Below are 144,179 nucleotides of genomic sequence, written 5' to 3' on the forward strand. Positions count from 1 at the left end.
TGTCCTCAGCTCAAGTCTCACCCCGTTCGCTTCCGCAGTCACAGATGGACGTGGGGTCTTGCCTCAGCTAAGAATCCCAACTCCTTCTCCTTTTAGGATCAACTCACATCTGATCTCAAAAATAAGAATGGATTGTCTGAGCTCCTGGGATCCGCCCATGAAGGGGGGTAGGGGTCACACCTTCTGTTCAATGGTTGGGTCCACCAGAAGATTCTATGCTGGTTGGCTCCGCTTAGTCTATGTAGTATGTACATTTGACTAGCCACCTGCTGTGAGGAAGAATGGCTATTCCTTCACTAGTTGACAAAGCTTAATTACATTAAAGCTTAGGGCTGCAAGTATTGGGGGAAGTAGACATTGCTACAGGTGACTCCCAGCACAAGAAAATACATAAATTACAGCTAATAGAAACCAGAGAACAGTTACATACATCAAATGGCATATTATTCAAATACAGGACAGGGCAAAAGTACATATCATGACACACCCATCACCTCCATCATCAGTATCTGGTGACCGCCCGTTGCCTTCATCATCAGTATCTGGTGACCGCCCGTCTCCTCCATCATCAGTATCTGGTGACTGCCCGTCTCCTCCATCATCAGTATTTGGTGACCGCCCGCCTCCTCTATCATCAATATCTGGTGACCCCCATCACCTCCATCATCAGTATCTGGTGACCGCCCATCACCTCCATCATCAGTATCTGGTGACCGCCCGCCTCCTCCATCATCAGTATCTGGTGACCCCCATCACCTCCATCATCAGTATTTGGTGACCGCCCGTCTCCTCCATCATCAGTATCTGGTGACCCCCATCACCTCCATCATCAGTATCTGGTGACCGCCCATCACCTCCATCATCAGTATCTGGTGACCACCCATCACCTCCATTATCAGTATCTGGTGACCGCCTGTCACCTCCATCATCAGTATCTGGTGACCGCCAGTCACCTCCATCATCAGTATCTGGTGACCACCCATCACCTCCATCATCAGTATCTGGTGACCGCCCGTCGCCTCCATCATCAGTATCTAGTGACCGCCCGTCGCCTCCATCACTTCTTCTCGTCACTTGTACACAGGTTATGGAGGGTCTCGGCAGGAGATTGTGCCAAACATCTTGGAGACCTGACCCCAGATCTTCTGTGTATGATTCTTGTGTGGATCCTTCTGCCTCTTCCTTTGATCCCACACACACGGATCTTCACCTCCAGGACTCCTCGTTATTAATGATATTTGCTGGATGTTGGGGGTCGTTGTGTGGCTGCAGAATAAGTTTGGAACCAATCAGACGCCTCTCAGATGGTTGCTCATAACTCCCAGCAGCACGCCCGCTGTCTTGGGGTCTTATACTTATATCTGATCACTTGCTCATATCTCATCTCTAGAATTTGACCCTTTTTCATCTTTGAATCCACAGAAACTCTTATTGTGTCTCTTATTCATTCTCTCCTGGACTACAGCAACTCTTTACTGATGGCTCTCTCACTTACCAAACTGTCTCCAGTCCGTCCAGAATGTGGCAGCCAGGGTCATATTCCTGTCCAGCCGCTACACAGATGCCTCCACCTTGTGCCAGTCATTACACTGGTGGCCCATTCTCTACAGAATGCAATATATACTTATCTCTGTCACCCACCAGGCTCTACACAGCCCACGAACTGTCTTGGTGTTAACTTGATTTTTCTACCCATGAGGCTACTGTCACACATCAGGATGACCTGAGGAGTGAGCCGGGTCAGGACCACATGGACTGAGAGTGCTCCTGGACTGTCGGAGCTGTGGTGAGTTGGCCACTGGGCTACTATATTTGTTCACATTGAACTCCTGTATTTGGACACCCGGAACAGGAAGAGGACTGGCCAACGGGCCTGGTGTGTCTTAAAGTGAACCGCATGTGTGTCCGAGTCCCAGGAGCATAGGGACCAGGATCAGTCGGACCTGTGTTTAAATAGGAACTTGGACCTGTCGGGTTCCATAAGGAAAAGGAATCAGCGGTCATGTGGACCCGTGGTGGCAAAAGTACTCAGACACACTGTGTCATGGTCCCCATGGCGGAGGGACCAGGGTCAAGCAAACCTGGAGTACTAAACTGACAACCTGAGGATTGTGCCGGGTTATAAGGGACTATGCCCACACGTCTGCAGGCTAATGTGTATTGTTGGCCAAAGGGACAGGTCAATATAGAGACTTGAACTGTACGTTCCAGGGTCCCAACCAAGTATCAGTCCTGACCAGGAACAAGGAACGATATGAACGAGAGAGAAGAAAAATGGACTCTTAAGAAGAGTATAAGAATTTTTGTGGTTACACATATTTTATAATAATGTTTTATATTTGTGATATATCCTACCGGTACGGTATGGTCAGGGACGACCATGTTTTTGGAGGGAGAATTGTAAGGGTGTGTTGGGGTCAAGCCATGCCCTGCCCTGCCTCCCTTCCTGGTAAAGCGGGTACATGTTACATATAAGATGATGTATTATGTGATAATGCTTCATTGTGTGCTAAGATGCTTTATAATGTACAGTACAGAGCAAACGTTTGGACACACCTTCTCATTTAAAGAATTTTCTGTATTTTCATGACTATGAAAATTGTACATTCACCCTGAAGGCATCAAAACTATGAATTAACACATGTGGAATTATATACTTAACAAAAAAGTGTGAAATAACTGAAAATATCTCTTATATTCTGGGTTCTTCAAAGTAGCCACCTTTCGCTTTGATGACTGCTTTGCACACTCTTGGCATTCTCTTGATGAGCTTCCTCAATTTATCAAGAGCCCATTGCCACACAGATGTAATTGATGATGAAAAGCGTTCTTCCTCAGGTATTCCAGAACGATTCCTATTAAATGAGTTGAACTGAGGATCAAACCCGTATGCCTCGAAAACGGGGATCAGGCAGTGTGAAAATTGATATGCCTCGGAGATCGCAGTCATACAGCTGAAGAGTTGTGGACAGCTCTCCAGGCCGTTTGATCAATGGCTGTCTCGACTGAACCTGCATCCAGGGAAGGCTGTGTCCGATAATGAGGCCAACCTGGTGGCAGCCCTACCGCGAGGCAAGCTCACAAACATGCCTTGCATGGCTCACGTCCTCAACCTGGTGGTAGAGCATTTTCTCTACCACTATTTTGCCCTGGGGGAGCTGCTCCAGAAAGCACGTAATCTCTGTGCTCATTTCTGCTGTTCGCACCCCCTCAGGTCATCGACTTGCATCGATACAGAGGTCTTTGTCCATGCAAGTTAACGGGTTGGTTGATATGCGATGTGCCGACACGGTGCATTTCCACTCTGCACATATTGCAGTGACTGTGGCAGCAGCAACGAGCCCTGACTGTTGTGAATTCTGTTGTGGGTTCTGCTCTTGGGCTCCCTCCGGTGGTTATAAGTGGGTAGTGCTGCTGTTTGTCCTTCACAGCAGTCATCAGGTGCTTCCACTTTGGACGGGGCTATTTAGTCTGGCTTCACCCTTTAGTGAGTGCCAGTTGTCCATTGTTTTTCTGGAGGATTCACATCTCTGCTTGGTTTCTCCTGCTGGATTGTCCAAATCATCAAAGATAAGTCCTGGCTTTGTTTTTGCAGTCCACATGCGGTGGACTTTATAGTTCAGTGAATTGCTATGTTTTTTCTTGTCATGCTTTGTCTGTGTAAGGATTTATTCAGCCAAGTTGGAAGCTCTGGAGTCACAGTTACCCTCCATGCCTTTAGTTAGGTGTGGAGATTTTTGTATTCTCTGTGGTGGATTTTTGTAGAATTTTAATACTGACCGCACAGTACTCTGTCCTGTCTTTTCTTTCTAGGTAGCGTGGCCTCCTTTGCTAAATTCTGTTTTCAGTCTGCGTTTGTAATTTCCCTCTCTTCTCACAGTCAATATTTGTGGGGGGCTGTCTTTCCTTTGGGGATTTTCTCTGAGGCAAGATAGTTTTCCTGTTTCTTTCTTTAGGGGTAATTAGTCCTCCGGCTGTGACGAGGTGTCGAGGGAGTGACAGGAACATCCCACGGCTACTTGTAGTTGCGGTGTTAAGTTCAGGGTCTGCGGTCAGTATAGAGGCCACCTACTCCAGAGCTCGTCCATGCTGCTCCTAGGCCACCAGATCATAACACCTGATGCAGTATGTCATGTCGTATAGCCTGGGCCAACGCTGTACGGACGTGGCACATATCACGTTTACAGAGTGGGCACAGATTAAAGACCTCTGCACCCTTCTGCACAGTTTCAAAATGGCTACTAAAAGATGGCTAGCGCTGACGACGCCATCATCAGCGTCACTATTCTGGTCATCTATATGCTGGAGCAGACTTTGAGTGGCCTGCGGGAGGAGATGGTGGTCCCAGAAGAAGAGGAGGAAGCAGAGGAGGCTGCGGACGGGATAACATTGTCTCTAAGTTCCAGACTGTCGTAGCACAGGCGGGTGCCAAGGGAGGGTGGATGACTGCAATCTCGGGAGGCTGGTGATAACAGACAAACTGTTATCAAAGGTGCAAGATCTGAGGAACAAATGGAGGAGGAAGAAGTGATGCGCGATGAAGAGGATAATCCTCCCCTCTCCGTTGTTCGTGGTTGGTGGGAGGGGACGGATGAAACGAGCCTCATTGTTACCCCGCCACCAACACAGCATGGGCTTGGACCTCATATTAGAGCCCGACATATGAGGGCCTTCTTGCTGCACCAAGATCCCCCTATAGTAATGATTCGGAATACTGCGAACTACGGAGTTGCCACCCTGTTAGTTCTACATTATAAAACAACATTTTGCCAGATGATCCCACCATATAAAGGGACCCGCGAATGCTGGAGTATCGAAACACGCTTTTACACAACCTTAAGAGAGCTTTTCTCCAAGAAAGCAGTGAAGCAGACAGTTCACATCGCAGCTCTAGACTTCCAACCTCCGGCACATCAATTCATCAATGATAAAACAGCAGTGGTGGAAGTGGAAGAAGCAATCTCTGTGAGTCCTTTCACACTTTTTTTAGACCAACTCATGAACCAGCACAACAGAGTCCACTAGAAACCCCCCACTAGTGACCCCATTTTGGAAACTAGTCCCCTCAAGGAATGTATTTAGATGTGTGGTGAGCACCTTCAACCCCCAGGTGCTTCACAGAAGTTCATAACATTGAGCCATCAAGTTAATCAAATTTTCCCCACAAAAATGTTATTTTAGCCCCAAATTTTGCATTTTCAGAAGGGTAAAGAGGAATTTGCACCATACAATTTGTTGTGCAATTTCTCCTGAGTACACCGATATCTCATATGTAGGGGAATCCTACTTTTGAGGAAGCTCTGAAAGGAAGAGGCTCCATATTGGAGTTCAGATTTTGCTGGACTGGTTTGAGTGTGCCATGTCACATTGGCAGAGCCCCTGAGGTGTCAGAAAAACAGAACCCCCATAAGTGTCCCCATTTTACAAGCTACACACCCCAATGAATTCTAGGGGTGCAGTGAGTATATGGACACCACCTGTGCCTCACAGAATTGTATACCACTGAGCAGTGAAGAAACAATAAATTACATTTTTACCACTAAAATGTTGTTTTAGTTCCAAGTTTTTAATTTTTCTAAGGGCTAATAAGAAATTTTATTACAGCAAACTGTACCCTACATGTAATTGGGAAATATTTTTCAGGCACAGTGCAGAGCTCAGAAGGGACGGAGCGCCAGATTTTACTGTTATGGTTTGCAGGTGCAAAGAACCACTGGGAGAGCCCCTGAGGGGCCAGAACAGCAGAACCCCACATAAGTGACCCCATTTTACAAACTACATCTCTCAATGAATTCATCTAGGGGTGAAGTGATCATATTGACACCACGGTTGTGTCACAGAATTTTATACCATTGGGCAGTGAGGAAAAAAAACCTACATGTAGTTTTAGGCCCAGATTTTACATTTTCACAGAAGAAGTGGGTAAAAATGGGGAATCTTCAGTCGAGTGTCCCGACTGAATCACGTATTTCAGAGATTTACATGGAAACCCGATGTAAGCGCTCAGTGCAGAGCGCAGGATTGATGAGCGCCGAGTCTTACTGTGATCTTTGGGAGGCAGAATGAACAAATCAACAGCAGGTGAAGAATTTGTTTTAATTATTTTTTATGCTGTTCCTCGTGTGGTATAAGTGATTAGGCGACTTTATTCATCGGGTCGGTGCGATTACAGTGATACCAGATTTATATCGGGTTTTTATGTTTGGCTGCTGTCACATACTAAAGGACTCTTTTTATTGCAAAAAAATAGTTTTCGCATCACCAAATTTTGAGAGCTATAATTTTTCCAGATTTCGCCCACAGAGTCATGTGAGAACTTGTTTTTTGCAGGACAAGCTGACGTTTCATTGGTACCATTTATATCACTTTCTTTTTCTATTGCAAAAACAGCAATTCATAAATTTTTTTCTTTTTTTGGGGGGGAGGGAGGGGGTTTATGTCATTCCATGTGTGGAAAAATTGATAAGGCAGCTTTATTCTTCAGGCCAGTAAGTTACAGCGATACCCCATTTATATCTTTTTTATGTTTTAGCGCTTTTACACAATACTATGTAAAATAAACGAAAAACTATTTTATAGAAAAAAATGATTATTTTTGCATCGCTTTATTCTGAGAGCTATAACTTTTTTATTTTTCTGCTGATGAAGCTGTATGGCAGCCGTTTTCAGTGGTACCATGATTATTTATATCCGTCTTTTTGATCGTCTTTTATTCCACTTTTTGTTCGCCACTAGGATGATAAAGCATTGTTTTTTGGATAGTTTATTATTCTTTTATGGTATTCACTAAAGGGGTTAACTAATGGGTCATACAAATATTCATTTATAGATACAATATATTTTGAATTTTTTTATTATGATCTTTTATATATATATTTACAATTATTTTTATTTTTTTCCCTTTTTTTAACTTTTTTACTTCGTCCCTATATGGGGCTATCATTTTTTGAAGGCTGATTGCTTCTACAGAATGGGGATGCAGCAGCATCCCCATTCTGTAGAAACTGTCAGCTCTGCACTGACAGAAAAAGTTGCTGATCATGCACTGTGCTTGATCAACAAATTTACTAGTTCTGGTGACCCGGATGTCACCATGACGACATCGGGTCACCATGGCAACGATCAAGACTTCGCGTCACGCTGTGGGGTCTTCAATCCAAAGGCAGAGGGGCTGTCATCGAGCACCCGGAATGCTGTGATCGAGTTTGATAACAGCATTTAGGGGGTTGAAATGTCAGGAGCGATGCTTGACCACTCCTGGAACTTAGTGTCGGGTGTCAGCTGTCAGAGTCACCTGAAATCTGGTGGCAATCGCCCATGCACAGCCAGTGTGCACACACAATCACCATGCAGTAATAATACATCCCGCATCAATAAGTACCATGGCAGGTGGACGTATTATTACTGCAAATGTCGGAAGGCGATTATCCAGAGTCAGCATGGGCTTGTAGCAAACAATTCATGCCAGACTAATCTAATTTCCTTCTATGATGGAATCACTGACTGGATGGATCAGGGAAATGCGGTAGATACAGTATATCAAGACTTCAGCAAAGCATTTGATAAGATATCTCATACTATCATTATTGAAAAAATGACCAAGTATTGGATTGACAAGGCTACGGTTAGGTGGATTCATAACTGGCTCAGTTATCGTACTTAAAGAGTGGTGCTAAATAGTTGCACATCCAATTGGAAAAGTGTCTGAAGTGAGGACCACAAGGCTCTGTCCTGGCCCCAGTGTTACAAGTGGGGCACCACGAGGCTCTGTCCTGGCCTGAGTCTTATAAGTGGGGACCACAAGGTTCTGTCCTGGCATCAATGTTACAAGTGGGGTACCATGAGGCTCTGCCATAGCCCCAGTGTTACAAGTGGGGACCACAAGGCTCTATCCTGGCACCAGTGTTACAAGTGGGGTACCATGAGGCTCTGCCATAGCCCCAGTGTTACAAGTGGGGACCACAAGGCTCTATCCTGGCACCAGTGTTACAAGTGGGGTACCATGAGGCTCTGCCATAGCCCCAGTGTTTCAAGTGGGGACCACAAGGCTCTGTCCTGGCCTGACTGTTACAAGTGGGGTACCACAAGGCTCTGTCCTGGCCCCAGTGTTTCAAGTGGGGACCACAAGGCTCTGTCCTGGTACCACTGTTACAAATGGGGACCACAAGGCTCTGTCCTGGCCTGACTGTTACAAGTGGGGTACCACAAGGCTCTGTCCTGGCCCCAGTGTTTCAAGTGGGGACTACAAGGCTCTGTCCTGGTACCACTGTTACAAATGGGGTACCACAAGGCTCTGTCCTGGCTTGACTGTTACAAGTGGGGACCACAAGGCTCTGTCCTGGCCCCAGTGCTTTTCAACATTTTTATAAATGTGTATGCTATTGCAGCGCCCCAGAGTCCTGGTCGTTGCAGTACTGTGGCTCCGCCACTATGGGGAGCCATGGTGCGTCCGATGGCACTGAAGGAGTTCATCTGATCAGGTATCACAGACACCAATACATTTCACAGCCGGGCCTCCGGGGGGAGCTAAGGGTGCTATTCATTAGGCCACTCCCCACCATAGTGGGTAAACTGGGGGTCAGGCAGGAAGTTAGATCAGAAAGCTGACTGGATTGGACGAAGCAACACCCAGTGGCAGAGGGTGTTGTGGAGGAAGAGACAGTAGGGTCTCTGTCAGGGGTGGGATCCTGACAGAGGCTTGGCATTGAAAAGAACGTAACGGGTCCGCGCCAGCTCCGGGAAGCGGCGGGACCCAAGAAAGGACTAGAAGCGAGATAGATTGTGCTGAGTGAGAAACGAGATCAAGCAATAGGAGAATTCCAGTAGGGGTCGTGCTGTAAGACCGAGGCAACATCCTACTGAGGCGCACTACCGGTGGCCGGAACGCCGAGGGAGTATTATAACATTCAGCTTCAAGCAATACTCTAAACAGCGGCAGGACAGTCAGTTTAAGGCGGGCTGTCTAACACATATCACCTATGAAGTCTTGGGAGGCAATTGCGGGAGAGGGGCGACTCTAGGGTCCCGGAAGAACTCCAGGCCTATCCGACAAACGGGTGCCGTTCTAACTGTAACATCAGGAAGGGACGGAAGATTAGAAGAACATCATTTAATCGAGTTGTGAGGGAACTTAAGAAACAGACACAACGGTTGTGGGGTACTTTCCGTAAGCACAGCAGGGAAGGACTACAACACATAGCGCTAAGAAGGAAGGCACCGATTTCCACCTGTGAAGTGAACTCTGGAGGTGCCATTGGACCGGCCCGACTTGCGCAGCCTGGTGAACCGTATTCTGGACTGAGGACTCAGAGATCTCCAGTAAAGAGGTAAAGAGACTGCAACCTGGTGTCCTCGTTATTTACCGCGACCTGCACCCCACAACCGCACCGTTACAACACCACTTACTGCACCGGACGTCCCCCACTGACAGACAGGGCCACGGACCGGGTCTAGCCACCGTGACAACCCCAGGACTGAGACCCAGAGGCCCGGCTCCGGGTACCCCTCGGCCCTGCGGCGGTGTGGGGGCGCTCCACTATAGTGTCACAAGCCGGACAAGGTGGACCGCGCTCAGGGGTGCGGGCTGAGTAGTGATGAGCGGCAGGAGGCTGGTATTAGGATGGGTTCTACCTGGGTTGCCACTATATCCCCAGACCTGCTGTGAGTGATGATATAATATTGTTATAGATGTGTATGCCTGTGTCGGCTATACACAGAGGTGCTTACCTAGCTGCGTATGTAGTAGCGCTCCAGCGTCCTAGGTGTACCCCAGACAGGCGTCCGCTGTATGGTCTGATGCGGCGTCCGTGGGGAATGGAAGAGCGGGGGGGCAGGAGAGGACTCTGTAGCTGCCGCGGTACCTGGGAGCCCCGGCCGAAGGCGTCCCTGGTAACCGCGAGGAAAAAAAAGATGGCCGCTGGTGCCGGCTCACTGGTGCCTAAGAAGTGACGTCACTAAGGTACGGAGCGGCGTTGGAGCTAAAAAGGATAGCGGCTAACCAACGCGTTTCGAAGGTACTCGGCCTTCTTCGTCAGGGTTACCGTCTGTCAATGCCTCTTCTCCCTTTATACGCTGCAGATGGGGTATTACCCCGCCCTCAGCCCGCCTTCACATGGAATTGCCTCGGACAGGTGGTGTGGGTTCTTTGGATATTGCGATAGGCAAGGCTCTGCGCCCTGTTTAAGTGTATTTGATATTATTACATCTTGGAGCATCTTCTTGCCCCAACAAGCAAACTAGCCCTCAATAAGCCAGCACTGCTGACTAAAGCTCCCCCGGGTTCGGATGTGGGGTTCACACCTTGTGGTAGATGTTTTAACTGCATCAACACAACATTCAAGAAGACCCGCCAAGTCCAGTTCATGGACAGTAATAACACCAAGACCTTCAGGATTAAAAATAAAATTTCCTGCTTCTCAACGGGGGTTATATATATTATTATTTGCCCTTGCAAGAAACTGTATGTTGGTCGAACCAAGCGGGAACTCAGGATACGAATTAAGGAGCACTTCACCAACATCCAGAAGGGATATATGGGACACCCCTTATCACAGCACGTTGTGGAGCACCATGGGAAGAAAACAAAAGACATATATTTCTGCGGCATCCAGAAAATCCAGCCGAATGCTAGGAAAGGGGACTTCCTTAAACAGATGTCAAGAATCGAGTCCCAATGGATATTTTCACTGGATAGCCTAGCTCCAAGGGGTCTTAACCAGGAGTTGGAATTGTATGCCCTCTAAAATTCAAGTTCACAATCATCCCTTACATATTCCAACTCAGGTGGCCTGCCCCTTCACAGCATCCCACCCACGCTTCCATCAGCTCTCTCTCCCCCTTCCCCCGCCCCCTGCGTATAGCAGTCATCGCATTCATGTGCCAATAAGCACCCCCATTCATTCCCACAGTAGGGATATACATTAAAATTCAGGGGTCATTACTCCGTCCCATTCTTGCAATAGGGACAAATTTTATTCAATGGGTATTAATCATAGGTTAGTGCATGCAGAGACTGCTACCAACCCAATAACGGTCCATTATATCCGTGGATACGGGGATGGGACTACTCCCCTACCTCAGTTGTTCTCGCACAGCCCAATTAATACCCTCTATTTAGTAAGTTTTACATATTTATATATTTAATATATTTTTTATTTCGAGATAGTCGTGTTCCTTTTAGCTGCCAGTTTCTATATTTGCCCATGCGCAATGTTTTTGCAACATACATTATTTATTTATTTTTACCAAGCATTTTTAATAAAGTATTTAATTTTAACCAGCAACAATCTATCAAAATGATAGTAAATGTTTCATGTACTCCAGATGTAATAATATCAAATACACTTAAACAGGGCGCAGAGCCTTGCCTATCGCATACACCACCTGTCCGAGGCAATTCCATGTGAAGGCGGGCTGAGGGCGGGGTAATACCCCATCTGCAGCGTATAAAGGGAGAAGAGGCATTGACAGACGGTAACCCTGACGAAGAAGGCCGAGTACCTTCGAAACGCGTTGGTTAGCCGCTATCCTTTTTGGCTCCAACGCCGCTCCGTACCTTAGTGACGTCACTTCTTAGGCACCAGTGAGCCGGCACCAGCGGCCATCTTTTTTTTCCTCGCGGTTACCAGGGACGCCTTCGGCCGGGGCTCCCAGGTACCGCAGCAGCTACAGAGTCCTCTCCTGCCCCCCCGCTCTTCCATTCCCCACGGATGCCGCATCAGACCATACAGCGGACGCCTGTCTGGGGTACACCTAGGACGCTGGAGCGCTACTACATACGCAGCTAGGTAAGCACCTCTGTGTATAGCCGACACAGGCATACACATCTATAACAATATTATATCATCACTCACAGCAGGTCTGGGGATATAGTGGCAACCCAGGTAGAACCCATCCTAATACCAGCCTCCTGCCACTCATCACTACTCAGCCCGCACCCCTGAGCGCGGTCCACCTTGTCCGGCTTGTGACACTATAACATACACATTTCTTTCACAGGATAAGCACAGATCCTGTGTGGTCCCAGCAGCTAGGGGTGTTCAGTCCATTACCCACTCTTTCTGTCACCTAGTTGTGGCCCCCTTCCCTTTCGTGGCGTGCGCCATAGTGTGTGCATTTTTTATCCTACATTTTTATAAATGATCTAGATAAGGGAACTGAAGGTAAACTGATCAAATTTGCAGACTATGCAAAGCTAGGAGGGATAGCTAAAACTAGAGAAGACAGAGAAAGGATTCAGAAGGATCTAGATAAGCTTGAACAATGGGCAGCGACTAATAGAATGGTATTTACCAGGGAAAAATGCAAGATTCTACATCTGGGCAAGAAAAATGAAAATTACATCTACAGAATAGGAGGAATAGAACTAAGCAACAGCACGTGTGAAAAAGACTTTTGTATACTATTAGATCACAGACTGCACATGAATCAACAGTATGATCCAGCAGCAAAAAAGGCAAACACAGTTCTAGGATGTATTAAGAGAAGCATAGAGTCTAGATTATGTGAAGTAATTATTCCCCTCTACTCCTTGGTCAGGCCTCATCTGGATACTGTGTCCAGTTCTGGGCTCCACATTTTAAAAAAGGCATAGAAAAACTGGAGTAAGTTCAGAGAAGAGCGACCAGGATGGTGAGCGGACTGCAAAGTATGTCCTACGAGGAACGGTTAAAGGATCTAGGAACGTTTAGCTGCAAAAAAAGAAAGTTAAGAGGAGACTTAATAGCTGTCTACAAATATCTGAAGGGCTGTCACAGTGTAGAGGGATCATCATTATTCTCATTTTCACATGCAAACACGAGAAGCAATGGAAGAAACTGAAAGGGAGAAGATACAGATTAGATATTAGAAAAAACATTTTGACAGTGAGGATGATCAATGAGTGGAACAGGCAGCCATGAGAGGTGGTGAGTTCTCCTACAATGGAAGTCTTCACATAGAGGTCAGACAGACATCTGTCTGAGATGGTTTAGTGGATCCTGCATTGAGCAGGGGTTGAATCCCTTCCAACGCTAACATTCTGTGATTCCAGTCTATATTACAGGCTTACATGAACAAAGTCTGTTTTCTTGACCAACCAGAAAGAAACACATAAATTCTAAAGTCAACATACAGATAACAGTCCTGCTGGCTTACTGAAAATTGACAAATGGATAATTAAGATAAAATGCCATGCAGTAAAAGGGATTGTGGGGTCAAAGCATTTTATCTTAATTAGCCAGATGACTATTTTTAGTAATGCAGGAGGAATAGACTTTTATCTCTATGTTGACTTTTGAATTTATGTTTCTTTCTGCTCAGCTAAGAAAACAGACTTGTTTGTGTAAGCCTGTAGTTTTGACTTGTAAGTTGACAATTTGTTGTGACTCATTTTGCTCTTATACTGGATGACCCGTGATGTTTGCTGTCTTGTTGATTATACATTGTCCAGGCCAGCCAGTTTGTTGACTTACAAAATAGAGGATGAAAAACTATGTAAGTAGATTACGTAATCAAGCAATGCGAATTGATCTTATCACCATTATTCTCTTTTACCCGTGAATACTGAATGAAGGACACTTGTTAATTATAAAAATAGGTTATATGCCTCTATATGACGAGACAGATATTTAGCCAAGACATCCAAACATGCAAAGAACCAGAGACTTGTTACAGGACAGCACTTAAGACATCATGGCTCCATCACGAGCGACACAGATTATACAGTCTACAGGATGCCAACTTATGGGACCACGATCCCGGCTGGAAGAATACAGATCTGCTCCATTGACCACCGCAAATCCATGGAGATGTTCGGAGAAGCCAGGTTGTGACCCTCCGGTCACCTGGTCTTGAACCTGAATGGACTGTCATCTTCCTACACTTGTCCTCTCTGTGTGTGCCACAGGTGAGGTAGTTGGCCCTGGAAGTTCTGAAGTCACAGCTGCCACTGGTGAGTCAGTGGAAGGGTGAGACTCTGTAATGTGCACCATCTTGGGTATTTGCTGGGACTGTTCTACGTGTTATCTGCATGTTTTTTGGTACAATAAAGTATTGGCACACTGTGTTAGCCTCACTCTGTGTGGTCTGAGTAGCATTATGCCCACAGTAAAAGGAGAGCGGGCCTTCAGTGGGATGAGCCCTGGTTCATGCAGTTTCAGCTAATGGACCAGGGTGCTTGCTGACCCCCCATGTCTCCACAGGGATCATATCAGGGGATCATATAAGGGGATCATATAAGCAGATTACATAAGGGGGTCACATAAGTGGATCATATAAGAAGATCGCATAGGGACATAATATTGGGGGATCATATGAGGGAGGATTATATATGGGAGCATATAGGAGAATCAGATGGGGGTCACATAGGAGAGAGCAGGATTTGGAGAGCTGGTGAGCTATACTGGGTGCGGGGTGCAGGAGGGGGTGGAGCCCTTCTGTCCTGTATCTGGGTCTATGGACTCGGCTTTCTGGCGATGCTACGTGTCTCTGGTTGCGTCCACACAGGATAAGAGCAACAAGATGGGTATTGTGCCTTCGGCTGCCGCAGACATGAATGCACTAGGAAGGGAGAAGGAGACAAAGCGGCTTCTCAGCAGAATGACCCCTTTATATCACTGCCAGATTACCCCTATTCTGCACCGCAGACATGGCACAGAGGATGAAGGTGGTGGTACTGAGCCTGGGGCGTGTATGAGCAGGGGGTCAACGACATCTGTGCACCAAACCAAACCCTGTGCTGCCACTAACAGCGGCATAACCAGTGCACAGCACCACTTCCCATAGGTGTTATGGACAGCTCGGGCACAAAGTAAGACACCACTGCAGAATGCACTCAAAGAAAGCTTTTCACACCACCACCGCAGACACCAGCATTCTCGCTGCTACAGCCCCGAACGGGACTCAAACACCCCTCAAGGGATTCATGCCCTGTACTCTGCTCCTACAGTAAGGTTTGGGAAAGACCCTGTGGGTCGAAACGTTACCTACCTACCCTGAAGCACTGCGGTGATACCTTTATTTTGGTGTTTGTAATAAAGAAAACCACGTTTTTCAGTCAAACCACAACTCTGAAAACCTTTCTTTGAGTGCGACTGCTGTTGTATAACTATAGTCTGGAGCACCCTCCATGTTCAGTCCGCACCACCAATAGCGAGAGGGCACGTCTTGTTCTTTAATACCACTGCACAATGTTCAGTTTCTCTGATTTTCCTCTTTATATTTTTGAGTAAAATGTAAATTGTTCTTTTATTCTATAAACTTCTGACAACATGTCTCCGAAGTCCCAAGCAATACATTTTGTCTTTATTTTCTGAAAATGAGAAATGGTCAAAATAACAAAAAAAATGCATTGCTTGCAGACCTGAAATAATAAAAAAAAAAGAAACAAGTTCATAATCATTTAGAAACAACAATACTAATGTTTTACCTCAGGAAGAGTTCAGAAATCAATATTTTGTGGAATAACCATGATTGTTAATCCCAGCTTTCCTGCGTCTTGGCAGCTTTCCACCAGTCTCTCACACTGCTCCTGGGTGATCTTATGCCGCTCCTGGTACAATAATGTCAGCCGTTCTTCTGTGTTTGATGGCTTGTGACTATCCATCCTCCTCCTGATTACATTCCAGAGGTTTTCAGTGGGGTTCAGGTCTGGAGATTGGGCGGCCATGACAGGGTTCTGGTCACCACTGATCACCAGGACTGTATATATCACTGATCACCAGGACTGTATACACCACTGATCCCAAGGACTGTATACACCACTGATCACCAGGACTGTATATATCACTGATCACCAGGACTGTATACACCACTGATCCCAAGGACTGTATACAACACTGATCCCCAGGACTGTATACACCACTGATCCCCAGGACTGTATACACCACTGATCACCAGGACTGTATACACCACTGATCACCAGGACTGTATACACCACTGATCCCCAGGACTGTATACACCACTGATCCCCAGGACTGTATACACCACTGATCACCAGGACTGTATACACCACTGATCCCCAGGACTGTATACAACACTGATCCCCAGGACTGTATACACCACTGATCACCAGGACTGTATACACCACTGATCCCCAGGACTGTATACACCACTGATCACCAGGACTGTATACACCACTGATCCCCAGGACTGTATACACCACTGATCACCAGGACTGTATACACCACTGATCACCAGGACTGTATACACCACTGATCACCAGGACTGTATACACCACTGATCACCAGGACTGTATACACACTGATCACCAGGACTGTATACACCACTGATCACCAGTACAGCCTGTGGTCCGGTTTCCTCTTCCTAGTTTTGCTGTTATTTCAGTGTTATCTGCAGTTGGATGATGGCGCGTTATGTTTTGGGTGCAGAGGAGCTCGGACTTGTGCAGATTTTTGGTCACTGGGAATCCTTGGCTCTCGGGGACAAGATGCAATTTTTGCCAAGTTGATGAATGTTTCAAGTGTCTGTAAAGGTACCTTCACACGAAACGACTCTACAACGAGAACGACAACGATCTGATCGCTGCAGCGTCGCTGTTTACATCGCTGTAGAGATGTCAAACACAGCAGCTCCAGAACGATGCAGGAGCGATCCTGTGACGTAGCGGTGACGCACTTATCGTTCTCAAAGGTCGTTAGCTCCATGTTTAACATTGCTGGCATCGTTGCTTTTGCTGTCAAACACGACGATACACGCCGATCTGACGACCAAATAAAGTTCTGGACTTCTAGCTCCGACCAGCGATATCACAGCAGGATCCAGATCGCTGCTGCGTGTCAAACACAACGAGATCGCTATCCAGGACGCTGCAACGTCACGGATCGTTGTCGTTCTCGTTGTAAAGTCGTTTCGTGTGAAGGTACCTTAAGCAGCGGCCAAGATCTCTGGGAAGAAAGATAGAAGATGAGCAAAACGCAAGGAAACCTGTCCTTCCCGTGATCTCCAGCTGCCAACCAGGGCAGCTAACCAGGGCCACCAATCAGGGCTGCTAACCAGGGCCACCAACCAGGGCCGCCATCCTGTTCTGCCAACCTGGGCTGCCAATCAGGGCCACCAACCAGGGTCGTCAATCAGGGCCACCAACCAGGGCGGCCAATCAGGGCCACCAACCAGGGCTGCCAATCAGAGCCACCAACCAAGTCCCCCAACCAGGTCTGCCAACCTGGGCTGCCAACCAGGTCCCCCAACCAGGTCCACCAACTAGGGCTGCTGCCAACCAGGTCCACCAACCAGGTCCCCCAACCAGGTCCGCCAACCAGGGCCGCCAACCAGGTCCCTCAACCAGGTCCACCAATCAGGGCTGCCAACCAGGTCCACCAACCAGGGCCGCCAACCTGGTCTCCAATCAGAGACTCCAACCAGGTCTGCCAACCAGGGCCGCCAATCAGGGCTGTTAACCAGGGCCACCAACCAGGGCCTCCAACCCCAGAAATCCCAGAACTGTTCATTGGATGCCACATTTCCGTTATGGTATAGTGATGTTTTGGTCATCCTTAGCTGGTACCATGTCCTGGATATCAGGTGGACATTGGTCAGTCCTGGTCTTCTCTCATTATCTCCACCACTTGTCCTAGTGTCACCTCTCCCTTTCTTCCCTTGGATATCAGGATCTGATGGGTGTGCTCACCCTGATACAGTATTTGCCTTCCTGGGCATGTTTTTATGATGCATTGCACATGAGTCGGGACCCCGGGAGGAAGCAATGAATTCACCTGTGAGGGCCCATCTGTATTAGTGGCCATGCAAGTACTGGAGAATGTGGTTGTCCTGTGTGGACGACATTCCTGGTGTCCGATATTTAGGAGCGCTGATATCTTCTTCCCTCTCCAGGTCCTAACATGGCGGCAATTTCTAATGTCCACTGAGGATGCAGCCTCCCATGGAAAGACCTCACAATTATGGAGATGTTTGCAGTGGGGCCCTTGTGCCCAGGGCATCATAAAACATGTTGGGGTGCAATGATTCCTAGTGTTGTTGACACTGGGGCGGCTACGTGTCTTGGATGGGGTCAGCATTAGTCCCAGGTTCAGTATTTGGAGCTTGACCTCTGTGTAGACCTCACTCACCAGTCATCATGTTTGCACTGACTGGTCACAGAACATCTCTAGATAACTGCACAAAGAGGGGGAGAGCCTGAATGGTATGGCCCAGGAAGTGTGACCAGGAGTGCACACCTCTGTGAGTCATGGTGCTCCACATGCCTTGTCCTCTGTGAGTCATCTCAGGGCAAACACTGGTGTATTACAGGTGTGAGGAAGTGACAGGTGAGACATCACTGCCGGGGACGTCTGCGCTTACATTACACAATGTCGGGGATGGATCTGGAGGATCACCAGTGACATCATCATCATCCATAACATCCCATCCACAGGTGCAGAGGTCACCGGGACAGAAGACCAGCACCAAGAATACGATCTGCTGAGACCCAGCCTCGTGACCTCTGGACAGCTCTCCGTCCACACTCTCTCCTGTTGGGTTCTTCAATGAATCCGGTGACACCACCTTCTTGACTTTGGTTCTTCTGCTTCATGTTCACCTTCTTGGTTTTGCATCTTGCTCCTTGAGATCTTGTAAATATTTCTGGGGACTCAGTGGTGAGTCCTGGTGGGTCTTTGTGGTCCTGGGGCCTCCGCAGCACTATGACCCCGACCATTCAATGTCTCGTACTGAAGAAGGGGATCCAAGAAGTATTGTTTCTCCTTGCGGAGAGTGACATGTTAAGCATGTCGAGATGAGGAGCCTTAAAGCCGCAATGCTCCTCTGGGAAATATGCAAATTGTCTCTTCAGAGAGGAAGAGGACTAGAACTCTAGCGCCACCTATAGGAAGTAACAATCCTAACAGTCAATGTCGACCCTTTAACGAGCCTTGTCACATGACTTAGGATAAAAACCAAACCAGAATCTCAATTTGCAGACACGGTGTTCCGGGGTACTGCCCCTCCTCGGTGCAAAGCGGAGATCTGGTTTAGCTGGGTGAGAGGCAAGGCTCCTTAGAGGGTCGACATTGACCGTTAGGATTGCTACTTCCTATAGGTGGCGCTAGAGTTCTAGTTCTCTGAAGAGACAATTTGCTTAGTACTGGAGAATAATGACATCGATCTCAGAATCAAATCGTAGCCACCATGGAACGTAAAACCCCTACAATGAATGTGTCTGTGGGGCCGGACAATGCCCCTCTGTCAGAGACATGGAACATTCCACTAGATATCATGTAGCTACAATGTAACAAGTCCAACACTCAGTATTATTATTTATTTCTATAGCACCATTGGTTCCATGGTCTGTACATGAGGAGGGGCTACATACTAATTACAGATATCACTTACAGTAAACAAACTAACAATGACAGACTGATACAGAGGGGCGAGGACCCCGCCCTTGTGGGCTTACATTCTACAGGATGGTGGGGAAGGAGACAGTAGGTTGGGGGTTGCGGTAGCACCGGTGTTGGTGAGGCGGTAGCTCCGGTGGTGGTGAGGCGGTAGCTCTGGTGGTGGTGAGGCGGTAGCTCCGGTGGTGGTGAGGAGGCAGCGGGGTCAGTGCAGGCTGTAGGCTTTCCTGAAGAGATGGGTTTTCAGGTTCTGTCTGAAGGATCCGACGGTGGTGGATAATCGGACATGTTGAGGCAGAGAGTTCCAGAGGATGGGGGATATTCGGGAGAAGTCTTGGAGGCGATTGGATGAGGAGCGAATAAGTGTGGAGGAGAGAAGGAGGTCTTGGGAGGACCGGAGATTACATGAGGGAAGATATCGGGAGATTAGGTCAGAGATATATGGAGGAGACAGGTTAAGGATGGCTTTGTAGGTCAGTATTAATAGTTTGAACTGGATACGCTGAGGGAATGGGAGCCAGTGAAGGGATTTGCAGAGGGGGGAAGCGGAGGAGTAGCGAGGACAGAGATGAATTAGTCAGGCAGCAGAGTGAAGGATGGACTGGAGAGGTGCAAGGGTGTTAGCAGGGAGGCCGCAGAGGAGGATGTTACAGTAGTCAAGGCGGGAGATGATGAGGGCATGCACAAGTGTTTTAGTAGATTGACGGTTGACGAAAGGACGGATTCTGGACATATTTTTGAGCTGGAGGCGACAGGAGGAGGAAAGAGTATCTTCTCATCCATCTCACAGCCTCCAACTCCAACCTGCCCAGAAGTCAAACCTATGAAGTTCAATGTTCCCTGGAATGGAAGACGCAACATATCAGTGAGCTAAAACAAAACACCAACATTTGTAGATAAGTGGGGCTATCCCTTTAAGAGGCTCATGCTATGGTGGTGCCTGACAGCGAGTCCTAGTGATGGCAGCCAGCGCTATCCCTTTAAGAAACCCATGTTATAGTGGTGCCTGACAGCGAGTCCTAGTGATGGCAGCCAGTGCTATCCCTTTAAGAAGCTCATGTTATGGTGGTGCGAGTGACTTTTGTAGGTTTGTGGAGGACATCAATATGAATAATTTTGGTTTAAGGTTTACATCTGAGTACCATGAACATAGCATTAATTTCTTGGATCTGACAATTTCAAAAAGACAAGACGGGGGGATTGAAACCTGTACCTTCCGCAAACCGACTGCCGCTAACAATCTGTTACGATGGACCAGCCATCATCCAGTTCCTCTTAACCCCTTAAGCCCCGAGGGTGGTTTGCACGTTAATGACCGGGCCAATTTTTACAATTCTGACCACTGTCCCTTTATGAGGTTATAACTCTGGAACGCTTCAACGGATCTTGGTGATTCTGACATTGTTTTCTCGTGACATATTGTACTTCATGTTAGTGGTAAAATTTCTTCGATATAACTTGCATTTATTTGTGAAAAAAACGAATATTTGGCGAAAATTTTGAAAATTTCGCAATTTTCCAACTTTGAATTTTTATGCCCTTAAATCACAGACATATGTCACACAAAATACTTAATAAGTAACATTTCCCACATGCCTACTTTACATCAGCACAATTTTGGAACCAAAATTTTTTTTTGTGACGGAGTTATAAGGGTTAAAAGTTGACCAGCAATTTCTCATTTTTACAACACCATTTTTTTTTAGGGACCACATCTCATTTGAAGTCATTTTGACGGGTCTATATGATAGAAAATACCCAAGTGTGACACCATTCTAAAAACTGCACCCCTCAAGGTACTCAAAACCACTTTCAAGAAGTTTATTAACCCTTCAGGTGTTTCACAGGAATGTTTGGAATGTTTAAATAAAAATGAACATTTAACTTTTTTTCACACAAAATTTATTTCAGCTCCAATTTGTTTTATTTTACCAAGGGTAACAGGAGAAAATAGACCCCAAAAGTTGTTGTACAATTTGTCCTGAGTACGCTGATACCCCATATGTGGGGGTAAACCACAGTTTGGGCGCAGGGCAGAGCTCGGAAGGGAAGGAGCGCCATTTGACTTTTCAATGCAAAATTGACTGGAATTGAGATGGGACGCCATGTTGCATTTGGAGAGCCCCTGATGTGCCTAAACATTGAAACCCCCCACAAGTGACACCATTTTGGAAAGTAGACCCCCTAAGGAACTTATCTAGATGTGTGGTGAGCACTTTGACCCAACAAGTGCTTTACAGAAGTTTATAATGCAGAGCCGTAAAAATAAAAAATCATATTTTTTCACAAAAATTATCTTTTCACCCCCAATTTTTTATTTTCCCAAGGGTGAGAGAAGAAATTGGACCCCAAAAATTGTTGTGCAATTTGTCCTGAGTACGCTGATACCCCATATGTGGGGGTAAACCACAGTTTGGGCGCAGGGCAGAGCTCGGAAGGGAAGGAGCGCCATTTGACTTTTCAATGCAAAATTGACTGGAATTGAGATGGGACGCCATGTTGCGTTTGGAGAGCCCCTAATGTGCCTAAACATTGAAACCCCCCACGAGTGACACCATTTTGGAAAGTAGACCCCTTAAGGAACTTATCTAGATGTGTGTTGAGCACTTTGACCCAACAAGTGCTTCACAGAAGTTTATAATGCAGAGCCGTAAAAATAAAAAATCATATTTTTTCACAAAAATGATCTTTTCACCCCCATTTTTTTATTTCCCCAAGGGTAAGAGAAGAAATTAGACCACAAAAGTTGTTGTGCAATTTGTCCTGAGTACGACGATACCCCATATGTGGGGGTAAACCACTGTTTGGGTGCATAGCAGAGCTCAGAAGGGAAGAAGCGCTATTTTACTTTTCAATGCAAAATTGACTGGAATTAAGATGGGATGCCATGTTGCGTTTGGAGAGCCCCTGATGTGCCTAAACATTAAACCCCCCCACAAGTGACACCATTTTGGAAAGTAGACCCCCTAAGGAACTTATCTAGATGTGTTTTGAGAGCTTTGAACCCCCAAGTGTTTCACTACAGTTTATAACGCAGAGCCGTGAAAATAAAAATTATTTTTCTTTTTCACAAAAATGATTTTTTAGCCCCCAGTTTTGTATTTTCACAAGGGTATCAGGATAAATTGGACCCCAAAAGTTGTTGTCCAATTTGTCTGGAGTACGCTGATACCCCATTTGTGGGGAGGGACCACTGTTTGGGCGCATGACAGAGCTCGGAAGGGAAGGAGCGCCATTTGGAATGCAGACTTAAATGGATTGGTCTGCAGGCGTCACGTTGCATTTGCAGAGCCCCTGATGTACCCAAACAGTACAAACCCCCCACAAGTGACCCCATATTGGAAACTAGACCCCCCAAGGAACTTATCTAGATGTGTTGTGAGAACTTTGAACCCCCAAGTGTTTCACTACAGTTTACAACGCAGAGCCGTGAAAATAAAACATATTTTTTTTCCCACAAAAATGATTTTTAGCCCCCCAAATTTTTATTTTCCCAAGGATAACAAGAGAACTTGGACCCCAGAAGTTGTTGTTCAATTTGTCCCTAGTACGCTGATAACCCATATGTTGGGGTAAACCCCTGTTTGGACGCACGGGAGAGCTCGGAAGGGAAGGAGCACTGTTTTACTTTTTCAACGCAGAATTGGCTGGAATTGAGATTGGACGCCATGTCGCGTTTGGAGAGCCCCTGATGTGCCTGAACAGTGGAAACCCCCAATTCTACCTGAAACCCTACCCCTAACCGTTTACTGAACATTTTCTGACAGTCATAAGTGCCACGTATATAAGTGCCACGTATATAAGTGCCACGTATTTAAGTGCCACGTATTTAAGTGCCACGTATTTAAGTGCCACGTATTTAAGTGCCACGTATTTAAGTGCCACGTATTTAAGTGCCACGTATTTAAGTGCCACGATATTTCAGTGCCACAATATTTCAGTGCCACGTATTTCAGTGCCACATATTTCAGTGCCACGTATTTCAGTGCCACGTATTTCAGGCACTGAAAAATACGTGGCACGTAAATACTTCAGTGCCACGATATTTCAGTGCCACGATATTTCAGTGCCACGTATTTCAGTGCCACGTATTTCAGGCACTGAAAAATACGTGGCACGTAAATACGTGGCACGTAAATACGTGGCACGTAAATACGTGGCACTTAAATACGTGGCACTTAAATACGTGGCACTTATATACGTGGCCACTGAAATATCGTGGCACTTATATACGTATATACGTATATAAACCTACATTTCAGTGCCACGTATTTCAGTGCCACGTATTTCAGGTTAGGGGTAGGGTTAGGGGTAGGGTTTTTTGTTTTTTTCTTGTTTTCTTGTGTTTTTCTATAAAAACGCATGCGTTTTACCGCGTTTACATGCATTTTTTCACACATGCGGTTTTTTTAAAAAACGCATGCAGATAAAAACGCAAGTGTGAAACCAGACTAAAAGACGCTTTTTATAGCAAAAAAGTTTTTGCGTCTCCACATTTTGAGACCTATAATTTTTCCACATTTTGGTCCACAGAGTCATGTGAGGTCTTGTTTTTTGCGGGACGAGTTGACGTTTTTATTGGTAACATTTTCGGACACGTGACCATTTTTTATCACTTTTTATTCCGATTTTTGTGAGGCAGAATAACCAAAAACCAGCTATTCATGAATTTCTTTTGGGAGAGGCGTTTATACCGTTCTGCGCTTGGTAAAATTGATAAAGCAGTTTTATTCGTCGGGTCAGTACGATTACAGCGATACCTCATTTATATCATTTTTTTATGTTTTGACGCTTTTATACGATAAAAACTATTTTATAGAAAAAATAATTATTTTGGCATCGCTTTATTCTGAGGACTATAACTTTTTTATTTTTTTGCTGATGATGCTGTATGGCAGCTGGTTTTTTGCGGGACAAGATGACGTTTTCAGCGGTAACATGGTTATTTATATCCGTCTTTTTGATCGCGTGTTATTCCACTTTTTGTTCGGCGGTATGGTAATAAAGCGTTGTTTTTTGCCTCGTTTTTTTTTTTTTTTTTTTCTTACGGTGTTTACTGAAGGGGTTAACTAGTGGGCCAGTTTTATAGGTTGGGTCGTTACGGACGCGGCGATACTAAATATGTGTACTTTTATTGTTTTTGTTTGTTTTTTTTAGATAAAGAAATGTATTTATGGGAATAATATTTTTTTTTTTATTATTATTTATTTAGGAATTATTTTTATTTTTTTTTACACATGTGGAAATTTTTTTTTTTACTTTTTTACTTTGTCCCAGGGGGGGACAATACAGATCGCAGATCTGATAGTGTGCACAGCACTCTATCAGATCTGCAATCATACTTTCATCGGAGCAGGCTGCAGCTTTCATCTGCAGCCTGCTCCGACCCGGAAGTGCTCCCTGCAGGACCCGGATACAGCCCCTCGGCCATTTTGGATCCGGGGCCTGCAGGGAGAAGACGTTCGGTACGAGGTGAGTACATCACCTTGTACCGATCGTCTCAGGGAAGCCCGCAGGGAGCCCCCTCCCTGCGCGATGCTTCCCTGTACCGCCGGTACACCGCGATCATGTTTGATCGCGGTGTGCCGGGGGTTAATGTGCCGGGGGCGGTCCGTGACCGCTCCTGGCACATAGTGCCGGATGTCAGCTGCGATATGCAGCCGACACCCGGCCGCGATCGGCCGCGCTCCCCCCGTGAGCGCGGCCGATCGCGTATGACGTACTATACCGTCACCGGGAATTAAGGCCCACCCCACCTCGACGGTATAGTACGTCATATGGGATTAAGGGGTTAAAAGAGGAATACCTAAAGGGCAGTTCCTACGTATCAGGAGGAACTGCTCTGATTTGGGGGTGTACAGAAAACAAGCTGATGATTTATATGGCAGATTTAGGGCAAGAGGATATCCCAAAGAGACATTAGATGGTCCATTTAGGGAAGCTTTCACTGTCAATAGGCAGTCCCTCCTACATAAAAAAGATCGGGAGGAATCGGATAAAATTGTCAGGATGATTGGTACATTTGACGGGCAATCTGAGAGGGTTTTTCAAGTATTTCAAACACATTGGGGCATTCTGCTGGCGGACCCTAATGTAAGCAACTTTATATCCCCCAAACCCAGTATAACGTATAGAAGGGGTAAAACCATAGGGGATGCCTTGGTTCATAGCTTATATGAGAAACCCCGTAGGGAAGGAACATGGCTGGACAGAAAACCAAATGGGTTCTTTAGGTGTGGCAATTGTTCTAGATGCTCACTGATGACACAATGTAAAACCTTCTGCAGTGCGGCAAATGGCAGGGAATACCAGATCAGAGATTTTGGAAACTGTAAATCTACCGGGCTAGTCTACAAGGCCACGTGCACCTGCCCGAAGGATTATATTGGTAAAACAACCAGAGAACTGAGGGTAAGGGTGGGAGAGCACGTGGGTGATATTAGAAACAAGAGGGACACCCCGATAGCTCGCCATATGAATGAGGTACATGGGGGCAATTTGAAAGAAATCACCTTTAACATGGTGGAAATAGTTAAACCAAAAACAAGAGGGGGTGATCTAGACAAGGTTATCCAACAAAAAGAAACTGAGTGGATGTTCAGATTACAATCTTTGTCCCCAAAGGGCCTGAATGAATATCTTTCATATGCGTGTTTTATTTAACAGTTTCCCTCACCTTGTCCATTTGTGTGTTGTTTTTGGCTTTTGTAGTGGTCTCTTTTGGGGTCGAAGGCCGTATGATATGTGGAGGTTAATGGATTTATCCTTAAAGCTACATGTTTTTTTGAGCATGTTTGTACATGTGACACATTGCCTGTAATTTTCTATTAATATCTTTATGCCCTTTAATGGACTTTATAGTTATATTTTTGGAAATGTACCCTGCCTTTCCATTTTTCTGTATGCCAGCAAGACATAATATATGCTTATGTGTGAAAGGAGCAATAATATATGAAAATCTATTGGGTGCACTTGGAGCGTTTCCGGTCATGCGCTGCTATGTGGAGAATGATACTCTGTAGCGATCAGTTCTGCTTCCCGGTCATGCGCTGTTGCGTTGAGAATGAAACGCTTTAGTGACCAGTTTTGCGGATCGCAGGCGAGAATGTAACGCATTAGCGACGTAGAATGAAACGCAGTAGCGATCAGTTTGCTCCGATTAATGCGCAGGCGCATTGGCGCCTAGCTGGCAATAATCTCCTGATGACGTGAATGATACTTCCGCACTTGCGCGGTAGCAGCACCCTGACGCCGGAGAAGCATGGCATATTGGTACATCAATCCTTTTGGATTTGGCAGGTAAATAGTTCATCACTCAGGCTTTTTCTGGCCATGATTATTGGTGGCGATGCTGATTGGAGCATGTGTATGAGCGGGGGTTATTTAATTCCACCCGTATAAGCCACTGGTCATGCTACTCATCTATGGCATCTAACATTTTGAGAACCCTCTGACGGGCCTCCTGATGAACCGAACTATGGGGAAACGCGTTGAGGCGAGGCACAGTGTATCATGATAAGTAACACGCCATTCTGCTTATACCATTGGAAAATTGTACAGTCTTGCCTGTTTTAGGCTTTTGCACTAGTATCTTTGTGACTGTTTAGCCCGGTTTATATATGGGGGCAACCCCCTAGGGCTGGTATATCTATGGCTTGATAGTCCATGAAGAAGAAAATGTATATGGTATAATTTGCAATTTTTAAGGCAGTTATCTATGCTAAGGCTATGAGGCGAAGTGCAATATATCATGATAAATAACATATAATTCTACCTACACCACTGAGATACCTTAAATACTTGGCCCTGGTGATCTATTTGGGTTGCGTTTAACATTAACTGCAGGCTTTAATCCCTTATGGGTATAATTTATGCTAATAATAGCTGGACAAACTGCAGTATTTTGAGTATATGTGGTATAGGCTGTAGTGATTGATGCTATAAATTTTTATGTGGCACATCTGACAGCATACCCATTGCCTATTATTGGTGTTTAGCAAATTGGTTTATGAAAGGGGCCAGAGCCTATATAGGTCTTATCTAATATCCTGCTTTTGCCTCTGTTCTTTTGCTAATTTTTTTCTATTGAGTTTTTTGTGTGTTTTTTTGACCATTTTTTTGCTTTCTTCATCTCTGTTCTTATGTATTTTGTTTTCACACCTGCAGCATAGGGTGATCTAGGGCAGTGAGGGGTAGTCCACGTTGAGTGGGGGCGCCAAAACATCGTAATTAGGGTGCCAACCTCCACAGCCAGGCAGGTGAAGCAGAGTAGGCCATTGCAGGGTATGCGCTAGACCTTGGTCTTTTTTACCTTTAGGCCGAATTGTGCCTAAATAGCACTGGGTGGTGTATTTTTAAAATATTCATAATAAAATCTAATTTTTTAAGGGGATATATGTTCACTAGTTAATTCAGATTCCCAGGTTTATAAATATTTTTTCCTATAATACATGTTATAGTGGTGCCTGACAGCGAGTCCTAGTGATGGCAGCCAGTGTTATCCCTTTAAGAGGCTCATGCTATGGTGATGCCAGCGAGTCCTAGTGCTGGCAGCCAGTGCTATCCCTTTAAGAAGCTCATGTTATGGTGGTGCCTGACGGGCGAGTCCTAGTGCTGGCAGCCAGTGCTATCCCTTTAAGAAGCTCATGTTATGGTGGTGCCTGACAGCGAGTCCTAGTGATGGCAGCCAGTGCTATCCCTTTAAGAAGCCCATGTTATGGTGATGCCAGATGGCAAGTCCTAGTGATGGCAGCCAGTGTTATCCCTTTAAGAGGCTCATGCTATGGTGATGCCAGCGAGTCCTAGTGATGGCAGCCAGTGCTATCCCTTTAAGAAGCCCATGTTATGGTGATGCCTGATGGCGGGTCCTAGTGATGGCAGCCAGTGCTATCCCTTTAAGAAGCCCATGTTATGGTGATGCCTGACAGCGAGTCCTAGTGATGGCAGCCAGTGCTATCCCTTTAAGAAGCCCATGTTATGGTGATGCCTGACAGCGAGTCCTAGTGATGGCATCCAGTGCTATCCCTTTAAGAAGCTCATGTTATGGTGGTGCCTGACAGCGAGTCCTAGTGATGGAGCCAGGGAAGCAGCAGATCATTCATTCCGCCCTGTAGATCCTTTCTGCTGGATGGAGCCGTCACCAGACTGAACCGCGCTCATCGCAGGATTCATCACACGTCCAATCAGAAGGTGACAAAACGAGAAAACGCTCAAAATACAACAGAAGGACACGAAACAAGTGCGGGAAAGGGATGGAGTCACTCACGGGCCGGAATCACAGGGAAATATAATGTGAAGAAGAGTGCTGCAGTTTTCTGCTACTTTCCCATATAGTTGGGAGGCTGCCCCCATCTTGTATGACCTGCATGATCTTCCCCCCTTCAGACTCCTCTGTTTTTCTTCTCCTCCTCCAGACTCTTCTGTCCTTCTCCAGATTTCTCTGTCCTCTTCCAGACTTTTCTATCCTCCTCCTCCTTCAAAGTCCTCATTTCTCCTCCAGACTCCTCTGTCCTCCTTCTCTTCCACACCGCCCTGTCTTCCTCCTGCTCCAGACTCCTCTATCTACCTTCCCAGGCTATGAATATCAGCTCACAGCTGTATACATAGCCGTTACAGGATATTAAAATAAGGAGACCCCCCCAAAAAAATGATGTGGGGTCCCCCTATAATTAATAACCAGCAAAGGCTATGCAGACAGCTGCGGGCTGATATTAATAGCCTAGGAAGGGGCCAAGGATGCTGCTCCCCCGGCTACAAACACCAGCTCACAGCCACCCTAGAAATGGCGTATCTGCAAGATGCACCAATTCCGGCACTTAGCCTCTCCCCATGGCCCTGTAGTGGTGGCATATGGGGTAATAAGGGGTTAATGTCACCTTTGTATTGTAAGGTGACATCAAGCCCGGTTAATAATGGAGAGGCGTTAATAAGACACCTATCCATTACTAATCCTATAGTTGTTAATGGGTTAAAAAAAAACACTCAGCCAGAAAAAAAGTATCTTAATGAAATAAACAATAAACACAGTTTTTTCATCTTTATTGTTCTCCTAATCCATGCAACGCCCTCGATCTCCTGTAAAAATAACAAACCAACAATATCCCCATACCTGTCCGGTGTACAGTCAGTCCCACACTGTAATCCATATCTGGGTATATAGGGTTTACAACCAGGAGCGCTGCTAATGTGACCATCCCGGCTGTAAACTACTGGGGAATGAATGAGAAGCTGCCGGCGCAGACTCGGTGATTAGCGCTGACGTTACTGATGCTGTGCTCCCTCACAGCCTGACCCGCGGTGAACTCTTCAGCGTGAGAAATTGAACTGGCATGTTCCCACGCTACAGAGGTCATCCCAGTTCAGGCTGTGAGGGAGCGCAGCATCCATTATGTCAGCACCGGTCACTGAAGCTCGCGGCCAGGCTGAAGAGGGATGATATATCTGTACTGGGCAGGTGATGAGCAGTGTCTGGTTTTCTCCACACATGCTGCTTAGAATTATCACCAATAAGGTCTATCTTCGTCTCATCAGACCAGAGAATCTTATTTCTCATAGTCTGGGAGTCCTTCATGAGTTTTGTAGCAAACTCTACGCGGCTTTCATATGTCTTGCACTGAGGAGAGGCTTCCGTCGGGCCACTCTGTCATAAAGGCCTGACTGGTGGAGGCTGCAGTGATAGGTGACTTTGTGGAACTTTCTCCCATCTCCCTACTGCATCTCTGGAGGTCAGCCACAGTGATCTTGGGGATCTTCTTTACCTTCTCCCCAAGGCTCTTCTCCCACGATTGCTCAGTTTGGCTGGACGGCCAGGTCTAGGAAGACTTCTGCTGGCCCCAAACTTCTTCCATTTAAGGATTGTGGAGGCCACTGTGCTCTTAGGAACCTTGAGTCCTGCAGACATTCTGTTGTAACCTTGGTCAGATCTGTGCCTTGCCACAATTCTGTCTCTGAGCTCCTTGGCCAGTTCCTTTGGCCTCATGATTCTCCTTTGGTCTGACATTTGCAAAAATTTCTACATTTCTGCTTTTTCAGTCAAGATGGGGTGCAGAGTGCACATTAATGAGAAAAAAATAAACTTTTTAGAATTTACCAAATGGCTGCAATGAAACAAAGAGTGAAAAATGTAAAGGGGTGTGAATACTTTCTGTACCCACTGTATTTGCAGGCTTATCCTCCATGGTGGTCTAGGACCCCTGTATTCTTGTCCTGGCTAGCTCATGAGTCTTCTGTCCTTCCCATTCATGTGTTTTGGGACACGTGTTAAATATTGTACGAGAGCTGCCGCTATGAGAAAAGATCCTGAAAAAGGTGAGAATTCTGCTGGGAGAACCTGGAAACCATTCAGACTCCATAGAAATGTGGCCCTTGGATAGCTTCTTCTGTGGGGCCCCCAACCTCTGAGCCTCATACACTGACACTGTCAGCTCGCGGAACAGAGAATATGAGGAGCCGTCTGCCACCTCCGCTAGAAATGAGCAGAGTCTGAGGGATAATGGCCAGACAGGACAGAATTCGGGTGCTGCACTACAGCCGATCACCAGGAGGGGGCAGTGGCGCTCTTCGCGTTTTCGCGATTTGAGGTTGTATGATCTTCATAGTTGTAACATATAAAACAATGAATTGTTCCTGAGCCAATGACACATGGGGGACAGAGATCCCCTAATGAATGCACACCCCTGCCCAAGAGGGAGCCATGCCGGAGACCCTAAGGTGAGGCCTCTGAGTCTGTTCTGGTATACAGGAACAGCTTCACTGGTCCAGAATGGAACTTGCTGCAGATATCACCCTGACCATCACCTGACGTAAGCAGAGTCGCCATTACCCTTGTCCTCTGCTCTGTGGATGAGCCGTCATGCTGATGGACAGCTGGATTCCCACTGCCTAACTGCGAGGAGCTGACTATGGATCACTGGCGTGGAGCCGAATCCGGATTGCTATAACACCTAACCCTACAACCCTGCAATGCATTATCTGGAGGACCACAATTCCCAGCATGATCTGGGTCAGCTGATGCTGCTCAGTGTGATTTAAGCTGTACATACTTTTTTGTCTTTGAGCAGTTCTCCAGATACATATAGGACCGGGATATTAAATAATGTTATTACAGGTCCTCTGGGGGCTCCAAGGCCTCTGTTGTCTGTGGTTAGTTCTGCTAATTAGCTCCGCAGCTCATTTGCTAATTCTGTCATCGTCATTAGAATGTTTTACTCATAGATACTTTGTATACTTATAATCTTTTCTTGTTATAATTGTCCCAGAAATGAAGAACCTGGCAGCTGCCCCTTAAGAATAAATCATAAAAATAGTCATAAAAATAAAGTACAGTACATAAGAAACCAAAACATCATAGAAAGTTAAGATTTGAGTCTCTGCAGTGAAATTGCAGGAAGTGCAAGTGGTCTGAAACTTTATTTAAGTAGAGGACAAGTAGGATGTGCTTGTAGGGGACCGCTATGGGCATCCTACCAACCCCACGGGCATTATAAAAGATTCTCAATTTTAACAATCAATGACTTGTCTTATTCTCTACTTCACTGAGATCTGTTATACTTCCTGTAGATGTTCACAGAGGCAGGAACCACCATTATAAGGGTATGTGCACACGTCCAGATTTCTTGCAGAAATTTCCGGAAGAAAACCGGAAATTTTCTGCAAGAAATCCGCATTTTTTTTTTAGCATTCTGCAAGCGTAATTAGCTTGCAGAATGCTAAAGTTTTCCAAGCGATCTGTAGCATCGCTTGGAAAACTGACTGACAGGTTGGTCACACTTGTCAAACATACTGTTTGACAAGTGTGACCAACTTTTTACTATAGATGCAGCTTATGCAGCATCTATAGTAAAAGATAGAATGTTTAAAAATAATAAAAAAAATAAAAAAAATGCTTATACTCACCCAGACATCTCCTCGGCGGCGTCCGTTCCTCTTCCTATAGCTGGTGTGTGCGCGCAGGACCTTCCATGACGTCGCGGTCATGTGAGCGGTCACGACCAATCACAAGACAGTGACGTCATCACAGGTCCTTCACCGCACACCAGCTATAGGAACCGAAGCGGCAACATGCAGCGGTGAGGCGGGAACACTGCGGGGGACATCGAAGGTGAGTATAGGACTATTTTTTATTTTAATTCTTTTTTTTTTTACCAATTATATGGTGCCCAGTCCGTGGAGGAGAGTCTCCTCTCCTCCACCCTGGGTACCAACCGCACATAATCTGCTTACTTCCCGCATGGTGTGCACAGCCCCGTGCGGGAAGTAAGCAGATCAATGCACTCCTAGGTGTGCGGAACCCTGCAATTCCGCATTTTTAATGAACATGTTGCTTTTTTTTCCGCAATGCGATTTTTTCGCGGAAAAAATCGCAACATTTGCACAAAAAATGCGGAATACACTGTAAATAATAGGAGGCATATGTTAGCATTTTTTTTGCGTTTTTATCACGTTTTTATAGCGAAAAAACGCGAAAAAAACGCTAAAAATCCTGAACGTGTGCACATGGCCTCAGGGTAGGACAAGCAGTAATCTAAATGACCAGATAGAAAGATAGAAAATGCATCCTTGTGTCTGTGGTGTGTCAGCTCTCTAATTATGACATCATCTTGTGAGACTTCTCCTTGAAATCTCTCCTGATAAACATCCCATGACCAGAACAAATTTCTATCTGAATGATTACTTTTACATAGTACAAAATAACTCCTCTAATAATGCAATAAATACCAAAATTCCAAAGACATACTGATAGGGAAGATAGATTGTGAGCCCCATCGGGGACAGCGATGATGATGTGTGCAAAGCTGTGAAGCGCTGCGGAATATGTTAGCGCTATATAAAAATAAAGATTATTATTATTATTATTATTATTAATAAATATGCCCAACCCCCACGACTGAACATCCAGGCTGCACTACCACTCACTGACTGCAGGGAGCAGCAATAGCAATGACTTGTGCAGATCCCTGCATGATCCAATGTGTGTAGCCATTATACAATAAATCGTTTTATTCATTATATTCTAATATATTCCTCTATTATTTGCTGTTTCTGCAGATGTTATTTTATACTATAGAAAATTATATTAACTTATTTCAATCTATTATATTGTTGCAATATATTTTAATTCCCTTAAAAGACTCAATTTATTGATTAAATATTTAAAAATACCACTTCCCAGTGAGAACAGACAATATATATAAATATATAGGAAATATCAGTATAGGTGCACCTGCCTAGATAAATAACCCTACAATGGCCTACTGCCCCTGCCTGACAGTGGAGGTTGGCACCCTGATAGCAGTTTTGGCGCCCCCACTCCGCGACGGCTGTCCCCTGCTGGCCCTTTTAATACCCTGCCAGCTGAAAAGGGGGGAAAACAATAAGCAATAAAAAGAGATGAAGGAAGAACAAATAGGTAAGTATTCAGGTGCACACTATAACAATTTAACCAGCTCCCTGTTTTTAATTTCCAATGAGGACACTGTACCAAGATGACAAAGTCACTTGTGGATCTTTAGGTACAATTGTCCTTGTGCATACTTGCAACACATCAACAAAAATCAAAGAATGTGACCTCAACAGGGAGATGGAAACAGATATAGATGACCTAATTCAGTCCGGATATAAAATTTTAGCATGCCAACACTGTCTGGCAAAGGATATTTCGATTGACCACCACTGCATATGAGATAAAGTGCATATAGTGCATATGGAGTAAAGTGCACAAGATGAACAAACACTATACAATAAATGTCTACTGGAAGCAGCGATGTAGTGACACCTATATATATAAAATCACATGCAGGTGCTAATCATAGTTGATAGCCATTGATCAGTGTTGGTATAAATACACAATGTGCTAGACCAAACAATTCATTTAAGGTACTAGCACAGGCAGCCAGTGAAAAAAATATTCTCCACTAGGGAGACACTTAGCTGTCCGTATAACGCCCCGACGCGTTTCCCCGTCATACGGTTCCTCAGGGAGCAGACACAGATATGCTGGACCGATAGTCAATGATGCAGGTGCCCTAATAGTGGAGCAGGTCTGCTCCACTATTAGGGCACCTGCATCATTGACTATCGGTCCAGCATATCTGTGTCTGCTCCCTGAGGAACCGTATGACGGGGAAACGCGTCGGGGCGTTATACGGACAGCTAAGTGTCTCCCTAGTGGAGAATATTTTTTTCACTGGCTGCCTGTGCTAGTACCTTAAATGAATTGTTTGGTCTAGCACATTGTGTATTTATACCAACACTGATCAATGGCTATCAACTATGATTAGCACCTGCATGTGATTTTATATATATAGGTGTCACTACATCGCTGCTTCCAGTAGACATTTATTGTATAGTGTTTGTTCATCTTGTGCACTTTACTCCATATGCACTATATGCACTTTATCTCATATGCAGTGGTGGTCAATCGAAATATCCTTTGCCAGACAGTGTTGGCATGCTAAAATTTTATATCCGGACTGAATTAGGTCATCTATATCTGTTTCCATCTCCCTGTTGAGGTCACATTCTTTGATTTTTGTTGATGTGTTGCAAGTATGCACAAGGACAATTGTACCTAAAGATCCACAAGTGACTTTGTCATCTTGGTACAGTGTCCTCATTGAAAATTAAAAACAGGGAGCTGGTTAAATTGTTATAGTGTGCACCTGAATACTTACCTATTTGTTCTTCCTTCATCTCTTTTTATTGCTTATTGTTTTCCCCCCTTTTCAGCTGGCAGGGTATTAAAAGGGCCAGCAGGGGACAGCCGTCGCGGAGTGGGGGCGCCAAAACTGCTATCAGGGTGCCAACCTCCACTGTCAGGCAGGGGCAGTAGGCCATTGTAGGGTTATTTATCTAGGCAGGTGCACCTATACTGATATTTCCTATATATTTATATATATTGTCTGTTCTCACTGGGAAGTGGTATTTTTAAATATTTAATCAATAAATTGAGTCTTTTAAGGGAATTTATATATGTTTGTCACTAGATATTCCTTTTCGATATACATTTCTTTTTTCTATGTTTCTATGCAATATATTTTACTATACTTTACTAGATGGCAGCCCGATTCTAAAGAATCGGGAGTCTAGAATCCATATATACTTTATTTATTCAAATGTAAGAATAATACAATTAATAAATAATAGTAAGAAAGAACAAACAATGGCTGCACTCACCAGCTCTTGACAATTCTTGACAGTACGGCACATTTCTGATTGGTCGCTCGCGGCAGGCGGCAACCAATCAGAAAAGTGCCGCGCACCACGAAGGCATATATCTTTGTCCACCCTGAGCGGGTGTAGGACGCTGGTGACGTCACTTATCTCCGGACAAAGCCACGGAAGTTGGCACAAATTGCCGGAAGTAGTATTCTAGGCAATTATATATTAGATTTTAATGTTATCAGTGTTTACCTTTGAACGTTTATATTGTATTGTCCTGTCACCAGCCATGTGTACGATTATCGGCCGAAAGCCTCTCTGGAACCAATAATCACCCCATGTAAAGGGATCTTTATAAGTTAAAGATTCAGAATACTATGACTTTTATCATATCCTGAACAGTCAAGTTTTTTATGAACCGTTAAGGTTTTCTGGTTGAAGTAAAAAAAACTCTGAGTGTTTACAGTTTGAAACCATAAAATGTTGAAAAATTATGTCATTCTTGAGTATATCACTCAATGGTGCTCATAAACGTGTCAAATTTGATCTATAATATACTTTAATATACGTTACTTTAATCTTTAATATACTTAAGAACAGGGCCCCAGACATCACACAGGGGGTCTGAAACACCGCACAGTGGTCCAAAATATCGCTGTGCTCTGCCTGGGGCCCCATATGCTGCCTGGGGCCCCTGTGCTCTGCCTGGGGCCACTGTGCTCTGCCTGGGGCCCCATGTGCTGCCTGGGGCCCCTGTGCTCTGCCTGGGGCCCCATATGCTGCCTGGGGCCCCTGTGCTCTGCCTGGGGCCACTGTGCTCTGCCTGGGGCCCCATAGGCTGCCTGGGGCCCCTGTGCTCTGCCTGGGACCACTGTGCTCTGCCTGGGGCCCCATATGCTGCCTGGGGCCCCTGTGCTCTGCCTGGGGCCACTGTGCTCTGCCTGGGGCCCCATATGCTGCCTGGGGCCCCTGTGCTCTGCCTGGGTGTAGGACACTGGTGACGTCACTTATCTCCGGACATTAGCTCCGGACATTAGCTCCGGACATTATCTCCGGACATTAGCTCCGGACATTATCTCCGGACATTATCTCCGGACATTAGCTCCGGACAAAGCCACGGAAGTTGGCACAAATTGCAGGAAGTAGTATTCTAGGCAATTATATATTAGATGGGCATTTCCTGAAGGAAATACATGGTGCTTGAACAGCGCTACCAGCTTTACAGCAGCACTTTTCACACACGGGACTGGGGGGCGCGCTTACTTTTGCACCCGGGGCCGGGGGCGCGCTTACTTTTGCACCCGGGGGCGCACTTACTTTTGCACCCGGAGGCGCACTTACTTTTGCACCCGGGGGCGCACTTACTTTTGCACCCGGGGGCACACTTACTTTTGCACCCGGGGGCGCACTTACTTTTGCACCCGGGGGCGCACTTACTTTTGCACCCGGGGGCGCACTTACTTTTGCACCCGGGGCGCACTTACTTTTGCACCCGGGGGCGCACTTACTTTTGCACCCGGGGGCGCACTTACTTTTGGGGCCGCACTTACTTTTGGTGGGCAGGGCTCCTCGGCCTCCGATTTGGTTGGTGGGGCCCCTCGTCCTCCGATTTGGTGGGTGGGGACCCTCGGCCTCCGCTTTGGTGGGCGGGGCCCCTCGGCCTCCGATTTGGTGGGCGGGGACCCTCGGCCTCCAATTTGGTTGGTGGGGCCCCTCGGCCTCCGATTTGGTGGTCGGGGACCCTCGGCCTCCGCTTTGGTGGGCGGGGCCCCTCAGCCTCCGATTTGGTGGGCGGGGTCCCTCTGCCTCCGATTTGGTGTGCGGGGACCCTCGGCCTCCGCTTTGGTGGGCAGGGGCCCCTCGGCCTTCGATTTGGTGGGCGGGGCCCCTCGGCCTCCAATTTGGTTGGTGGGGCCCCTCGGCCTCCGATTTGGTGGGCGGGGACCCTCGGCCTCCAATTTGGTGGGCGGGGACCCTCGGCCTCCGATTTGGTGGGCGGGGACCCTCGGCCTCCGATTTGGTGGGTGGGGACCCTCAGCCTCCGATTTGGTGGGCGGGGCCCCTCGGCCTCCGATGTGGTGGGCGGGGCCCCTCGGCCTCCACTTTGGTGGGCGGGGCCGGGTCCCTCGGCCTCCGCTTTGGTGGGCGGGGCCGCTCGGCCTTCGATTTGGTGGGCGGGGCTCCTCGGCCTCCGATTTGGTTGGTGTGGACCCTCGGCCTCCGATTTCGTGGGCGGGGACCCTCGGCCTCCGATTTGGTGGGCGGGGACCCTCGGCCTCCGATTTGGTGGGCGGGGCCTCTCGGCCTCCGATGTGGTGGTCGGGGCCCCTCGGCCTCCGATTTGGTGGGCGGGGACCCTCGGCCTCCGCTTTGGTGGGCGGGGCCTCTCGGCCTCCGATGTGGTGGTCGGGGTCCCTCGGCCTCCGATTTGGTGGGCGGGGACCCTCGGCCTCCAATTTGGTGGGCGGGGACCCTCGGCCTCCGATTTGGTGGGCGGGGCCCCTCGGCCTCCGATTTGGTGGGCGGGGCCCCTCGGCCTCCGATTTGGTGGGCGGGGCCTCTCGGCCTCCGATGTGGTGGTTGGGGCCCCTCGGCCTCCGCTTTGGTGGGCGGGGCCGGGCCCCTTGGCCTCCGCTTTGGTGGGCGGGGCCGCTCGGCCTTCGATTTGTTTGGCGGGGCCCCTCGGCCTCCGATTTGGTTGGCGGGGCCCCTTATCCTCCGATTTGGTGGGCGGGGACTCTCGGCCTCCGATTTGGTGGGCGGGGACCCTCGGCCTCCGATTTGGTGGCCGGGGCCCCTCGGCCTCCGATTTGGTTGGCGGGGCCCCTCGGCCTCCGATTTGGTGGGCGGGGCCCCTCGGCCTCCGATTTGGTTGGAGGGGCCCTTCGGCCTCCGATTTGGTGGGTGGGGACCCTCGGCCTCCGATTTGGTGGGCGGGGACCCTCGGCCTCCGATTTGGTGGGCGGGGACCCTCGGCCTCCGATTTGGTGGGCGGGGACCCTCAGCCTCCGATTTGGTGGGCGGGGACCCTCGGCCTCCGATTTGGTGGGCGGGGTCCCTCGGCCTCCGATGTGGTGGGCGGGGCCCCTCGGCCTCCGTTTTGGTGGGCGGGGCCAGGCCCCTCGGCCTCCGCTTTGGTGGGCGGGGCCGCTCGGCCTTCGATTTGGTGGGCGGGGCTCCTCGGCCTCCAATTTGGTTGGCGAAGCCCCTCGGCCTCCGATTTGGTTGGCGGGGCCCCTCGGCCTCCGATTTGGTGGGCGGGGACCCTCGGCCTCCGATTTGGTGGGCGGGGCCCCTCGGCCTCCGATTTGGTGGGCGGGGACCCTCGGCCTCCAATTTGGTGGGCGGGGACCCTCGGCCTCCGATTTGGTGGGCGGGGACCCTCGGCCTCCGATTTGGTGGGCGGGGCCCCTCGGCCTCTGATTTGGTAGGCGGGGTCCCTCTGCCTCCGATTTGGTGTGCGGGGACCCTCGGCCTCCGCTTTGGTGGGCGGGGCCCCTCGGCCTTCGATTTGGTGGGCGGGGCCCCTCGGCCTCCGATTTGGTTGGTGTGGACCCTCGGCCTCCGATTTCGTGGGCGGGGACCCTCGGCCTCCGATTTGGTGGGCGGGGACCCTCGGCCTCCGATTTGGTGGGCGGGGCCCATCGGCCTCCGATGTAATGGGCGGGGCCCCTCGGCCTCCGATTTGGTGGGCGGGGACCCTCGGCCTCCGATTTGGTGGGCGGGGACCCTCGGCCTCCGATTTGGTGGGCGGGGACCCTCGGCCTCCGATTTGGTGGGCGGGGACCCTCGGCCTCCGATTTGGTGGGCGGGGACCCTCAGCCTCCAATTTGGTGGGCGGGGACCCTCGGCCTCCGATTTGGTGGGCGGGAACCCTCGGCCTCCGATTTGGTGGGCGGGGCCCCTCGGCCTCCAATTTGGTGGGCGGGGCCCCTCGGCCTCCGATGTGGTGGTCGGGGCCCCTCGGCCTCCGCTTTGGTGGGCGGGGCCGCTCGGCCTTCGATTTGTTTGGCGGGGCCCCTCGGCCTCCGATTTGGTTGGCGGGGCCCCTTATCCTCCGATTTGGTGGGCGGGGACTCTCGGCCTCCGATTTGGTGGGTGGGGACCCTCGGCCTCCGATTTGGTGGGCGGGGCCCCTCGGCCTCCGATTTGGTGGGCGGGGCCCCTCGGCCTCCGATTTGGTGGGCGGGGACCCTCGGCCTCCGATTTGGTGGGCGGGGCCCCTCGGCCTCCGATTTGGTTGGAGGGGCCCCTCGGCCTCCGATTTGGTGGGCGGGGACCCTCGGCCTCCGATTTGGTGGGCGGGGACCCTCGGCCTCCAATTTGGTGGGCGGGGACCCTCGGCCTCCAATTTGGTGGGCGGGGACCCTCGGCCTCCGATTTGGTGGGTGGGGACCCTCGGCCTCCGATTTGGTGGGCGGGGACCCTCGGCCTCCGATTTGGTGGGCGGGGACCCTCGGCCTCCGATTTGGTGGGCGGGGACCCTCGGCCTCCGATGTGGTGGGCGGGGCCCCTCGGCCTCCGCTTTGGTGGGCGGGGCCAGGCCCCTCGGCCTCCGCTTTGGTGGGCGGGGCCGCTCGGCCTTCGATTTGGTGGGCGGGGCTCCTCGGCCTCCGATTTGGTTGGCGAAGCCCCTCGGCCTCCGATTTGGTGGGCGGGGCTCCTCGGCCTCCGATTTGGTTGGCGAAGCCCCTCGGCCTTCGATTTGGTGGGCGGGGCTCCTCGGCCTCCGATTTGGTTGGCGAAGCCCCTCGGCCTCCGATTTGGTTGGCGGGGCCCCTCGGCCTCCGATTTGGTGGGCGGGGACTCTCGGCCTCCGATTTGGTGGGCGGGGACCCTCGGCCTCCGATTTGGTGGGCGGGGACCCTCGGCCTCCAATTTTGTGGGCAGGGACCCTCGGCCTCCGATTTGGATGGTGTGGACCCTCGGCCTCCGATTTGGTGGGCGGGAACCCTCGGCCTCCGATTTGGTGGGCGGGGACTCTCGGCCTCCGATTTGGTGGGCGGGGACCCTCGGCCTCCGATTTGGTTGGTGGGGCCCCTCGGCCTCCAATTTGGTGGGCGGGGACCCTCGGCCTCCGATTTGGATGGTGTGGACCCTCGGCCTCCGATTTGGTGGGCGGGAACCCTCGGCCTCCGATTTGGTGGGCGGGGACCCTCGGCCTCCGATTTGGTGGGCGTTACTCGGCCTCCGATGTGGTGGGCGGGGCTCCTCGGCCTCCGATTTGGTTGGTGGGGCCCCTCGGCCTCCAATTTGGTGGGCGGGGACCCTCGGCCTCCGATTTGGTGGGCGGGGACCTCGGCCTCCGATTTGGTGGGCGGGGACCCTCGGCCTCCGCTTTGGTGGGTGGGGCCCGTCGGCCTCCGATTTGGTGGGTGGGGCCCCTCAGCCTCCGATTTGGATGGTGTGGACCCTCGGCCTCCGATTTGGTGGGCGGGGACCCTCGGCCTCCGATTTGGTGGGCGGGGACCCTCGGCCTCCGATTTGGTGGGCGTTACTCGGCCTCCGATGTGGTGGGTGGGGACCCCCGGCCTCCGATTTGGTGGGCGGGGACCTTCGGCCTCCAATTTGGTGGGCGGGGCCCCTCGGCCTCCGATTTGGTGGGCGGGGCCCCTCGGCCTCCGATTTGGTGGGCGGGGACCCTCGGCCTCCAATTTGGTGGGCGGGGACCCTCGGCCTCCGATTTGGTGGGCGGGGACCCTCGGCCTCCGATTTGGTGGGCGGGGACCCTCGGCCTCCGATTTGGTGGGCGGGGCCCCTCGGCCTCCGATGTGGTGGTCGGGGCCCCTCAGCCTCCGCTTTGGTGGGCGGGGCCGGGCCCCTCGGCCTCCGCTTTGGTGGGCGGGGCCGCTCGGCCTTCAATTTGGTGGGCGGGGCTCCTCGGTCTCCGATTTGGTTGGCGGGGCCCCTCGGCCTCCGATTTGGTGTGTGCTCTGCCTGGGGCCTCTGTGCTCTGCCTGGGGCCCCATATGCTGCCTGGGGCCCCTGTGCTCTGCCTGGGGCCCCATATGCTGCCTGGGGCCCCTGTGCTCTGCCTGGGTGTAGGACACTGGTGACGTCACTTATCTCCGGACAATAGCTCCGGACAATAGCTCCGGACAATAGCTCCGGACAAAGCCACGGAAGTTGGCACAAATTGCAGGAAGTAGTATTCTAGGCAATTATATATTAGATTTTGTTATTTTATATTAAAGGGAAGCTGTAATCATAACATTACCTATTGTATAAATAGGACTCGTCACCATATTTTTCATGATGAACTGGACACACCATGTAATGAGGCTGCAGAATTAAATAAAACTGTTGTTTTTTTTAAAATGTCACCTCTCCATTGCAGAGATATTAGCAATCAAGCTATTTGGCAGCTATTCAGTTAACTCTTGATAAGGTCAAGTGGGTGTTATGACTTAGTTTGTAGTTGGGGCGTGTTCTTCTTCTCCCTCTATGATGCTGACCAATCATAAGTATCAACAACACACAGGAGAAAGAAGACCATGCCCCACCACAGCTTACAGGAGGTTTCTCAGTGTGTGAGCTGTAATTATTATTATTATTATTAGACATTTTTTATAGCGTCATGTATTCCATGGCTCTTTACATGTAAAATGGAGAAAATATAGACAAGTACAATAAACATGAGCAAAAAACAAGGCACACACAGGTACAGAAGGAGAGAGGACACTTCTGTGCTGCGCTGAAGCAACTTCTGCAGTGAGATCAGAGCAGGGTGTCATTACAGCTCACACAGGAGTAACCTGTCTGCTCAGGGCTCCTCCTGTGTGAGATGGTTATGACACCATGCTCTGATCTCACTGCAGTGTGATTAGTAGTTGCACAGAGCACAACAAACATACACTAAGTGTAATATTGACACATCTCCAGATATGCAGTATGGGGAAGAGTGTGGCACCCCAGGAGTCCGGTTGCCACAGTGGCATTGTCTCCCTCACAGGGGGTGATGTCATGCCTGGAAGCAAGGAGGGGTCCCCTTACCAGGTAATACCAGCATCCAACACTTTCCTTACTCCAGTGTTGTGAAATTGGATTTTGGGCTCCCCCGGTGGCCACTGGTGGAATTGAACTTGTGTGCATCATCCCCTCTGTTCACCTGTTCCCATCAGGATGTGGGAGTCGCTATTTAACCTTGCTCCTCTGTCACTTCCATGCCGGTCAACATTGTAATCAGAAGCCTTTCTGTGCATGTTCCTGCTACCAGACAACTTCCAGCTAAGTCGGACTTTTGTCCTTGTTTGTTTTTTGCATTTTGTTCCAGTTCACAGCTGCAGTTTCGTTTCTGTGTCTGGAAAGCTCTTGTGATCTGAAATTGCCACTCTGATGTTATGAGTTAATACTAGAGTCTTAAAGTAATTTCAGGATGGTGTTTTGATAGGGTTTTCAGCTGACCATGAAAGTACCCTTTCTGTCTTCCTGCTATCTAGTAAGCGGACCTCGATTTTGCTAAACCTATTTTCATACTACGTTTGTCATTTTCATCTTAAATCACCGCCAATATATGTGGGGGCCTCTGTCTGCCTTTCGGGGAAATTTCTCTAGAGGTGAGCCAGGACTATATTTTCCTCTGCCAGGATTAGTTAGTCCTCCGGCCGGCGCTGGGCGTCTAGGGATAAAACGCAGGCTACGCTACCCGGCTACTGTTAGTTGTGCGGCAGGTTTAGTTCATGGTCAGTTTAAGTTTCCATCCTTCCAAGAGCTAGTTCCTATGTATGCTGGGCTATGTTCTCTTGCCATTGAGAACCATAACACTCCAGACCAGAAGGAGGAGCTCTAACACCGGGTTTCAGAGGAGCTTCCTTATAAGTTCTGGCCTGGAGACGGGGTTAGTTAGTTTAGCGTGTAGTCTGAGAGGAAAGTAGAGTGTGAGTGGAGAACCTTGGGAGTGGAGCTGTAACCAAGCTCACCCCAGAAGAGAGCGCTGACAAAGAGGACGCCAGAGTCCTTGGCTGTGTGGGTGCTGTATGCACCAACAGCAGAATCTGGAGGGTAGGGAACTGCAAGCTCCCTGGCCACACTGAACACCCGGAGGCACCACAGCAGTCCAAGAGCCCGGGGCTGCCAGTGAGAAGGCAGTGCTGGTGAAAAGCTCACGCTGTCTGCCATACGGGTAAGAAGCAGGGTGAGTAGAGCTTAAAGCCGCAAGGACCTGAGAGAGCAGCGCAGTAGGTAGGCCTCCAAACCCACCTGGCTAGGTGGATCCTAAGTTACTTCCAGGCTGCCCGGACCCCATCATCACCTGTTTCCTGTGCCCCGAACTGCACCTGCAACTAAAAAGTAAAGGTAAAGGAAACTGCAATCCCTGTGTCCTCCAGTCATTTCCTGCACCCCATCGTCTATGATCTCTTACCAACTATACCGGTAGCCCTGGGGCCCCGCTCCACCTGTGGGGAGCAGAACCATCCAAGCTGCCTCACCATTGGCCCCAGCTGTCCCCTTAAGCAGCGTCGGCCATCCATTCCCGAATACCACAGGTGGCGTCACAAACTAACTCCCTATAGACTTTATTTCCCCTTTATTTCATTAATTTTATTGGATGCCCAGGGCCACGGATCGGGTCACTGCTGCTGTGACAACCCCTGAAGAACCGTCGGATATAGAACGAGTACCCCACGGCCCTAGAGGGCGCACCAAGAGCAGTATAGCAGAGAAGACAGTGCTAGGACAGGAGGAGGGGTCTTCAGTGTGACACAGCTGCCCTTCCCCCACAAAGACTTTTTTTTGAAAGGTGTTAGCCATCTGTCTTTTCTAATCATGCAGCAGGTGAGATCACGAGATTAGGGCTGTATCCTCACAGCTCACACTCTGAGAAATCTGCTGTAAGCTGTAGTGGGGGTGTGTTCTTCTTTCCCTTGAGTGTTGCTGCTGCTTTTTATTGGTCAGCATCATAGAGGGGGAAGAAGGCCACACCCCCTGTAAAAACTGTCCACTTGGACTTAAGAAAAGTTAACTTATTAGGTGCAAAAAACTTTGCTCTCTAATATCTCAACAACAGAGAGGTGAAATAATAATAATAATAACAATAATAATAATAATAATAATAAATTGCTTTATTCCACTCTGCAAACACCATTACACCCTGCGTCCAGTTTATTGTGACAAATTTGGTGAAATGTTCTGTTTAAATCAGGTTTTTGTGTTACATATATTTTATAAAGTTGTTGGCAAACTTCTTAATTTCATATTACAATCTGTATAAAAAATAAAGATCAGGAAATTAAGAAGCCCCAGAGACCGGTGTGAAAACCGCAACATTACCAATGATAAGAAACAAATTGTCCAAGTTTATTGGTTTTAGATAAATGCAACAAAAATCTTAATTGTAACAGAAAGTAATTCTCTGATGAGATAGTCTGGACATTACGTGTTATTATGTAACTGCTGATATATTATGTCTATATTCCAGTATAGGCTGACATTACACTGCACTCACTCCGGAGACTTCGGGCCCTTGTGGCCCCCAGATGTCCTATATGTTACCCCGCAGCAGCTTCATCCTGCTCATCAGAAGGGTCTAGAGCTGTCTCCAATACTAATCAAGGAATACCGCGCAGAAGAAGGATGGGGAGACATGAAATCATCCAACACTTGTCCAGGGAACATCAGCCTCACCCACAAGTGGATCTACTGCCAGGAGTAAGGGCCAACAAAGCTCTCCAGGAGATCCCAAGGTGTCAGCGGGACATGTGAGGACAAAATGTGAGTGACATCCACAACGCAGCGCAGGGGGCCCGATCCCCAGGCTGTACCACAAGAATGATATCCTTCACCGTCCAGACTGCTGCTGAACTGGAAGTGGAACTGTGCCGTGTATATATACAGGACAGGACGAGGTGTACTGTGCAGTGTAAATATACAGGAGGATATACATTCATTCTCTGAATCCCTCCTCCCTCTCACAGACATAAGTTCCTTACACAATGCGGATGACGCTGCCGCTCTATATAACACCACAATAGCTGTAGCTCTGGAATCTGCTGCCCCACTTACACATACCAAAGCTCGCAAAATCAACAGACAGCCCTGGCACAGCAGCCTGACCAAAGAACTGAGGCGAGCTTCCAGGGCTGCTGAGCGCAGATGGAAAAGATCCCACTCTAATGACCACTTCATCGCATTTAAACAGTCCCTCACTACTTTCAAGACCACACTCGCCACAGCTAAACAAACCTACTTCTCATCTCTCATATCCTCCCTGTCTCACAACCCTAAACAGTTATTCAACACCGTCAACTCTCTCCTCCGTCCCCAGCACCTCCTCCCTCCCCACTTATCTCAGCTGAAGACTTTGCCTCATTTTTCAAGCAGAAGATTGAGAACATCAGAGACAGTTTTAGTCGACAACCCCCAGAGCCCTTCCTCCCGACTTCCCAGCCCTCCACCTCCAAAACCAACTTCTCCACCATTACAGAAGATCAACTCTCCACTCTACTCTCAAGATCGCATCTCACCACCTGTGCACTTGACCCGATCCCTTCCCACTTCATCCCAAACCTCACCACAGTCTTCATCCCAACCCTAACCCATCTCTTCAACCTATCACTCATAACTGGTGTCATCCCCTCAAGTTTTAAACATGCCTCAATCACACCTATCCTCAAAAAGCCCTCTCTTGACCCATCCTCTGTATCTAGCTATCACCCCCTATATCACTTCTCCCCTATGCCTCCAAACTACTGGAACAACACGTCTACCTTGAACTGTCCTCCCATCTCTCTTCTTGCTCCCTCTTTGACCGCTTACAATCTGGCTTCCGGTCACACCACTCCACTGAAACTGCCCTAACTAAGGTCACCAATGACCTCTTAACCGCCAAGAGCAAGCAACACTACTCTGTCCTCCTCCTCCTGGACCTGTCCTCTGCCTTTGACACAGTGGACCATTCCCTATTATTACAGACCCTCTCATCCCTTGGCATCACAGACTTGGCCCTATCCTGGATCTCATCATACCTAACAGACCGAACATTCAGCGTCTCCCACTCACACACCACCTCCTCACCTCGCCCCTGTCTGTCGGAGTCCCACAAGGTTCAGTCCTAGGGCCCCTGCTCTTCTCAATTTACACCTTTGGCCTGGGACAGCTCATAGAATCTCATGGCTTTCAGTATCACCTCTATGCTGACGACACACAGATCTACATCTCTGGACCAGATATCACCTCCCTACTAACCAGAATCCCTCAATGTCTGTCCACTATTTCATCCTTCTTCTCCGCTAGATTTCTAAAACTTAACATGGACAAAACAGAATTCATCATCTTTCCCCCATCTCACGCGACCCCCCCAACGAACCTAACCATTACAGTAAATGGCTGCCCACTCTTCCCAGTCCCACAAGCTCACTGCCTCGGGGTAATCCTTGATGCTGATCTCTCCTTCAAACCACATATCCAAGCCCTTTCCACTTCCTGCTGTCTTCAACTCAAAATATTTCATGAATCCGTACATTCCTCAACCAAGAATCTGCAAAAACCCTAGTCCATGCCCTCATGATCTCCTGCCTTGACTACTGTAACCTCCTGCTCTGTGGCCTCCCCTCTAACACTCTCGCACCCCTCTAATCTATTCTAAACTCTGCTGCCCGACTAATCCACCTGTTCCCCCGGCTATTCCCCGGCCTCTCCCCTCTGTCAATCCCTTCACTGGCTCCCCATTACCCAGAGACTCCAGTACAAAACCCTAACCATGACGTACAAAGCCATCCACAACCTGTCTCCTCCTTACATCTGTGACCTCGTCTCCCGGTACTTACCTACACGCAACCTCCGATCCTCACAAGATCTCCTTCTCTACTCCCCTCTTATCTCCTCTTCCCACAATCGTATACAAGATTTCTCTCGCGTATCGCCCCTACTGTGGAACCCTCTACCACAACACATCAGACTCTCACCTACCATCGAAACCTTCAAAAAGAACCTGAAGACCCACCTCTTCCGACAAGCCTACAACCTGCAGTAACCACTGATCGACTAAACCGCTGTATGACCAGCTCTATCCTCACCTACTGTATCCTCACCCATCCCTTGTAGATTGTGAGCCTTCGCGGGCAGGGTCCTCTATCCTCCTGTACTAGTTATGACTTGTATTGTTTAAGATTATTGTACTTGTTTTTATTATGTATACCCCTCCTCACATGTAAAGCGCCATGGAATAAATGGCGCTATAACAATAAATAATAATAATATAGCAAATAGATCAATGGCTGCACTCAAAATTTACTGTTCTAAGACATGGAAATGTGCAATATATGAAATGTGAATAGCATAATGGCTAGGGAAATTTATGAAAAAACACATGAGATTCTTAGCACAATATTTGGCCAAACGTTGTGAGCCCATCCACCAAAACGTCAAGGTGATCTCAGATCGGATGGGTAACTGAGCTGACTGCCTAGTGTGAACACTTACCTATGGCTAATAACATGGTAAAGCCTGCTTATATAGGAAGGTTGGAACCAAATGTGTTGGATGTAATTAAAATCACAGCATGGTGAAGGGCGGGGCGTTCAAGTCATATATACAGGACAGGAGGACAGGAGGAGAGGTACTGTGCAGTGTATATATACAGGACATGAGGAGTGGTACTGTGCAGTGTATATATACAGGACAGGAGGAGTGGTACTGTGCAGTGTATATATACAGGACATGAGGAGTGGTACTGTGCAGTGTATATATACAGGACAGGAGGAGTGGTACTGTGCAGTTGTAAGAGGGTGGTGCTGTTATGGACAGTATCACGCTGCCACTTTAAGAGACAGCACCCCCTTGTTTGGTGTGATGGAATGTTCTGCTTCCTTCCCCCTGCTATAGACTGTGAAGATGAACTGCCCTAGAATAAGGGGAGGAGTTGAGCCTGAACTGTGTGTGTGAGCAGAAGCTTCTAGAGAGAACTGTGTGCTGTTTGCTACAAGAAAGATCTCACAGGCTGGGACGGAGTGTACTTGTGTAATTTGCAAGACTTTTCCGGGTACAGCAAAGGTGGCTGTTCTGTGCTAGTTTGTGAAGCCACGAAGATACTGAGAAAGGGACTTACAGTTTCCAGGAGCATCCCTAGGACCCAGAAGCAAGGAGGAGACCACGCTTCCCAGAGCTGACAGAAAGCCATGCACACCACCATTTTAGACTGCTGGGGGCCCCCTGGGACTGGACTTGAGTCCCCAACATCACCGTGAGTTTGTTGCTGTTTGGTGCACCTGTTAGGGCCTAGTGTAGGCTTCAGTAGTCAGTACACGGGAGCCGTGGGGCCTGCTTAGTAAAGGCCAGGGAGGTTATATGTAGAGTAGCATCATTATTTGTTTATTGTTTAAATTTGCTTGTGGGACATAATTTTGAGTCTGTAATAGCTGGAGCACCGTGCTAATTTACAGACAAGATAAAGTTATAACTCTTGTAAATTGTCTTTTGCCATTGTATACCCCTGTTTGCATCTTCCTCATCCACTTCATTCCTTGCCTTCCAATAAATTTACCCTTTGTTGTTTGCACCTCATCTTGTGTACAGTAGTCTTCCTGCACCGTGGTGGTCCCCCGGCCATCGCTTCAAGTGGCGCTGTGAGCAGGGTACTGTCACCAAGATGGAGGCAGCAGGCAGCAACCGCGGGAATGCTAATGTTAATGGAGATGCTGTGGGCATTGGTGGAACCCCTGCAAGGACACTCCCTATGGGCACCATATTTAGTGTGCTACCAAAGTTTGACGGCAAGAATATGCCACTGTCCGACTGGGTGTCCCAGCTGCAAAGCACCCTGAAGATTTATAGCATCAGCCCAGACCTCAAAGTGGACATTGCGTTAACTGCCCTAGAGGGAGAAGCCCGTAGAAACGTCTACCTACAACCAGAACTCACCTGCAGTACCCTGAAGAAGCTAGTGAAGTTCCTGGAAGAGATCTACGGCGAGACTGCTAGCGCCGGACACCTTCGTGCCAAATTTTTCTCTAGGCTGCAGCAGGAAGAAGGAATCTCTCAGTATGCAACAGCACTGCAAGAAGTGTTAGCAGAGGTGCAGAGAAAGGAGGCGGATGGATTTGGCGGCATGGGCTCTACGGACCGGATACTCCGAGAGCAATTCATTCTGGGACTGCACAGCACATCCTTGAGGCGAGCACTGTCAGAACGGGTCCGGGCAGATCCGGCTCTTACGTTTCGTCAAATCCTGGCGGAAACAGTGGCCCGAAGTAAAGAAGAGAGCTATGCATCTGGGGTGATGCGTGTCCAGGGCGCCAATACCAGAGGGGACCCAAACCATCAGGAGGTGCTGGTCCAGGTGGTGCAAGACTTGCAGCGGTCCCATGTCAATGTCCAAGAGAAATTTACCCAGATGGAGCGAAGAGTGGGGGAACTACAACAGTCTGACCCACCGTACTCATGCAACCATTCTTCAGCCCGACCGACAAGGGATCAGTGGGAACAAGCCCCCTCCCATCAGGCATCGGAGGCACGAGGACAGGCTCGAGGTGCCCCCCGGCGAGGAGGAGGCATCCAATGTTGGGAATGTGGAGGACGGAGGCACCTTGCTAGAGACTGTCGGAACTATACTCAAGGCCAGCGGAAGCCGCCGTTAAACTACCAACCCCCGCAGTAGTGCAGCACTCTGCGGGGGAGATGAGGAGAGAAGCCGCTCCATATCATAACGAACACTTGATTGCTGGGAGTCCCATCCTACGTGCTGAATTTGAGGGAGGTCTAGTGGATTGCCTGATAGATACCGGGTCACAAGTGACAACGATGCCAGAAGCGTATTTCAAACAGCATTTCCAGGACCTGTCCAAGCCAGAAAAAGAGACATTGATCCGGTTGTTTGCTGCCAACCAACAACCGATCCCGGTCACAGGGTTCGTGTGGATGAATATTCGAATCTGTGGGCAAGAAGTGGGGAGAATAGGGATCCTGCTAGTCCCTGGGCCTATCAAATAAGATGTGCCTGTCGTACTGGGGATGAATATCCTACGTGAACTCGATCAAATTATGTTTACCAAACGGGGACCTGGATATTGGAAGAAGGCTACTACACATAAGCATACTCAAGAAGCTCTTCAACGACTGATCCACGTCTGTGGGATGCAGAAGAGTGTGCCATCCTATCAGACGGTAGGGGTCATCAGGGCTCCTGGTAAAGAACCTGTAATCCTGCCTCCCGAGCGAGAAACTATAGTATACCTTCCAGTGGGGACGCATCGCAACCTTGACGGGTTGGAAGTGATTGTTCAGCCTGTGGTAGGCAGAGGAGTGGACCAAGAAGTCATGATAGCTCGTACAATTGCTGTGGTCCAGCAAGGACACGTCCCCATAAGAGCTTTGAATGTGGGCCCCGGGGAGGTCACCTTGCCACGAGGGACAGATCTGGCCCTGGTGTACCTACATAAGGGTGAAGTGGTGAGTCAGAAGGAGATGTCTTTATCGCCGAAAGAAGGTGCGGGTTGGATCCTAGCAGTTACTGTGGGGGCCGAAGAGACGCCATCCCCGGAGTGGAGTGGACGGGTCATCCTTAATCAAATGGAAGTGGATGTGAAGGCTCTGGGCCCTGGGCGTGTACAAGCAATAGAAGCTATGCTGTGGGAACATCAGGCCGCATTCGCCCGTCACGCCGAGGATTTCAGCTGTACTGAAGCAATCACGTACAAGATACCGACCGGAGAAGCTCGTCCAATTCGAGAACGATACCGGCAGATCCCGCCCAAGATGTATCAAGAGGTGAAAATATTACTGAGGCAGATGCTGGATTCAGGAGTGGTGCAGAGTAGTCAGAGCCCTTGGCAGCCCCGGTGGTGCTCGTCAAGAAAAAGGATGGGACCATCCGGTTCTGTGTAGACTACAGGAAACTCAATGCCTGCACTGTTCGAGACTCGTATCCGTTGCCCGCATCGAGGAATCCTTGACAGCGTTGGGGAAAGCCAAGTACTTCTCCACCCTGGACCTAGCAAGCGGATACTGGCAAGTAGCCGTGGCAGAGAAAGACAGAGAAAAAACCGCCTTCATCCTCCCTATGGGACTGTTTGAGTTTAACCGGATGCCCTTCGGGCTCTCCAATGCTCCGGGCACATTTCAACAGCTGATGGAATAGTGATTGGGAGACTTAAATTTTGAGGCTACCCTGATCTATCTGGAGGACATCATTGTGTTTTCGGCCTCATTCGAAGAACACCTTGCCCGGCTTGGACAGGTACTCGGAAGACTGCGGGCTCATAACCTGAAGGTGAAGCCAAAGAAGTGCCACCTCTTCAAGACAGAGATCGAGTACCTGGGCCACATAGTGTCACAAGATGGAGTTCTACCCTTACCAGAAAAAGTGGCTGCTATCCAGGTGTGGCCAGTCCCTCGCACGGTGAGAGAACTTCAGGCCTTTCTGGGGCTTGCCAGTGTCATGATATGTACTTTTTTTTCCCTGTCCTGTATTTTGTATAATATGTCATGATGTGGTGCGACATCTCTTTGGTTGTATTTACTGTACACTTTGCAATGTCATGGGATGTATGTAACTTAGGGTACCGTCACACATTGAAATTTTCATCGCTGCGACGGCACGATTCGTGACGTCGCAGCGTCGTATAATCATCGCTCCAGCATCGTAGACTGCGGTCACACGTTGCAATCACGGCGCTGGAGCGATGCCGAAGTCCCCGGGTAACCAGGGTAAACATCGGGTAACTAAGCGCAGGGCCGCGCTTAGTAACCCGATGTTTACCCTGGTTACCAGCGTAAACGTAAAAAAACAAACAGTACATACTCACCCGTCGGTGTCCTTCAGGTCCCTTGCCGTCTGCTTCCTGCTCTGAGTGCAGCCGTACAGTGAGAGCAGAGCGCAGCACCGCTGTGATCTGCTCTCACTTTCCGGCCGGCACTCAGAGCAGGAAGCAGACGGCAAGGGACCTGAAGGACACCGACGGGTGAGCATGTACGGTTTGTTTTTTTACGTTTACGCTTGTAACCAGGGTAAACATCGGGTTACTAAGCGCGGCCCTGCGCTTAGTTACCCGATGTTTACCCTGGTTACAAGCGAACACATCGCTGGATCGCTGTCACACACAACGATCCAGCGATGTCAGCGGGAGATCCAGCGACGAAAGAAAGTTCCAAACGATCTGCTACGACGTACGATTCTCAGCAGGGTGTCTGATCGCAGTAGCGTGTCAGACACTGCGATATCGTAACGATATCGCTAGAACGTCACGAATCGTAACGTCGTAGCGATGGAAATTTCAATGTGTGACGGTACCCTTAACCTGTCTCCTTCCCCCAATACTTGCAGCCCTAAGCTATAATGTAATTAAGCTTTGTCAACACCACTAGTGAAGGAATAGCCATTCTTCCTCACAGCAGGTGGCTAGTCAAATGCACATACTGGATAGACTAAGCGGAGCCGACCAGTCTAGAATCTTCTGGTGGACCCAACCATTGAATAGAAGGTGTGACCCCTACCCCCTTCATGGGCTGATCCCAGGAGCTCAGACAATCCATTCTTATTTTTGAGATCAGATGTGAGTTGACCCTTGGAGAAGGAGTGGGGATTCTTAGCTGAGGAAAGACCCCACGTCCATCTGTGACTGCGGAAGCGAACGGGGCGAGACTTGAGCTGAGGACATATCTCGTCGTTCGTGGGATTGTTTTGGGATCCCTTGAACAAGTGTGGACTATTGCTTTGTTAGCTGGCACAAGGATTATCGGGAGGTGCCCCGAACCTGTTCCGTTGGACTAATTGTGGACTCTGTAGATCTACCTGCATGTGTTGTTCCAGCGTTCTTGATAATAAATCTGTTGAATCATCCCTTGGCCTGTTGTCCCTTCTTGCTCTGCCGTACACCCCATCACAAACTGGTGGCAAGCAGTGGGATCAGAGCAGAAGGAATGGAGGACAAAGGCCCATCAACATCGGGAACCAGCACCGCAGAGTACAAGAACTGGACTGCGATTAACCTACAAACAAAGGCCCGTGAACTGGGAGTCAGCTACAAGGGACTCTCCAAGGAGCAGCTAATTGAGGCTTTGGAAGGAGTTTGCCTGCAAGATTACGCTGAGGAAGGATCCCCACAGCAAACGGAGGAAAGACGGCAGCCGGAGGTAAATACCCAAAAAAGTCACTGGGTTGTGTGGTACGAGGAGGAGTTGGCATTGCTGGGAGAAGAGGCCACCATAGACGATAAGAGTGAGGCCATTCACAGAGCTCAGGAGATGGCATTGCTAGAGAGGCAGATCGCTTTGGAAGCAGCTAGAAGCTCCAGACAGACTGTAACCCCAGCACCCACCACGAGGGAACTCCCCAGAGTGTCCCGCAAAGACTTCATGCCGTTTAATGAGGCTGCAGGCGACATTGAGGGCTTCTTCCAGGACTTTGTGCATCAGTGTCAATTAATGGAAGTCCCGGAAAGGGAGCGAGTCCGACATCTGGTGGGCCTCTTAGAGGGTGGAGCTGCCGCAGCCTATAGAGCTATGGACCCTCGGAGGAACTGTGAGTAAGCAGAGATTAAACAGACTATTCTAGAACATTATGCTGTGACACCAGACACTTACAGGACTCAGTTCCGTACTTTAGCCTGTGATGAGGAAGTGTCTTTCAAGATGTATGCCCACAGATTCAAACAAATATGTCATCGCTGGCTGGAGGCAGAGGAGGCCTTAACCTGGGAGACCTTCCTCCAGGTTATCCTAAAAGAGCAGTTTTACTTCAAGTGCCTGTTGTGAATTTGGTTTTTGGGCTCCCCCGGTGGTCGCTGGTGGTACTGGACTTGTGTGCTTCACTTTCTCTGTTCACCTGTTTCCATCAGGATGTGGGAGTATCCTATTTAGCCTTGCTGCTCAGTTATTCTAGTGCCGGCCATCAATGTAACCAGAGCCTTTCTGTTGCATGTTCCTGCTTCTAGACTACTATCAGCTAAGTTGGACTCTTAGTCCTAAGTTTGTTTGCATTTTTGTTCCAGTTCACAGTTATGTTATGTTTCTGTAGCTGGAAGCTCTTGTGGGCCGACATTACCACTCCGGTGTCATGAGTTGACACGAGTCTTAAAGTAATTTCTGGATGGTATTTTAATAGGGTTTTCAGCTGACCGTGAAGTTCCCTATTGTATCTTCTTACTATCTAGTAAGCGGACCTCGCTTTGTTGAACCTACCTTCATACTGCGTATGTCTTTTCCTCTGAACTCACCGTCAATATATGTGGGGGGCTTCTGTCTCCTTTTTGGGGGAATTTCCCTAGAGGTAAGCCAGGTCTGTTTTTTTCCTCTATTAGGGTTAGTTAGTTCTCCGGCTGGCGCTGGGCGTCTAGGGATAAAACGTAGGTACGTCACCCGGCCACTGTTAGTTGTGTGGTAGGTTTAGCTCACGGTCAGCTCGAGATTCCATCACCCAAGAGCTAGTCTGTTATTTAAGTTCTCTGACGTTCCCTTGCCATTGGGAACCATGACAGTATGGCCGGCCAAGGGTTAAAACCGTTGGCAGAAGAAAGGAGAGAAAAAGAAGTCTGCAGATTTTTTTTTTTTTTTTTCTTCCGAGCTTGCTCTATAGTTGACTCAGTTGCATTTCTGCTCTAATTGCAGCCTTTGCCTCTCTCTCTCCTTCTAATCCTTGAATGGCTCTGATCTCACCTGATTAAAATGGATCCTCAGAGTTTGGCTACAGGTCTGAACAATCTCGCTACGAAGGTTCAAAATTTACAGGATTTTGTTATTCATGCTCCTATATCTGAACCTAGAATTCCTATACCAGAATTTTTCTCCGGGGATAGATCTCGTTTCCTGAATTTCAAATATAATTGTAAATTATTTCTTTCCCTGAGATCTCGCTCCGCTGGAGATCCCGCACAGCAGGTTAGGATAGTAATTTCCTTGCTGCGGGGTGACCCCCAAGACTGGGCATTTGCATTGGCACCCGGGGATCCTGCGTTGCTCAATGTGGATGCGTTTTTTCTGGCTTTGGGGTTGCTTTATGAGGAACCTAATTTAGAGATTCAGGCTGAAAAAACCTTGATGGCCCTATCTCAAGGGCAAGATGAAGCTGAAATATACTGCCAAAAATTTCGTAAATGGTCTGTGCTTACTCAGTGGAATGAGTGCGCCCTGGCGGCGAATTTCAGAGAGGGTCTCTCTGATACCATTAAAGATGTTATGGTGGGGTTCCCTGCACCTACAGGTCTGAATGAGTCCATGACAATGGCTATTCAGATTGATCGGCGTTTGCGGGAGCGCAAACCTGTGCACCATTTGGCGGTGTCTTCTGAGAAGGCTCCAGAAAATATGCAATGTGATAGAATTCTGTCCAGAAGCGAACGGCAGAATTTTAGGCGAAAAAATGGGTTGTGCTTCTATTGTGGTGATTCAACTCATGTTATATCAGCATGCTCTAAACGTACAAAAAAGGTTGATAAGTCTATTTCAATTGGCACTTTACAGTCTAAGTTTATTTTGTCTGTGACCTTGATTTGTTCATTATCGTCAATTACCGCGGATGCCTATGTCGACTCTGGCGCCGCTTTGAGTCTCATGGATTGGTCCTTTGCCAGGCGCTGTGGGTTTGATCTAGAGCCTCTGGAAGTTCCTATACCTCTGAAGGGTATTGACTCTACATCATTGGCTAGTAATAAACCACAATACTGGACACAAGTGACTATGCGTATGAATCCAGACCATCAGGAGATGATTCGCTTCCTTGTGTTGTACAATCTACATGACGTTTTGGTGCTCGGATTACCATGGTTACAATCTCATAACCCAGTCCTTGACTGGAAAGCAATGTCTGTGTTAAGCTGGGGATGTCAGGGGGCTCATGGGGACGTACCTTTGGTTTCCATTTCGTCATCTATTCCCTCTGAGATTCCGGAATTTTTATCTGATTATCGTGATGTTTTTGAGGAGCCTAAGCTTGGTTCACTACCTCCTCACAGAGATTGCGATTGTACCATAGATCTGATTCCGGGCAGTAAATTTCCAAAGGGTCGTTTATTTAATCTATCTGTACCTGAACATGCTGCTATGCGAGAATATATTAAGGAGTCCCTGGAAAAGGGACATATTCGTCCTTCTTCATCTCCCTTAGGAGCCGGTTTTTTCTTTGTATCTAAGAAGGATGGCTCTTTGAGGCCGTGTATTGATTATCGACTCTTGAATAAAATTACAGTCAGATATCAGTATCCTCTGCCACTGCTGACTGATTTGTTTGCTCGAATAAAAGGGGCTAAGTGGTTCTCTAAGATTGATCTCCGTGGGGCGTATAATTTGGTGCGAATTAAGCAGGGGGATGAGTGGAAAACCGCATTTAATACGCCCGAGGGCCATTTTGAGTATTTAGTAATGCCTTTTGGTCTTTCAAATGCCCCTTCAGTCTTTCAGTCCTTTATGCATGACATTTTCCGGGAATATTTGGATAAATTCATGATCGTGTATCTGGATGATATTTTGATTTTTTCGGATGACTGGGATTCTCATGTCCAACAGGTCAGGAGGGTTTTTCAGGTTTTGCGGGCTAATTCCTTGTGTGTGAAGGGTTCTAAGTGTATTTTTGGGGTTCAAAAGATTTCTTTTTTGGGGTACATTTTTTCCCCCTCTTCCATTGAGATGGATCCTGTCAAGGTTCGGGCTATTTGTGATTGGACGCAACCTTCTTCGCTTAAGAGCCTTCAGAAATTTTTGGGCTTTGCTAATTTTTATCATCGATTTATAACTGGTTTTTCTGATGTTGCTAAACCTTTGACTGATTTGACCAAAAAGGGTGCTGATGTTGCTGATTGGTCCCCTGCTGCTGTGGAGGCCTTTCGGGAGCTTAAGCGCCGCTTTTCTTCCGCCCCTGTGTTGCGTCAGCCTGATGTTACTCTTCCTTTTCAGGTTGAGGTCGACGCTTCCGAGATCGGAGCTGGGGCGGTCTTGTCGCAGAAAAGTTCCGATTGCTCCGTGATGAGACCTTGTGCGTTCTTTTCTCGAAAATTTTCGCCCGCCGAGCGAAATTATGATATTGGTAATCGGGAGCTTTTGGCTATGAAGTGGGCTTTTGAGGAGTGGCGTCATTGGCTTGAGGGGGCTAGACATCAGGTGGTGGTATTGACCGATCACAAGAATTTGATTTATCTTGAGTCTGCCAGGCGCCTGAATCCTAGACAGGCGCGCTGGTCGTTGTTTTTCTCTCGGTTTAATTTTGTGGTCTCATACTTACCAGGTTCTAAAAATGTGAAGGCGGATGCCCTTTCTAGGAGTTTTGAGCCTGATTTCCCTGGTGATTCTGAACCTACAGGTATCCTTAAGGATGGGGTGATATTATCTGCTGTTTCCCCAGACCTGCGACGGGCTTTGCAGGAGTTTCAGGCGGATAGACCTGATCGTTGCCCGCCTGGTAGACTGTTTGTTCCTGATGATTGGACCAGTAGAGTCATCTCGGAGGTTCATTCTTCTGCGTTGGCAGGTCATCCCGGGATCTTTGGTACCAGGGATTTGGTGGCTAGGTCCTTCTGGTGGCCTTCTCTGTCTCGAGATGTACGAGTTTTTGTGCAGTCTTGTGATGTTTGTGCTCGGGCCAAACCTTGTTGTTCTCGGGCTAGCGGATTGTTGTTATCTTTGCCTATTCCAAAGAGGCCTTGGACTCACATCTCTATGGATTTTATTTCTGATCTCCCTGTTTCTCAGAATATGTCTGTCATCTGGGTGGTGTGTGACCGTTTTTCAAAGATGGTTCATTTGGTGCCCTTGCCTAAGTTGCCGTCCTCTTCCGAGTTGGTTCCTCTGTTTTTTCAAAATGTGGTTCGCTTGCATGGTATTCCGGAGAATATCGTTTCTGACAGGGGGACCCAGTTCGTGTCTAGATTTTGGCGGGCGTTCTGTGCTAGGATGGGCATTGATTTGTCTTTTTCGTCTGCGTTCCATCCTCAGACTAATGGCCAGACTGAGCGAACTAATCAGACCTTGGAGACTTATTTGAGGTGTTTTGTGTCTGCGGATCAGGATGACTGGGTTGCCTTTTTGCCGTTGGCGGAGTTTGCCCTCAATAATCGGGCTAGTTCTGCCACTTTTGGTTTCTCCTTTTTTTTGCAATTCGGGGTTTCATCCTCGCTTTTCTTCTGGTCAGGTGGAGTCTTCGGATTGTCCTGGAGTGGATACTGTGGTGGATAGGTTGCATCGGATTTGGGGACAGGTGGTGGACAATTTGGAGTTGTCCCAGGAGAAGACTCGGCATTTTGCTAACCGCCGTCGTCGTGTTGGTCCTCGTCTTCGTGTTGGGGACTTGGTGTGGTTGTCTTCTCGTTTTGTCCCTATGAGGGTTTCTTCTCCTAAGTTTAAGCCTCGGTTCATCGGCCCGTATAAGATTTTGGAGATTCTTAACCCTGTGTCCTTTCGATTGGACCTCCCGGCATCTTTTTCTATCCATAATGTCTTCCATCGGTCATTATTGCGCAGGTATGAGGTACCGGTTGTGCCTTCCGTTGAGCCTCCCGCTCCGGTGTTGGTTGAGGGTGAATTGGAGTACGTTGTGGAGAAGATCTTGGACTCCCGTGTTTCCAGACGGAAACTTCAGTATCTGGTCAAGTGGAAGGGCTACGGTCAGGAGGATAATTCTTGGGTGACAGCCTCTGATGTTCATGCCTCTGATTTGGTTCGTGCCTTTCATAGGGCTCATCCTGATCGCCCTGGTGGTTCTTGTGAGGGTTCGGTGCCCCCTCCTTGAGGGGGGGGTACTGTTGTGAATTTGGTTTTTGGGCTCCCCCGGTGGTCGCTGGTGGTACTGGACTTGTGTGCTTCACTTTCTCTGTTCACCTGTTTCCATCAGGATGTGGGAGTATCCTATTTAGCCTTGCTGCTCAGTTATTCTAGTGCCGGCCATCAATGTAACCAGAGCCTTTCTGTTGCATGTTCCTGCTTCTAGACTACTATCAGCTAAGTTGGACTCTTAGTCCTAAGTTTGTTTGCATTTTTGTTCCAGTTCACAGTTATATTATGTTTCTGTAGCTGGAAGCTCTTGTGGGCCGAAATTACCACTCCGGTGTCATGAGTTGACACATGAGTCTTAAAGTAATTTCTGGATGGTATTTTAATAGGGTTTTCAGCTGACCGTGAAGTTCCCTATTGTATCTTCTTACTATCTAGTAAGCGGACCTCGCTTTGCTGAACCTACCTTCATACTGCGTATGTCTTTTCCTCTGAACTCACCGTCAATATATGTGGGGGGCTTCTGTCTCCTTTTTGGGGGAATTTCCCTAGAGGTAAGCCAGGTCTGTTTTTTTCCTCTATTAGGGTTAGTTAGTTCTCCGGCTGGCGCTGGGCGTCTAGGGATAAAACGTAGGTACGTCACCCGGCCACTGTTAGTTGTATGGTAGGTTTAGCTCACGGTCAGCTCGAGATTCCATCACCCAAGAGCTAGTCTGTTATTTAAGTTCTCTGAGGTTCCCTTGCCATTGGGAACCATGACAGTGCCCTGCTGAGATCCTGGAATGGGTACGTGAGAGGAGACCAGCCACTGTGGAGGAAGCTGCAGCTCTAGCTGATGAGGCTCTCACCATCAAGCCTCAGTGGAAAAAACTAGTACTCAGTGAGAATAAAACTACCAGCCCCCCAACGCTGGCGGCCCCTGGTCCTTCGGCCTCCAATATTCACCATCCCACTAGACCATCAACTCATGGTGACCTTCGTGTGACTGCCTCGGACTACTCGTGCTCCACCTTTGGGAATACGACGTGGAGGAAGAATCCCAGAGCGCAGATGTTATGGATGTGGGCAGCCTGGGCATCTGCAATTCCAATGTCCAGGTGTTCGGAGGCAGAACAGCTACAGACCGCCTTTGCCTGTTCATTATCTACAGACCCCCTCACCAGGAGAAGAGCTGGATTCAGTCCCTGATGACTTGCCAAGTGACTCTGATATCCTGGCTCCCCTACCAGGAGTCTATGGGGTGCGAGCCCCAGCCACCTGTTCTTCTGATCTTCAGCACAAACATCTACAGGAGGTCGTGCTGGATGGCCAAAAAGTTGTTGGCTTCCGTGACACTGGGGCTTTCCTCACCATAGCCGATCCCCGAGTAATTTAACCAGAAGCAATTCAAAAGGGCGCAGGAATTACCATTGAATTGGCTGGAGGCACCCAGAGATATATTCCAAGAGCGAGTGTGACCCTGGATTATGGCTTTGGGGCCAAACAATGCATGGTCGGTGTGATGAGCGGCCTCCCTGCAGATGTTCTTCTAGGAAATGATGTGGGAAATCTTCATTGCCACTTTGTCGGTGCGGTAACCAGAAGTCAAGCCAAGAGAGTAGCGGATGTGGACGTGTACAACCCATCCATGGAAATGAGGCCACCAGAACTGCCGTCACAGCCGGTGAGTGATTCTTCTTGTGGGGATAATATGAATGTTACTTGGGATAAAGTCCAGTTTAGACAAGAGGTAGAGACTGACCCCACCCTTGCTAGTTTTAGAGCTCGAGCTGAGATAGGGCAGCTAGGGGAGAACGGGGAAAGAATTATCAGAGAAAATGGAATTCTATATCGGGTTACCAATGCCGACTCCCTAGATAAGCCCTGGACTTATAGCAAACAGCTGATTGTTCCTCAGAAGTACAGAATTCCCCTATTACACCTTGCTCATGACATTCCTACGGCTGGCCATCAAGGCAAAACTCGCACGGAGAGACGATTGACTCAAACTTTCTATTGGCCGAGGATTTCCCAAGCAGTAGCGCATTTCTGCCGAACTTGTGACATATGTCAGCGTAGAGGGCGACCCGGAGATCACCCAAAGGCACCCCTGCAACCACTCCCTATAATAGAAGAACCCTTTCAAAGAGTAGCTGTCGATATCATTGGACCTCTTGCTAAACCAAGTAAATCTGGAAAGTAGTACATTCTCACTGTCGTGGACTATGCCACCCGATATCCAGAAGCTGTGGCCTTGTCAAGTATTTCTGCAGCCAAGGTGGCCGAGGCCTTGGTTACCATCTTTACCCGAGTAGGATTCCCCAGTGAGATCTTGTCAGACCAAGGCTCCCAGTTCATGTCAGAGCTGGTCCAGTGCCTGTGGCGCACTTGTGGAGTACGAGCGATCCGAACGACCCCGTATCATCCCCAAACAAATGGACTTTGTGAACGATTCAATGGCACTCTGAAGAATATGCTAAGGGCCTTCACTAACAGAGATTCAGACTGGGAGAAGTACCTACCCCATCTCTTGTTTGCCTATCGGGAAGTTCTCCAGGAGTCCACTGGGTTTCCCCCCTTTGAACTACTCTATGGAAGAAAGGTCCGAGGACCCTTAACCCTGCTCAAGGAATACTGGGAGGGGCAAGTTGAGGATACAGGAGCCCCTGTTGTCCCTTATGTCCTAAAGCTGCGAGAAACCCAGGCTCAACTTGCTAGTTTTGCCCAGAGTCATGTGCGGATGGCTCAAACCAGACAGAAGACATGGTATGACCGTAAAGCACGCTATCGGGAGTTTGTAGAAGGACAACAGGTCTTAGTGATTGTTCCCCATCGGCAGAATAAACTGCAGACCACATGGGAGGGTCCCTTCCGGGTTCTCAGAAAACTAAATGACACCAATTATCTTCTTGCTTTAGATGATCAGGGGCTAAGACAAAAGACTGTTCATGTGAATATGATTAAGGAGTACCATGACCAGAACATTCCAATGATAGCAAGCTGTCGGCTGGCTTCAGAAGACGGTCAAGAGGATGAGGACTCCCTACCTGATCTCGTGGAAGCAGCGAGAGCCCCATCCACTGTGGAACAGGTTCCACTAGGAGATCACCTGGATTCCTTACAGAAAAACCAGATGCTGGGAGTGCTTCAACAGAGACGGGCTGCTTTCTCATCCCAACCAGGTCGAACCACTGTCACCCAACATCATGTGGACACAATCAGTGTATCCGTCCCATACAACAGGCTCCTCACTGGGTACCTGAATCAGTTCGACACACCATGCAGCACGAACTGGAGATGTTACAGCTTGGGGTAATCCAGGCCTCCCATAGCCCTTGGGCCTCTCCTGTGGTGTTAGTACCCAAGAAGGATGGGAGTACTCGGTTTTGTGTGGACTATCGACGACTAAACGACCATACCGTCAGTGATCCGTACCCAATGCCCCGTATTGACGAACTTCTAGACCGCCTGGCTGGGTCCCGATATGTCACTACCTTGGATCTCAGTAAGGGATACTGGCAAATCCCTCTGACGGAGGAAGGGAGAGAACGGTCCGCTTTTATAACCCCCTTTGGTCTGTATGAATTTCTAAACATGCCCTTTGGAATGAAGACTGCCCCTGCAACCTTCCAGAGAATGGTGGACCAGATCCTCCGGGGATGTGGTGACTTTGCTTGTGCCTACTTGGATGATATCGCAATCTTCAGCCAGACGTGGGAAGAACATCTGAACCAAGTAGCCGTTATTCTTGACCTGCTTCTTGCAGCAGGCCTAACCATTCGACCAGATAAATGCCAATTGGGGATGGGTGAAGTTCAGTACCTAGGGCATAGAGTGGGAGGAGGGAAGCTCCGTCCTGAACCTGCCAAAATCCAGGCTATTAGAGACTGGCCTGTACCCCAAACTAAGAAACAAGTTATGGCTTTTTTGGGCACTGCCAGTTATTACCGCAAATTTGTTTCTCATTTCAGCACGGTGGCCAAGCCTCTTACCGACCTGACCAAGAAAACGATGCCCCGTCTGGTGATCTGGACTCCAGCCTGTGATGAGGCTTTTAACCGGCTGAAGGACGCTCTGGTCTGTGACCCTGTTCTGGCTGCTCCAGACTACAAGAGGAGATTCATTGTGCAGACTGACGCCTCTGCTTATGGACAGGGAGCTGTACTCAGCCAGGTGAATGCAGCTGGGGATGAGCACCCCATTGCCTACCTCAGCCGGAAATTGCTGGACCGAAAAATGGCCTATGCAACTGTTGAAAAAGAATGTCTGGCTGTAGTGTGGGCCCTCAGGAAACTAAGACCGTATCTGTATGGACGAGAATTCACTGTGGTTACTGATCACAATCCCCTCATCTGGCTGAACAGAATCTCTGGGGACAATGGACGCTTACTACGATGGAGCCTGGCTCTGCAGCCCTATAACTTTACCATACAGTATAGAAGAGGCAGCCAACACCAAAATGCAGATGGACTGTCCAGGCAAGAGGAGCCCTGAGTCCGGTCAGCCATGCCTGTGTGTACTTAACCAGCGACCTGTAGAGGTCCCTAGTACGTACACAAATTGGGAGGGGAAGGGATTGTCATGATATGTACTTTTTTTCCCTGTCCTGTATTTTGTATAATATGTCATGATGTGGTGTGACTTCTCTTTGGTTGTATTTACTGTACACTTTGCAATGTCATGGGATGTATGTAACTTAACCTGTCTCCTTCCCCCAATACTTGCAGCCCTAAGCTATAATGTAATTAAGCTTTGTCAACACCACTAGTGAAGAAATAGCCATTCTTCCTCACAGCAGGTGGCTAGTCAAATGCACATACTGGATAGACTAAGCGGAGCCGACCAGTCTAGAATCTTCTGGTGGACCCAACCATTGAATAGAAGGTGTGACCCCTACCCATTTCATGGGCTGATCCCAGGAGCTCAGACAATCCATTCTTATTTTTGAGATCAGATGTGAGTTGACCCTTGAAGGAGAAGGAGTGGGGATTCTTAGCCGAGGCAAGACCCCACGTCCATCTGTGACTGCGGAAGCGAACGGGGCGAGACTTGAGCTAAGGAAATATCTCGTCGTTCGTGGAATTGTTTTGGGATCCTTTGGACTCGTGTGGACTATTGCTTTGTTAGCTGGCACAAGGATTATCGGGAGGTGCCCCCGAATCTGCTCCGTTGGACTCGTGTGGACTATTGCTTTGTTATCTGGCACAAGGATTATCGGGAGGTGCCCCGAACCTGTTCCGTTGGACTAATTGTGGACTCTGTAGATCTACCTGCATGTGTTGTTCCAGCGTTCTTGATAATAAATCTGTTGAATCATCCCTTGGCCTGTTGTCCCTTCTTGCTCTGCCGTACACCCCGTCACAGCCGGGTACTACTGCCGGTTTGTCAAAGACTTCGCGAAGGTGGCGGGTCCCCTGAATGAGCTGCTGAGGGGGACCGCCAGAGTGCCGAAGACCCAGTACATCCCTTGGGCCCAGAGACAGGATGAGGCCTTCCAGGCTATAAAGAATGCCCTTACTTCAGCCCCGATTTTGGCCTATGCAGATTTCGATCAACCGTTCTTGTTGTACACAGACGGTAGCCTTCATGGACTCGGTGCCGTACTGTCTCAGATACAAGATGGACATGAGAGAGTCATCGGGTATGCCAGCAGGTCCCTGTGAGACAACGAAAGAAACCCCCACAATTACAGCTCCTTCCGGTTAGAGCTCCTGGCCCTGGTGTGGGCCATGACAGAGAAGTTTGCGGGCTTCCTGGCAGGGACCAAGATTCAAGTTCGAACAGACAATCCCCTGGCCCACCTTGAGAATGCTAAATTGGGGGCCTTAGAACAACGATGGGTGGCTCCCCTAGCCAAGTTTGACTTTACCATCCGTTATCGCTCTGCTACCGAAAACGCAAATGCTGACGGGCTGTCAAGAGTGACTGTGGAGACTCCAGCGGGGATCTCGATGAACAACTCAGAGAGGAGGAGACCCCAGATTTTCATAAGTTCAAGCCTCCAGTGGTTGCGGCCCAGTCAAGAAGGGAGGCCTGCGCACTACCCCGGTCCCTGGGGAGAACCAATGAGGAATGGGGACTGTTGTGAATTCTGCTTTTGGGTTCCCTCTGGTGATAGTAGGTGGTAATGCAGTTGTCCCTGGGTTGCAGTCCTGGTCAGGTGTGTCTGCTGATTGCAGTTCTGACTGGGGTATTTAGGTGTGCAGGATTCATTAGTCCTTGCCAGTTGTCAATTGTTGTTGGGAGGTGTTGGACCTCTGCCTGGTTCCTCCTGTCTTTCTGCCAAATCAGCAAAGATAAGTGTCTGGTCTTTTTTTTCCTGTGGCACACATGCTGTGTGCTTCACAATTCTTTGTGTTTTTTTGTCCAGCTTAGATTGTGTCAGTATTTTCTCAGTCTTGCTGGATTCTCTGGAGTGGCAGATATACATTCCATGTCTTTAGTTAGATTGTGGAACTTTTTTTGGAAGGGTTTTAATACTGACCGCCTAGTAATCTGTCCTATCCTTTCCTATTTAGCTAGAGTGGCCTCTTTTGCTAAATCCTGTTTTCTACCTGCGTGTGTCTATTCTTCTCCTACTCACAGTCATTATTCGTGGGGGGCTGCCTATCCTTTGGGGTTCTGCTCTGAGGCAAGATAGCATTCCTATTTCCATCTATAGGGGTATTTAGTCCTCCAGCTGTGTCGAGGTGTCTAGGGTTTGTTAGGCACACCCCACGGCTACTTCTAGTTGCGGTGTTAGTTCAGGATTTGCGGTCAGTACAGGTTCCACCGACTCCAGAGAAAGTTTTCATGCGGCTCCAAGGTCACCGGATCATAACAGTACATCTGGCCCATAATGAATTAAATGCATCTCAGAAGAAGGGAAGAAAGGTGTTGAGTCATTTTTTTTTCTGCAGTCTGTTTTGTCTTCTCTTCCCTCTATTTATGGGTGGCTGATGAGTCTTGTGCCAGCATGGATGTTCAGGAATTAGCTTCTCGTGTAGACCAGCTTGCTGCTAGGGCACAGGATATTTCTGATTATATTGTTCAGACTCCTGCTTTAGAGCCGAAGATTCCTACTCCTGATTTGTTTTTTGGTGATAGGTCCAAATTTTGGGGTTTTAAAAACAATTGTAAACTGTTTTTTGCTCTGAGTCCGCGATCCTCCGGTGATTCCATTCAGCAGGTTAAAATTGTCATCTCCCTGCTGCGTGGCGATCCACAGGATTGGGCATTTTCCCTGGAATCTGGGAATCCGGCCTTGCTTAATGTAGATTCCTTTTTTCAGGCTTTAGGATTATTTTATGATGAACCGAATTCTGTGGATCAAGCGGAGAAGACTTTGTTGGCCCTGTCTCAGGGTCAAGAGGTGGCAGAATTGTATTGTCAGAAATTTAGAAAATGGTCTGTGTTGACTAAATGGAATGATGATGCTTTGGCGGCAATTTTCAGAAAGGGTCTTTCTGAATCCGTTAAAGATGTTATGGTGGGGTTTCCCACGCCTTCCGGTCTGAGTGATTCTATGTCTCTGGCCACTCAGATTGATCGGTGTTTGCGGGAGCGTCAAACTGTGCGCGCTGTGGCGTCGTCCTTAGAGCAAAGTCCTGAGCCAATGCAGTGTGATAGGATTTTGTCTAGAACGGAACGACAAGGACTCAGACGTCAGAATAGGTTGTGTTATTATTGTGGCGACGTTTCTCATGTCATTTCAGTCTGCCCTAAGCGGACAAAAAGGATCGCTAGTTCATTTACTATCAGTACTGTGCAACCTAAATTTCTGTTATCGGTGTCCTTGATCTGCTCATTGTCATCATTTTCTGTCATGACGTTTGTGGATTCAGGCGCCGCCTTGAACTTAATGGACTTAGAATTTGCCAGACGTTGTGGTTTCCCCTTGCAGCCTTTGCAGAACCCTATTCCTTTAAGGGGCATTGATGCTACACCTTTGGCTAAAAATAAGCCCCAGTTTTGGACACAGATGACCATGCACATGGCGCCAGCCCATCAGGAAGATTGTCGATTTCTGGTGTTGCATAATTTGCATGATGTTATCGTGCTGGGTTTCCCGTGGTTGCAGGTACATAATCCTGTGTTGGATTGGAAATCTATGTCTGCGACTAGTTGGGGTTGTCAAGGGGTTCATAATGATGTTCCTTTGATGTCAATCTGCTCTTCTTCCTCTTCTGAAATTCCAGAGTTTTTGTCTGATTTTCAGGATGTATTCGATGAGCCCAAGTCCAGTTCCTTTCCACCGCACAGGGACTGTGATTGTGCGATTGACTTGATTCCAGGCAGTAAGTTTCCTAAGGGCCGACTTTTCAACCTGTCTGTGCCGAAACATACCGCCATGCGGAGTTATGTTAAGGAGTCTTTGGAGAAAGGGCATATTCGGCCATCTTCTTCACCGTTGGGAGCAGTTTTTTTTTGTTGCTAAGAAGGATGGCTCCTTGAGACCTTGTATTGATTATCGCCTCTTGAATAAGATCACGGTCAAGTTTCAATACCCTTTACCTTTGCTTTCCGATTTGTTTGCTAGGATTAAGGGGGCTAGTTGGTTTACGAAGATTGACCTTCGGGGGGCATATAATCTTGTTCGTATTAAGCAGGGTGATGAATGGAAAACTGCGTTTAATACGCCCGAAGGCCATTTTGAATACCTTGTGATGCCATTCGGGCTCACTAATGCTCCATCTGTTTTTCAATCCTTCATGCATGATATCTTCCGGACTTATATTGATAAATTCTTGATTGTATATTTGGACGATATTTTGATTTTTTCCGATGATTGGAAGTCTCATGTGGAACAGGTCAGGATGGTATTTCAGATCCTTCGTGACAATGCTTTGTTTGTGAAGGGGTCTAAGTGTCTCTTTGGGGTGCAGAAGGTTTCTTTTTTGGGCTTTATTTTTTCTCCCTCATCTATGGAGATGGATCCGGTTAAGGTTCAGGCCATTCATGATTGGATTCAACCCACATCCGTGAAGAGCCTTCAGAAATTTTGGGGTTTTGCAAATTTTTATCGCCGGTTCATTGCTAACGTCTCCAGCGTGGTTAAACCCTTGACTGATTTGACGAAAAAAGGCGCTGATGTGGCGAATTGGTCCTCTGCGGCTGTCTCTGCCTTTCAGGAGCTTAAACGCCGATTTACTTCTGCTCCGGTGTTGCGCCAACCAGAAGTTTCTCTTCCGTTTCAGGTTGAGATTGATGCTTCTGAGATTGGGGCAGGGGCCGTTTTGTCTCAGAGGGATTCTGTTCGTTCTTTGATGAAACCGTGTGCCTTCTTCTCCCGCAAGTTTTCGCCTGCTGAATGCAATTATGATGTCGGCAATCGGGAGTTGTTGGCTATGAAGTGGGCGTTTGAGGAGTGGCGACATTAGCTTGAGGGAGCTAAGCACCGTATTATAAGAATTTGATTTATCTCGAGTCTGCCAAACGGCTGAGTCCTAGACATGCTCGATGGTCCTTGTTTTTTTCCAGTTTTGATTTCGTGGTTTCGTATCTTCCGGGTTCTAAGAATATTAAGGCTGATGCCCTTTCTAGTAGTTTTTTGCCTGATTCTCCTGAGGTCCTTGAACCGGTGGGCATTCTGAAAGAAGGGGTGGTCCTTTCTGCCATTTCCCCTGATTTACGGCGGGTTCTTCAGGAATTTCAGGCTGATAGACCTGACCGCTGTCCTGTGGGGAAATTGTTTGTTCCTGACAGATGGACTAGTAGAGTGATTTCTGAGGTTCACTGTTCTGTGTTGGCTGGTCATCCTTGTATTTTTGGTACCAGAGGTTTGGTTGGTAGGTCCTTTTGGTGGCCTTCATTGTCACGTGATGTGCGTTCTTTTGTGCAGTCCTGTGGGACTTGTGTGCGGGCCAAGCCTTGTTGTTCCCGTGCTAGTGGGTTACTTTTGCCATTGCCGGTCCCTGAGAGGCCCTGGACGCATATTTCTATGGATTTTATTTCTGATCTTCCGGTTTCCCAGAGGATGTCGGTTATCTGGGTTGTTTGTGACCGGTTTTCTAAGATGGTTCATTTGGTGCCTTTGCCTAAATTGCCTTCCTCTTCAGAGTTGGTTCCGTTGTTTTTTCAGCATGTGGTTCGTTTGCATGGTATTCTGGAGAATATTGTGTCCGACAGAGGTTCCCAGTTTGTTTCTAGGTTTTGGCAGGCCTTTTGTGTTAGGCTGGGCATTGATTTGTCTTTTTCTTCTGCATTTCATCCTCAGACAAATGGCCAGACCGAGCAAACTAATCAGACTTTGGAGACTTATTTGAGATGCTTTGTGTCTGCCGATCAGGATGATTGGGAGGCCTTTTTGCCATTAATAATCGGGCTAGTTCGGCTACTTTGGTTTCGCCTTTTTTTTGTAATTTTGGTTTTCATCCTCGTTTTTCTTCTGGGCAGGTTGAGCCTTCTGACTGTCCTGGTGTGGATTCTGTGGTTGACAGGTTGCAGCAGATTTGGGCTCATGTGGTGGACAATTTGGTGTTGTCTCAGGAGGAGGCTCAACGTTTTGCTAACCGTCATCGGTGTGTTGGTTCCCGGCTTCGGGTTCGGGATTTGGTTTGGTTGTCTTCCCGTCATGTTCCTATGAAGGTCTCTTCCCCTAAGTTTAAGCCTCGGTTTATTGGTCCTTATAGGATTTCTGAGATTATTAATCCGGTGTCTTTTTGAATGGCGCTTCCGGCCTCTTTTGCCATCCATAATGTCTTCCATAGATCTTTATTGCAGAAATATGTGGTGCCCGTTGTTCCCTCTGTTGATCCTCCGGCCCCTGTTTTGGTTGATGGGGAGTTGGAGTATGTGGTTGAGAAGATTTTGAATTCTCGTTTTTCGAGGCGGAGGCTTCAGTACCTTGTCAAATGGAAGGGTTATGGCCAGGAGGATAATTCTTGGGTTTTTGCTTCTGATGTCCATGCTGCGGATCTGGTCCATGCCTTTCATCTGGCTCGTCCTGATCGGCATGGGGGCGCTGGTGAGGGTTCAGTGACCCCTCCTCAAGGGGAGGGTACTGTTGTGAATTCTGCTTTTGGGTTCCCTCCGGTGGTAGTAGGTGGTAATGCAGTTGTCCCTGGGTTGCAGTCCTGGTCAGGTGTGTCTGCTGATTGCAGTTCTGACTGGGGTATTTAGGTGTGCAGGATTCATTAGTCCTTGCCAGTTGTCAATTGTTGTTGGGAGGTGTTGGACTTCTGCCTGGTTCCTCCTGTCTTTCTGCCAAATCAGCAAAGATAAGTGTCTGGTTTTTTTTCCTGTGGCACACATGCTGTGTGCTTCACAGTTCAGTGCTATTCTTTGTGTTTTCTTGTCCAGCTTAGATTGTGTCAGTATTTTCTCAGTCTTGCTGGATTCTCTGGAGTGGCAGATATACATTCCATGTCTTTAGTTAGATTGTGGAACTTTTTGTATTATCTGTTGTGGATATTTTTGGAAGGGTTTTAATACTGACCGCCTAGTAATCTGTCCTATCCTTTCCTATTTAGCTAGAGTGGCCTCTTTTGCTAAATCCTGTTTTCTACCTGCGTGTGTCTATTCTTCTCCTACTCACAGTCATTATTCGTGGGGGGCTGCCTATCCTTTGGGAGTCTGCTCTGAGGCAAGATAGCATTCCTATTTCCATCTATAGGGGTATTTAGTCCTCCGGCTGTGTCGAGGTGTCTAGGGTTTGTTAGGCACACCCCATGGCTACTTCTAGTTGCGGTGTTAGTTCAGGATTTGCGGTCAGTACAGGTTCCACCGACTCCAGAGAAAGTTTTCATGCGGCTCCAAGGTCACCGGATCATAACAGGGGACATGTTCAGGATGAAGATGAAGGGCTGAGACAGATGGAAGTAAGGTGGCAGGTGGTCATCCCAGGAAGAATGGCTCAAGAAGTAGCTAGAGAAGCCCACAAATTTGGAGCTCACTTCGGGCCCACAAAGACCTACCAATGGTTACAGCGATATGTGTATTGCCCCCGGTTGGAGTCTGTGGTGGAAGAGGTTTGCCGGCAATGTAGAGTATGCGACCTCATTAAGAGTACCGAACAGAGAGCACCCATCCAGACCATACAAACTAAGGAACCGCTAGAAGTCTTGATGATCGACTATCTCCTCGTGGGACACTCGGCCCGGGGGCTACAGTACTGTTTGGTGATGACTGATCATTTCTCCAAGTTCGCAGTAGTTACCCCGACTAGAGATCAGACTGCAGAGTCGGCGGCGCGAGCCATCTGTCAAGACTTCATCTGGGTGTATGGGTGCCCAAAGCGCATCCACCCCGACCAAGGCGCTTGTTTCCAAGGCAAGGTGATGGAAGAACTGTATCGTATGTATGGCATCGAGCGGTCCCGTACCACCCCTTACCATCCTCAAGGCAACGGAGCATGTAAACGCTTCAACCGAACCTTACTTCAAATGCTGAGAACGTTGGAGGAGGATAAGAAGGCGTGTTGGCCAGACTACCTGCCAGAGTTGGTCTGGACCTACAACAATCGGGTCCACTCCACCACGGGTTACACCCCCTATCTACTGCTGTTTGGAAGAGCTGGACGGGAGATCATTGAGCTGAATTTGGAACAGCCAGAGGAGCTGATGGAGCGAACTGTCACCTCATGGGTGAAAGAGAATCGGCAAGGCTACAAACGATACGGCGGTTGGCGGGTCAGCAGCTGCAAGAAAAAGAGCATACAGGCCGTAAACCGACTCAAGAGTTACCCCTCCAACCCGGAGACCGAGTATTAGTCAGAGAGAAGTGTCCCAAGGGAAAACTAAGTGAGAGATGGGAAGTACAGCCTTATAGAGTAATCGAGCGAGTGTATGCTAATGGACCTGTCTACAAGGTGAAAATTGAGAGTGGGGCGTCCGCCCCTAGAGTACTTCACAGAAAATATGCTGAGGACCTGCTGGTCTGAGATCTGTTCTACGCCATTGTCGCCTGAAGGCGCCACTCCACTTCCTGAATTTGTCATGCCTGATGGTGAAATCGATGACGAGTGGTGGACCGTCCCTGATGTAGGGGGTCCTCAGCCGCACAGAGACAGTAATCCCATGGATGTACCAGTACAGCCATGCGAGAATGAGACCAGACAAGAGCCCACAATGACTCCTGCAGCAAGTGTTCCTCTGGAAGATAGTCAAGCCTTGCCTGACAGCCAAGAGCTCCGGAGATCCCAGAGGTCTAATGCAGGGGTTTCACCAGTCCGATATGTAGAACAGTGTGCTCTGTTTGTTGTTCCAACTTTGTTGCCTCCTCTATAGGTGCTGTTTCTGCATTGCACGTTCCTTCATTACGCTTCGACCTTGGTGCTGTGATGGCCAAGGAAGACCATCATTAAGAAGGGAGGCATGTAAGAGGGTGGTGCTGTTATGGACAGTAACACACTGCCACTTTAAGAGACAGCACCCCCTTGTTTGGTGTGATGGAATGTTCTGCTTCCTTCCCCCTGCTATAGACTGTGAAGATGAACTGCCCTAGAATAAGGGGAGGAGTTGAGCCTGAACTGTGTGTGTGAGCTGAAGCTGCTACAGAGAGAACTGTGTGCTGTTTGCTACAAGAAAGGTCCCACAGCCTGGGACGGAGTGTACTTGTGAAATTTGCAAGACTTTTCCGGGTACAGCAAAGGTGTCATGATCTCTGCAGGCAGAGATCATAGCAAGCCTATAGAGGGACAAGCTCTCGGAAGATGGAACTATACTGACCATGAACTAAGCCTGCCGCGCAACTAGAAATAGCCAGGTAGCATTTCCTATTGATCGCTAGATGCCCAGCTCTGGCCTAAGACCTAAATAGCTAGCAGAGGGAAATATAAGACCTGGCTCACCTCTAGAGAAATATTCCAAAGAAGACAGTAGCCCCCCACATATAATGACGGTGAGTTCAGATGAAACTACAAACGCAGCAGGAAAATAGTCTTAGCAAATTTGAGGTCCGCTTACTAGATAGCAGAAGACAGATAGTATACTTTCATGGTCAGCAGAAAAACACTAACAAAACACCATCCAGAGATTACCTTAAACTCTGGCATTAACTCATAACGCCAGAGTAGCAATCCCTGATCAACGAGAGCTTTCCAGACACAGTAACAAAACTTCAGCTGTGAACTGGAACAAATAGGCAAAACAAAACATGGACAAAGTCCAACTTATCTAGTAGTTGTCTAGAAGCAGGAACAAGCACTGAGAGGCATCAGATAACATTGTTGACCGGCAAGAAACCACCAGAGAAATGAGCTTAAATAGCGACACCCACTACTGATGGAACCAGGTGAAACAGGAAAGAGGATGACAAGTCCAATTCCACAAGCGGCCACCGGGGGAGCCCAGAATCAAAATTCACAACAGTACCCCCCCCTCAAGGAGGGGGCACCGAACCCTCACCAGATCCACCAGGGCGACCAGGATGAGCCCTATGGAAGGCACGAACAAGATCAGAAGCATGAACATCAGATGCATTGACCCAAGAATTATCCTCCTGGCCGTAACCCTTCCAGTTGACCAGATACTGGAGTCTCCGTCTGGAAACACGAGAGTCCAAAATTTTCTCCACAACGTACTCCAACTCACCCTCAACCAACACCGGAGCAGGAGGCTCAACTGAAGGTACAACAGGTACCTCATACCTGCGCAATAACGACCGATGAAAAACGTTATGAATGGAAAAGGACGCAGGGAGGTCCAAACGGAAAGAAACAGGATTAAGAATCTCCAATATTCTATAAGGGCCGATGAACCGAGGTTTAAACTTAGGAGAAGAGACCCTCATAGGGACAAAACGAGAAGACAACCACACCAAATCTCCAACACAAAGCCGAGAACCAACACGACGATGACGGTTGGCAAAACGCTGAGTCTTCTCCTGGGACAACTTCAAATTGTCCATAACCTGCCCCCAGATGTGATGCAATCTCTCCACCACCGCATCCACTCCAGGACAATCCGAGGATTCCACCTGACCGGAGGAAAATCGAGGGTGAAACCCCGAATTACAGAAAAACGGGGACACCAAGGTGGAAGAGCTGGCCCGATTATTGAGGGCGAACTCTGCCAATGGCAAAAAAGCAACCCAATCATCCTGGTCAGCAGAGACAAAACACCTCAGATATGTCTCAAGGGTCTGATTAGTCCGCTCGGTCTGGCCATTAGTCTGAGGGTGAAAAGCAGATGAAAAAGACAAATCTATGCCCATCCTAGCACAGAATGCCCGCCAAAATCTAGACACAAATTGAGTACCTCTGTCAGAAACAATATTCTCAGGAATACCGTGCAATCGGACAACATTCTGAAAAAACAGAGGAACCAACTCAGAAGAAGAAGGCAACTTGGGCAGAGGAACCAAATGGACCATTTTAGAGAAACGGTCACAGACCACCCAGATGACAGACATCTTCTGGGAAACAGGCAGATCTGAAATAAAATCCATCGAGATGTGTGTCCAAGGCCTCTTAGGAATAGGCAAGGGCAACAGCAGTCCGCTAGCCCGAGAACTACAAGACTTGGCCCGAGCACAAACGTCACATGACTGCACAAAGACTCGCACATCTCGTGACAGGGAAGGCCACCAGAAGGATCTTGCCACCAAATCCCTGGTACCAAAAATTCCGGGATGACCTGCCAATGCAGAAGAATGTACCTCAGAGATGACTCTGCTGGTCCAATCATCCGGAACAAACAGTCTATCAGGCGGACAACGATCCGGTCTATCCGCCTGAAACTCTTGCAAGGACCGCCGCAGATCAGGAGAAACGGCCGACAAAATTACTCCCTCCCTAAGGATACCTGTGGGTTCAGAATTACCAGGAGAGTCCGGGTCAAAACTCCTAGAAAGGGCATCTGCCTTAACATTCTTAGAACCCGGTAGGTATGACACCACAAAATTAAAACGAGAAAAAAATAAAGACCAGCGCGCCTGTCTAGGATTCAGGCGTCTGGCAGTCTCAAGATAAATCAAATTTTTGTGGTCAGTCAATACCACCACCTGATGCCTAGCCCCCTCGAGCCAATGGCGCCACTCCTCAAACGCCCACTTCATGGCCAAAAGCTCCCGATTCCCAACATCATAATTCCGCTCTGCGGGCGAAAATTTGCGAGAAAAGAAGGCACAAGGCCTAATGACGGAGCAGTCGGAACCTTTCTGCGACAACACTGCCCCAGCTCCGATCTCCGAAGCGTCAACCTCAACCTGAAAAGGCAGATTCACATCAGGCTGACGCAACACAGGGGCAGAGGCAAAACGGCGCTTAAGCTCCTGAAAGGCCTCTACAGCATGAGGGGACCAATTAGCAACATCAGCGCCTTGTCTGGTCAAATCAGTCAGTGGTTTAACGACATCCGAAAAACCAGCAATAAATCGGCGGTAAAAGTTGGCAAAGCCCAAAAATCTCTGAAGACCCTTAAGAGAGGAGGGCTGAGTCCAGTCACAAATAGCTTGCACCTTGACGGGATCCATCTCAATGGAAGAGGGAGAAAAAATATACCCCAAAAAGGAAATTTTCTGGACCCCAAAAACGCACTTAGACCCCTTCACACATAAAGAATTAGACCGCAGAACCTGAAAAACTCTCCTGACCTGCTGGACATGAGAGTCCCAGTCATCAGAAAAAATCAGAATATCATCCAGATATATTATCATAAATTTATCCAGAAAATCGCGGAAAATATCATGCATAAAAGACTGGAAAACTGAAGGGGCATTAGAAAGACCAAAAGGCATGACCAAATACTCAAAGTGGCCCTCGGGCGTATTAAATGCGGTCTTCCACTCATCCCCCTGCCTGATCCGCACCAAATTATACGCCCCACGAAGATCAATTTTAGAGAACCACTTAGCACCCTCTATACGAGCAAACAAATCAGTAAGCAATGGCAATGGGTATTGATACTTAACAGTGATCTTATTCAGAAGCCGATAATCAATACATGGTCTCAAAGAGCCGTCTTTTTTTGAGACAAAGAAAAACCCAGCTCCCAAGGGAGAAGAAGATGGACGAATATGTCCCTTTTCCAAAGACTCCTTTATATATTCCCGCATAGCAGCATGTTCCGGCACAGACAGATTAAACAAACGACCCTTTGGATATTTACAACCCGGTATCAAATCTATGGCACAATCGCACTCACGGTGCGGAGGTAACGACCCAAGCTTGGGTTCGTCAAAGACGTCTTGATAATCAGAGAGGAACTCAGGGACTTCAGAGGGAATGGACGACGAAATAGAAACCAAAGGTAAGTCCCCATGAATACCCTTACATCCCCAGCTCAACACAGACATTGCTCTCCAGTCCAAGACTGGGTTGTGAGACTGCAACCATGGCAATCCCAGTACCAAATCGTCATGTAAATTATACAGCACCAGGAAACGAATAATCTCCTGGTGATCCGGATTGATACGCATGGTTACTTGTGTCCAGTATTGTGGTTTATTATTAGCCAATGGGGTGGAGTCAATCCCCTTCAGAGGAATAAGAGTCTCCAAAGGCTCTAAATCAAAACCACAACGATTGGCAAAGGACCAATCCATAAGACTCAGAGCGGCGCCAGAGTCAACATAGGCGTCCGTGGCAATGGATGACAAAGAGCAAATCAGGGTTACAGACAAAATAAACTTAGACTGAATGGTGCCAATGGAAACAGACTTATCAAGCTTCTTTGTACGCCTAGAGCATGCTGATATAACATGAGTAGAATCCCCACAATAGAAACACAATCCATTCTTCCGTCTAAAATTCTGTCGCTCGCTCCTGGACAGAATTCTATCACACTGCATACTTTCTGGCGTCTTTTCCATAGACACCGCCAGATGGTGCACCGGTTTGCGCTCCCGCAGACGCCTATCAATCTGAATAGCCATTGTCATGGACTCATTCAGACCTGCAGGCACAGGGAACCCCACCATAACATCCTTAACGGCATCAGAGAGACCTTCTCTGAAAGTTGCCGCCAAGGCGCACTCATTCCACTGAGTAAGCACAGACCATTTACGGAATTTTTGGCAGAAAACTTCAGCTTCGTCTTGCCCCTGAGATAGTGCCATCAAAGCTTTTTCTGCCTGAAGTTCCAAATGAGGTTCCTCATAAAGCAAGCCCAAGGCCAGAAAAAACGCATCCACATCGCGTAACGCAGGATCCCCTGCTGGCAATGAGAAGGCCCAATCTTGAGGGTCACCCCTGAGCAAGGAAATCACAATCCTAACCTGCTGAGCAGGGTCTCCAGCTGAACGAGACTTCAGGGACAAATAAAGCTTACAATTATTTCGGAAATTCTGGAAGCTAGCTCTATTCCCTGTGAAGAACTCCGGCAAAGGAATTCTCGGCTCAGATACCGGAGCATGTACCACAAAATCTTGTAAATTTTGTACTTTCGTGATGAGATTATTCAAACCCGCAGTTACACTCTGGAGATCCATGATTGTCAGGTGCACACAGAGCCATACAGAGATTAGGAGGAGAGAGAGAAAAAAGACTGCAGCAAGGCAGACTGGAGGAAAAAAAAAAAAAAAAATTCCAGCAGACTTCTTATAACTCTCCTTTCTCAACCTGGGTCTTTAACACTTTAAATGGCCGGTCAAACTGTCATGATCTCTGCAGGCAGAGATCATAGCAAGCCTATAGAGGGACAAGCTCTCGGAAGATGGAACTATACTGACCATGAACTAAGCCTGCCGCGCAACTAGAAATAGCCAGGTAGCATTTCCTATTGATCGCTAGATGCCCAGCTCTGGCCTAAGACCTAAATAGCTAGCAGAGGGAAATATAAGACCTGGCTCACCTCTAGAGAAATATTCCAAAGAAGACAGTAGCCCCCCACATATAATGACGGTGAGTTCAGATGAAACAACAAACGCAGCAGGAAAATAGTCTTAGCAAATTTGAGGTCCGCTTACTAGATAGCAGAAGACAGATAGTATACTTTCATGGTCAGCAGAAAAACACTAACAAAACACCATCCAGAGATTACCTTAAACTCTGGCATTAACTCATAACGCCAGAGTAGCAATCCCTGATCAACGAGAGCTTTCCAGACACAGTAACAAAACTTCAGCTGTGAACTGGAACAAATAGGCAAAACAAAACATGGACAAAGTCCAACTTATCTAGTAGTTGTCTAGAAGCAGGAACAAGCACTGAGAGGCATCAGATAACATTGTTGACCGGCAAGAAACCACCAGAGAAATGAGCTTAAATAGCGACACCCACTACTGATGGAACCAGGTGAAACAGGAAAGAGGATGACAAGTCCAATTCCACAAGCGGCCACCGGGGGAGCCCAGAATCAAAATTCACAACACAAAGGTGGCTGTTCTGTGCTAGTTTGTGAAGCCACGAAGATACTGAGAAAGGGACTTACAGTTTCCAGGAGCATCCCTAGGACCCAGAAGCAAGGAGAAGACCACGCTTCACAGAGCTGACAGAAAGCCGTGCGCACCACCATTTTAGACTGCTGGGGGCCCACCTGGGACTGGACTTGAGTCCCCAAAATCACCGTGAGTCTGTTCCTGTTTGGTGCACCTGTTAGGGCCTAGTGTAGGCTTCAGTAGTCAGTACACGGGAGCCGTGGGGCCTGCTTAGTAAAGGCCAGGGAGGTTATATGCAGAGTAGCATCGTTATTTGTTTATTGTTTAAATTTGCTTGTGGGACATATTTTTGAGTCTAATAGCTGGAGCACCGTGCTAATTTACAGACAAGATAAAGTTATAACTCTTGTAAAGTGTCTCTTGCCATTGCATACCCCGGTTTGCATCTTCCTCACCCACTTCATTCCTTGTCTCCCAATAAATCTACCCTTTGTTGTTTGCACCTCATCTTGTGTACAGTAGTCTTCCTGCACCGTGGTGGTCCCCCGGCCATCGCTTCACAGTGTATATATACAGGAGGAGTGGTACAGTGCAGTGTATATATACAGGACAGGAGGAGTGGTACTGTGCAGTGTATATATACAGGACAGGAGGAGCGGTACTGTGCAGTGTATATATACAGGACAGGAGGAGCGGTACTGTGCAGTGTATATATACAGGACAGGAGGAGTGGTACTGTGCAGTGTATATATACAGGAGGAGTGGTACTGAGCAGTGTATATATACAGGACAGGAGGAGGGGTACTGTGCAGTGTATATATACAGGACAGGAGGAGCGGTACTGTGCAGTGTATATATACAGGACAGGAGTTGTACTGTGCAGTGTATATATACAGGAGGAGTGGTACTGTGCAGTGTATATATACAGGAGGAGTGGTACTGTGCAGTTTATATATATATATATATATATATACAGGACAGGAGGAGTGGTGCTGTGCAGTGTATATATACAGGAGGAGTGGTGCTGTGCAGTGTATATATACAGGACAGGAGGAGTGGTACTGTGCAGTGTATATATACAGGAGGAGTGGTGCTGTGCAGTGTACATATACAGGACAGGAGGAGCGGTACTGTGCAGTATATATATATACAGGACAGGAGGAGTGGTACTGTGCAGTGTATATATACAGGAGGAGTGGTACTGTGCAGTGCATATATACAGGAGGAGTGGTACTGTGCAGTGTATATATACAGGACAGGAGGAGTGGTACTGTGCAGTGTATATATACAGGAGGAGTGGTACTGTGCAGTGCATATATACAGGAGGAGTGGTACTGTGCAGTGCATATATACAGGAGGAGTGGTACTGTGCAGTGTATATATACAGGACAGGAGGAGTGGTACTGTGCAGTGTATATATACAGGAGGAGCGGTACTGTGCAGTGCATATATACAGGAGGAGTGGTACTGTGCAGTGTATATATACAGGACAGGAGGAGTGGTACTGTGCAGTGTATATATACAGGAGGAGTGGTGCTGTGCAGTGTACATATACAGGACAGGAGGAGCGGTACTGTGCAGTGTATATATACAGGAGGAGTGGTACTGTGCAGTGCATATATACAGGAGTGTCACGATATGGTATGAAAAATCATAAGTTTAGTTCTCTTGTCAGCCCAGGATGTGGGCTAAGAAACCCCCCCTTCTCTTTTACTTCAGAGTTGAGCTGCCTTTCCACTGTGCATGGGGGAAGAGAGTTTTATTGACGAAAGGCATTTACGACCGGCATTTCCTGTAGTAGACAGTGCTCAGCTTTAACTGTTAGAGAAGATTCTAGAATCATGAAAGTCCTTTGTTCTGTTTTTGAAAGATATTAGGCAAACGATTTAAAATACGAACACAAAAATATGTCGTCATAATCACACTCGGAGGATCTACCCATCCCTCGAAACACAGGTTTCTAGCTCCATCTGGTACAGAGGTAGGGATTTCTCTGTCAGTGTGCGTGACAGGTGGGACATGTTTGGTCTCACTGGAATGCCGGCGATGATACGAGATGAATGAGGGGTATGGTGCGATTATGATAGGTTCAGCAGCGGAATTACAAGTCTTAGAAAGATTTAGCTTATACTTAGTCAGAATGCAGAGAGAGGAGGGTCTGGGATAGCCAGCCTTTTTGGTGATGTCACCGACCTAAGCTATAACTGTTTTGGCCGGACTCCAGCAGTGAGTCTGCTGCTGGGAGAACATGTGGGTCTGACCTGAAGAGCTGTACCTCATGCATTGGGATTTTTGGGAGCCCCTCCCCCTAGCCTGGTGTTTGCCTGAACTGATATGAACTAAGAACATGTGAGTGTTATCTTTTCTTCCTTTAATCCTTTTATTTTCATAATTACCTTGTACATATTTGCAATTGTCTCATTTATAACATCTTTGTAGAATATTTTGATAAACACTGCATAAACTTTATGGGTATATTATTTCATGCCAGTTATTTCTCCATGCTCTAAACCGTACCCTGTCTCTGAAGGGAATTACGCTACTGTTTGGGTTAGCTCCGGACCCCGTTTAATCGGAGCTGGTGGCGGCACTACCGTGTGCAGGCCTTTGGGTGACATTGCAGCGACTGCGGCTTGATAATTATTGTTCCTGCCTGAGCGGGAGTAGTTATCGCGTCGCTGCAGCGCGCCCAATAGCCAGTACATAGCAGGCAGCCTTTCTGGCGACTAATTACCCAGGGTGCAGTACCTAATCTGACCTGAGAGTAAGGGGGGCGCCAGAGAGCTGCAAGGTTTAAGTGGAACTGTAAGCGGGATATACACACATCCCTGCAGTTCATGGTATACTGAAGAGCAGTGGGATACCTAAAATAAGCCCCTGCTGTAAACAAGAGGTCAATAGCCTCGTGTGTGTTTTTTTTTTTCATCACATTGTGGCAGTGGAGGGATAACTAGGATAAGCCCCCTGCACATGTGATAGCCGTCTGTTGGTCTAAAGTTACCCCGATCCGTGACATATTGTGGGCAGCGGCTAAGGGATCTTGACAGTCACGGTGTGAATCGTGACATATTGGTGGCAAGGCGGTGGGATATTAGAGCATTAGTGATTTGGTTTGAGCAATCATTCCTCTCACTAAAAACTTGCAGAAAGTTCTTGCGAGAACTCTGCGCAAATAAGTTTGGAGAACGAACTCAGTGTTTATTAGTCTTGAGACAATTGTGTGTACTGGTAATTATCCCTTCCCTTTTTCTTCGTTTTTCTATCCTATCTTTTATTTGGCAACCATGGTTGGGCTGGGAGAAGCCTTTTATGAGCAGCAGACCAGAGACACCATTGTGGCCTTATGCAAGTCACAGCACATTGACTATGCAAGCAAAAACAAAAGCGAACTGGTCGCAGCCCTGATGCAATGGGAAGCCGCTCTAGACCACTCACAGAGCCCAGAAGCCGCAGATGCCAGCACAAGCGAACATGGTGCTGCAGCAGAGGTCCAACCACTGAATACGGGCCTGTTGTGGATTCTGTTTGTGGGCTCCCTCTGGTGGTTACTGCTGGTACTGGGTGACTTTGGTGGGTTGCGGCCTTTGGTTTCCACCTGTCCATCAGAGGCTGGGTGTTTCCTATTTTACCTGGCCTTTCTGTCATTCCCTTGCCGGCTATCAATGTATTCAGATGTGCTCTGTTTGGTTCCTGCCTACCTGCTCCCAAATCTTTCAGGATAAGCTAAGTGCTGATTTTCAGTTGTTTGGTTTTTTGTCCAGCTTGCTTATTATGTCTCTATGCTAGCTGGTAGCTCTAGTGGACTGAGGTTCTCCCCATGTGCCATGAGTTGGCACATGGGTTCTTGTAATCTCAGGATGGTTTTTTTGATTAGGGTTTTTTGCTGACCGCTCAGTCCCCTTTTGTATCGTTCTGCTTTCTAGTTTACAGCGGGCCTCAATTTGCTAAAACTATATATATCATCTCTATGTGTGTGCCTTCCTCTCATTTCACCGTCAATACATGTGAGGGGGCAACTATATCTTTTGGGGTTCATTCCTCTGGAGGCAAGTGAGGTCTTTATTTTCTCTGCAGTACTAGTTAGCTCTTAGGCTGGTGCGTGGCGTCTAGAACCAACGTAGGCACGCTCCCTGGCTATCTCTAGTTGCGTTTGTCAGGCGTAGGGCAGCGGTCAGCCCAGGTTCCATCACCCTAGAGCTCGTCCGTTATCTATTTGTACTTTGCTTGTCCTGTGCTATCCCTAGCCATTGGGGATTCATGACACGGGCCCTACTGGCAACCAAGGGGGCGCAGACCTCCTCCTGCAGCTGGCTCTGCAACAATGCTCCGCAGATGACCTGGACCGACGTCTACAGCTGATCCAGCAATACCAAGAGAGAGCTGAGCGAGAGGCCCAGGCCCAGCGAGCCGAGCGAGAGGCCCGAGCCGAGCGAGAGGCCCAGCGAGCCGAGCGAGAGGCCCAAGCGGAGAGGGAGTACCAGCTGCAGATGGCCCAACTACAAATGCAGGGGTCGTCCCAGTCCAGTCGTGAGCCCTGCAGCGCTCAGATACCGAAGCCCCGGCCTGACCACTTTCCTGTTATGGAAAAGGATGGGGACTTGGACACGTTTCTGCGGGCCTTTGAGAAAGCCTGCAGACAGTACCAGCTGCCTACACAAGAATGGGCACGGTACCTTACACCAGGGCTGAGAGGAAAAGCTCTGGAGGCGTTTGCTGCCCTCCCTCAAGAACAAGATGGTGACTATGAGGCCATCAAGCAGGCTCTGATAGCCAAGTACCAGCTTACACCCGAGGTGTACCGTAAAAAGTTTCGGACCCTCCAACGTGGCCCACTCGACAGTTACAGTGATGTGGTGCATGGACTGGGGACCCACTTTGACCAGTGGACCCAAGGACTGGCAGTAACCACTTTTTCCCAGCTGCGAGACCTGATGATCAAAGACCAGTTCTTCCATCTTTGCCCAACTGAGGTGCGACAGTTCGTGATGGACCGAGAACCCAAGGACGTGACGAAAGCAGCGCAGATTGCCGATGCCTATGAGGCCAACTGTAGATCGGAAGTGCGGAAGCCAGTCACCTCCAGCTGGAGAGGGGGTAAGCCTGCATCCAACGCCAGTACCCCTGCCAGCCAACATACCAGAGGTCCTGTCCCCGTGGCCAGCAGCACCAGACCTACCACCGAACTTCGCCAGTGTTACCACTGCAGGCAGACTGGACACCTCAGTCACCGATGTCCAGCCAAGCAGAAGAACCCCTCATCCCAGGCCCCAGGGCCTAATCCAGCAGTTCTTTTGGTGGGTGGTGTGGCTGGGAGGGGGTGTGATAACGTACAGCCTGTCATTGTGGGAGGTCGTGTTGCTACAGGCCTCAAGGACACCGGGGCTGAACGAACCCTCATCCGACCCGAACTGGCGGCCCCTGAAGAAATCATTCCGGGGAAAACCCTAACTGTCACTGGGATTGGGGGCATCAGCTGTCCCTTGCCAATGGCCCGGGTTTTTATTAATTGGGGTGCCGGGAACGGGGTGAAGGAAGTGGGGCTGTCTGATAATTTGCCCACTGATGTTTTGTTGGGGACTGATTTGGGGAGGTTGGTTGCATACTTCGTGGATGACCCTCCTCCCCAATCTACTAATGAGGGTAAAGTTAACCCTGATGATGATGATGACGGGAAATCGCATGTGTTACCTGACCATGCTTTATCTTGTAATGTTGCATCTGATAACCATTTTTTCCCTAAGATTGATGGTGGAAATGTTGTACCTGTGCCAACTGTATCTGATAATGATGTTTCTGTGAAAGTTGATGTGTCCATAGGTACAGGAGTGCTCAGCCACGTCGCTCTGCGGAGTGAGACGGCTGAGGAACCCCTAGCAGGGGCAAGTGTCGGTGCTACAAGAAATGGGGAGATACATGGGAACCGTGAGGAAGGTGATGCCATGCAATTGACCAGTGCCACCGAGGAAGGTAACTGGCCCATAAGTAGCAATGCTCCTGAGGTAATGGGGGGTGGATGGGGAGGTAGAGCCCATAGCAGCATCGGCTGATGGGTCTGTGGAAACCCCCGGGGAGACAGCCTACGTAGCTGCTGTCACTGAACCAGAGGTGGACCCAGAGCAGGTCCCAGAGGGCTCCCGTGGGGAAGGGACCCTGACGTCGCTTCTGGCTTCCCCTAGCCAGGAGTTTCAGGCCGCTCTGCACACAGATGCGAGCCTAGAGAGTTTGAGACAACTCGCCGGGACGTCATTCTCCGAGACTGATAAGGAGAAGGTGTTCTGGGAAGGAGGAAGGTTGTACCGGGAGACAGTACCCGGAGAATCAAAAAAGGAGTGGTTGAGGGAAAGACAGCTGGTCGTCCCGCAGCAATTCCGGGGTGAGTTGTTGCGGATTGCCCATGAGATCCCGCTAGCTGGACACTTGGGGATCAGCAAAACTAAGGCCCGGCTGTCTCAACACTTCTATTGGCCTAAGATGGGGACAGATGTGTCAAACTACTGCCGCTCCTGTGTCACCTGTCAAAGAGTGGGGAAGGCGGGGCCTGCTCTTAAGGCTCCCCTGATCCCTTTGCCAGTGATAGAGGAGCCTTTCCAGAGGATTGCGGTGGACATTGTGGGCCCGCTGGCCGTCTCCAGCAGCTCTGGAAAGCGATTTATTCTTACTGTGGTAGACTACGCTACCCGGTACCCAGAGGCAGTAGCTCTGTCTTCAACTAGGGCAGATAAGGTGGCGGATGCCCTGTTGGCTATCTTTGCACGGGTAGGATTTCCCAGGGAAATGCTTACTGATCGAGGGACCCAATTTATGTCTCACCTAATGGAGGCTCTCTGTAAGAAAATGCAGGTGAAGCACCTGGTATCGAGTGCGTATCACCCACAGACCAATGGCTTGTGTGAACGCTTCAATGGTACCCTCAAACAGATGCTACGCATGCTGGTTGAGACACAAGGGCGCGACTGGGAGCGGTACCTCCCACACCTGCTATTTGCTTACCGAGAGGTTCCGCAGGCCTCGACGGGGTTCTCCCCCTTCGAGCTCCTGTACGGCAGGCGAGTCCGGGGACCCCTTGGGTTGGTAAGAGAATCCTGGGAAGAGGAGCCGAACCCTTCTGAAGTGTCCATAGTGGAGTATGTCATGCGCTTCCGTGACAAGATGCAGACCTTGACGCAGTTGGTGCATGACAACATGACGCAGGCTCAGGCTGATCAGAAGCACTGGTACGACCAGAACGCCCGGGAGCGGACCTACCACGTGGGTCAAAAGGTGTGGGTGCTGGTTCCTGTACCAACGGATAAGCTTCAGGCAGCCTGGGAGGGCCCGTACGTCGTCCACCAACAGCTCAACCCGGTCACCTATGTGGTCACGCTTGACCACACTCGGGGTAGGCGAAAGGCCTTTCACGTCAACATGATGAAGGCTCATCACGAACGTGAACCTTTCGCCCTACCGGTCTGCAGCGCACCCGAAGAAGGGGAGGAAGACACCCTCCTGGACGTGCTGGCCCAAGCCAAGGCCCATGGGTCCATTGAGGACGTGGAGGTAAGCGCCTCGCTAGATGAACCACAGCGGTTGCAGTTGCAAACCATGCTGGAACCCTTCCGGGTCGTGTTCTCCAACCGGCCTGGAAGGACTGAGTTAACCGTCCACGAGGTGGACACCGGGAATCACGCCCCACTACGGCGAACACCCTATCGAATCTCTGACCAGGTGCAGCAGATTATGCGCCAGGAGATCGATGAGATGTTACAGCTGGGGGTGATTCGACGGTCAAAGAGCGCGTGGGCCTCCCCTGTAGTTCTCGTGCCAAAGAAGGACCGGACCACCCGGTTCTGCGTGGACTACAGGGGTCTCAACGCCATTACAGCCTCTGACGCGCACCCAATGCCGCGCATCGAAGAGCTGCTTGAGAAGCTAGCGGGCGCAAAATACCTGACAATAATGGATCTGAGTCGCGGATACTGGCAGATTCCCCTGAGCCCCGAGGCGCAGGAGAAGTCCGCCTTTATCACGCCCTTTGGACTGTACGAGTCCACGGTCATGCCCTTCGGCATGAAGAATGCCCCTGCCACTTTCCAGCAGATGGTCAATCTCCTGCTTCAGGGACTGGAGAAGTACGCTGTGGCATACTTAGATGACATTGCCATCTTCAGTCCCTCCTGGGATGAACACCTGCAGCATCTCGAGGAGGTGCTCGGGCGAATTCACCGAGCAGGACTGACTATCAAGCCGGGAAAGTGCCAGATGGGCATGAGGGAGGTTCACTACCTGGGGCACCGGGTAGGTGGAAACACCCTAAAGCCAGAGCCTGACAAAGTGGGCGTGATCGTGAACTGGCCCACTCCCAGGAACAAGAAACAGGTGATGTCCTTCCTGGGCACGGCAGGGTACTATAGGCGCTTCGTGCAGCACTATAGTAGCCTGGCAAAACCTTTGACGGACCTCACCAGGAAGAAGCTACCCCACATCGTCAACTGGACAGATGGCTGTGAGGGGGCCTTCCAGGCGTTGAAGACCGCACTGTGCAACGCCCCTGTGTTGAAAGCAGTCGACAGCAGTCGACCGTTCTTGGTACAGACCGACGCCAGCGAGTTTGGCCTTGGTGCTGTGCTCAGCCAGGTTGACTCGGAGGACCAAGAGCACCCCGTGTTGTACCTGAGCCGGAAACTTTTGCCGAGGGAAGTGGCCTACTCCACCATTGAGAAGGAGTGCCTGGCCATAGTCTGGGCCCTGCAGCGCTTGCAGCCCTACTTGTACGGTCGCACCTTCATGGTGGTGACCGACCACAACCCTCTGCACTGGCTAAGCACCATGTGTGGAACCAATGGCAGGTTGCTACGCTGGAGCCTTGCCCTTCAGCAATTTGACTTCACCATTAAACACAAAGCGGGCAAAGAGCATGGGAATGCAGATGGGCTCTCCCGCCAGGGTGAACCCACGGAGGTGCGCATGGAGGCATACCGAGAGGTTCTGCCGCTGTAGCGCACGCCAAAAGGGGGAGGTGTCACGATATGGTATGAAAAATCATAAGTTTAGTTCTCTTGTTAGCCCAGGATGTGGGCTAAGAAACCCCCCCTTCTCTTTTACTTCAGAGTTGAGCTGCCTTTCCACTGTGCATGGGGGAAGAGAGTTTTATTGACGAAAGGCATTTACGACCAGCATTTCCTGTAGTAGACAGTGCTCAGCTTTAACTGTTAGAGAAGATTCTAGAATCATGAAAGTCCTTTGTTCTGTTTTTGAAAGATATTAGGCAAACGATTTAAAATACGAACACAAAAATATATCGTCATAATCACACTCGGAGGATCTACCCATCCCTCGAAACACAGGTTTCTAGCTCCATCTGGTACAGAGGTAGGGATTTCTCTGTCAGTGTGCGTGACAGGTGGGACATGTTTGGTCTCACTGGAATGCCGGCGATGATACGAGATGAATGAGGGGTATGGTGCGATTATGATAGGTTCAGCAGCGGAATTACAAGTCTTAGAAAGATTTAGCTTATACTTAGTCAGAATGTAGAGAGAGGAGGGTCTGGGATAGCCAGCCTTTTTGGTGATGTCACCGACCTAAGCTATAACTGTTTTGGCCGGACTCCAGCAGGCAGTCTGCTGCTGGGAGAACATGTGGGTCTGACCTGAAGAGCTGTACCTCATGCATTGGGATTTTTGGGAGCCCCTCCCCCTAGCCTGGTGTTTGCCTGAACTGATATGAACTAAGAACATGTGAGTGTTATCTTTTCTTCCTTTAATCCTTTTATTTTCATAATTACCTTGTACATATTTGCAATTGTCTCATTTATAACATCTTTGTAGAATATTTTGATAAACACTGCATAAACTTTATGGGTATATTATTTCATGCCAGTTATTTCTCCATGCTCTAAACCGTACCCTGTCTCTGAAGGGAATTACGCTACTGTTTGGGTTAGCTCCGGACCCCGTTTAATCGGAGCTGGTGGCGGCACTACCGTGTGCAGGCCCTTGGGTGACATTGCAGCGACTGCGGCTTGATAATTATTGTTCCTGCCTGAGCGGGAGTAGTTATCGCGTCGCTGCAGCGCGCCCAATAGCCAGTACATAGCAGGCAGCCTTTCTGGCGACTAATTACCCAGGGTGCAGTACCTAATCTGACCTGAGAGTAAGGGGGGCGCCAGAGAGCTGCAAGGTTTAAGTGGAACTGTAAGCGGGATATACACACATCCCTGCAGTTCGTGGTATACTGAAGAGCAGTGGGATACCTAAAATAAGCCCCTGCTGTAAACAAGAGGTCAATAGCCTCGTGTGTGTTTTTTTTTTCATCACATTGTGGCAGTGGAGGGATAACTAGGATAAGCCCCCTGCACATGTGATAGCCGTCTGCTGGTCTAAAGTCACCCCAATCCGTGACATATTGTGGGCAGCGGCTAAGGGATCTTGACAGTCACGGTGTGAATCGTGACGAGGAGTGGTACTGTGCAGTGTATATATACAGGACAGGAGGAGTGGTACTGTGCAGTGTATATATACAAGAGGAGTGGTACTGTGCAGTGCATATATACAGGACGAGTGGTACTGTGCAGTGTATATATACAGGACAGGAGGAGTGGTACTGTGCAGTGTATATATACAGGAGGAGTGGTACTGTGCAGTGTATATATACAGGAGGAGTGGTACTGTGCAGTGCATATATACAGGAGGAGTGGTACTGTGCAGTGTATATATACAGGACAGGAGGAGTGGTACTGTGCAGTGTATATATACAGGAGGAGTGGTACTGTGCAGTGTATATATACAGGAGGAGTGGTACTGTGCAGTGTATATATACAGGACAGGAGGAGTGGTACTGTGCAGTGTATATATAGGACAAGAGGAGTGTTACTGTGCAGTGTATATACACAGGAGGAGTGGTACTGTGCAGTGTATATATACAGGAGGAGTGGTACTGTGCAGTGTATATATACAGGAAGAGTGGTACTGTGCAGTGTATATATACAGGACAGGAGGAGTGGTACTGTGCAGTGTATATATACAGGAGGAGTGGTACTGTGCAGTGCATATATACAGGAGGAGTGGTACTGTGCAGTGTATATAAACAGGAGGAGTGGTACTGTGCAGTGTATATATACAGGACAGGAGGAGTGGTACTGTGCAGTGTATATATACAGGAGGAGTGGTACTGTGCAGTGCATATATACAGGAGGAGTGGTACTGTGCAGTGTATATATACAGGAGGAGTGGTACTGTGCAGTGTATATATACAGGACAGGAGGAGTGGTACTGTGCAGTGTATATATAGGACAAGAGGAGTGGTACTGTGCAGTGTATATATACAGGACAAGAGGAGTGGTACTGTGCAGTGTATATATACAGGACAGGAGGAGTGGTACTGTGCAGTGTATATATACAGGAGGAGTGGTACTGTGCAGTGTATATATACAGGAGGAGCGGTACTGTGCAGTCTATATATACAGGACAGGAGGAGTGGTACTGTGCAGTGTATATATACAGGACAGGAGGAGTGGTACTGTGCAGTGTATATATACAGGAGGAGTGGTACTGTGCAGTGTATATATACAGGAGGAGTGGTACTGTACAGTGTATATATACAGGAGGAGTGGTACTGTGCAGTGTATATATACAAGAGGAGTGGTACTGTGCAGTGTATATATAAAGGAGGAGGGGTACTGTGCAGTGTTTATATACAGGAGGAGTGGTACTGTGCAGTGTATATATACAGGAGGAGTGGTACTGTGCAGTGTATATACAGGAGGAGTGGTACTGTGCAGTCTATACACAGGAGGAGTGGTACTGTGCAGTGTATATATACAGGAGGAGTGGTACTGTGCAGTGTATATATACAGGAGGAGCGGTACTGTGCAGTGTATATATACAGGAGGAGTGGTACTGTGCAGTGTGTATATACAGGAGGAGTGGTACTGTGCAGTGTATATATACAGGAGGAGTGGTACTGTGCAGTGTATATATACAGAAGGAGTGGTACTGTGCAGTGTATATATACAGGAGGAGTGGTACTGTGCAGTGTATATATACAGGAGCAGTGGCACTGTGCAGTGTATATAAACAGGAGGAGTGGTACTGTGCAGTGTATATATACAGGACAGGAGGAGTGGTACTGTGCAGTGTATATATACAGGAGGAGTGGTACTGTGCAGTGTATATATACAGGAGGAGTGGTACTGTGCAGTGTAGATATATAGGACAGGAGGAGTGGTACTGTGCAGTGTATATATACAGGACAGGAGGAGTGGTACTGTGCAGTGTATATATACAGGAGGAGTGGTACTGTGCAGTGTATATATACAGAAGGAGTGGTACTGTGCAGTATATATATTCAGGACAGGAGGAGCGGTACTGTGCAGTGTATATATACAGGAGGAGTGGTACTGTGCAGTGTATATATACAGGAGGAGTGGTACTGTGCAGTGTATATATACAGGAGGAGTGGTACTGTGCAGTGTAGATATATAGGACAGGAGGAGTGGTACTGTGCAGTGTATATATACAGGACAGGAGGAGTGGTACTGTGCAGTGTATATATACAGGACAGGAGGAGTGGTACTGTGCAGTGTATATATACAGGAGGAGTGGTACTGTGCAGTGTATATATACACAGGAGGAGTGGTACTGTGCAGTGTATATATACAGGACAGGAGGAGCGGTACTGTGCAGTGTATATATACAGGACAGGAGGAGTGGTACTGTGCAGTGTATATATACAGGAGGAGTGGTACTGTGCGGTGTATATATACAGGAGGAGCGGTACTGTGCGGAGTATATATACAGGAGGAGTGGTACTGTGCAGTGTATATATACAGGAGGAGTGGTACTGTGCAGTGTATATATATAGGAGGAGTGGTACTGTGCAGTGTATATATACAGGAGGAGTGGTACTGTGCAGTGTATATATACAGGAGGAGTGGTACTGTGCAGTGTAGATATACAGGACAGGAGGAGTGGTACTGTGCAGTGTATATATACAGGACAGGAGGAGTGGTACTGTGCAGTGTATATATACAGGAGGAGTGGTACTGTGCAGTGTATATATACAGGAGGAGTGGTACTGTGCAGTATATATATTCAGGACAGGAGGAGCGGTACTGTGCAGTGTATATATACAGGAGGAGTGGTACTGTGCAGTGTAGATATATAGGACAGGAGGAGTGGTACTGTGCAGTGTATATATACAGGACAGGAGGAGTGGTACTGTGCAGTGTATATATACAGGACAGGAGGAGTGGTACTGTGCAGTGTATATATACAGGAGGAGTGGTACTGTGCAGTGTGTATATACAGGAGGAGTGGTACTGTGCAGTGTATATATACAGGACAGGAGGAGCGGTACTGTGCAGTGTATATATACAGGACAGGAGGAGTGGTACTGTGCAGTGTATATATACAGGAGGAGTGGTACTGTGCGGTGTATATATACAGGAGGAGCGGTACTGTGCGGAGTATATATACAGGAGGAGTGGTACTGTGCAGTGTATATATACAGGAGGAGTGGTACTGTGCAGTGTATATATACAGGAGGAGTGGTACTGTGCAGTGTATATATACAGGAGGAGTGGTACTGTACAGTGTATATATACAGGAGGAGCGGTACTGTGCAGTGTATATATGTAGGAGGAGTGGTACTGTGCGCTGTATATATACAGGAGGAGTGGTACTGTGCAGTGTATATATACAGGAGGAGTGGTACTGTGCAGTGTATATATACAGGAGGAGTGGTACTGTGCAGTGTATATATACAGGAGGAGTGGTACTGTGCGGTGTATATATACAGGAGGAGTGGTACTGTGCAGTGTATATATACAGGAGGAGTGGTACTGTGCAGTGTATATATACAGCAGGAGTGGTACTGTGCAGTGTATATATACAGGAGAGGAGGAGTAGTACTGTGCAGTGTATATATACAGGAGGAGTGGTACTGTGCAGTGTATATATATACAGGAGGAGTGGTACTGTGCAGTGTATATATACAGGAGGAGTGGTACTGTGCAGTGTATATATACAGGAGGAGTGGTACTGTGCAGTGTATATATACAGGAGGAGTGGTGCTGTGCAGTGTATATATACAGGAGGAGTGGTACTGTGCAGTGTATATATACAGGAGGAGTGGTACTGTGCAGTGTATATATACAGGAGGAGTGGTGCTGTGCAGTGTATATATATACAGGAGGAGTGGTACTGTGCAGTATATATACAGGAGGAGCGGTACTGTGCAGTGTATATACAGGAGGAGTGGTACTGTGCAGTGTATATACAGGAGGAGTGGTACTGTGCAGTGTATATACAGGAGGAGTGGTACTGTGCAGTATATATACAGGAGGAGCGGTACTGTGCAGTGTATATATACAGGAGGAGTGGTACTGTGCAGTGTATATATACAGGAGGAGTGGTACTGTGCAGTGTATATATACAGGAGGAGTGGTACTGTGCAGTATATATACAGGAGGAGTGGTGCTGTGCAGTGTATATATATATATATATATACAGGAGGAGTGGTACTGTGCAGTGTATATATACAGGAGGAGCGGTACTGTGCAGTGTATATATACAGGAGGAGTGGTACTGTGCAGTATATATACAGGAGGAGTGGTGCTGTGCAGTGTATATATATACAGGAGGAGTGGTACTGTGCAGTGTATATACAGGAGGAGCGGTACTGTGCAGTGTATATATACAGGACAGGAGAAGTGGTACTGTGCAGTGTATGTATACAGGAGGAGTGGTGCTGTGCAGTGTATATATACAGGAGGAGTGGTACTGTGCAGTGTATATATACAGGAGGAGTGGTGCTGTGCAGTGTATATATACAGGAGGAGTGGTGCTGTGCAGTGTATATATACAGGACAGGAGGAGTGGTACTGTGCAGTGTATGTATACAGGAGGAGTGGTACTGTGCAGTATATATACAGGAGGAGCGGTACTGTGCAGTGTATATATACAGGACAGGAGAAGTGGTACTGTGCAGTGTATGTATACAGGAGGAGTGGTGCTGTGCAGTGTATATATACAGGAGGAGTGGTACTGTGCAGTGTATATATACAGGACAGGAGGAGTGGTACTGTGCAGTGTATATATACAGGAGGAGTGGTACTGTACAGTGTATATATACAGGAGGAGTGGTACTGTGCAGTGTATATATACAGGAGGAGTGGTACTGTGCAGTGTATATATACAGGAGGCACTGTGCAGTGTATATATACAGGAGTAGTAGTACTGTGCAGTGTATATATACAGGAGGAGTGGTGCTGTGCAGTGTATATATACAGGAGGAGTGGTACTGTGCAGTGTATATATACAGGACAGGAGGAGTGGTACTGTGCAGTGTATGTATACAGGAGGAGTGGTACTGTGCAGTGTATATATACAGGAGGTGTGGTACTGTGCAGTGTATATATACAGGAGGAGCGGTGCTGTGCAGTGTATATATACAGGAGGAGTGGTACTGTGCAGTGTATATATACAGGACAGGAGGAGTGGTACTGTGCAGTGTATATATACAGGACAGGAGGAGTGGTACTGTGCAGTGTATATATACAGGACAGGAGGAGGGTACTGTGCGGTGTATATATACAGGAGGAGTGGTACTGTGCAGTGTATATATACAGGAGGAGTGGTACTGTGCAGTGTATATATACAGGAGGAGTGGCACTGTGCAGTGTATATATACAGGAGGAGTGGTACTGTGCAGTGTATATATACAGGAGGAGTGGTACTGTGCAGTGTATATATACAGGAGGAGTGGTACTGTGCAGTGTATATATACAGGACAGGAGGAGTGGTACTGTGCAGTGTATATATACAGGAGGAGGGTACTGTGCAGTGTATATATACAGGAGGAGTGGTACTGTGCAGTGTATATATACAGGAGGAGTGGTACTGTGCAGTGTATATATACAGGAGGAGTGGTACTGTGCAGTGTATATATACAGGAGGAGTGGTACTGTGCAGTGTATATATACAGGAGGAGTGGTACTGTGCAGTATATGTACAGGAGGAGTGGTACTGTGCAGTGTATATATACAGGAGGAGTGGCACTGTGCAGTGTATATATACAGGAGGAGTGGTACTGTGCAGTGTATATATACAGGAGGAGTGGTACTGTGCAGTGTATATATACAGGAGGAGTGGTACTGTACAGTGTGTATATACAGGAGGAGTGGTACTGTGCAGTGTATATATACAGGACAGGAGGAGTGGTACTGTGCAGTGTATATATACAGGAGGAGTGGTACTGTGCAGTGTATATATACAGGAGGAGTGGTGCTGTGCAGTGTATATATACAGGAGGAGTGGTACTGTGCAGTATATATATACAGGAGGAGTGGTACTGTGCAGTATATATATACAGGAGGAGCGGTACTGTGCAGTGTATGTATACAGGAGGAGCGGTACTGTGCAGTGTATATATACAGGTGGAGTGGTACTGTGCAGTGTATATATACAGGAGGAGTGGTACTGTACAGTGTATATATACAGGAGGAGTGGTACTGTGCAGTGTATATATACAGGAGGAGTGGTACTGTGCAGTGTATATATACAGGAGGAGTGGTACTGTGCAGTATATGTACAGGAGGAGTGGTACTGTGCAGTATATATATACAGGAGCTGTGGTAATGTGCAGTGTATATATACAGGAGGAGTGGTACTGTGCAGTGTATATATACAGGAGGAGTGGTACTGTGCAGTGTATATATACAGGACAGGAGGAGTGGTGCTGTGCAGTGTATATATACAGGACAGGAGGAGTGGTGCTGTGCAGTGTGTATATACAGGAGGAGTGGTGCTGTGCAGTGTGTATATACAGGAGGAGTGGTACTGTACAGTGTATATATACAGGAGGAGTGGTACTGTGCAGTGTATATATACAGGAGGAGTGGTACTGTGCAGTGTATATATACAGGAGGAGTGGTACTGTGCAGTGTATATATACAGGAGGAGTGGTACTGTGCAGTGTATATATACAGGAGGAGTGGTACTGTGCAGTGTATATATACAGGAGGAGTGGTACTGTGCAGTATATATATACAGGAGCTGTGGTAATGTGCAGTGTATATATACAGGAGGAGTGGTACTGTGCAGTGTATATATACAGGAGGAGTGGTACTGTGCAGTGTATATATACAGGACAGGAGGAGTGGTGCTGTGCAGTGTGTATATACAGGAGGAGTGGTACTGTGCAGTGTATATATACAGGAGGAGTGGTACTGTGCAGTGTGTATATACAGGAGGAGTGGTGCTGTGCAGTGTGTATATACAGGAGGAGTGGTACTGTGCAGTGTATATATACAGGAGCTGTGGTAATGTGCAGTGTATATATACAGGAGGAGTGGTACTGTGCAGTGTATATATACAGGAGGAGTGGTACTGTGCAGTGTATATATACAGGACAGGAGGAGTGGTGCTGTGCAGTGTGTATATACAGGAGGAGTGGTACTGTGCAGTGTATATATACAGGAGGAGTGGTACTGTGCAGTGTGTATATACAGGAGGAGTGGTGCTGTGCAGTGTGTATATACAGGAGGAGTGGTACTGTGCAGTGTATATATACAGGACAGGAGGAGTGGTACTGTGCAGTGTATATATACAGGAGGAGTGGTGCTGTGCAGTGTGTATATACAGGAGGAGTGGTGCTGTGCAGTGTGTATATACAGGAGGAGTGGTGCTGTGCAGTGATCTCATGGTGGATCTTTGGATCTCTGGATCTGTTGCTCTTCTGCTGATTCCTATTAGATCCCTGCAGATATGTGGCCTCGTTAACCCCTTAGTGGGCCGTGGCTGTGCTGGTGATGATGGGGGTTGTGACTTTCCTCCTTCCTGTCTTGGCTTTTGCTCTCCCCCCCCCTCCAGTGTGTGATGATTTCGCCTCTCGGTGATTGGTCGGGGCCGCTGTCACTCCGCACACACCCCCTGCCGGCCCCTCCTCCGCCTCCTGTTGGGGCCTGTCCTGCAATCACTGTGTGCAGTTACATCACTGGGGGAGGGGAGCGGATGACCCTGTCGTCACCGCTGGGGGCTTAACCCTTCATGGGCGGACGGATCTGGTACATTGTATCCTGCTGAGAACTGCGCTGATACAAAGTAACTGCAGCGGAGTGTGAGGCGGCGCCGGGTGAATCCGCCTGTGATCACTGGGTGACCGTGGATAATGCTGCTGTGACTGTATGCAGCGGTACTAGGAGCTCAGCGGGCGCGGGATGTCTATAAGTGGTTGTCACGGATCCCAGGGAGGAAGGAGACCCCTATCATCCCCACCACTCCCACCAATATGTCATGAACCGGGGTTGTTTGGTTGCCCCTGGTTCTTTCTGAAGGGGATTTATCTAGTTCCCACTTCCCAGTTCCGGTTTGGAACTTGCAGCTCTCTGGCGCCCCCTTACCCTCAGGTCAGACACGGTACTGCACCTAGGGTAATTAGTCACCAGACAGGCTGCCTGCTATGTACTGGCTAATGGGCACACCGTACCGAGGGCGATATAACTACTCCCACTCAGGCGGGAACAATAATTATCAACGCCGTCCGTCGCTACAAAGCCTCCCAATTACACAGGACAAATCCGCTGCCATCAGCTCCAATTTCTTAATTATTAACGGGTCTGGAGCCAACCCAAATTAGTAGCGTAATTCATGTCAGAGGACGTGACCGTACGTTATAGAGCAAGGAGAGACAAGCTAGTAATTTCATATTTTACTCCAAAACTTAGGCAGTGTTTACAGAAGGGTAAAAAGATATAAAGAAGACAAGTGTCCTATGTACAGACAATTACAAATAAAAAGGGATTAATGGTGAACATCAGCTTACGGTTGGTTCATCTCATTCACTGGTACGCCCTGTGGTGGGGGGGAGGGGACCGTCCCCACTTATCTTCAGGTCAGATTGCACAGCCTGTCGTAGCTGAATCCCCGGCAAAAGACCCCCCTTGTCTGGGCCTCTTGAGTTTTATACCTTTGCCCAAAACTAGGGGTCTCTCCCCCTGGATGACCTCATGGGGTGGGCAGACCTATGGACTGCACGCCTCTTTCTTGAGTATAAGAAAAACCATCATCCCACATATCTCGGCGTATGAACCTCGTGGAAAGACGACACCCGTGTCATTATTCTCAACATGACCTAGGGATTCGTTTAAGTATAGACATGGGGTGGAGGGTGACCCAGTTACGTAGTAATCCATTTCTCAATTGCGCTGGTTCTGGAACCTAGAAAACTCACTGGCTGATAGTTCTACTGAGGCACATGTCAAAAATGTATTTGTCCTACTTCTATCATTAATCCGTGCTGTGATATTTACATTTGCAAGAACAAAGGAACCTTGGTTTTTTCCATGTGCTTCTACTTGTACTTTCAGTTTAAGGCCATAAGGCTACGTTCACACGATCAGGATTTCCATCCTTTTTTTTTCCTGCCCGTTTTTGGAAAACGGCAGCTAAATTCCGCAGTGAATTTGAGCTGCGTTTTCTGATCCTTTTTCTTCAGCGTTTTCCACTGCGGGTTTCCAATAGCAGTTTCCTATTGGAGCTGCTGGAAAACCGGTGCGGAATCCGCTGAAAGAATTGACATGCTACTTCTTTTTTCCGCTGGAAAATCCGCGCGGATTTTCCAGCGGAAAAACGGATCGTTAGCACAGCGGTTTTGGTTTTCCATTGGGTTACATTGTACTGTAACCAACATGGAAAACTGATCCGGATCCGCAGCTGAAAATCCGCTACGGATCCGGATCAAAATCCGGATCGTGTGAACGTAGCCTCAAACTCCTCAGTGAGGCTGCTGGCACGCTGGTCTCACATTACAGCTGTATAGCAGGGGGAGGGAGAGGGAACGGTGACATTGCACACAGGCACATGCTGGCAGAGGAAACTGCAGCTGAGAGCTCTGCAGGGCGGGTGAGCTGTGACCGCAGGGCGGGTGACCTGTGACCACAGCATGGGTGAGCTGTGACCGCAGGGCGGGTGAGCTGTGACCGCAGGGCGGGTGAGCTGTGACCGCAGCATGGGTGAGCTGTGACCGCAGGGCGGGTGAGCTGTGACCGCAGGGCGGGTGAGCTGTGACCGCAGGGCGGGTGACCTGTGACCACAGCATGGGTGAGCTGTGACCGCAGGGCGGGTGAGCTGTGACCGCCGGGCGGGTGAGCTGTGACCGCAGCATGGGTGATCTGTGACGGCAGGGCAGGTGAGCTGTGACCATAGCGCTGCTCCTCCTGATGGTGGGTGCATAGTAATGATATAATACTCGCCCCATGCAGCGGCATCACGTACAGTCCTGACCGGGTACTGATAATGGACAAAGGGGAAAGTATTCACCCCCTTCCAGGTGTCTCTGAGCTTTATCCTAAACATATTTAAGAGGAACCCCAGTTACCACCCCACAAACATTCCCCAAACCTGAAATCACCTGTGTGCAAAAGTATCTGCCCCTAACACATCATACATAGATCTACATAACTTAAGCTTTAGATTTACCATTTATTGCTCTGTGGAGTTACCTTTACTGTGGGGCTGCATTGATTGCCTGCCTGATATAATGGCTGCAGAGGTGTAGCTCGGGGATCAGCTCAGGGGGTGAAATATCTGAGTGGCCCCTTAACCAGCAACCCTGATTACAACCTCGGCGGCGCCCCCTATCATTGGGTGTAGGAGAACCTCTGCAGATGACCGCGCTGTTACTGAAAAGAAATCTCCATACCAAGAACAGCACGGATGTTACCGCCACATGGTGACATATAGTGGTAGATATCAGTCCTGCAGAACATAGAGATCACAGCACAGTTACAGAAGGTGACTTACAGCTCACATCTTTCTGATGGAGTCGTTCACTTTTCCCGTCTTTTCCATCTGGCCCAGACCGACATGACGACTTCTCCATCCAGGACTCGTCTGCAGAGACTACAGCACAGACACCTCTGATTTCTCTCATCTCCTGCACAGTCCACATCTATCCCCGACCTGCACAAACCCCTCACCCTGCTGATACCCCAATACTGAGCCGCTGCTGCCGCATGTGTCCCTATTACTGCACCTGCTGTGTGGTACAAAAGCAGGAATCCTCATACTTCCCCAATTAATAATGCCCACCACTGTGCCCCCACATAATAATGTCACCACTGTGCCCCCACATAATGTCACCACTGTGCCCCCACATAATGTCACCACTGTGCCATGACATAATAATGCCACCACTGTGCCCCCCATAAAGTCACCACTGTGCCCCCACATAATAATGTGTGCCCCCATATAATAATGCCCACCACTGTGCCCCCACATAATGTCACCACTGTGCCCCCACATAATGCCACCACTGTGCCCCCACATAATGTCACCACTGTGCCCCCACATAATAATGCCACCACTGTGCCCCCCATAATGTCACCACTTTGCCCCCACATAATAATGTGTGCCCCCATATAATAATGCCCACCACTGTGCCCACACATAATAATGTCACCACTGTGCCCCCACATAATGTCACCACTGTGCCATGACATAATAATGCCACCACTGTGCCCCCCATAATGTCACCACTGTGCCCCCACATAATAATATGTGCCCCACATAATAATGCCCACCACTGTGCCCCCCATAATAATGTCACCACTGTGCCCCCACATAATGTCACCACTGTGCCCCCACATAATGTCACCACTGTGCCATGACATAATAATGCCACCACTGTGCCCCCCATAATGTCACCACTGTGCCCCCACATAATGTCACCACTGTGCCCCCACATAATGTCACCACTGTGCCATGACATAATAATGCCACCACTGTGCCCCCCATAATGTCACCACTGTGCCCCCACATAATAATGTGTGCCCCACATAATAATGCCCACCACTGTGCCCCCCATAATAATGTCACCACTGTGCCCCCACATAATGTCACCACTGTGCCATGACATAATAATGCCACCACTGTGCCCCCCATAATAATGCCACCACTGTGCCCCCCCATAATAATGTCACCACTGTGCCCTCACATAATAATGCTACTACTGTGCCCCCACATAATAATGCCACCACTGTGCCCCCACATAATGTCACCACTGTGCCCCTACATAATGTCACCTCTGTGCCATGACATAATAGTGCCACCACTGTGCCCCCAAAATAATGCCACCACTGTGCCCCCCATAATAATGCTACTACTGTGCCCCCACGTAATAATGCCACCACTGTGCCCCACATAATAAAGTCACCACTGTGCCCCACATAATAATGTCACCACTGTTCCCACACAAAATAATGTCACCACTCTGCCCCCACATATTAGTACCCATCACTGTGCCCTCACATAATAATGCCACCTCTTTGCCCTTACATAATACCCACCACTGTGCCCCCACAAAATGTTACCACTGTGCCCCCACATAATGTCACCACTGTGCCATGACATAATAATGCCACCACTGTGCCCCCCATAATGTCACCACTGTGCCCCCACATAATAATGTGTGCCCCCATATAATAATGCCCACCACTGTGCCCCCACATAATAATGTCACCACTGTGCCCCCACATAATGCCACCACTGTGCCCCCACATAATGTCACCACTGTGCCCCCACATAATAATGCCACCACTGTGCCCCCACATAATAATGTGTGCCCCCATATAATAATGCCCACCACTGTGCCCACACATAATAATGTCACCACTGTGCCCCCACATAATGTCACCACTGTGCCCCCACATAATGTCACCACTGTGCCATGACATAATAATGCCACCACTGTGCCCCCCATTATGTCACCACTGTGCCTCCACATAATAATGTGTGCCCCACATAATAATGCCCACCACTGTGCCCCCCATAATAATGTCACCACTGTGCCCCCACATAATGTCACCACTGTGCCATGACATAATAATGCCACCACTGTGCCCCCCATAATAATGCCACCACTGTGCCCCCCCATAATAATGTCACCACTGTGCCCTCACATAATAATGCTACTACTGTGCCCCCACACAATAATGCCACCACTGTGCCCCCACATAATGTCACCACTGTGCCCCTACATAATGTCACCTCTGTGCCATGACATAATAGTGCCACCACTGTGCCCCCAAAATAATGCCACCACTGTGCCCCCCATAATAATGCTACTACTGTGCCCCCACGTAATAATGCCACCACTGTGCCCCACATAATAATGTCACCACTGTGTCCCACATAATAATGTCACCACTGTTCCCACACAAAATAATGTCACCACTCTGCCCCCACATATTAGTACCCATCACTGTGCCCTCACATAATAATGCCACCTCTTTGCCCTTACATAATACCCACCACTGTGCCCCCACAAAATGTTACCACTGTGCCATGACATAATAATGCCACCACTGTGCCCCCCATAATGTCACCACTGTGCCCCCACATAATAATGTGTGCCCCCATATAATAATGCCCACCACTGTGCCCCCACATAATAATGTCACCACTGTGCCCCCACATAATGCCACCACTATGCCCCCACATAATGTCACCACTGTGCCCCCACATAATAATGCCACCACTGTGCCCCCCATAATGTCACCACTGTGCCCCCACATAATAATGTGTGCCCCCATAAAATAATGCCCACCACTGTGCCCACACATAATAATGTCACCACTGTGCCCCCACATAATGTCACCACTGTGCCCCCACATGTCACCACTGTGCCATGACATAATAATGCCACCACTGTGCCCCCCATAATGTCACCACTGTGCCCCCACATAATAATGTGTGCCCCACATAATAATGCCCACCACTGTGCCCCCCATAATAATGTCACCACTGTGCCCCCACATAATGTCACCACTGTGACATGACATAATAATGCCACCACTGTGCCCCCCATAATAATGCCACCACTGTGCCCCCCATAATAATGTCACCACTGTGCCCTCACATAATAATGCTACTACTGTGCCCCCACATAATAATGCCACCACTGTGCCCCCACATAATGTCACCACTGTGCCCCTACATAATGTCACCTCTGTGCCATGACATAATAGTGCCACCACTGTGCCCCCAAAATAATGCCACCACTGTGCCCCCCATAATAATGCTACTACTGTGCCCCCACGTAATAATGCCACCACTGTGCCCCACATAATAATGTCACCACTGTGCCCCACATAATAATGTCACCACTGTTCCCACACAAAATAATGTCACCACTCTGCCCCCACATATTAGTACCCATCACTGTGCCCTCACATAATAATGCCACCTCTATGCCCTTACATAATACCCACCACTGTGCCCCCACAAAATGTTACCACTGTGCCCCCACATAATACCCACCACTGCACCACTGTGCCCACACATAACGCGCACAACTGTGCCCCCACATAATAATGCCCACCACTGTACCCCTACATAATAATGCCACCACTGTGCCTCCATATAATGTCACCACTGTGCCCCCACATAATAATGCCACCACTTTACCCCCACATAATAATGCCGCTACTATGCACTCACATAATGCCACCACTGTGCCCCCACATAATAATGCCACCACTTTGCCTCCACATATTAATGTCACCACTGCGCCTCCACATAATAGTACCCATCACTGTGCCCTCACATAATAATGCCACCTCTTTGCCCTTACATAATACCCACCACTGTGCCCCCACAGAATGTTACCACTGTGCCCCCACATAATATCCACCACTCACCACTGCACCACTGTGCTCACACATAATAACGCGCACAACTGTGCCCCCCACATAATGCCCACCACTGTACCCCTACATAATAATGCCACCACTGTGCCTCCATATAATGTCACCACTGTGCCCCCACATAATATTGCCACCACTTTACCCCACTTAATAATGCCGCTACTTTGCACTCACATAATGCCACCACTGTGCCCCCACATAATAATGTCCACCACTGTGCCCCACATAATAATGTCACCACTTTGCCTCCACATAATAATGTCACCACTGTGCCTCCACATAATGTTAACACTGTGCCTCCACATAATAATGCCCACCACTGGCCTGCCACATAATGCCACCAATGTTCCCCCACATAATAATGTCCACCACTCTGCCCCACATAATAATGCCACCACTATGCCCCACATAATGCCACCACTGTGCCTTCACATATTAATTCTACCACTGTGCCCCCACAAAATGCCACCACTGTGCCACCACATAATAATGTCACCACTCTGCCCCCACATAATAGTACTCACCACTGTGTCCCCACATAATAATGCCACCCCTTTGCCCCACCTAATGCCCAAAACTGTGCCCCCACATAATGCCCCCAATGTGCTCCCACATAATAATGTCACACTGTGCCACCACATAATAATACCCACCACAAAATAATGTCACCACTGTGCCCCCACATATTAATGTCACCACTATCCCTCCACATAATAATGTCACCACTGTGCCTCCGCATAATAATGTTACCATTGTGCCCTACATAATAATGCCACCACTTTGCCCCCACATAATGCAACCACTGTGCCCCCACATAATAATATCACCACTGTGCCCACACAAAATAATGTCACCACTCTGCCCCCACATAATAGTACCCACCACTGTGCCCCCACATAATAATGCCACCCCTTTGCCCTCACACAATACCCACCACTGTGCCCCCACATAATGTCACGTCACTACTGTGCCACCACATAATACCCACCACTGCACCCACACAACAATGCCCACAACTGTGCCCCCACATAATGCCCACTACTGTACCACCACATAATAATGTCACCACTGTGCCCCCACATAATGTCACCGCTGTGCCCTCACATAATGTCACCACTGTGCCCCCACATAATGCCCACCCCTGTACCACCACATAATGCCACCACTGTGCCCCCATATAATAATGTCATCAATGTCATCAATGTGCCCCCGCATAATAATGTCATCACTGTGGCCCCACATAATGTCACCACTGTGCCCTCACATAATACACACCACTGTGCCTCCACATAATGTCACCATTGTTCCCCCAAAAAATAATGTCACCACTGTGCCCCCACATAATAATACCCATCACTGTGCCCCACATAATGTCAGCACTGTCTCCTCACATAATAATGCCCTCCACTGTGCCCCCACATAATAATGCCCACCACTATGCTTCCACATAATAATGTCCACCACTGTGCCACCACATAATAATGACCACCACTGTGCCACCACATAATAATGACCACCACTGTGCCCCATATAATAATGATACCACTGTGCCCACCACATGTCACCACTGTGCCCCCACATAATGTCACCACTGTGCCCCCACATAATAATACCCACCACATAATAATGTCACCACTGTGCCTCCACATAATAAAACCCATCACTGTGAACCCACATAATAATTCCCACCACTGTGCCCCCACATAATGTAACCACTGGTCTCCCCCCAAAAAATAATGTCACTACTGTGCCCTCACATAATAATGCCCACTACTGTGCCCCCACAATGTCACCACTGTGCCCCCCACATAATAATGTCACTACTGTATCCTTCACAAAATAATGTCACGATGTTGCCACCACATAATAATGTCACCACTGTGCCTCTATATCATGTTTACCATTGTACCCCCACATAATCATGTCACCACTGTGCCCTCACATAATAATGCCCACCACTGTGCCCCAAATAGTAATACCACCACATAATATGTCCACCACTGTGATCCCACATAATAATGCCACCACTGTGCCCACCTCAGTCTCCCTCCACATAATGACCACCACTGTGCCCCATATAATAATGATACCACTGTGCCCACCACATGTCACCACTGTGCCCCCACATAATAATGTCACCACTGTGCTCCCACATAATACCCACCACATAATAATGTCACCACTGTGCCTCCACATAATAATTCCCACCACTGTGCCCCCACATAATGTAACCACTGGTCTCCCCCAAAAAATAATGTCACCACTGTGCCCTCACATAATAATACCCACCACTGTGCCCCCACATAATAATGCCCACTACTGTGCCCCCACGTCACCACTCTGCCCCCACATAATAATGTCACCACTGTACCCCTCACAAAATAATGTCACGATGTTGCCACCACATAATAATATCACCACTGTGCCCCATATAGTAATGCCACCACATAATATGCCCACTACAGTCTCCCTCCACATAATAATGACACCACTATGATCCCACATAATAATGACCATCATTGGGCCCCAACATAATAATTCCCCCACTTTCAGGATTCAAACCTAGCAGCTCTTGTGCACCAGGCGGCAGCTCTTCCCTCTAAGATATTCAGCTCACTGGAGAGTTCCTTGCTAAACCAGATACTTGTACTTGTGTTGTTCCTGATTATCTCCACCCTGAGTTCCTGATTGGCTCTCCCTTGTGATCTCCTGATTGAACACCCTATTTAAACCTGGCATTGCACTTCATTCCTTGCAAGATTATTGAGCTCCCAGCCTCTAATTAAGCTTCTGTTCACCTGCTCCTTCATTCTAAGATAACATTCCTGCTCCTGTGTGCAGACTTCATGGCTATCACTGACTACGCTACCTGCCAATGCTGTCCATAATGGTTGTAATACCATTACTACAACCAAGGTCAGTCCATTACACCCACTGTGCCACACAATAATGTCACTGCTGTGCCCCCATAATAATACCCACCACTGTGCCCCCACAAAGTAAAATCACTACTGTGCCCCCCACATAATGATGCCCACTAGCGTGCTTACACATATCACCACTGTGCCACCACATAATAATGCCACCATATAATAATGACCACCAGTGTCCCCAAAATAATGACCACCACTATGCCCCACAAATGATAATGAACATCACTGTGCCACCACATAAAAATGACCACCACTCTGCGCCCACATAATAATGCCACCACTGTGCCCACCATATAATGTCACCATAATGCCCCCACATAATAATGTCCACCACTGTGCCTCCACATAATAATCACTACCACTGGACCCTCATGTAATAATGCCACCACTGTGCCTCTCACACAATAATGCCACAATTGTGGACCCACCTAATAATAATGCCCACTACTGTCCCCCCACATAATAATGCCCACTACTGTTCCCCCCACCACTGGGCCCCTACATGATAATGGCCACCACTTGGCCCCTACATGATAATGGCCACCACTTGGCCCCTACATGATAATGGCCACCACTTGGCCCCTACATGATAATGGCCACCACTTGACTACTACATGATAATGCCACCACTGGGCCCCTACATGATAATGCCACCACTGGGCCCCGACATGATAATGCCACCACTGGGCCTCTACATGATAATGGCCACCACTGGGCCCCTACATGATAATGGCCACCACATGTGCCTCCAACATAATGTCCCTTATATGATAATGCCCACTGGTTTGCCCCCTACATAATGCCACCATTGTTCCTCCCCACATAATGACCCCCACTGTGCCTCCCACATTATAATGACCACCACTTTGCCCCCACATAATAATGCCACCATTGTTCCCCCTACATAATAATGCCACCACTTTGCCAACACATATTAATGCCACCACTTAATAATGACCCCACTGTGCCCTTCACATAATGCACCCCACATAATAATGCTCACCACTGTGACCCTTATATAATAATGCTCCACACATAATAAAGCAACAACTTTGCCCCCACATAATAATGGCAACAATTATGTCCCCACATAATAATGCCCTCCACTGTGCCCCACATAATAATGCCACCACTGGGCCCCTACATAATAATGTCACCCCCACACTATAATGCTCACCTCTGTACCCCCACATAATAATGCTCACCTCTGTGCCCCCACATAATAATGACCACCACTGTGACCCCCACATAATAATGCCCCCACATAATGCACACCACTGTGCCCCCATATAATAATGGCCACCATTGTTCCTCCCCACATAATAAGGCACCCACGTAAAAATCCCCCCAAATAATGCCACCAGTTTTCCACACATAAGAATGCCCCCACATAATAATGGCCACCACAGTGCCCCCACATAATAATGGCCAGCACTAGGCCCCCAAATAAAAATGGCCACCACTGTGACCCCACATAATAATGCCCCCACATAATGCACACCACTGTGCCCCCATATAATAATGACCACCATTGTTCCTCCCCACATAATAATGCACCCAAATAATAATGAACCCAGATAGTGCCCACTTCTTGATCCCACACATAATGCATCATTGTTCCTCCTTACATAATAATGCTACCACTTTGCCCCCCATGATTATGCCTACAACTGTGCCCCTATATAATATTGCCAAATCTCTGCCCCTCACACAATAATGCACCCATATAATGACCACCACTGTACTCCCACATAATGATGCTCCCAACATAATGATGGCCACCACTGTGCCCCCACATAGCTCTAGCACTGTGCCCCAGATAATTCCCAACACTATGCACACCATTGTACCCTCCCACTTAATAATGCCCCAAACTAGCTGTATAATTGCCCCCACACTAGTCCTGCGCTCTCCTGATGACATCACTGATATACTGAGACCACACCCCTTATACTCCAGCCCCGCCCCGTTGACTTTCTCCTTGCTCTCTGGCTGCTCCATGTGACGGTGTTTTGGGATCAGCAGACTCCTTCCCGTCTGACCTCGTTCACACTTGTGATCTTCCTGGTGACATTATCGGATTTGGCTCGTGGCTTTGTTTTCGCTCTCAGGTATCATGTGTCAGTCAGAATGTGCACGTAGTCCAGCAGTGACACCGCAGAGATGAGGAATAACTCCTGTTGTCACATGTCAGCGGCATCTTGTCACAATGTGTCAGAGTGAAATGTCATCAGACGTTGTGCCGGCAATTAGAATACATTTTTTATGCATATTTATCAGGATTGTGCTCAGTGACTGAGCACAATCCTGATCACAGGTATCAGTGTAATCAGTATAACTGTACCGACCTGACACTGTGTGTAGTCACTGAGCACAATCCTGATCACAGGTATCAGTGTAATCGGTATAACGGCACCGACCTGACACTGTCTGTAGTCACTGAGCACAATCCTGATCACAGGTATCAGTGTAATCGGTATAACGGCACCGACCTGACACTGTCTGTAGTCACTGAGCACAATCCTGATCACAGGTATCAGTGTAATCGGTATAACGGCACCGACCTGACACTGTCTGTAGTCACTGAGCACAATCCTGATCACAGGTATCAGTGTAATCAGTATAACGGCACCGACCTGACACTGTCTGTAGTCACTGAGCACAATCCTGATCACAGGTATCAGTGTAATCAGTATAACGGCACCGACCTGACACTGTAGTCACTGAGCACAATCCTGATCACAGGTATCAGTGTAATCAGTATAACGGCACCGACCTGACACTGTCTGTAGTCACTGAGCACAATCCTGATCACAGGTATCAGTGTAATCAGTATAACGGCACCAACCTGACAATGTCTGTAGTCACTGAGCACAATCCTGATCACAGGTATCAGTGTAATCAGTATAACGGCACCGACCTGACACTAGTCACTGAGCACAATCCTGATCACAGGTATCAGTGTAATCAGTATAACCGCACCAACCTGACACTGTCTGTAGTCATTGAGCACAATCCTGGACACAGATATCAGTGTAATCAGTATAATGGCACCGACCTGACACTGTCTGTAGTCACTGAGCACAATCCTGATCACAGGTATCAGTGTAATCAGTATAACGGCACCGACCTGACACTGTAGTCACTGAGCACAATCCAGATCACAGGTATCAGTGTAATCAGTATAACGGCACCGACCTGACACTGTCTGTGTGTTATGACCCCAATGGCGAGGGTCTCAGAGGAACGTGGAAGTCTGCAGAATACAAAAATCCAGCTCATAGGGCAGTGGTAACTGGGTTGACCATATATCTACTCCTAACGCCAACACTAGAAGTAGCCGGGGATCATTCCTACGTTGATTCTAGATGACACGCGCCAGCCGGAGAATCTAGCTACCCCTAGTAGAGGAAAACAAAGACCTTTCTTGCCTCCAGAGAAGGGGACCCCAAAGCTGGATAGAAGCCCCCCACAAATAATGACGGTGAGGTAAGAGGAAATGACAAACACAGAAATGAACCAGGTTTAGCACAGAGAGGCCCGCTTACTGATAGCAGAATAAAGAAAGGTAACTTATATGGTCAACAAAAACCCTATCAAAATCCACACTGGAAATTCAAGAACCCCCGAACCGTCTAACGGTCCGGGGGGAGAACACCAGCCCCCCTAGAGCTTCCAGCAAAGGTCAGGATATAGATTTGGAACAAGCTGGACAAAAATACAAAACCAAAACAAATAGCAAAAAGCAAAAGGCAGACTTAGCTGATATAACTGGAACCAGGATCAGTAGACAAGAGCACAGCAGACTAGCTCTGATAACTACGTTGCCAGGCATAGAACTGAAGGTCCAGGGAGCTTATATAGCAACACCCCTAACTAACGACCCAGGTGCGGATAAAAGGAATGACAGAAAAACCAGAGTCAAAAAACTAGTAACCACTAGAGGGAGCAAAAAGCAAATTCACAACAGTACCCCCCCCTTAGTGAGGGGTCACCGATCCCTCACCACGACCACCAGGGCGATCAGGATGAGCGGCATGAAAGGCACGAACTAAATCGGCCGCATGAACATCAGAGGCGACCACCCAGGAATTATCCTCCTGACCATAGCCCTTCCACTTGACCAGGTGTTGTGAATTTGCTTTTTGCTCCCTCTAGTGGTTACTAGTTTTTTGACTCTGGTTTTTCTCTCATTCCTTTTATCCGCACCTGGGTCGTTAGTTAGGGGTGTTGCTATATAAGCTCCCTGGACCTTCAGTTCAATGCCTGGCAACGTAGTTATCAGAGCTAGTCTGCTGTGCTCTTGTCTACTGATCCTGGTTCCAGTTATATCAGCTAAGTCTGCCTTTTGCTTTTTGCTATTTGTTTTGGTTTTGTATTTTTGTCCAGCTTGTTCCAAATCTATATCCTGACCTTTGCTGGAAGCTCTAGGGGGGCTGGTGTTCTCCCCCCGGACCGTTAGACGGTTCGGGGGTTCTTGAATTTCCAGTGTGGATTTTGATAGGGTTTTTGTTGACCATATAAGTTACCTTTCTTTATTCTGCTATCAGTAAGCGGGCCTCTCTGTGCTAAACCTGGTTCATTTCTGTGTTTGTCTTTTCCTCTTACCTCACCGTCATTATTTGTGGGGGGCTTCTATCCAGCTTTGGGGTCCCCTTCTCTGGAGGCAAGAAAGGTCTTTGTTTTCCTCTACTAGGGGTAGCTAGATTCTCCGGCTGGCGCGTGTCATCTAGAATCAACGTAGGAATGATCCCCGGCTACTTCTAGTGTTGGCGTTAGGAGTAGATATATGGTCAACCCAGTTACCACTGCCCTATGAGCTGGATTTTTGTATTCTGCAGACTTCCACGTTCCTCTGAGACCCTCGCCATTGGGGTCATAACAGTTTGCCAGGCCAGTATTAAATGTTTAATGCATTGCAGAAGAGGGATTATAAGAAAGAAGATTCTGAGTTTTTTTTTTCTCCTTCCCCTTTACCTCAGAGTGGCTTGTGCTTGCTGCAGACATGAATGTCCAGACCTTGATTACAAGTGTGGACCAGCTGGCTACTCGTGTGCAGGGCATACAAGACTATGTTATCAGAAATCCTAGGTCAGAACCTAAAATACCGATTCCTGAACTGTTTTCCGGAGACAGGTTTAAGTTTAGGAATTTCGTGAATAATTGTAAATTGTTTTTGTCCCTGAGACCCTGTTCATCAGGAGATTCTGCTCAGCAAGTAAAAATTGTTATTTCGTTCTTACGGGGCGACCCTCAGGATTGGGCTTTTTCGCTGGCGCCAGGAGATCCGGCATTGGCTGATCTTGATGCGTTTTTTCTGGCGCTCGGTTTACTTTATGAGGAACCCAATCTTGAGATTCAGGCAGAAAAGGCCTTGCTGGCTATGTCTCAGGGGCAGGACGAGGCTGAAGTGTATTGCCAAAAATTTCGGAAATGGTCCGTGCTGACACATTGGAACGAGTGTGCACTGGCCGCTAATTTTAGAAATGGTCTTTCTGAAGCCATTAAGAATGTTATGGTGGGTTTTCCCATTCCCACAGGTCTGAATGATACTATGGCACTGGCTATTCAAATTGACCGGCGGTTGCGGGAGCAAAAAACCGCTAATTCCCTCATGGTGTTGTCTGAACAGACACCTGATTTAATGCAATGTGATAGAATCCTGACTAGAAATGAGCGGAAAATTCATAGACGCCGGAATGGCTTGTGTTACTACTGTGGTGATTCTACACATGTTATCTCAGCATGCTCTAAACGTATAGCTAAGGTTGTTAGTCCTGTCACCGTTGGTAATTTGCAACCTAAATTTATTCTGTCTGTAACTTTGATTTGCTCACTGTCATCTTATCCTGTCATGGCGTTTGTAGATTCAGGTGCTGCCCTGAGTCTCATGGATCTCTCATTTGCTAAGCGCTGTGGATTTACTCTTGAACCATTAGAAAATCCTATTCCTCTTAGGGGTATTGATGCTACACCATTGGCAGCAAATAAACCGCAGTATTGGACTCAGGTTACCATGTGCATGACTCCTGAACACCGCGAGGTGATACGTTTCCTGGTTTTACATAAAATGCATGATTTGGTCGTTTTGGGGCTGCCATGGTTACAGACCCATAATCCAGTCCTGGACTGGAAGGCTATGTCAGTCTCAAGTTGGGGCTGTCGTGGTATTCATGGGGATTCCCTGCCTGTGTCTATTGCTTCTTCTACGCCTTCGGAAGTTCCGGAGTATTTGTCTGATTATCAGGATGTCTTCAGTGAGTCTGAGTCCAGTGCACTGCCTCCTCATAGGGACTGTGACTGTGCTATAGATTTGATCCCAGGCAGTAAATTTCCTAAGGGAAGACTGTTTAATCTGTCGGTACCTGAACATACCGCTATGCGTTCATATATCAAGGAGTCTCTGGAAAAAGGACATATTCGTCCGTCTTCTTCCCCTCTTGGTGCGGGATTCTTTTTTGTGGCAAAAAAGGACGGATCTTTGAGACCTTGTATTGATTATCGGCTTTTAAATAAGATCACTGTCAAATTTCAGTATCCTTTACCGCTGTTGTCTGACTTGTTTGCCCGGATTAAGGGTGCCAAGTGGTTCACCAAGATAGACCTTCGTGGTGCGTACAACCTTGTGCGCATTAAGCAAGGTGATGAATGGAAAACCGCATTCAATACGCCCGAAGGTCATTTTGAGTACTTGGTGATGCCTTTTGGGCTCTCCAATGCGCCTTCAGTTTTTCAGTCCTTTATGCATGACATTTTCCGGAAGTATCTGGATAAATTTTTGATTGTTTATCTGGATGATATTTTGGTTTTTTCTGATAATTGGGATTCGCATGTGGAGCAGGTCAGGTTGGTCTTTAAAATTTTGCGTGAAAATTCTTTGTTTGTCAAGGGCTCAAAGTGTCTCTTTGGTGTACAGAAGGTTCCCTTTTTGGGGTTCATTTTTTCCCCTTCTGCTGTGGAGATGGACCCAGTCAAGGTCCGAGCTATTCTTGATTGGACTCAGCCCTCGTCAGTTAAGAGTCTTCAGAAGTTCTTGGGCTTCGCTAACTTCTACCGTCGTTTTATCGCTAATTTTTCTAGCATTGTGAAACCTTTGACGGATATGACCAAGAAGGGCTCCGATGTAGCTAACTGGGCTCCTGCTGCCGTGGAGGCTTTCCAGGAGTTGAAACGCCGGTTTACTTCGGCGCCTGTTTTGTGCCAGCCTGACGTCTCACTTCCCTTTCAGGTTGAGGTGGATGCTTCGGAGATTGGGGCAGGGGCCGTTTTGTCGCAGAGAGGCCCTGGTTGCTCTGTTATGAAACCTTGTGCCTTTTTCTCTAGGAAGTTTTCGCCTGCCGAGCGAAATTATGATGTGGGCAATCGGGAGTTGTTGGCCATGAAATGGGCATTTGAGGAGTGGCGTCATTGGCTCGAGGGTGCTAAGCATCGTGTGGTGGTCTTGACTGATCACAAAAATCTGATGTATCTCGAGTCTGCTAAACGCCTTAATCCGAGACAGGCCCGCTGGTCATTGTTTTTCTCCCGCTTTGATTTTGTTGTCTCGTATTTACCAGGTTCAAAGAATGTGAAGGCCGATGCTCTTTCTAGGAGCTTTGTGCCTGATGCTCCTGGAGTCGCTGATCCTGTTGGTATTCTTAAAGATGGAGTTATCTTGTCAGCTATTTCTCCGGATCTGCGACGTGTGTTGCAGAGATTTCAGGCTGATAGGCCTGAGTCTTGTCCACCTGACAGACTGTTTGTCCCGGATAAGTGGACCAGCAGAGTCATTTCCGAGGTTCATTCCTCGGTGTTGGCAGGTCACCCGGGAATTTTTGGCACCAGAGATCTGGTGGCCAGGTCCTTTTGGTGGCCTTCCTTGTCAAGGGATGTGCGGTCATTTGTGCAGTCCTGTGGGACTTGTGCTCGAGCTAAGCCTTGCTGTTCTCGTGCCAGCGGTTTGCTCTTGCCCTTGCCTGTCCCGAAGAGACCTTGGACACATATCTCCATGGATTTCATTTCTGATCTTCCGCTATCTCAGGGCATGTCCGTTATCTGGGTGATATGTGATCGCTTTTCCAAGATGGTCCATTTGGTTCCTTTGCCTAAGCTGCCTTCCTCTTCCGATCTGGTTCCTGTGTTTTTTCAGAACGTGGTTCGTTTGCACGGCATCCCTGAGAATATTGAAGTTGTCACAGGAGAAGGCTCAGCGCTTTGCCAACCGCCGCCGCGGTGTGGGTCCCCGACTACGCGTTGGGGATTTGGTGTGGCTTTCTTCCCGCTTTGTTCCTATGAAGGTCTCCTCTCCCAAATTTAAACCTCGTTTTATTGGGCCTTACAAGATATTGGAAATCCTTAATCCTGTATCTTTTCGTCTGGATCTTCCTGTGTCGTTTGCTATTCACAATGTATTTCATAGGTCCTTGTTGCGGCGGTACATTGTGCCTGTAGTTCCTTCTGCTGAGCCTCCTGCTCCGGTGTTGGTTGAGGGCGAGTTGGAGTACGTGGTGGAGAAGATCTTGGATTCTCGCCTCTCCAGGCGGAGGCTTCAGTACCTGGTCAAGTGGAAGGGCTATGGTCAGGAGGATAATTCCTGGGTGGTCGCCTCTGATGTTCATGCGGCCGATTTAGTTCGTGCCTTTCATGCCGCTCATCCTGATCGCCCTGGTGGTCGTGGTGAGGGTTCGGTGACCCCTCACTAAGGGGGGGGTACTGTTGTGAATTTGCTTTTTGCTCCCTCTAGTGGTTACTAGTTTTTTGACTCTGGTTTTTCTGTCATTCCTTTTATCCGCACCTGGGTCGTTAGTTAGGGGTGTTGCTATATAAGCTCCCTGGACCTTCAGTTCAATGCCTGGCAACGTAGTTATCAGAGCTAGTCTGCTGTGCTCTTGTCTACTGATCCTGGTTCCAGTTATATCAGCTAAGTCTGCCTTTTGCTTTTTGCTATTTGTTTTGGTTTTGTATTTTTGTCCAGCTTGTTCCAAATCTATATCCTGACCTTTGCTGGAAGCTCTAGGGGGGCTGGTGTTCTCCCCCCGGACCGTTAGACGGTTCGGGGGTTCTTGAATTTCCAGTGTGGATTTTGATAGGGTTTTTGTTGACCATATAAGTTACCTTTCTTTATTCTGCTATCAGTAAGCGGGCCTCTCTGTGCTAAACCTGGTTCATTTCTGTGTTTGTCTTTTCCTCTTACCTCACCGTCATTATTTGTGGGGGGCTTCTATCCAGCTTTGGGGTCCCCTTCTCTGGAGGCAAGAAAGGTCTTTGTTTTCCTCTACTAGGGGTAGCTAGATTCTCCGGCTGGCGCGTGTCATCTAGAATCAACGTAGGAATGATCCCCGGCTACTTCTAGTGTTGGCGTTAGGAGTAGATATATGGTCAACCCAGTTACCACTGCCCTATGAGCTGGATTTTTGTATTCTGCAGACTTCCACGTTCCTCTGAGACCCTCGCCATTGGGGTCATAACAACCAGGTACTGAAGCCTCCGCCTGGAGAGGCGAGAATCCAAGATCTTCTCCACCACGTACTCCAACTCGCCCTCAACCAACACCGGAGCAGGAGGCTCAGCAGAAGGAACTACAGGCACAATGTACCGCCGCAACAAGGACCTATGAAATACATTGTGAATAGCAAACGACACAGGAAGATCCAGACGAAAAGATACAGGATTAAGGATTTCCAATATCTTGTAAGGCCCAATAAAACGAGGTTTAAATTTGGGAGAGGAGACCTTCATAGGAACAAAGCGGGAAGAAAGCCATACCAAATCCCCAACGCGTAGTCGGGGACCCACACCGCGGCGGCGGTTGGCAAAGCGCTGAGCCTTCTCCTGTGACAACTTCAAGTTGTCCACCACATGATTCCAGATCTGCTGCAACCTATCCACCACAGAATCCACCCCAGGACAGTCAGAAGGCTCCACATGACCCGAAGAAAAACGAGGATGGAAACCAGAGTTGCAGAAAAAAGGCGAAACCAAGGTGGCAGAACTAGCCCGATTATTAAGGGCAAACTCAGCCAACGGCAAGAATGTCACCCAATCGTCCTGATCAGCAGAGACAAAACACCTCAAATAAGCCTCCAAAGTCTGATTAGTTCGCTCCGTCTGTCCATTAGTCTGAGGATGGAAAGCAGACGAAAACGACAAATCAATGCCCATCCTACTACAAAAGGATCGCCAGAACCTGGAAACGAACTGGGATCCTCTGTCTGACACAATATTCTCAGGGATGCCGTGCAAACGAACCACGTTCTGAAAAAACACAGGAACCAGATCGGAAGAGGAAGGCAGCTTAGGCAAAGGAACCAAATGGACCATCTTGGAAAAGCGATCACATATCACCCAGATAACGGACATGCCCTGAGATAGCGGAAGATCAGAAATGAAATCCATGGAGATATGTGTCCAAGGTCTCTTCGGGACAGGCAAGGGCAAGAGCAAACCGCTGGCACGAGAACAGCAAGGCTTAGCTCGAGCACAAGTCCCACAGGACTGCACAAATGACCGCACATCCCTTGACAAGGAAGGCCACCAAAAGGATCTGGCCACCAGATCTCTGGTGCCAAAAATTCCCGGGTGACCTGCCAACACCGAGGAATGAACCTCGGAAATGACTCTGCTGGTCCACTTATCCGGGACAAACAGTCTGTCAGGTGGACAAGACTCAGGCCTATCAGCCTGAAATCTCTGCAACACACGTCGCAGATCCGGAGAAATAGCTGACAAGATAACTCCATCTTTAAGAATACCAACAGGATCAGCGACTCCAGGAGCATCAGGCACAAAGCTCCTAGAAAGAGCATCGGCCTTCACATTCTTTGAACCTGGTAAATACGAGACAACAAAATCAAAGCGGGAGAAAAACAATGACCAGCGGGCCTGTCTCGGATTAAGGCGTTTAGCAGACTCGAGATACATCAGATTTTTGTGATCAGTCAAGACCACCACACGATGCTTAGCACCCTCGAGCCAATGACGCCACTCCTCAAATGCCCATTTCATGGCCAACAACTCCCGATTGCCCACATCATAATTTCGCTCGGCAGGCGAAAACTTCCTAGAGAAAAAGGCACAAGGTTTCATAACAGAGCAACCAGGGCCTCTCTGTGACAAAACGGCCCCTGCCCCAATCTCCGAAGCATCCACCTCAACCTGAAAGGGAAGTGAGACGTCAGGCTGGCACAAAACAGGCGCCGAAGTAAACTGGCGTTTCAACTCCTGGAAAGCCTCCACGGCAGCAGGAGCCCAGTTAGCTACATCGGAGCCCTTCTTGGTCATATCCGTCAAAGGTTTCACAATGCTAGAAAAATTAGCGATAAAACGACGGTAGAAGTTAGCGAAGCCCAAGAACTTCTGAAGACTCTTAACTGACGAGGGCTGAGTCCAATCAAGAATAGCTCGGACCTTGACTGGGTCCATCTCCACAGCAGAAGGGGAAAAAATGAACCCCAAAAAGGGAACCTTCTGTACACCAAAGAGACACTTTGAGCCCTTGACAAACAAAGAATTTTCACGCAAAATTTTAAAGACCAACCTGACCTGCTCCACATGCGAATCCCAATTATCAGAAAAAACCAAAATATCATCCAGATAAACAATCAAAAATTTATCCAGATACTTCCAGAAAATGTCATGCATAAAGGACTGAAAAACTGAAGGCGCATTGGAGAGCCCAAAAGGCATCACCAAGTACTCAAAATGACCTTCGGGCGTATTGAATGCGGTTTTCCATTCATCACCTTGCTTAATGCGCACAAGGTTGTACGCACCACGAAGGTCTATCTTGGTGAACCACTTGGCACCCTTAATCCGGGCAAACAAGTCAGACAACAGCGGTAAAGGATACTGAAACTTGACAGTGATCTTATTTAAAAGCCGATAATCAATACAAGGTCTCAAAGATCCGTCCTTTTTTGCCACAAAAAAGAATCCCGCACCAAGAGGGGAAGAAGACGGACGAATATGTCCTTTCTCCAGAGACTCCTTGATATATGAACGCATAGTGGTATGTTCAGGTACCGACAGATTAAACAGTCTTCCCTTAGGAAATTTACTGCCTGGGATCAAATCTATAGCACAGTCACAGTCCCTATGAGGAGGCAGTGCACTGGACTCAGACTCACTGAAGACATCCTGATAATCAGACAAATACTCCGGAACTTCCGAAGGCGTAGAAGAAGCAATAGACACAGGCAGGGAATCCCCATGAATACCACGACAGCCCCAACTTGAGACTGACATAGCCTTCCAGTCCAGGACTGGATTATGGGTCTGTAACCATGGCAGCCCTAAAACAACCAAATCATGCATTTTATGTAAAACCAGGAAACGTATCACCTCGCGGTGTTCAGGAGTCATGCACATGGTAACCTGTGTCCAATACTGCGGTTTATTTGCTGCCAATGGTGTAGCATCAATACCCCTAAGAGGAATAGGATTCTCCAATGGTTCAAGAGTAAAACCACAGCGCTTAGCAAATGAGAGATCCATGAGACTCAGGGCAGCACCTGAATCTACAAACGCCATGACAGGATAAGATGACAGTGAGCAAATCAAAGTTACAGACAGAATAAATTTAGGTTGCAAATTACCAACGGTGACAGGACTAACAACCTTAGCTATACGTTTAGAGCATGCTGAGATAACATGTGTAGAATCACCACAGTAGTAGCACAAGCCATTCCGGCGTCTATGAATTTTCCGCTCATTTCTAGTCAGGATTCTATCACATTGCATTAAATCAGGTGTCTGTTCAGACAACACCATGAGGGAATTTGCGGTTTTTCTATCACATTGCACCGAATTAGGTGTCTGTTCAGACAACACTATGAGGGAATTTGCGGTTTTGCGCTCCCGCAACCGCCGGTCAATTTGAATAGCCAGTGCCATAGTATCATTCAGACCTGTGGGAATGGGAAAACCCACCATAACATTCTTAATGGCTTCAGAAAGGCCATTTCTAAAATTAGCGGCAAGTGCACACTCGTTCCAATGTGTCAGCACGGACCATTTCCGAAATTTTTGGCAATACACTTCAGCCTCGTCCTGCCCCTGAGACATAGCCAGCAAGGCTTTCTCTGCCTGAATCTCAAGATTGGGTTCCTCATAAAGTAAACCGAGCGCCAGAAAAAACGCATCAATATCAGCCAATGCCGGATCTCCTGGCGCCAGCGAAAAAGCCCAATCCTGAGGGTCGCCCCGTAAGAACGAAATAACAATCTTTACTTGCTGAGCAGAATCTCCAGATGAACAGGGTCTCAGGGACAAAAACAATTTACAATTATTCACGAAATTCCTAAACTTAAACCTGTCTCCGGAAAACAGTTCAGGAATCGGTATTTTAGGTTCTGACCTAGGATTTCTGATAACATAGTCTTGTATGCCCTGCACACGAGTAGCCAGCTGGTCCACACTTGTAATCAAGGTCTGGACATTCATGTCTGCAGCAAGCATAGCCACTCTGAGGTAAAGGGGAAGAAGAAAAAAAAACAAAAAAAAAAAAAAAAAACTCAGAATCTTCTTTCTTATAATCCCTCTTCTGCAATGCATTAAACATTTAATACAGGCCTGGCAAACTGTTATGACCCCAATGGCGAGGGTCTCAGAGGAAAGTGGTAGTCTGCAGAGTACAAAAATCCAGCTCATAGGGCAGTGGTAACTGGGTTGACCATATATCTACTCCTAACGCCAACACTAGAAGTAGCCGGGGATCATTCCTACGTTGATTCTAGATGACACGCGCCAGCCGGAGAATCTAGCTACCCCTAGTAGAGGAAAACAAAGACCTTTCTTGCCTCCAGAGAAGGGGACCCCAAAGCTGGATAGAAGCCCCCACAAATAATGACGGTGAGGTAAGAGGAAATGACAAACACAGAAATGAACCAGGTTTAGCACAGAGAGGCCCGCTTACTGATAGCAGAATAAAGAAAGGTAACTTATATGGTCAACAAAAACCCTATCAAAATCCACACTGGAAATTCAAGAACCCCCGAACCGTCTAACGGTCCGGGGGGAGAACACCAGCCCCCCTAGAGCTTCCAGCAAAGGTCAGGATATAGATTTGGAACAAGCTGGACAAAAATACAAAACCAAAACAAATAGCAAAAAGCAAAAGGCAGACTTAGCTGATATAACTGGAACCAGGATCAGTAGACAAGAGCACAGCAGACTAGCTCTGATAACTACGTTGCCAGGCATAGAACTGAAGGTCCAGGGAGCTTATATAGCAACACCCCTAACTAACGACCCAGGTGCGGATAAAAGGAATGACAGAAAAACCAGAGTCAAAAAACTAGTAACCACTAGAGGGAGCAAAAAGCAAATTCACAACACTGTGGTCACTGAGCACAATCCTGATCACAGGTATCAGTGTAATCAGTGTAACGGCACCGACCTGACACTGCCTGTAGTCACTGAGCACAATCCTGATCACAGGTATCAGTGTAATCAGTATAACGGCACCGACCTGACACTGTAGTCACTGAGCACAATCCTGATCACAGGTATCAGTGTAATCAGTATAACGGCACCGACTTGGCACTGTCTGTAGTCACTGAGCACAATCCTGATCACAGGTATCAGTGTACTCAGTATAACGGCACCAACCTGACAATGTCTGTAGTCACTGAGCACAATCCTGATCACAGGTATCAGTGTAATCAGTATAACGGCACCGACCTGACACTGTCTGTAGTCACTGAGCACAATCCTGAGCACAGGTATCAGTGTAATCAGTATAACGGCGCCGACCTGACACTGTCTGTAGTCACTGAGCACAATCCTGATCACAGGTATCAGTGTAATCAGTATAACGGCACCGACCTGACACTGTCTGTAGTCACTGAGCACAATCCTGAGCACAGGTATCAGTGTAATCAGTATAACGGCGCCGACCTGACACTGTCTGTAGTCACTGAGCACAATCCTGATCACAGGTATCAGTGTAATCAGTATAACGGCACCGACCTGACACTGTCTGTAGTCACTGAGCACAATCCTGATCACAGGTATCATTGTAATCAGTATAACCGCACCGACCTGACACTGTCTGTAGTCACTGAGCACAATCCTGATCACAGGTATCAGTGTAATCAGTATAACGGCACCGACCTGACACTGTCTGTAGTCACTGAGCACAATCCTGATCACAGGTATCAGTGTAATCAGTATAACGGCACCGACCTGACACTGTCTGTAGTCACTGAGCACAATCCTGATCACAGGTATCAGTGTAATCAGTATAACGGCACCGACCTGACACTGTCTGTAGTCACTGAGCACAATCCTGATCACAGGTATCAGTGTAATCAGTATAACGGCACCGACCTGACACTGTCTGTAGTCACTGAGCACAATCCTGATCACAGGTATCAGTGTAATCAGTATAACGGCACCGACCTGACACTGTCTGTAGTCACTGAGCACAATCCTGATCACAGGTATCAGTGTAATCAGTATAACTGCACCGATCTGACACTGTAGTCACTGAGCACAATCCTGAGCACAGGGCACTTTTAGCTGCGTTTCTCAGGACCAGCAGAGTCTGAGATGTCAGGATTCTCATGTACACGTTGGTTTTATTTTACTGATTGCTTTGGAAAACTGCAGCCTGTCACTTCTTTCAGTATGTTTTCTGTGTATTTGCAGCGTTTTTTCACCCATAGGAAACAATGGATATGTGCAAAAACACAGGAAAAAAAAAGTATTTATTGGTTCTTTAGAGGTTTTTGCACCAAAACCGCAGCAAACAGTTAAATGTGGCTTTTTTGGGAGGCATTACATGCACAAGAGACAGCAAAAACGCAGCAGAAAAACGATGCAAAACGCAACGTGTGAACATAGCCTAAGGTTAGGTGCTCCTGTTGAGTAAAACGGATGCAGAAATTTCTGCATCATTTCTGAAGCTCTTTGCAGGAAAAACGCAGCTGTAAAAAAACATTTTTTCGTGCGTTTTTGAGTGAAGTTGATGGTGAAAAACAGAGAGAATTGTCGCTGCAGATAATTTTTTGCACCAAAAGAGCAAGTCACGAATAAGCAATATGTGCACGACACCTCAGGTTTCTCATTCACTTTGCTGGCATCAGGATTGCAGCACGTTTTGCTTGTAAATCTGCAATGTGTTCACAAGCCCTTAGGGGGCGCATTTTAGCAGCTGCATTTTTCCTGCCAAGACATGCAGAAATTATGCTGACATTTCTGCATTGATAGATTAGGGTAGAGCACTCTGTATAATAGATTAGGGTAGAGCACTCTGTATAATAGATTAGTCGGTAGAGTGCTCTGTATAATAGATTAGGGTAGAGCACTCTGTATAATAGATTAGGGTAGAGCGCTCTGTATAATAGATTAGGGTAGAGTGCTCTGTATAATAGATTAGGGTAGAGCGCTCTGTATTATAGATTAGTCGGTAGAGCGCTCTGTATAATAGATTAGGGTAGAGTGCTCTGTATAATAGATTAGGGTAGAGCGCGCTGTATAATAGATTAGGGTAGAGCGCGCTGTATAATAGATTAGGGTAGAGCACTCTGTATAATAGATTAGGGTAGAGCGCTCTGTATAATAGATTAGGGTAGAGCACTCTGTATAATAGATTAGGGTAGAGCGCTCTGTATAATAGATTAGGGTAGAGCGCTCTGTATAATAGATTAGGGTAGAGCGCTCTGTATAATAGATTAGGGTAGAGCGCGCTGTATAATAGATTAGGGTAGAGCACTCTGTATAATAGATTAGGGTAGAGCGCTCTGTATAATAGATTAGGGTAGAGCACTCTGTATAATAGATTAGGGTAGAGCGCTCTGTATAATAGATTAGGGTAGAGCGCTCTGTATAATAGATTAGGGTAGAGCGCGCTGTATAATAGATTAGGGTAGAGCGCTCTGTATAATAGATTAGGGTAGAGCACTCTGTATAATAGATTAGGGTAGAGCGCTCTGTATAATAGATTAGGGTAGAGCGTTCTGTATTATAGATTAGGGTAGAGCGCTCTGTATAATAGATTAGGGTAGAGCACTCTGTATAATAGATTAGGGTAGAGCGCGCTGTATAATAGATTAGGGTAGAGCGCTCTGTATTATAGATTAGTCGGTAGAGCGCTCTGTATAATAGATTAGTCAGTAGAGCGCTCTGTATAATAGATTAGGGTAGAGCGCTCTGTATAATAGATTAGGGTAGAGCGCTCTGTATAATAGATTAGGGTAGAGCACTCTGTATAATAGATTAGGGTAGAGCGCTCTGTATAATAGATTAGGGTAGAGCGCTCTGTATAATAGATTAGGGTAGAGCGCTCTGTATTATAGATTAGGGTAGAGCGCTCTGTATTATAGATTAGGGTAGAGCGCTCTGTATAATAGATTAGGGTAGAGCGCTCTGTATTATAGATTAGGGTAGAGCGCTCTGTATTATAGATTAGGGTAGAGCGCTCTGTATTATAGATTAGGGTAGAGCGCTCTGTATTATAGATTAGGGTAGAGCGCTCTGTATTATAGATTAGGATAGAGCGCTCTGTATAATAGATTTGGGTAGAGCGCTCTGTATAATAGATTAGGGTAGAGCGCTCTGTATAATAGATTAGGGTAGAGCGCTCTGTATAATAGATTAGGGTAGAGCGCTCTGTATAATAGATTAGGGTAGAGCGCTCTGTATTATAGATTAGGGTAGAGCGCTCTGTATAATAGATTCGGGTAGAGCGCTCTGTATAATAGATTAGGGTAGAGCGCTCTGTATAATAGATTAGGGTAGAGCGCTCTGTATAATAGATTAGGGTAGAGCGCTCTGTATAATAGATTAGGGTAGAGCGCTCTGTATAATAGATTAGGGTAGAGCGCTCTGTATAATAGATTAGGGTAGAGCGCTCTGTATAATAGATTAGGGTAGAGCGCTCTGTATAATAGATTAGGGTAGAGCGCTCTGTATAATAGATTCGGGTAGAGCGCTCTGTATTATAGATTAGGGTAGAGCGCTCTGTATAATAGATTAGGGTAGAGCGCTCTGTATAATAGATTAGGGTAGAGCGCTCTGTATAATAGATTAGGGTAGAGCGCTCTGTATAATAGATTAGGGTAGAGCGCTCTGTATTATAGATTAGGGTAGAGCGCTCTGTATTATAGATTAGGGTAGAGCGCTCTGTATAATAGATTAGGGTAGAGCGCTCTGTATTATAGATTAGGGTAGAGCGCTCTGTATAATAGATTCGGGTAGAGCGCTCTGTATTATAGATTAGGGTAGAGCGCTCTGTATAATAGATTAGGGTAGAGCGCTCTGTATAATAGATTAGGGTAGAGCGCTCTGTATTATAGATTAGGGTAGAGCGCTCTGTATTATAGATTAGGGTAGAGCGCTCTGTATAATAGATTAGTCGGTAGAGCGTTCTGTATTATAGAATAGGGTAGAGCACTCTGTATAATAGATTAGTCGGTAGAGCGCTCTGTATTATAGATTAGGGTAGAGCGCTCTGTATTATAGATTAGGGTAGAGCGCTCTGTATTATAGATTAGGGTAGAGCGCTCTGTATAATAGATTAGGGTAGAGCGCTCTGTATAATAGATTAGGGTAGAGCGCTCTGTATAATAGATTAGGGTAGAGCGCTCTGTATAATAGATTAGGGTAGAGCGCTCTGTATAATAGATTAGTCAGTAGAGCGCTCTGTATAATAGATTAGGGTAGGGTGCTCTGTATAATAGATTAGGGTAGAGCGCTCTGTATTATAGATTAGTCGGTAGAGCGCTCTGTATTATAGATTAGTCGGTAGAGCGCTCTGTATAATAGATTAGGGTAGAGCGCTCTGTATAATAGATTAGGGTAGAGCGCTCTGTATTATAGATTAGTCGGTAGAGCGCTCTGTATTATAGATTAGTCGGTAGAGCGCTCTGTATTATAGATTAGGGTAGAGCGCTCTGTATAATAGATTAGGGTAGAGCGCTCTGTATTATAGATTAGTCGGTAGAGCGCTCTGTATAATAGATTAGTTGGTAGAGTGCTCTGTATTATAGATTAGGGTAGAGTACTCTGTATAATAGATTAGGGTAGAGCGCTCTGTATAATAGATTAGGGTAGAGCGCTCTGTATTATAGATTAGGGTAGAGCGCTTTGTATAATAGATTAGGGTAGAGCGCTCTGTATAATAGATTAGGGTAGAGCGCTCTGTATAATAGATTAGGGTAGAGCGCTCTGTATTATAGATTAGGGTAGAGCGCTCTGTATAATAGATTCGGGTAGAGCGCTCTGTATTATAGATTAGGGTAGAGCGCTCTGTATAATAGATTAGGGTAGAGCGCTCTGTATTATAGATTAGTCGGTAGAGCGCTCTGTATAATAGATTAGTCAGTAGAGCGTTCTGTACAATAGATTAGTCGGTAGAGCGCTCTGTATAATAGATTAGTCGGTAGAGTGCTCTGTATTATAGATTAGGGTAGAGCGCGCTGTATAATAGATTAGTTGGTAGAGCGCTCTGTATAATAGATTAGGGTAGAGCGCTCTGTATTATAGATTAGGGTAGAGCGCTCTGTATAATAGATTAGTCGGGTAGAGTGCTCTGTATAATTAGTCGGTAGAGCGCTCTGTACAATAGATTAGTCGGTAGAGCGCTCTGTATAATAGATTAGGGTAGAGCGCTCTGTATTATAGATTAGTCGGTAGAGCGCTCTGTATTATAGATTAGTCGGTAGAGTGCTCTGTATAATAGATTAGGGTAGAGCGCTCTGTATTATAGAATAGGGTAGAGCGCTCTATATTATAGATTAGGGTAGAGCGCTCTGTATTATAGATTAGGGTAGAGCGCTCTGCATTATAGATTAGGGTAGAGCACTCTGTATAATAGATTAGGGTAGAGCGCTCTGTATTATAGATTAGTCGGTGGAGCGCTCTGTATTATAGATTAGGGTAGAGCACTCTGTATAATAGATTAGGGTAGAGCACTCTGTATTATAGATTAGTCGGTAGAGTGCTCTGTATTATGGAATAGGGTAGAGCGCTCTGTATAATAGATTAGTCGGTAGAGCGCTCTGTATAATAGATTAGTCGGTAGAGTGCTCTGTATTATAGATTAGGGTAGAGTGCTCTGTATTATAGATTAGGGTAGAGCGCTCTGTATTATAGATTAGGGTAGAGCGCTCTGTATTATAGATTAGGGTAGAGCGCTCTGTATAATAGATTAGTCGGTAGAGTGCTCTGTATTATAGATTAGTCGGTAGAGTGCTGTCATGTCGGACGCTGTTCAGACCAGGTCGTTCGACAGACAGCGGTAACAGCGGTAATTCCGCTTTTGACCACTATTTGCTCATTGGCATCGGCTAGATTTTGTCTAGCTGTTCCGGGGTTAATTTACCTGATCCTCGGATTGGAAGCTGGGCCATGCTCATTGCCTTTAAATAGTTCTCCTGATCATTGGGCGTCGCCGATTATAGCTTCTGTCTTGTGCGTTGTTATCTCGGTCTGGAGTGGAGAGCTGGTTGTTGGAGAATCGTTGCTGGTGGTGTATTTTCCTTTGTCTTATTTACTCCTTCCTATATTTGTATTTGTTTTGCCTTGCACATTTATAGTGTATTCCTGAGTGACTGCGGCGTGGTGTATATTTTCCTTTATCCTTGTCTGTGCTAACTGTGGGTATTGGTGTATGATTGCTTCACTGGGTGGTGGGTGGTGGTTTCAGCCTAGGGTTGAAACAGGAGATAGGGTGAGGGTGGAGGCCTAGACATGCACACCATCAGTGTAAACTCTAGGAGAGGGTCAGTCAGGATTTCCCTAGTCTGAGGGAAATTGCAGGGGCCCGGGTTATGAGCTCTCGCTCACCTAGTCTCTCTGTGACATTATAATCGGCCCAACAACACAAAAACACAAAAAAAAAGGGGTTTCTTTTTTTTTGTGTTTGTCATGGATCCCATGACTTCCATAACCCGCCAGTTGGAGGCGCTGTCCCTACAGGTCACTGAGTTGAGGGGAGCAGTGCAGCAACAGGGACTAGCAGTATCTAATATACAGGCTGGAGCGACAGAAAGAGTTACTGAACCTAAATTTCCTTTGCCTGAAAAATTTGCTGGGGAACGCAGTAAATTTGTTTCTTTTCGTGAAGCTTGCAAACTATATTTCCGTATGCGCCCGATCTCCTCGGGTAATGAGGCTCAGCGTGTGGGCCTGGTGTTGTCATTGTTAAGCGGGGATACCCAAGCATGGGCGTTTTCTTTGCCATCTGATTCTGCTGCATTTGACTCTGTGGAGAGTTTTTTTTTCCTCTCTTGGAAAAATCTACGATGAACCTGACAGAATGGCTCTAGCAGAATCTAAGATACGCACTATTCGCCAGGGGGAGCGAGTTGCAGAGGATTACTGTTCTGAATTTCGTCGCTGGGCGATCGATACACAATGGAATGATCCAGCACTGCGGAGTCAGTTTATTCATGGGGTTTCTGGGAGGGTTAAAAAAGCCCTTCTGATGTACGAGACTCCTGCTTCTCTAGATTCCGCTATGAGTCTGGTTGTCCGCATTGATCGCCGTTTGCGTCAGGGGGAGCATGAGACACCGCCTATGGGAGAGGGTTTAGGTTCACGTGAGGTTGCAGCACGTGAGCCCATGGAGCCTATGCAAATCACAGGGGAGTCACATGTAAAGCGTCGAGCCCCAGAGATCAGGAGGCAGGGAGCCTGTTTTTACTGTGGTAAAACTGGTCATTTTATTAACATCTGTCCTCTACTGTCTAAGAAAAACGCAACGGCGGAAAACTTCTAAGCTCAGAGGGTGTGGAGGAGACCAGTCTGAGCTTATGTATATCCTCCATGGTGGTTTCTCAATGCATGCTCCCTGCTAAGGTTATAATCGCTGGCAGTGAGCTGCCAATAACTGTGTTTGTGGATAGTGGTTCAGCCACAAATCTCATTGATGAGGAGTTTGCGCGCACTGCTGGTTTTAGGATTGAAAAACTGTCTCATCCTATCCGCGTGGTCACCATCAATGCTGCTCCTCGCTCTCAGGGGGAGATTACTGAATTTGTGGCTGAGGTGAAACTCCGCATTGGAGTTCTACATTCCGAGCGGGTTACATGTAAGGTGCTCAAGAATCGTCCTGCTCAGGTGGTTTTGGGTTTTTCTTGGTTGTCTATGCACAACCCGGTTATTGACTGGAAAACTCAGGACATAATTCGGTGGAGCGAGTTCTGCCAGGAGAATTGCCTGGCCACATGTGTGGCTGCGGTGACTTCAAGCGTTCCGGAGTTACTTCTGGATTTTGTGGATGTGTTCTCTGAGAAGGGTTGTTCAGAGTTGCCACCACATCGTCCTTATGACTGTTCTATCAGGTTTAAACCAGGGGCCAAATTGCCTAAAGCAAGGATGTTTAACATCTCCGGTCCGGAGAGACAAGCACTAAAGGATTACATTGCTGAAAGTTTGAGCAAAGGGCACATCAGGCCGTCATCCTCGCCTGTGGCAGCGGGGTTCTTCTTCGTTAAGAAGAAAGATGGCGGATTACGCCCGTGTTTGGATTTCAGGGAGTTGAACCAGATTACGGTTCGTGATCCATACCCTATGCCACTGATACCAGATTTGTTCAACCAGGTGGCGGGTGCTAAGTGGTTTACCAAGCTTGACCTCAGGGGGGCGTACAACCTCATAAGAGTCCGTCAAGGTGATGAGTGGAAGACGGCTTTTAATACCCCTGAGGGTCATTTTGAAAATTTGGTGATGCCATTTGGGTTGACTAACGCACCTGCAGTGTTCCAACATTTCATTAATGATGTGTTCTCGCATGTTTTGGGGAAATTCGTTATCGTGTACCTAGATGACATTCTCATATATTCTTGCGACCGTGATGCTCATTTAGATCATGTCAGGCAGGTGTTACAGCTTCTCAGAAAGAATAAGCTGTATGCAAAACTGGAGAAATGTGTATTTTCTGTTCAAGAGTTGCCTTTCTTGGGTTATATTGTGTCTGCTTCTGGTTTTAAAATGGACGCCGCTAAGGTGCAAGCGGTGCTGCATTGGGAACGTCCTGATAACCTGAAAGCACTTCAGCGGTTCCTTGGGTTTTCTAACTACTATAGGAAATTTATCAAGGATTTTTCCATCATTGCTAAACCGCTAACTGACATGACTAAAAAGGGTACCAATTTCTCCGTTTGGCCTGAGGCTGCTGTGCGCGCATTTGAATTTCTTGAGAACAGTTTTGTTTCGGCCCCCATTCTTGTGCAGCCAGACGTATCAACCTTTTGTTGTGGAAGTCGATGCGTCTGAGGTTGGTGTGGGGGCGGTACTATCTCAAGGCTCATCTTTGAGTGGTTTGCGTCCGTGCGCCTATTTCTCCAAGAAACTGTCGTCCGCCGAACGTAACTACGATATCGGCAACAGGGAGTTGTTGGCAATCAAGTTGGCCTTTGAGGAATGGCGACACTTCTTGGAGGGGTCGGTACATCAGGTTACTGTTATTACCGACCATAAGAATCTGCTGTATTTGGAGTCAGCCAAGCGTCTGTCCCCCAGGCAGGCTCGCTGGGCATTGTTTTTCACGCGGTTCAATTTTGTTGTCACTTATAGACCGGGGTCTAAAAACACTAAGGCGGATGCTCTGTCCAGGTGTTTTCCGGGGGGAGAACCTTGGGAGGATCCAGTACCCATCCTCCAAAAGGGTGTTGTGGTTTCGGCTCTCACTACCGAGGTTGAGGCTGAGATTGCTGAGGCTCAGGAGGAGGTACCATCTGAGCTTCCCATCAACAAATCTTTTGTACCGCTTCATCTCCGCTTAAAGGTTTTGGCGGAGCATCATGATGCCGTCCTGGCTGGCCACCCAGGGGTTAGAGGTACCTTGGAGTTGGTGTCACGTCGGTTTTGGTGGCCCAAGATCCGACAGGACGTGGTATCATACGTGTCAGCTTGTACCACGTGCGCTAGGGCTAAGACGCCCCGCTCCCGTCCTGTTGGCACACTACTTCCTCTTGAGGTACCTAGTAAGCCATGGACGGAAATCTCCAAGGATTTCATCACTGATTTGCCCTCATCAGCTGGGAACACGGTCATCTTGGTGATTGTTGATCGGTTTTCAAAAATGTTGCACTTTGTGTCTTTGCCTTCGTTGCCTAACGCTAAGACTCTGGCTCAGGTATTTGTGCAGGAGGTGGTCAGACTTCATGGGGTTCCGTCTGACATCGTCTCTGATAGGGGGTCTCAGTTTGTGGCAAAATTTTGGAAAGCATTTTGCTCACGGCTGGGGATCAAGTTGTCTCATTCTTCGGCGTTTCATCCTCAGTCAAATGGTCAGACTGAGCGTATGAACCAAAATTTGGAACAGTACTTACGCTGCTTTGTTTCGGATAACCAGGAGGAGTGGTCGAAGTTCCTTCCTTTGTCTGAGTTTGCCATCAATAATCACCGCCAGGAGTCGTCTGGGGAGTCTCCGTTTTTTTGTGTTTACGGGCTACATCCTCAATTTTGCACTTTGAGTCAGAGGGGCTCTTCCGGCGTTCCAGAGGAGGACCAGTTAGGAGCACAATTGTCATCAGTCTGGAGGAGAGTTAAACAGCGCCTGTTGAGTGTGGGTGCTAGGTACAAACGTATGGCTGACAGTAGGCGTGTGCCAGGTCCGGACCCGAGTGTGGATGACTGGGTGTGGTTATCCACAAAAAACATAAGACTCAAAATACCAGCCCTTAAATTGGGTCCACGGTTTATTGGTCCACTTAGGGTCACCGCCGTCATTAACCCTGTAGCGTACCGATTGGAGCTCCCTACGGTGTATAAGATACACAACGTGTTCCACAGGTCTCTTCTATCTTCTAAAAAAGGTGGTGGGTTCTGTGGACGCGGCGCCTATGCCACCTCCAGTCTTGGTGGATGGTAATTTGGAATTTGAAGTCTCCAAGGTGGTTGACTCTCGTGTAGTGCGTCGCACTTTACAGTACTTGGTACACTGGCGTGGTTATGGGCCTGAGGAGAGGTCCTGGGTACCAGCCTCGGACATTCATGCGGATCGGCTGGTTAGGTTTTTTCATCGTCGCCATCCAGACAAGCCGGGTCCTATAAGCCGTGAGGGCCCTGGGGTCCCTCGTAGAAGGCGGGGTACTGTCATGTCGGACGCTGTTCAGACCAGGTCGTTCGACAGAGAGCGGTAATTCCGCTTTTGACCACTATTTGCTCATTGGCGTCGGCTAGATTTTATCTAGCTGTTCCGGGGTTAATTTACCTGATCCTCGGATTGGAAGCTGGGCCATGCCTATTGCCTTTAAATAGTTCTCCTGATCATTGGGCGTCGCCGATTATAGCCTCTGTCTTGTGCGTTGTTATCTCGGTCTGGAGTGGAGAGCTGGTTGTTGGAGATTCGTTGCTGGTGGTGTATTTCCCTTTGTCTTATTTACTCCTTCCTATATTTGTATTTGTTTTGCCCTGCACATTTATAGTGTATTCCTGAGTGACTGCGGCGTGGTGTATATTTTACTTTTTCTTTGTCTGTGCTAACTGTGGGTATTGGTGTATTACATTCACTGGGTGGTGGGCGGAGGTTTCAGCTTAGGGTTGAAACAGGAGACAGGGTGAGGTACGAGGCCTGGACATGCACACCATCAGTGTAAACTCCAGGTAGAGGGTCAGTCAGGATTTCCCTAGTCTGAGGGAAATTGCAGGGGCCCGGGTTATTAGCTCTCGCTCACCTAGTCTCCCCGTGACAAGTGCTCTGTATTATAGATTAGTCGGTAGAGTGATCTGTATTATAGATTAGTCGGTAGAGTGCTCTGTATTATAGATTAGTCGGTAGACTGCTCTGTATTATAGAGTAGGGTAGAGCGCTCTGTATTATAGATTATGGTAGAGCGCTCTGTAAAATAGATTAGTCGGTAGAGCGCTCTGTATTATAGATTAGGGTAGAGCGCTCTGTATTATAGATTAGTCGGTAGAGCGCTCTGTATTATAGATTAGGGTAGAGCGCTCTGTATTATAGATTAGTCGGTAGAGCGCTCTGTATTATAGATTAGGGTAGAGCACTCTGTATAATAGATTAGTCGGTAGAGTGATCTGTATAATAGATTAGGGTAGAGTGCTCTGTATTATAGATTAGTCGGTAGAGCGTTCTGTATAATAGATTAGGGTAGAGCGCTCTGTATTATAGATTAGGGTAGAGTGCCCTGTATAATAGATTAGTCGGTAGAGTGCTCTGTATTATAGATTAGGGTAGAGCGCTCTGTATTATAGATTAGGGTAGAGCGCTCTGTATTATAGATTAGGGTAGAGTGCCCTGTATAATAGATTAGTCGGTAGAGTGCTCTGTATTATAGATTAGTCGGTAGAGCGCTCTGTATAATAGATTAGTCGGTAGAGTGATCTGTATAATAGATTAGGGTAGAGTGCTCTGTATTATAGATTAGTCGGTAGAGCGTTCTGTATAATAGATTAGGGTAGAGCGCTCTGTATTATAGATTAGGGTAGAGTGCTCTGTATAATAGATTAGTCGGTAGAGTGCTCTGTATTATAGATTAGGGTAGAGCGTTCTGTATTATAGATTAGTCGGTAGAGCGCTCTGTATTATAGATTAGTCGGTAGAGCGCTCTGTATAATAGATTAGTCGGTAGAGTGCTCTGTATTATAGATTAGGGTAGAGCGCTCTGTATTATAGATTAGTCGGTAGAGCGCTCTGTATAATAGATAGTCAGTAGAGTGCTCTGTATTATAGATTAGGGTAGAGCGTTCTGTATTATAGATTAGGGTAGAGTGCTCTGTATTATAGATTAGTCGGTAGAGCGCTCTGTATAATAGATTAGTCGGTAGAGTGCTCTGTATAATAGATTAGGATAGAGCGCTCTCTATAATAGATTAGTCGGAAGAGCGCTCTGTATAATAGATTAGTCGGGTAGAGTGCTCTGTATTATAGAATAGGGTAGAGCGCTCTGTAATATAGATTAGTCGGTAGAGCGCTCTGTATAATAGATTAGTCGGTAGAGCACTCTGTATAATAGATTAGTCGGTAGAGCGCTCTGTATTATAGATTAGGGTAGAGCGCTCTGTATAATAGATTAGTCGGTAGAGTGCTCTGTATAATAGATTAGGGTAGAGTGCTCTGTATTATAGATTAGTCGGTAGAGCGTTCTGTATAATAGATTAGGGTAGAGCGCTCTGTATTATAGATTAGGGTAGAGCGCTCTGTATTATAAATTAGTCGGTAGAGCGCTCTGTATAATAGATTAGTCGGTAGAGCGCTCTGTATAATAGATTAGTCGGTAGAGCGCTCTGTATTATAGATTAGGGTAGAGTGCTCTGTATAATAAATTAGTCGGTAGAGCGCTCTGTATAATAGATTAGTCGGTAGAGCGCTCTGTATAATAGATTAGTCGGTAGAGCGCTCTGTATAATAGATTAGTCGGTAGAGCGCTCTGTATAATAGATTAGTCGGTAGAGTGCTCTGTATAATAGATTAGTCGGTAGAGTGCTCTGTATAATAGATTAGTCGGTAGAGTGCTCTGTATAATAAATTAGTCGGTAGAGCGCTCTGTATAATAGATTAGTCGGTATAGTGCTCTGTATAATAGATTAGTCGGGTAGAGTGCTCTGTATAATAGATTAGTCGGTAGAGCGCTCTGTATAATAGATTAGTCGGTATAGTGCTCTGTATAATAGATTAGTCGGGTAGAGTGCTCTGTATAATAGATTAGTCGGTATAGTGCTCTGTATAATAGATTAGTCGGTAGAGTGCTCTGTATAATAGATTAGTCGGTAGAGTGCTCTGTATAATAGATTAGTCGGTAGAGTGCTCTGTATAATAAATTAGTCGGTAGAGCGCTCTGTATAATAGATTAGTCGGTATAGTGCTCTGTATAATAGATTAGTCGGGTAGAGTGCTCTGTATAATAGATTAGTCGGTAGAGTGCTCTCTATTATAGATCAGGGTAGAGCGCTCTATATAATAGATTAGTCGGTAGAGTGCTCTCTATTATAGATTAGGGTAGAGCGCTCTGTATTATAGATTAGTCGGTAGAGTGCTCTGTATTATAGATTAGGGTAGAGCGCTCTGTATTATAGATTAGGGTAGAGCGCTCTGTATTATAGATTAGTCGGTAGAGCGCTCTGTATAATAGATTAGTCGGTAGAGCGCTCTGTATAATAGATTAGTCGGTAGAGTGATCTGTATAATAGATTAGTCGGTAGAGCGCTCTGTATTATAGATTAGGGTAGAGCGCTCTGTATAATAGATTAGTCGGTAGAGCGTTTTGTATAATAGATTAGGGTAGAGCGCTCTGTATTATAGATTAGTCGGTAGAGCGCTCTGTATAATAGATTAGTCGGTAGAGTGCTCTGTATTATAGATTAGGGTAGAGCGCTCTGTATTATAGATTAGTCGGTAGAGCGCTCTGTATAATAGATAGTCAGTAGAGTGCTCTGTATTATAGATTAGGGTAGAGCGTTCTGTATTATAGATTAGGGTAGAGTGCTCTGTATTATAGATTAGTCGGTAGAGCGCTCTGTATAATAGATTAGTCGGTAGAGTTCTCTGTATAATAGATTAGGATAGAGCGCTCTCTATAATAGATTAGTCGGAAGAGCGCTCTGTATAATAGATTAGTCGGGTAGAGTGCTCTGTATTATAGAATAGGGTAGAGCGCTCTGTATTATAGATTAGGGTAGAGCGCTCTGTAATATAGATTAGTCGGTAGAGCGCTCTGTATAATAGATTAGTCGGTAGAGCACTCTGTATAATAGATTAGTCGGTAGAGCGCTCTGTATTATAGATTAGGGTAGAGCGCTCTGTATAATAGATTAGTCGGTAGAGTGCTCTGTATAATAGATTAGGGTAGAGTGCTCTGTATTATAGATTAGTCGGTAGAGCGTTCTGTATAATAGATTAGGGTAGAGCGCTCTGTATTATAGATTAGTCGGTAGAGTGCTCTGTATTATAGATTAGGGTAGAGCGCTCTGTATTATAGATTAGGGTAGAGCGCTCTGTATAATAGATTAGTCGGTAGAGCGCTCTGTATAATAGATTAGTCGGTAGAGTGCTCTGTATAATAGATTAGTCGGTAGAGCGCTCTGTATAATAGATTAGTCGGTAGAGCGCTCTGTATAATAGATTAGTCGGTAGAGTGCTCTGTATAATAGATTAGTCGGTAGAGTGCTCTGTATAATAGATTAGTCGGTAGAGTGCTCTGTATAATAAATTAGTCGGTAGAGCGCTCTGTATAATAGATTAGTCGGTATAGTGCTCTGTATAATAGATTAGTCGGGTAGAGTGCTCTGTATAATAGATTAGTCGGTAGAGCGCTCTGTATAATAGATTAGTCGGTATAGTGCTCTGTATAATAGATTAGTCGGGTAGAGTGCTCTGTATAATAGATTAGTCGGTAGAGTGCTCTGTATAATAGATTAGTCGGTAGAGTGCTCTGTATAATAGATTAGTCGGTAGAGTGCTCTGTATAATAAATTAGTCGGTAGAGCGCTCTGTATAATAGATTAGTCGGTATAGTGCTCTGTATAATAGATTAGTCGGGTAGAGTGCTCTGTATAATAGATTAGTCGGTAGAGTGCTCTCTATTATAGATTAGGGTAGAGCGCTCTGTATAATAGATTAGTCGGGTAGAGCGCTCTGTATAATAGAATAGTCGGTAGAGCGCTCTGTATTATAGATTAGGGTAGAGCACGCTGTATAATAGTTTAGTCGGTAGAGTGCTCTGTATAATAGATTAGTCGGTAGAGCGCTCTGTATAATAGATTAGTCGGTAGAGCGCTCTGTATTATAGATTAGGGTAGAGCACGCTGTATAATAGATTAGTCGGTAGAGCGCTCTGTATAATAGATTAGTCGGTAGAGCGCTCTGTATTATAGATTAGGGTAGAGCACGCTGTATAATATATTAGTCGGTAGAGTGCTCTGTATAACAGATTAGTCGGTAGAGCGCTCTGTATAATAGATTAGTCGGTAGAGCGCTCTGTATTATAGATTAGGGTAGAGCGCTCTGTATTATAGATTAGGGTAGAGCACTCTGTATAATAGATTAGTCAGTAGAGCGCTCTGTATAATAGATTAGTCGGTAGAGCGCTCTGTATAATAGATTAGTCGGTAGAGCGCTCTGTATAATAGTTTAGTTGGGTAGAGTGCTCTGTATTATAGATTAGGGTAGAGCGCTCTGTATAATAGATTAGTCGGGTAGAGTGCTCTGTATTATAGATTAGGGTAGAGCGCTCTGTATAATAGATTAGTCGGTAGAGTGCTCTGTATAATAGCTTAGTCGGTAGAGCGCTCTGTATAATAGATTAGTCGGTAAAGCGCTCTGTATTATAGATTAGGGTAGAGCACGCTGTATAATAGATTAGTCAGTAGAGCGCTCTGTATTATAGATTAGGGTAGAGCGCTCTGTATGATAGATTAGGGTAGAGCGCTCTGTATAATAGTTTAGTTGGGTAGAGCGTTCTGTATTATAGATTAGTCGGTAGAGTGCTCTGTATAATAGATTAGGGTAGAGCGCTCTGTATTATAGATTAGGGTAGAGCGCTCTGTATTATAGATTAGTCGGTACAGCGCTCTGTATAATAGATTAGTCGGTAGAGCGCTCTGTATTATAGATTAGGGTAGAGCGTTCTGTATTATAGATTAGTCGGTAGAGCGCTCTGTATAATAGATTAGGGTAGAGCGTTCTGTATTATAGATTAGGGTAGAGCGCTCTGTATAATAGATTAGTCGGTAGAGCGCTCTGTATTATAGATTAGGGTAGAGCACTCTGTATAATAGATTAGTCGGTAGAGCGCTCTGTATAATAGATTAGTCGGTAGATCGCTCTGTATAATAGATTAGTCGGTAGAGTGCTCTGTAATATAGATTAGGGTAGAGCGCTCTGTATAATAGATTAGTCGGGTAGAGTGCTCTTTATTATAGATTAGGGTAGAGCGCTCTGTATAATAGATTAGTCGGGTAGAGTGCTCTGTATTATAGAATAGGGTAGAGCGCTCTGTATAATAGATTAGTCGGGTAGAGTGCTCTGTATTATAGATTAGGGTAGAGCGCTCTGTATAATAGATTAGTCGGGTAGAGTGCTCTGTATTATAGAATAGGGTAGAGCGCTCTGTATTATAGATTAGGGTAGAGCGCTCTGTATTATAGATTAGGGTAGAGCGCTCTGTATAATAGTCGGTAGAGTGCTCTGTATAATAGATTAGTCGTTTAGAGTGCTCTGTATTATAGAATAGGGTAGAGCGCTCTGTATAATTAGTTGGGTAGAGTGCCTTGTATTATAGAATAGGGTAGAGCGCTCTGTATAATAGATTAGTCGGTAGAGCGCTCTGTATAATAGATTAGTTGGGTAGAGCGCTCTGTAATATAAATTAGTCGGTAGAGTGCTCTGTATTATAGAATAGGGTAGAGCGCTCTGTATAATAGTCGGTACAGTGCTCTGTATTATAGATTAGTTGGTAGAGTGCTCTGTATTATAGATTAGGGTAGAGCGCTCTGTATAATAGATTAGTCGGTAGAGTGCTCTGTATTATAGATTAGGGTAGAGCGCTCTGTATAACAGATTAGTCGGTAGAGTGCTCTGGTGGGGCATAGATTGGGCCGAGGAGCATCATCTGTGGTGGGGAGTAGGCTGGGCTGTGGAGCGTCCTCTGTGGTGGGGCGTAGATTGGGCCGCGGAGGGCCCTCTTTGGTGGAGAGGTTGGGCCACCCTCTGGTGGGGCGTAGGTTGGGCCGTGGGGTGCCATCTGTGGTGGGGAGTAGATTCGGCCGCGGGGCCCCTCTGTTGTGGGGCGTTGGTAGGCCTCTGGGTGCCCTCTGTGGTGGGGAGTAGGTTGGGCTGCGGGGCACCCTCTGTGGTGGGGTGTAGGTTGGGCCGCGGGGCGCCATCTGTGGTGGGGCGTAGGTTGGGCCGTGGGGCGTCATCTGTGGTGGGGCGTAGGTTGGGCCGTGGGGCCCCTCTGTTGTGGGGCGTAGGTTAGGCCGCGGGGCGCTCTCTGTGGTGGGGAGTAGGTTGGGCTGTGGGGCGCCCTCTGTGGTGGGGCATAGGTTGGGCCATGGGGCGCCCTCTTTGGTGGGGCGTAGGTTGGGCCGAGGGGCGCCCTCTGTGGTGGGGAGTAGGTTGGGCCGTGGGGCACCCTCTGTGGTGGGGAGTAGGTTGGGCTGTGGGGCGCCCTCTGTGGTGGGGTGTAGGTTGTGCCACGGGGCGCCCTCTGTGGTGGGGAGTAGGTTGTGCCACGGGGCGCCCTCTGTGGTGGGGAGTAGGTTGGGCCGTGGGGCGCCCTCTGTGGTGGGGAGTAGGTTGGGCTGTGGGGCGCCCTCTGTGGTGGGGCGTAGGTTGTGCCGCGGGGCGCCCTCTGTGGTGAGGAGTAGGTTGGGCCGTGGGGCGCCCTCTGTGGTGGGGCATAGGTTGGGCCACGGGGTGCCCTCTGTGGTGGGGAGTAGGTTGGGCCACGGAGCGCCCTCAGTTGTGGAGAGTAGATTGGGGCGCCCTCTGTGGTGGGGCGTAGGTTGGGCCGCGGGGGCGCCCTCTGTGGTGGGGAGTAGGTTTTTGGAATCACCTTTTCTTCCGCTGCCTGTCTATTGGATATTGTGAACCATCAGATGTGGACAGATCAGATTTTTTGCTGCGCTTTTCTTTTTTTTTCCATAATGTGGAATGCACCGGTTACTTGTTCCGGAACTTTCCGTTGACACTTCTGAGCTTGCAGGCCAAGGGCTCCCTGAATGCTTGTGGGGGCTTCCTGTTCAGACCCCTCTACATTCAGCAGTGGCGTTGCTTGCTGTTTAGGGTCCCGCTCCACTTCTCACTTTATGGGGCACCACATATGGCAGCTGTAGGATCCCTGGCTGGATAGATCGGTGTCAGGCTGCTCCTGGAAAGCCCCTCATTTTTATTGTTGTGCAGCCTGTATCGGGGGCCAGTGCGCCCCGTCCCCCTCTCCACAGGCAGAATACTGAGCTGGACACCGAGCTTGAGAGGTTCCGAGAGCGGGTCCTGTACCCGTGTGGCGGCCTTGCCCTTCCTGCCACTTCGTGGGCACGCTACCCTTCATTATAGTATGGGGGCTCATCATCATCTCCAACCATGGAAACATGAGCAGGTGGGGGGACGGTGCCGGGGTCTTCCCTAAACCCTTCTATCTCATATGTAACTGCGGCGCGCCCCCACACCGCCGCAGGGCCGAGGGGTACCCGGAGCCGGGCCTCTAGTTCTCAGTCTCGGGGTTGTCACGGTGGCTAGACCCGGTCCGTGGCCCTGTCCGTCAGTGGGGGACGTCCGGTGAAATAGGTGGTAGTAATGGTAGCGATGTAGCGGTGCGGTTGTGGGGTGTAAGTCGCGGTAAATAACGAGGACACCAGGTTGCAGTCTCTTTACCTCTTTACTGGAGATCTCTGGGTCCTCAGTCCAGAACACGGTTCACCAGGCTACGCAAGTCCGGCCGGTCCAATGGCACCTCCAGAGCCCTCCTCTCAGGTGGAAATCTGTGCCTTCCTTCTAGCGCTATGTGTTGTAGTCCTTCCCTGCTGTGCTTACAGAAAGTCCCCACAACTGTTGTGTCTGTTTCTTAAGTTCCCTCACAACTCGATTTGATGTTCCTCTGTAATCCACCCCTTCCCTGTATTCAGGTTGGAATGGCACCCGTTTGTCAGGTAGGCCTGGAGTTCTTCCGGGACCCTAGAGTCGCCCCTCTCCCGCAATTGCCCCCCAAGACTTCATAGGTGATATGTGGTAGACAGCCCGCCTGAGACCGACTGCCCTGCCGCTGTTTGGAGTATGGCTTGAAGCTGTATTCTAATCCACTCCCTCGGCGTTCCGGCCACCGGTATTGCGCCTCAGCAAGGTGCTGCCTCTTTCAGCACAACCCCTGCTGGTATTCTCCTTCTGCTTGATCTCGTTTCTCACTCAGCACAATCTGTCTCGCTTCTAGTCCTTTCCTGAGTCCCGCCGCTTCCAGGAGCCTGCGCGGACCCGTTACGTTCTTTCAATGCCAAGCCTCTGCCAGGATCCCACCCCTGGCAGAGACCCTACAGTCTCTCCCTTCACAACACCCCCTGCCACAGGGTGTTGCTCCGTTCAATCCCGTCAGCGTTCTCTCTAACTTCCTGCCTGACCCCCAGTTTACCCACTATGGTGGGGAGTGGCCTAATGAATAGCACCCTTAGCTCCCCCCGGAGGCCCGGCTGTGAAATGTATTGGTGTCTGTGATACCTGATTGGAGGAACTCCTTCGGTGCCATCGAACGTACCATGGCTCCCCTTAGCGGCGAAGCCACAGCACTGCAACGACCAGGACTCTGGGGCGCTGCATAACCATATTACAGAGGAACTCCCGTCACCCATGAACCGCCCGTCCCCACACAGCTCCTCATTCTCAGTGCTTCCCTATCGTCACTGCCGTTTGGTTTCTACATTGTAGCGATTTGTATCTGTTGCAGTTTCTATGACTACTATTTCCTCACGCCCAGGAGGAAGTGTCAGACTCCGCCTCCTCGGGGATTTAAATTTTCCTATGAGTCGCCCACCAGGGCAGGGTACTCAGTACCAGGTCCGGTCGCATATTAAAGGGGATGTCACGGTGGCTGCGACCTGGTTCGTGGCCCTGGGACTCACTGTAAAGGGGACGGTCTTTTAAGGGAAAAGTGTTTATAAGTCTGTCGTGATGCTACCTGTGGTGTTCGGTCAATAGTGGGACCGACGCTGCTTTAAAGGGGTCCTCTGGGGGGATGTTATTGCAGCACTGATGGTACACTTCCCACAGGTGAAGCGGGGTCCCCAGGGGTCCTAAGGTGTATGGTGGTGATGACGGTTGCCGGTAAATGAGTAAAGGACACAAGTTGTAAGTCTTTACCTGGTTTACTGTAGTTGGCAGGCCACAGTCCAGGGCACCGGCAACAGGTACATAGGAGTCCAGGCAGCCTGGAAACAAGTGGAATCCCCTTGGCAAGTCAGGTTGGGAGCCTTCCACTCTGCGCTTGCTAAAGTCCCTTGCTGCCTGAAGTGTTCCAAACAAGGTCCTAATTCTTTCTCCTGTCCTGGGACAGGTACCTGTATGGTAGGCAGTTTCAGCCGTTCCTTCTGGGGTCTCTGCAGTGACTCCCAGGATGCTGATGTACCACAGGTTTAATTTGGGCAGTATATGTGTAGTTCTGTGCCCTCTGCTTCTGCTAGGTGTCCTACAGTTCCACTCTAGCCTCGGGCTCCCGGTACTCGGTTTCTGCACTTTGGCTCCTCAGAGGCCCACTGTAGCCTCCTTGAGCCTTGAAATATCTCCTCTCCTCCTTTCCTGTCTGCTCTCCAGACTGTCTGATCCAGACTAAAACTAGCTCCTCCTCCAAACCAGGATCTTTATTCAGGGAAGCTGCCCCAAAACAGGGTTTTGAGCTCCCCCTCCTGGCCTGGATTCAGAAGGTGTTGTGTGTGTGTGTGTGTGTGTGTGTGTGTGTGTGTGTGTGTGAACTCCTGGGGTGCCACAACTACAACATACAAATGTAGCAGAATTGTCACAGAAAATCTGAATCCTATAGAATGTGATCATCTGCAGCCAGCACCCCCCAGGGGTCAGTAATCACCATGGGGGCAGTAATTCTCAGGGCAGTAACCTCTCCGGTACAGTAATCACTTGGAGGCAGTAACCTCTCTGGGGCAATAACCTTCCAGGAAGCAGTAACCCTTTGGGAAGCAGTCACCTATTTGCAGGTAGTAAACCATTGGGGCAGTAACTCCATTGTGGCAATAACTTCTCGGGGGGCAGTATCCTCTCTGTGGGGGGTGGCAGTATCCTCTGTGGGGGTGGCAGTAGCCTCTCTGTGGGGGGCGGCAGTATCCTCTCTGTGGGGGGCGGCAGTAGCCTCTCTGTGGGGGGCGGCAGTATCCTCTCTGTGGGGGGCGGCAGTATCCTCTCTATGGGGGGCAGCAGTATCCTCTCTGTGGGAGGCGGCAGTATCCTCTCTGTGGGAGGCGGCAGTATCCTCTCTGTGGGGGGCGGCAGTATCCTCTCTATGGGGGGCAGCAGTATCCTCTCTGTGGGGGGCGGCAGTATCCTCTCTATGGGGGGCGGCAGTATCCTCTCTGTGGGGGGCGGCAGTATCCTCTCTGTGGGGGACGGCAGTATCCTCTCTGTGGGGGACGGCAGTATCCTCTCTGTGGGGGACGGCAGTTTCCTCTCTGTGGGAGGCGGCAGTATCCTCTCTGTGGGGGGCGGCGGCAGTATCCTCTCTATGGGGGGCGGCAGTTTCCTCTCTATGGGGGGCGGCAGTATCCTCTCTATGGAGGGCGGCAGTATCCTCTCTGTGGGGGGCGGCAGTTTCCTCTCTGTGGGAGGCGGCAGTATCCTCTCTGTGGGGGGCGGCGGCAGTATCCTCTCTATGGGGGGCGGCAGTTTCCTCTCTATGGGGGGCGGCAGTATCCTCTCTGTGGGGGCGGCAGTTTCCTCTCTATGGGGGGCGGCAGTATCCTCTCTGTGGGGGTGGCAGTATCCTCTCTGTGGGGGCGGCAGTATCCTCTCTGTGGGGGGCGGCAGTATCCTCTCTGGGGGTGGCAGTATCCTCTCTGTGGGGGTGGCAGTATCCTCTGTGGGGGGCGGCAGTATCCTCTGTGGGGGGCGGCAGTATCCTCTCTGTGGGGGTGGCAGTATCCTCTGTGGGGGTGGCAGTATCCTCTCTGTGGGGGTGGCAGTATCCTCTCTGTGGGGGCGGCAGTATCCTCTCTGTGGGGGTGGCAGTATCCTCTGTGGGGGGCGGCAGTATCCTCTCTGTGGGGGTGGCAGTATCCTCTCTGTGGGGGCGGCAGTATCCTCTCTGTGGGGGTGGCAGTATCCTCTGTGGGGGTGGCAGTATCCTCTCTGTGGGAGGCGGCAGTATCCTCTCTGGGGGTGACAGTATCCTTTGTGGGGGTAGTATCTTCTTGGGGGCGACAGTATCCTCTGTGGTGGCAGTAACCCCTCAGGGGGCACTCTCGCTTGCTGTGGGGTGACACGGGCCCATGCTCGCATCCTCGCTGCAGGTTGTGTTGGGACTTGTCGGATTTTCTGGCTGATAACATCTGATCTGGGGAAGGAAACGTAACTGTTATTCCCATTGAATCCCCAGGATGATGGCGGACACTGAACATACTGCTGCGTCTGCTCTGCGGGCGCAATGCTCTGCAGACTCTCACTATGTGGACGGTCAGGGTGCTGCTTTGCAGAATGGGATTTCAGAAGTATTCACCCCCTCATCCCTGCAGATATGGACCTCCTCAGCGAGGACACGAGTGGTCCCTGACTCCTGCCATTCCTTACATATTTCCAGGTGTGGAGTCGTCACTGACACCATCGGCCTCGCTGGTATTTTGGACCAGTTTCAGCAGCTCCTTCACTATGTCTCAGCACTGATCCTCGAGGATTTCTGACTGCATCTGCAACTGGACTGAAGGAAAAGGGATCCTAACAACAAAGAGGTCAGACTGGACACCTCCACCGGGACGCAACCCTCATTTGGATAAATATATAGACTCCTTCAGACATTTGATAAAATCCACCATCATAGATACTAACAGGACACAAGCGTCCAACATCAGTGCCCAGGAGAGAAAGGCCATACAGTCTCTGAAAACCAACAAAGAAATCATCATCAAACCTGCTGACAAGGGAGGTGCAGTAGTCATGATGAACACATCAGACTACATGAAGGAAGCAAACAGACGACTTATGGACACACGCTACTACAAAAAACGAGTCGGATCCTACACAGGACTATTACAAGGAACTAAACAAGTTGGTATCTTGTCCGCCCGACGAATCCATAAGAGCCGATGACCTGATACCAGAAAGTCCAAGAACAGGGACATTCTACATGCTTCCCAAAATCCACAAATCTGGAAACCCAGGAAGACCAATTATCTCATGTGTGGGCACCTTACTGAGCAGGTATCTGGATGGGTAGAGGGTATTCTTAAACCCCTGGTAAAGGACACACCCAGCTTCATTCAGGACACAACTGACCTATTGAATAAACTATCAGCAATAGGTCCTCTACCAGAAGGAACCATCCTGGCCACCATGGATGTGGACTCTTTGTACTCCAATATCCCACACCAGGATGGATTAAATGCCTGCAAATTCTTCCTGGAAAACACAGGGACTGATGCGGATTCTGTGGTGAAACTTATAAAATTCATCCTCACCCACAATTACTTTGAGTTTGACAAGAAGATCTATCTACAGGAGACTGGCACAGCAATGGGAAGTAAAATGGCCCCACAGTATGCAAATCTCTTCATGGCCAAGCTTGAAAGGGACTTTTGTCCTCATGTCCCACCAGGCCCCTGGCGTACTACCGCTACATTGATGACATTTTAATCATCTGGACG

The sequence above is a fragment of the Ranitomeya variabilis genome, chromosome 2, assembly GCF_051348905.1.
Source record: "Ranitomeya variabilis isolate aRanVar5 chromosome 2, aRanVar5.hap1, whole genome shotgun sequence".
Classification (NCBI taxonomy): Eukaryota; Metazoa; Chordata; class Amphibia; order Anura; family Dendrobatidae; genus Ranitomeya; species Ranitomeya variabilis.